Source organism: Neophocaena asiaeorientalis, unplaced genomic scaffold (genome assembly GCF_003031525.2).
Source record: "Neophocaena asiaeorientalis asiaeorientalis breed wild unplaced genomic scaffold, Neophocaena_asiaeorientalis_V1.1 scaffold246, whole genome shotgun sequence".
Classification (NCBI taxonomy): domain Eukaryota; kingdom Metazoa; phylum Chordata; class Mammalia; order Artiodactyla; family Phocoenidae; genus Neophocaena; species Neophocaena asiaeorientalis.
In genome coordinates, this window is record NW_020174551.1 from 2,843,853 (window position 1) to 2,988,031 (window position 144,179).

The following is a 144,179-nucleotide window of genomic DNA, read 5'->3' on the forward strand; positions in this document are numbered from 1 at the left end:
AATACAAAATTCCTCATTCATTCTTACTTGCTCTTAGGGTTCCATTAACTTCAAATGATGATGATGATGAAGATAAAGAAAAAAAGCAGTGTGACAATATCATGTCAAAGACATCACCTGATAGCCCCTCTTTGGTATCAACTCAGCATAACTTGGAATTGTTATTTCTTAAAGAAAATGATCAGAATGTTTGTGGTGTAAATGATTCCAAACACATTTCTTCTATTGTTGATATACTTCCCAAAGGTGAGATTTTTTTTTTTTTAATTCATTTTGAGTGTCAGTATTAAATAGTTAACATTCATTGGATTTTCTTCTTGGGGGCCATCATGTATAAACAGTTAATAAGTTAGACTTCTTATGTTACAGATTTCCTAACTTCTACTATTTAAAATTTCTGGTGAAAAAATTAGTTTAAAGGTAAATATGCCAGGACTTCCTTGGTGGTACAGTGGTTAAGAATCTGCCTGCCAATGCAGGGGACATGGGTTCAGTCCCTGGTCCAGGAAGATCCCACATGCCATGGAGCAACTAAGCCCATGCACCACAACTGCTGAGCCTGCGCTCTAGAGCCCGTGAGCCACAACTACTGAGCCCGTGTGCCACAGCTACTGAAGCCTGTGTGCCTAAAGCCTGTGCTCCACAATAAGAGAAGCCACTGCAATGAGAAACCCATGCACCACAATGAAGAGAAGCCCCCGCTCGCCACAACTAGAGAAAGCCCACGCGCAGCAATGAAGACCCAGTGCAGCCAAAAAAAGTAAATATGCCAACAAATGTCAGGTCTACAGTGGCCTAATACTACTACTCTGGAAACAGTATTTAGAAGTGAGCTGGCCTAAAGAGCTTTTCTTGGTATCTTAGCTTATGAATTGAAAGACATGATATATTATTTAGTTATATCTTCTCTTTTTCAGAGATATAAAAATTGAGGTTCTTGATACATGTAGTGACTTTTTCAAGATCATAACCAATTGGTGATAAAGCAAGAACTTGAGCCTAGGTGATGGTTGAGCAAGAAAAAATGATGACACTTAAATTTTAATTATATGGTATTTTGAAATAATAATCCTGTGGTGTAGTCTGGTTTATATATTTGACATAGAATTTCAGATTGGGATATGGAACCATAACTGTATTGAATTTGGAGTTTGAATTATTTTTCCTTTCTAAAAGGTATATGAATGTGTGTATGCAATTTTTATAAACTTTAGCTACCTGCTGATAACATTTTGATAGTAATCCTTATCAGAGTTATCACTGTTACTTGGGTTCATTTCCCAGATTCCTCTCACTTAGAAACATATGTTAATGTTAATGGCTCTATTGTTGGCTATTCTCCACTCTACTGCTGAGGCCAAGGCAGAGTGAATTCCCAGTATATATTTTCTGTAGATAGAAATGTAAAATGTGACTTATGACTACTCCATTCATTTCTACTTTATTTATTTGTTAAATATTTTTTTATTTTTGGCTGTGTCGGGCCTTAGTTGTGGCACGTGGGATCTTCATTGCGACATGTGGGATCCTCTGCTGTGGCACGCGGGCTTCTCTCTAGTTGTGGCACACAGGCTCCAGAGCACGTGGGCTGTGTAGTTGTGGCATGTGGGCTCTGTAGTTGGCAGCATGTGGGCTCTCTAGTTGTGGCCCACTTGCTCAGTAGTTTCAGCGCAGGGGGTTAGTTGCTCCACGGCATGTGGGATCTTAGTTCTCTGACCAGGGATTGAACTCTCATCCCCTGCATTGAAAGGCAGATTCTTAACCACTGGACCACCAGGGAAGTCCTCTCCTTTATTTTTTATCAGCATAGATTCTTCACAATATTAGTATCTGAACAGAACACATTGTCAGAAATCCTTTCCCTGAAACAGTTTGATTCCTAATCTCATTTGTTTAAAATAATAAATTCCTTGTTACTACTTATTTCTGAATTTTGTTTCCCTTTATTTTATAGAAAGCCATTCCCACTCAGACCAAAGTTCCGGGAGTTCTCTAATGAGTGAGATGAAAAATGCCCAGTCAATGAGCCACAGAAAGAAGTCATCTCCTAGTAATGTGACTAAAAGGAAAAAACGTGTATCATCTTGGGAATCAAATAATCCTGCAGACACTCCCTGTGTAACAGATTTGGATCAACAACAGATTTCAAGTCCAATATTAAATTGGAATAATGAAATAAAAGATTGTACTAACGAAGCAAATACTAAAATGCAAAGAAACATAATGTGCCTTCCTGCCTCATCTGAGTCTGCAAGTGAACCTACTGCAGAGGGCCTGAATCCAGTTCAGGGTAATGATGACTTTCAATTGCAAAAAACTGTGTATGATGGTGACATGGATTTAACTGCTAGTGAAGTAAGCAAAATTGTTACAGTTTCAACAGGCACTAAAAATAAAAGAGATAATAAAAAACCAAATGATTGTGGAATGAAAACTTTCAGAAAAGTGAAAGATCCAAGCTCTGAAAAAAAGAGAGAAAGATCAAAGAGACAATTTAAAAATAGTTCAGATGTGAATATTGAGGACAAGATCAAAAATGGACCGGAAAGAAGATCTGTTGTCCTGGATGGCAAAGAGGATTCAGAAGAACCAAATTTTATTTTCAGTACTGAACAGCTGACTCAGTTGAACATGCCGAAGAAAATAACCCTTCACAATGGCTTTGATCAGGATGACAGACCAAGTACACAGTGTAACAAAAAGAGGAAAATAATTCATGTAACAGATGATCAAGAGGAAATATACTCTTTCTCCCAAAGTTCAGATAAATTCGAGCAGGACAGTAAATTTGATATGGGTCCTAGTTCTCTAGCTTATAAGAAAAGTAAAACTTCTAGACAGACATTTGTGATTCATACATTAGAAAAAGATAACTTATTCCCAAACCAAAAGGTTAAAGAAACCACCTCTGAAAACCTAGGAGTCACAAGTGAATTTCAAACAGTTTATCTTTCCAGCAAAGATAATGGAAAGTTATGTGATTATGAGACCCAAAATATGTTAGATTTGAAAAAGCATGTCACTGATAGGCAACCCACTCAGCAAAATGAACCAAAAATAAATAAGAAGCTTAGGCAGAAAATAAATCGGAAGACAGAAATAATTTCTGAAATGAACCAAATACTTGGGGATAATGCCAAAGATGTGCAAGGCCCAGAAAAAGGTAACTTTTCCTTCCAAACCCGAGAGGATAAAGAAATCATCTCTGGAAACCTAGAAGTTTCAAATGAATTTCAAAAATCTGGTGTTTCCACTAGCAATAATGGAAACCTGTGTGATTGTGAGACCCAGAATGTATTGGGTCTGCAAAAGCAGATCACTGACGTGTACCCTGTTCAGCAGAATGAATCAAAAATTAATAAGAATCTTAGGCAGAAAATAAATCGGAAGACAGAAATAATTTCCGAAGTGAATGTTTTAGATAATAACAGAAGTGGGTATTGCCCAGAAAAGGGTAACTCTTTCTTCCTAACCCAGGATAAAGAAGTTATCTCTGAAAACCTAGAAGGTACAAGTGCGTTTCAAACACCTGCTCTTGCTTCCAAAGATAGTAGAAACCTGTATGATTATGACACTCAAAATGTTTTGGGGGTGAAAAAGCATGTTTATGATATACAACCTGCTTGTCAAAATGAATCAAAAATAGATAAGAAGCTTAGGCAAAAGGTATGTCGGAAGACAGAAATCATTTCTGATATCAACCAAATATATAAGAATCACGACAAAGGAATGCATGACCCAGAAAAAGGTAACTTATTTTCTCTAACCCAGAAAGATAAAGAAATCATCCCTGAAAACCTAGAAGATGCAAATGAGTTTCAGATAGCTGATCCTTCCCTCAGAGGTAATAGGAATCCATGTGATTATGAGACTCAAAACCTTTTAGGTGTGAAAAAGCATGCTACTGATACTGGGAAGCAAAATGAATCAAAAATAAATGAGAATCTCAGGCAGAAAGTAAGTCGGAAGACAGAAATAATTTTGGAAATGAACCAAAAAAATGAAGTTAACGACAAAGGTATACATGACACAGTAAAAGGTGCCTTCTTCTCCCTAACCCCAAAGGATAAAGAAACCATTTCTGAAAACCTAGAAGTCACAAATGAATTTCAAACCATTTATCTTCCCACCAAAAATAATAGAAATTTATATAAGACCCAGAATATGTTGGATTTGAAAAAGCATGTCACTGATAAGCAACCCACTCAGCAGAATGAATCAAAAATAAATAAGCTTAGGCAGAAAGTAAATCGGAAGACAGAAAGAATTTCTGAAATGTACCAGATATATGAGGATAATGATAAAGATGTACATGGCCAAGAAAGCTATACAAAAGATCTTAATTTTAAAATAAATAAATCTAAACAAAGACTTGAAGGCCAAGGTATTAGTGGATACTGTATGGAAGTCAACAGTAATGAAAAAGAAAATTGTGGTCAAATTTCAAATCCTTACAAACCAGTTAAAAAGCATGGGGAAGAATCATCAGGCAAGGCAAAGAACATTTTGGCAAAAGGTAACAACAAACCTATTTTGCACTTGACAGGTTCTTCACAGACGTCTGTCTCCTTAGAACTAGGTTTAAAACACACTACTGATGAGACAGATTCTGACCCTGGAAACCAAATGGAACTACGTAAGAATCCAAAGCAAAGCACTACAACGCTGAATAAAAAGAGAGATATCCCCTTCATGGAAGTGACAAAGGAAGGAGAGTGCCAGGTCAAAAAAATAAATAAAATGACATCCAAATCAAACAAAAGGAAGACCTTCGTAGATCCTTCTCCAGATAGTCATGAACTAATGGAGATAATAGCTGACACCATTCAGGGAATATCAGTTGAATCTGAATGTGCTGTTAAGGAAAAAAAATTGGAAAATGAGGAAATTGTCAAAATTAAGCCAGACTTTCACACAAAAATGTTGAAATCTGTATCTCAGATATGTTCACCTAACAGACAAGATTCTTCCTTTAACAGTGTTCCTGACAGTTCAAAACCTTTGAGTATTTCTTCTAGTAAAAATCTGAAAGGAAATTTTGCTCTGGAGAGCTCACCCGTCTTTCAAATAAATGATGATGTGCATGAGAAGATGAAAAAGATGAATTTTAAAGTCAACCAAAGAACACAAAGATCAGAAATAGGTATGTCCATACCTGAAGTGATCAAGTTTCAAAATTCTATATATTTTTTCATTTAACCAGTAAAGCCTTTCCTGTTATAACATTTTTATGGAATTTTAAAACAATGTATAATTGTGTAGCCCGATCTGTAGAAGCAATATGGAGGAATTTAAAGAAAGTTTAATACTTTGAGAAGATAACAGTGAGAGTGGCTTGGACATTTATACACTAAAAAATGTATTTGGCCTTTAGCACAAAGTTGTCTGATAATGACATTAGGCAGATAATTTCATTTTTCATATTTTTGAAGGAAATTGGCTATTTTAAATGTATATAATAATGAATTGCCCTGGTTTGATTTTACCAAAGACAATTGCAAATTTCTTAAGGTTGGGACTCTCTCCAATAGCATATATTTAATATGATGAAAACTTATTCTAGGTATTTTAGAAGATTAAAAAATAATGCCAACTCCCTTTCCTCAGAGTACATGTATGGAAAAGTAACAGGTACAGTGTTTAAATATGGCAAATGCTTTAATAAAACCACACATGTTAAGGGATATAATGACGGGGAATAATTTTGGCTAGAGGAATCTGCAGAGGCATCATCAAATAGATAGCATTTTAAGCCCTAAAGCATAGGTAGGATTTTTACCTTTAGTGTTTATTTCTTATTTTCCCCAGTTATTAAAATAATACTCACTCATTGCAGAAAATTGAAAGTAGAGAATCAGAAAATAGTAGAAAAAACCATCACCCAGAAGAACTGCAGTCAACATTTTGGCATATGCATGCAGGCTTGAATCTATGTATTTTAAAATATATACTTGAAATCATACTATATATAACATTACTTACCTCACTTTTTCCCCTTAACATTGACATTCTTTTGTTATTAGCAATTTTGCAACATTAGACATTCCCATATCAATTAAAGTTTTCTACTGGGAGCCTAACATTTCAATGTATGTATGTAGAACACTAGGATTTTTATGGATAAGACTTCATGTAAAGGGAATACTGACGCAAAAGGAGTGCCAAGGTCTAGAGTTGCAGGACATTTTAGAGACTGGTGAGCTGTCTTTCATCTCTGTTCCTCATGGTGCCTTTCATAACTTGAGCAGTCGATGACAAATGTTGAATGAATGTGCAGTAATTTGCGTGATTCGGTGACTAGAGTTGAATTCATGAAGAATTTCTGTCAGCCTAAATGTGATTTCAGAATAAAAATATTGCAGGCTACTACTTTGCTAGTTTGTCTTAAATGGTAGGTCTCTTTTCCTCTCATTATTGCTAGAAAAAAACTGATTTACAGATAATTTCAGTGCTACTTTCGTAAAATTTAAAGTTATAACTTGATTATTAAGTTTAAAAATTTGCTACCAATAATTTACAAACCAGTAAATATCCTATGTGTAGTTCCATATCTCTATATATACTGTTAAAAATATTTTTGAAAACAATACTCTTTTCAGGTGTTAGAATGCTACAGGACTTGACAAATACTGGTTTTGTTTCAAATAACACTGCTAAATCTGAAAACAAGTTAGAAGATCTATCTTCGGAGCTGTCAAGCCGAAGAAGAAGGTGTACTCCTCTCTCTTTAAAAGAGCCAAGTCTCAAAGGGTGAGTATTCAATGACATAAAAGCGATTTCAGTGCAGTACTGTAAAATACGTGCTTTCAAAAAGATTCCTGCCTGAATTAGTATTTGAACACTTCTGAGTATCAGTGAAGCATGTATTGTTGACACGTAACAACCACAGTATGATCTGGGTAAGATGTGAAGAAATGTCTTCTTTTATTCTTTGAACAGGCTTAAAAGGTTTTTTTTGTTGCCTATAATTTGCAAACCTCATTATTTTTTACCCCCATTTATTGATTCAGAGTGTTTATATGTCCTTTGGTCTCAAAGAATAATAGTCCTTTTTCTTTTTTTTTTAAACCTCAAACATATACCCCCAAAGAGGGAATAGTACTCCCCCCACCATTTATCCATCCCTCAGCTTTGAGAGTTATCAATATTTTGCCATATTTACTTCCACTATCCGTTTTTTGTTGTTGTATCTTTAAAGCAAATCCCTAATATTGAGTTATTTAATTCCTAAAACACTTCTGTATATATCTCTAGAATATAAAAACTTAACAAAACTGGACAACAATGATCACAACTAACAAAATTATCAATAATTCCTCACTGTCATCTAATAGCAAATCCCAATTCACATTTCCTTGATTATCTCAAAAAATGTCCAAATGCCTTTTACATATGTCTTATTCAGAATCTTATTTTTCCAAGGATAAATGAAGTTGCTATTTCAGAGAACCTGATCATATTTGGGATGGTATTTCCAAAAGGATAGAGAGAAATATCCTCAAATTTTCTCTTTGCATTTGTTTCAGTGTTCTGTATGCTTGTTCAGTGTTCAGTGTGCTTCTGTAAAATTAAAGACATTGATCGTTTTTGACAGGTATTTTAAAACAATAACCAGCAGGTGGCAGCAATGCAAGAGAGGGTGCAAGAGAAGCCAGTTAACCAAGGGCTTTTTTAAAAAACAGCTTTATTGAACTATAGTTCACATATCGTATGTTTCACCCATTTAAATTGTACAATTCAGTGGGTTTTAGTAGATTCACAGATACGCACACCATCACCACAGTCAATTTAAGGACGTTTCTTCATTTCAAAAAGAAACCCCATGCCCTTTAGCTGTCACTCCTGTATCTCCCAGCCCTAGACAACCAACCCATCACCTACTTTCTGTCTCTATAGACATCCTCTTCAGACATTTCATATGAATGAAATCATATAATATGTGGTCTTTGTGACTGGCTTCTTTCACTTAGCATAATGTTTTCAAGGTTCATCCCTGTTGTAGCATGAATGAGTAGTATTTCATTCCTTTTTTATGACTAAGTAAAATATTCTATTGTATATATACACCACATTTTATTTATCCGTTTGTCTTTTGATGATCATTTAGTTGTTTCCACCTTTTGGCTATTATAAATAATGCTCCTATAAACATTTGTGAGTTTTTTTGTGTACATACGTTTTCATTTCTCTTGGGTATTTGCCTAGTCGTGGAACTGCTGAGTCATATGTTAGCTATGTTTAATCGTTTGAGGAACTGCTAGACAGTTTTCCAAAGCTGCCGTACCATCTTATAGTCCCACCAACAGTGGGACTCTGTTGGGTCCTGATTTCTCTATATCTTCACCAGCACACTTGTTATTATTTGACTTTTTGATGATTCTAGCCATACTAGTGAGTGTGAAGTGGTATCTTATTATGGTTTTGGTTTTCAGTTCCCTAATGACTAATGATGTTGAGCATCTTTTCATGTGCTTATTGGCCATTTTTATATCTTCTTTGGAGAAATGTCTATTCAGATCCTTTGCCCTTTCTTCAGTTGGGTTATCTTTTTCCTATTGAGTTGTAAGTTAAACTTTTTATTTTGAACTAATTTTATACTTACCAAAAAGTTGTAAAAATAGTAAGAGGTTTCTCATATGTTCCTTACCCAGCTTTTCCCAATTCTAACATCTTACATACCTATACTACAATTATCAAAGCTAGAAAATTAGCATTGGTACAATACAAGATCTGGGCACTAGGTATTCTCACTGCTTATGTTGTGTTGTATTATCTGTTGTTGCATAACAATATTATCATAAACCTGGTGGCTTAAAACAACACACATTTATTTTCTTTTGGTTTCTGTGGACCAGGAATCTGCACTCAGTTAGCTAAGTTGGGTACTCTGCTTAGTGTCTCACAAACCTGTAATCACAGTGTCATCCAGGCTGATTCTCGTCCAGAGGCTCTCCTGGGGGAAAATCCGCCTCCAAGGTCACACAGATTGTTGGCAGAATTCATTTCCTTGTGGTTGTAGGACAGAGGGCCCCAGCTTTTTTGCTGTTGGCTGGAGGCTATCCTCAGCTCCTAGAGACCACCATTAGCTCCTTGCCCCATGGGCCTCCCAACATGGCCACTTACTTCAAAACCAGAGAGAGTCTCTAGAGCAAATCCTCTGGCAAGATGGAGTGCTATATAATGAAACATATACTCAAAAGGGAGACACCCCATCACCGTTGCCATTTCTGTTGGTCAGATGCAAGTCACAGCTCCTGTCCATACTCAAGGAAAGGGTATTATACAAGGGCATGAACACCAGTAGGCAGGGATCGTGGCGGGGTCCTCCACAGAGTCTCTCTACTACAGGGACAATTGATATTAGGCCCCATCAGCAGACAGAGCTAGGAAATGTATGTATTATACTAATCCATGAATATGCATACTTTTATATTTATCTATCTGTGTGTATAGTGAAAACCTTGAGTTTAGACTGATACCTCTGATTCCTGTTCAACATCACAGGGTTCATTTTAGCTTTGCTTATTTGTAATTTCTTTCTCTATTGGTAAGTAGCCTGGCTCTCATTATCTATGACATATTTATTTATTTATTTGTTTGTTCAATTCTAGCATACACATAAAGTAGTTTCAGAATTGCTGACCCATATCCCTATGAGAAACGTCCTAACTAGATCATAACATTTAGGTACAGTTCTTTTTGTCTTAGGTTAGTTCTTTTCTTACCACCCACCTTCAACATAATTATGTTATTCATTTGTTATTGTTTGTATTCCATTTTCTTCTCCCACATCTTGGTAGGTTTAGTCATTTACTTTTGGAGTATGTGAGTCATTTCTTGGGTTGTACAAGTCAGAGCTATACAAAGTGGTATATGCAGAGAAGTGTCAACTACTTTCATTCCTGCTACCCCATTCCCATTACCCCTCCTTTCTATCCTATTTTCACCACCTCCTGTGGATAATCAGTTCCTTTAGTTTCTGGTTTATTGCCCCTGTGTTTCTTTTGCACAAATGAGCAGATATATGTATATCACCCTTTTTCTTACATAAAGGTAGCATACTTAACTACTTTTTTGGGCTTTGCTGCTTATCATTTAACAGTATGTTCTGGAAATCACTCCATATCAATTTGTAGAGACTTTTCTCATTCCTTTTTACTGCTGAATAATACTTAATTAATTCTTTTAAAAGAGCTACCTATTCTAAACTAAATATAGCAAAATGCTGTAATGAAATAGTATTCTATTTTAATTTAGATCTTCTGGGCATGCAGATTATCTGGTAATCAGTTTAGTTGGCAAAATTTTTTTTTTTGCGATTCGCGGGCCTCTCACTGTTGTGGCCTCTCCCGTTGCGGAGCACAGGCTCTGGACGCGCAGGCTCAGCGGCCATGGCTCACGGGCCCAGCTGCTCCGCAGCATATGGGATCTTCCCGGACCAGGGCACGAACCCGTGTGCCCTGCATCGGCAGGCAGACTCTCAACCACTGCGCCACCCGGGAAGCCCAGCTGGCAAAATTTTTAAAAGCAAATATCACAATGTACATTCGTATAAATACTAAGAGTAATAACAATCCAGCTGCTGTTTTTTTCCTTTTGGATTGGGAATGGCATGCGGCAGGTACATCACAGCTTTTGATAGGCCCCCACTGAAGATAAATCCTGATGGAAACTGCTTACAGTATATTATGGAGTGGTCATCATAGGCATTGAGAGTAGGAGCAGCAGGAGTTACCAGGAAGGTAATACAAATATATTTTTTAAAGTCTTTATCTCTTAAGTCCCAAAGTACTGAATATAACAAAAGGGGACATTTTAAATAGTAAAAGCCCTAATCCACAAAGAGTATGTAATAGTTATGATATTTATGTACCAAATAGCACAACAACTACTTTTATGAAGCAAAAACTACAGGAGATACATGGAAACACATAGGAACACGCTAATAAGTTTTAATATACTCAGTATAAAACAAAGTGGGCAAAAAATAAGTAAGGAGATGGAAGGTCTAAACAACATAATGAATAGGGTAAATCTTATGTATACATATCAAACTCCACACTCTGATAAGAGAGAATACATATTCCTCTCAGGTGTTCATGGCACAATTACAAAAGCATATCCACACCATGCTATGAAAAACATATACCATGACTGAGTAAGGTTTATTCCAGGAATGCAATGTTGGTTCAGTATTAGAAAACCTATCCTCATATACCATATTAATAAACCTAAGAAACTAAAGCATATGATTCTTTCATAGATGCTGAAAAAAGCCTTTGACGAAATTCAACAGTCACTCATGATTAAAACACTCGATAGACATTGAGGGATACTTTCTTATAATGATAAATTGTATATACATACCTTAATCCTAAAGGCAGTATTTAATGAGGAGACAATGGAGGTATTTCCATTTAAATTAGGAACAAGGCAAGAATGCCCACTGTTTCTGCTACTATTCAACAAGGGATTGATGAACTCAATTCAAAATGGTGGTTTCTTCTCGGGAGATGAGAGAACTGTGATCTCGTCTCACAAAAAGGAGCACACTGGAAAGGGGCACACTGGAGGCTTGTGAGGTGTGGTAAGAGTTTATTTTTTAACCTGGGTGTAGGTGTATCAGCATTCATTTGAGTTTTTAAATTGTACATTTTGGGCATCCCTGGTGGCGCAGTGGTTGAGAGTCCACCTGCCGATGCAGGGGACATGGGTTCGTGCCCCGATCCAGGAAGATGCCACATGCCGCGGAGCGGCTGGGCCCGTGAGCCATGGCTGCTGAGCCTGCACGTCTGGAGCCTGTGCTCCGCAACCAGAGAGGCCACAACGGTGAGAGGCCGCATACCAAAAAAAAAAAAAAAATTGTACATTTTTATATATTCTTATATGTATGCTAAAGTTCATTAATAAAAAGGAAATATATAGTAAATCATGAAATGTGTAAAATCTATGTTGATTAATTTCTCTTAAACCTTATTTATAATTCCCATTATCATAGAGTATTTTAAATATATGACGAAGCTTTGTGGTTTGAGGAAACTGCTTTCTACTGGTATGATGCAGCAATTTTCCTCTCCATACTTTGCAGCAAAAGCATTAGCTTTAGGTTGTTATATTGTTAATCTTCCTTTTTTTCCTACTTTGCAGGAAGATGAGAAGATGAGTGAATTTATACGTTCTGGTTTTTCTGAATTCTCAAACCATAACAAGTCAAAACAAGGATATAACTAAGATCAAGGAGATGAAACGTATGACAAAAAGTTTTGGGTTTTTTTTTCTTTTTCATTTTCTGTCTTTTCATGGAGTGTTCATTCTTATGTATAGATAATATGCATAAAATAGCTATTTTGTAATACTAACCTTTCAAAATTATTTTGGTCATCCTATAACATCTTCCTGCTCATTTAAGCTCCTTTCAACCAAACAACCTTTAAGTAAACAATAGCTATTAGCCTTTTAACCAAATAAAATGTATTATAAATACTTTTGTATTGGTTACCTTGTTGTACACCAAGCTATCTTGTTTTGTTTTGTTTTTAAAACCATTCAGTAAATGTGAACACCTGTAAGATTTTAAAAGTCACCTTCTGCCCTGGCCAGTTGTCTTTCACCCTTCGTTCTTCAACTTTCAAGATTACTTCTTCAATTGCAGCTTCTGTATTACTTCCATTATATGTAATCTGATGAGGGGTTGGCTGAGGGGTTAACCTCTCAGGCTCTTTTGAATTTGGTTTTTATAACTTTAAGTAGTAAATCCTATTCCTATCTGAGATTAATGAACATAGCTTACTGTATTCAGATGACTAGTCAAATTCTATTCTGCCTATATGGAAAAGTTTTCTTAGACAATATCCGACAACGAAAAGGGTGGGCCCAGAAATCTGCATTTTAAACAAACACCGCAGATAATTCTGGGGCAGATTGTCCTAGGACCAAACTTCGAGAAACTGCTGTAGGACTACAGAGTCCCACAGAACTTACTCATTATCAACAGTGTTGGCTGAATGGAGGCTAGAGGCTTTATTAAAGGAACAGTTTACACAGTGGTTAAGAGCTTGGCATCCTGACAGTCTGTTCCTTTCCTGTACTCCTATTACTTTAAGGCTTCAGACCTCCTAGAGTCATTCTCTGGTATTATGTTTCCTATTGTTTAGTTCTATTTTTTTCTCTTTTCCATGAGGTTTGTCTTTTCTTTTTTTCTGTTCCCATGCAAATTATTTTTCATTGTATGTATCACACTTATAAACCTTTTCTTTTATTGTTGGCGGAATTTGGTCACAGCAAGAAACAAATTTCCTATTCCCATATTATAAAGACATTTACCCATGGTTTCATTTTGTTTTTACATTTAAATTTCTGATTCATATGGATTTTGTTTCATGGTGTGAGATAGGAATGCAATTTTGACCTTTTTCCAAATGATTCCCCATTAATTAAAAAGTCCGTGTTTTCCACTACTGATTTGAAGTGCCACCTTTTTCAATGTTGTATTTCCATGTACACTTAAATTTATTTCTCAATTTTCTGTTCCCTTTACTTGTCTGTGTTTCTTTTGATGCCCCACTACCATCCTCTTTAAATTATAGAGACTTTGTGGGAGTTTCAGAGTTTCCCTCATGGATGTTTTCCACATTTCTTGATGCCTAGGCATTCTCTCTTTTTTCCTGGTAATATAAATGGGAAATAAACTCTGTTATTGTTTGCAGTATTTTCTAGATCTATCTCCTGAAAACCAAGCTATCTTTACTCCCTTTTTCTCCCCAATTCTTAATGCCTCTTGTTGCTTTCTCTTGTCTAATTGCATGGCTGCTACCTTATGTTAAATGTTAAATAGCAGTGACAATAGTGGGTATCCTTGTCTTGTTCATGATTTTCATGGGAATGCCTCTGGTTTTATCCCATTAAGTAAGATGCTGTGGTTTGAGCTGGTTATGTATGTTTATAGTCACATTAAACTATTATCTATTGATTATTATTTTATTGAGTGCTTTTTAAAAAAATTATGAATGAATGTTGAATTTTGTCAAGTGACTTTTGGCGCTGATGGAGACTATTAGTTAGGGTCCAGCCAAGAGATAAAAACCACAGATATACTGGGCTTCCCTGGTGGCGCAGTGGTTGAGAGTCCGCCTGCCGATGCAGGGGACGCGGGTTTGTGCCCCAGTCCGGGAAGATCCCACATGCCACGGAGCGGCTGGGCCCATGAGCCATGGCCGCTGAGACTGCACGTTCGGAGCCTGTGCTCCGCAACGGGAGAGGCCACAGCAGTGGGGGGCCCACGTACCACAAATAAAACCCCACAGATATAAATTGTTAACCATATTCTAGAGAATTGAACAAGAACTGAACAGGCAAAAGGGACTAGGGGAGTATCATAGAGGAAGTAACTATGGGAAGCACCCCCCATCTCTGAGGCTGAGGGAACACAGAGAAAAGGATAGGATGGAAGTATTGAAACTTAAAGGCTTAGAGGAAGACTTTCAGGAAGACTTTAAAGGCTTAGATGACTCTAGGGGGAGGGTGTGCAACTGGTTGGTGCTGTTTCCCTGAAGGGCTACACAAGACTGGTCCGATAATGTGGAAAAGCTGCGAATTGGAGCCAGCTGTGGCTGCTGAAGTCAGTTGTTCCCGCCGCATGAACCACTCTGTGGTGACCCTGACAGGAACAGGAAGCAAACAGGAACAGCAAATGTCTCTCTCCTCCATCCTTCCAGTTCCCCTCTATCACCTATCGCCAGAGACTGGAAGGGAACCTGGCAAAGGAGAAATGTGGTTTGCCAAGGCTTAGCCTTAAAATGGAGTAGAGAAGTGTGGATTTGAAGTCAAAACATAATAGCTTAATGTGAATCAGCACAAAAGAGATATATGATTATCCTCCTTTGATATATTCACATAGTGAACTATATTCATTAATTTGTTGATCCTGAAACAAATTCTTGCTCTCGTGGAATAAACCCCACTTTTTAATGTGTGCCAGCTCTTGTCTCAACTCTAAGCCCATCTCTCTATACTTTGCCGTGTGATGCCAGAACTCTGCAAATCACGTTTCTTCTTTGCTAGCTGACTTTGAAGCTTCTGTCAATAGGGGACGATAGAAGGAGATGGAAAGTCATGTGAAATCTGAGTGCCCACTGACCCCCGGAAGCCCTTTTCCTACATCCTGAGGTATTAACAGCAGCTGAGCAGTGCCCTCCCCTCAGAGGTCTCCTCTTAAGTTTCCAAGTTCTAATAATCCCAGCCTCTTCCTTTTTTCCCCCGGGAAGGTTCCTGTTCATTGCTGGAGGGAATGCAAAATGATACAACATTTATAGAAAAGGTTTTGACAATATCTAGCAAAATTATTCAAAACATATGCGTATAAAATCATTTTGACGCAGCAATCCCACTTTTAGGAAACTATACCAAAAATTCTCTTGAAAAGAATACAAAAATTTCACTATGGTATGGTTTGTAATAACAACAACAAAAAAAGGAGCAACATAAGTAGCAATAGGGAGCAGCTAACTTGAAAAACAAGTGAAAATGAAAACTATCAAGATGGTGACAAACACAGAGATAACTGACCTTAGAAAAAGAATTTTAAATGTGTATCTTTATTAGGGTATACTCTAAGAATAAAAGAACTGTAAAGAAATCTTAAACTTTTATTCACTAACCTTATTGTGGCCATAGTATTGATGTGGTTGTTTTGAAATCGATCTAAGAACAAGATAAAGCAATTATGTTGAAGTTTTAGAACCAAGATTTTTGGCATAAGCGAAAAGAGATACAATTGTAAAACCCAAGATGGTTAAAAAAAATTGAACCTGAATTGAATCAAGGCTTTAGATCCGTAAGCAGGGTACAAGAAGTCAGTAGCATGGAGGAACAAAGAACACCAGGGAGAAGCAACCAGTCATATTCAAAATGTGGTTCATTCTATAGGACAACTGACCTAGGTTTCTTCTTCAAAGTGTTGATAGCTTTAGAAACGAGGAGTGGATGAGGAGACTATTCTAGATTTAAAAAGACTGAAGAGACAACAAGGATGTACATCAAGTAGAAATCAAATGTAAAAAGACATTTTTTTAAGACACTGGGAAATTTGAAGGTATTAAAATACTCATTTTGTTATATTTGATACTGGCATTTTCCTTTGTAAGAACAAAAATTTTAATGTATACTGAAGTATTTAGGGGTAAAATAATGTGCTTGACATTGGCTTTAAAATACACCAGAAGAGACATGGGAGTGTGGCAAAATGTTGCGAATTTTTAAAGCTCAGTGAGTCAGGTGTATGGGGATGCTAGTTGTACTCTTTTATGTACAAATTTTAGAAATTTTCACAATAACGTATACGTTTACATAAATGAGATGGCACATGTTCTAGGTTTGTTAAGAGAAGTCTGGAAAAGAGTGTGAGTCCATTTGAGCTTTTGTTATAGTGCAGATTTCAAAAATGTAAAAATAGACCCAGAAAGTTAACAGTGGTAAGTTCTAAGTTGTGGACACAGGTGACTTTTCTTTTTATGCTTTTCAGTATTTTCCAAGTTTTATTTTTAAAAAGTTTTTCGAGATGTTTTACATCACTATTAACACTCATCAGATAAACTTTATAGTGATTTACTGGATAAACTGAATAACGATAAAACTTAAAAAAGATAGTTTATATCAAGGTAGCTCTTGATATAAAAAACTGGAATAATTGTTTGTAAAACTATGAGGTAAAGTTGTAAAACCATCCATTGTCCTTAAGTTTCTTTCCTGCAAAGCTGGAATGAATGTGATTGTTTATCAACTGTTAAAAGTACAGGATGAGGCAGGCGTGGTGGCAGGAAAGGTACAAAAAAATCCCCTACTGTTCCCGGACTTCAAATCTAGCTGGAAAGTCATTAAAATATGTACCAATATAAGAGACCGTAGAGAGTCACAGGACCCGCCCTACCTGCTAAGAGGCGGGGGAGTGGGGCGCAGACGCCCACCGCCTCAGGCGAGGGAACGAGGGTCTCAGCCAATGGTCTCAGGCCGGAGGGAGCGCGGCGGTGACGTCCTGACATCCGGGGGGAGAGCTTCCCTGGCCGGGCGCTCACCGCACTTTGGATCTTAATTGGGACTTTATCCCTCGGCGGTGGCTGGACTTTAGGACTCTGCAGCCAGGTCTGCGTCGTCGTGTCGGGTCACAGGTGCTGGCGACTCTTCCTCGGGATCCTCGGACCGCGGGCCTGCGCGGTGGGACCGCGGGACGCCACCATGGACGGGACGACCGAGCTGCTCTTCTACGTGAACGGCCGCAAGGTGAGCGCGCCCCGGGGCTGCCCGGCCGGTCCCGCCGGGCCTCCCCGGTGCTGGAGCGCTGCTCAGGCGCCGGGCCCTGGGCTGCACGCGGGTTTGCCTGCGCGTCGGGGCAGGGAAAGGATGCGTCTTAAGGGACTGCCTGGATCTTTGGGTTCCGCCTTCCTCATGTTCCTTTCTCCTCTCTTTCCAAGACGCACAGTATCAACCGCACCCCACCCCATAAACAGGAAGAGAAATGACTGTCCTTATTCGGCAGAGTCAGCACTCCCAAATCTTGCCTCCGTCAGACCCACCCCCAAACGCGAACGTCTTTCATTAGGCCTCAGCTCTTGGGTGTGTTTGGATGAGCAGAGAGCGGTTTGGAGTCAGGACAGGACCACAGAGATGAATTCATTGAGACCTCTCACTCCCATCGTTTCCAAAGTCACAGCTAGTTCCTGGCAGCACTGAGCCGACACCCTCCTCTGGGGACTCGAAGGTCCTTAGTGGGTCCACTGCTGGCGCGGCAGCTGCCCTCTCAGAAGCCGTGCTGGCTCTGCAGATCCTCTGGGGCAGTTCCAGCGATTGTCCGATGTTTGGAGTCAGCAGAGCGCCCGGGGAATCCTTTAAAACACTCCCACGGACGCGACTATAGATTGCTCACTCTTCGGGTTGTCCCAGCATATTGCCACCACTTTGCAAGGGGGAAACTGAGGCAGGAGTGTTAAAGGGCTTCCTTAAGAGCAGACAAAGGAGCAAGGGCTGTGATAGCGGCCTTTCCACACGCCGGTGCCTTCAGAGCTGCCCTGTGATCCCTGCTTCTGGGCCGGGATAGGCCGACTTTCCCTGCCTGGCACAGGGACTCACCAGAAAGCTAAGGAAGGTCAAGCATCAGGGCCTCTCACTTGTGAGGCCTCTTCTAAAGCCCTGAGCCTAATTTCGAATTTGGATTTTGTATTATTTTTCTTAAAGAGGATTCCCTCCCCCAAACTGTGCAAGTTCTAGGCCCTATAAAATCTTCCTCTGTTCCTGCTGCCTGGATTCCACCCTGGGTAAGATGAGCTTGTTTTTCCTGAACTGTGTTGGGGGCCGTTAGGACCCCCTCGCAGGACTGCTATGAGCATGAACCATGATAAGGGCGAGGATGGCAGATGGGAGTTGGGTTTGAAGTGATCGCGTGATGTCATTTTTTTTTTTCTTTTGCATAACTGAATGGTATAGTAGACACAGCTCTGGCCTTTATATTTGGACAAACAAGTATTCATTTCCAGCTCCAATTCTTATGGAGACAACCTAACCTAGCCTCAGTTCCTCTGTTAAAGAGAGATAATACTGCCTACTTCACAAAGAGTGATGGTGAGTTTTTAATCCATTTATTTAAGGGCCTGCTATATGCCAGTGTTCCAGTGCCCTCAGGGGACACAACAGAAATGACCAAGTCCCTGTCTGCACGGAGTTTATGTTGTGCTGGGGAGACAGAAGACAAGCATATCAATAAATAGAAATGTATCAAGCCAGGCAGTGATAAATGCCAGGATAAAAAATAAAGCAGAGTGAGGGGCCGGAGAGTGGTGAGAGCTGGTTCTTCAGGCGGGATGGATGTTTAAGACTTTCTGAGAGGCTGACATTTGAGTGGTGGCCAGTATGAAGTGAGGAACAGACGTCTGAGGGAAAAGCATTCCAGACCGAGGGAGCAGAGGTGCAAAGATCCTCAGACACGAGGATTTCTTCGTGCTCGGGGGGTTAGCAAGGAGGCCGGTGCGGCTGGAGATGTGGCCAGGGGCTTTGGAGGAGATGATAAGGGTTTTGGTTAAAGGAGGAAACAGGTGTTTGAGTCTAGCTGCTTCTCCCCCTCCTCCCTCCCCTGCTCCCAAACAAACTGTAGTGGAACTTTTAACAGAATGGCTAATAATAGTTTGTGCTCTGTTGATTTTTTTTTTTTTTTGCGGTACACGGGCCTCTCACTGTTGTTGCCTCTCCCGTTGCGGAGCACAGGCTCCGGACACGCAGGCTCAGCAGCCATGGCTCACGGGCCCAGCCGCTTCGCGGCATGTGGGCTCTTCCCAGACCGGGACACGAACCCGTGTCCCCTGCATCGGCAGGCGGACTCTCAACCACTGCGCCACCAGGGAAGCTCGTGCTCTGTTGATTTTTAAAAATAGATAAGCTGGTTCTTATCTATGGGCTTGTTTTATTTATGAGCCAAAAGTCCTGTGATCATTTGGAAAGTGCAGGCTAGAAATATTGATTTAGTTTTTGCAATTACCCTGTTAATTCCCTTTCCTGCCCCTCCCTTCCAAATTCTGTTAGGTGTGTGCTTCAATCCCAGCAAGCAAGCCTGATTGCCACATGGATAGAATTAGAATAAAGTTTCTGATTCAGAGGGTGAGTGGATGTCGTGAAAAGTGAGAGAAGAAAGCCACCAGGAGAGGGGGTCTTGAAGTCAAACATAACCTCTGGGATTAAAATCCTGCCCTTGAAAGGAAGCTTTGAAGCCAGTTAGGAGACTCTGGGTGATGTGATTGGCCTCCAATCTGGGTTTTTTGCAGAATCCCCCCAGGTCACCAAAAGGTGTCGTTGGGTAGGGGCTAAGGCCATGCAGGTTGGTCAGAGATCGAGCTGCAGAGAGATTTCTGGAATCTTACTCGCTTGACCAGCAGCCTCCAAAGCAGGTGACTCAGTTAACATGGAGTTTGCGGGAGGCAGAGCCCAGGAATAAATTACATCCTAGATGCCACTCTCAACACATCTCAGGAGCCGTAGCAACTCGTTTTATGAAGCAGTGAGGTGTAGAGATCAAAGGTGTGGGCTTTGGAAATGGTTAGGCGTGGATTTGAGTCCTGTGCTGTCTGCTCTAATGCTCAGCAGCTCTGGGGCCTTGAGCAAGTGTCCTCATTGGTTGTCCCCTCAGGCCTCTTTCCGTCTTTCTCTCCTCACCATGTCCCACAATACACACGTCTTCTGTCTTCTTCCTCTCAGCTTTCCTTATTTTCTGTTCTTTTACCCCTTTCTCTCTCCTCCTGATCTCTTTCTCTTTCTTCTTTCTGCCTCTGTCTTGTATCCGGCAAGGCCCCCTTCATGCACTAGTCACAAGCCCTGCACAGAGGAAAGTGATTTGTCAACCTTGTGCAATGTGAACTTATCTCCCAAAGGGCCAGTGGAAATACAGAGGGACACATGCCACCCTTGGCAACATGCAAGGCTTTACTGAGACAAAAACATGCAATGACCCTGAGCTGAGAGCTGGCATCATTTCTCCCAACCAGAGTCAGTGAGAATAACTCTGTTCCTCATTCCCTCCCTCCCTCCCCACCCCCTGCCAGCTACCATCTGAGTCCTGACCTCCCTGTTTCACTCCAAGACCTGCCCGGACAGGGTACATGCCAGATCCCTGCCCCACTTCCCTCCTCCAAATGTGCCATCCACCAAATCAAGAAAAGTAAACACATTTCAAGCCAGGGGCACTTTGAGCCAAAGTCCGATCTCTTGGGACATCTCTGGGAACAAATACCCAAGCAAGCAAGACCTGCTCTTCCATTAATTCCTTATGAAAATACAAATCTCTCTCAAGCTTAAAGTGCTCTTTATTACCCAGATCCTGTCTCTCCATTAAAATTGGGCTTCTGAGGATTCATCATGATATGTATGAATTAGAATTAGTTTCACCTGCAAATGGCACAAATTGAAAACTAAGTAGTTCAAAAAAGATATAATTTATGTTTACTTTTACATAAAGGATACTGTATCTGGGGATAGACATTGCAGAGCTGGTCTAGAAGCTTCTTGGTGTCATCTGAGACCCAAGTTTCTTTTCTTTTTTTTCCCCTGTTGCCGTTAATGTGTTGCCTTGTGGTCTAAAATGGTTGCTGGCATTCTTGCCACGTCATCTTTATTACAGGCAGCAGGAAGGAAGAAATGGAGAAAGCATGCTGAGACAGACAATCAGTAGTTTCTGCCACCATTACTGGTTCTTCTGTTTTTCTTTCTTTTCTTCTGTTCATAAGTCCCAGCCTGTGAGAAATCATCCCTCCTTTCTTAGTGTTCTCATAACAAACTGTACATATCAAGTTATTCATTTAGATTAATTAACATTTATTATGTCCTTGTCATATATCCCCAGCACCTAGTTCAGTGTTTGACGTAAAGAATAATGGAAGGTGGTTTCTCTCAGGATCAGAGTAACACGTTCTGTGAAAGATGTGTAGATGTTGACCATGGGAGCACAGAGGAGGACTGTTTCTTGGAGCAGAGGGTGGGAAGGATATATTAAATGGCAGCAAATCCCACAGGAGAGAACACTTGAGCAGGGCTTTGAGTGGCAAACAAAATTCTGCTAAGTAGAGAAAAGAGGGAGGACTTTCAGGACAGAGGGAATCCTATAAGCAAATGTAGTTAAGGGTAAAAGTCCCTGCACTGCTGGGACCAGCCAGTTCTCCCATGTGACCAGAGTTCAAGATGCGTGGGTTGAATGACAAAGGATGGAAAGTTTCTCAAAGAGGCCTTGTAGGCTATGCTAAGGAGTTTTAATTTCTTCTTGTGTTCCAGGAGCTCTTGAGTAGAAATTCACCTAAGACCCACTCAGTGTATTCATTAAAGATGCACATTTTCTGGTTCCCTCTCCCAGAAATCCTGATTCGATAGGGGTTTCATTTTAACAAGCACCCTGAGTGATTCAGGAATTCCCAGCAGAGCAGTTTGGCATCCAGGAGCCAGTGTTGGATTTAGGCAGATACAGGACATGATCAGACTTGGATTTTAGAGAGGTTGCTCCAGTGGTGGTATAGAGGGGGGCATTGCAGGTGCCCGGAATGGAGGCAGGAGACCTGTTAGGCAACTGTTACCATTGTTCAGGCTGGAGGTAATAAGGGTGGATTTCAGGGAGTGACAGTAGAAGTGAAGGGTGTTTAGAGAATCGTTTTGGAAGTTTAAATGGCAGGACTTGGTGATGCTGACTGTGGTGGATTGAAGGAAAGAAAATGTCGCAGATAGCGCAGTTTTTTAAGCTTAGGTGACCTAGCAGATGGTAAGGCTATTAAACAAGTTAGGGAAAAGAAAGGAAGAAGTAAGTTTGGGAAATAAAGAGTTCCATTTGAGGACCAATTTAGTTAGGGATGCCTGGGGACATCCCACAGTTTTCCTTGTATTCTAGTATGTACACACACACACACACACACACACACACACACACACACATCACTTGTCTGTTACCATATTGCACATTCCTCTAGGGCACAGATCTGACCTTGGTAATTGACACGTGCCTCACTTTGCCTGGCCTATGGCCACTTAGAATTGAGGGAGGAAGCATGTGTCCCCTCATCACCTACTTTCCAGAAGGGAAAATTAGTATAACATGGTGAAGCATGATTTCTAGTTCTGAAATTGTGAAGCAAATCATGCTTCTATTTGTGAATGTAAAAGAAATCCAAATTTGTCATCAAAAAAGAGAAAACACGGTCACTTTGGAAAACATAACCAATCGTGACATTTCAGTCACGCCATCCATTGGGTGCTGCTGTTCTAACTGCTAGGCTGCCCACACAAACTTACTTCTTAAGTGTGTCTTTGCTTGCACATGTTTGTATCATCCTTTGTCTCTTAGATTTGGGAGCCATGGTTGGTTGTGATCTCTTTCTGGAAACTGTAATTCTTTGAACATGGTGAACAAATAAGTCTTTAAAAAAAAACTATATCAATTTCTCAGAGACTATTCTAGTCCAGGAGACCTCCCCCACCTCTCTCTTTCTCTTCCTCCCGCTCCTGTATTCAGTTCTACTGTTATCTTTACCCTCACTTGCCTCAGACTTTCTAGGAGAAGTTGGACAGGAGTCAGTAGTGTTTTGTTAGCAGAAACAACCACCGCCTTAGAGAACAGTGATAATTCAGGACCAAGGACAGTGGCAGAGTAGTGGCCGGGGCTCAAGATGTAGACTTCACACTTCAGAGAGGTGATTTGTATATCACAGGTGTTCCGTAAACATTAAATCAAGTTTAGAATATGAGTAGAAGAGCGCATGTTCATGAAATCACCGATGTAAATATTCTAGTTCTCTCAGCTTTGTGAGTTAAACTCTTTCTTTTGGTACAGGTGATAGAAAAAAATGTCGATCCTGAAACAATGCTGTTACCATATCTGAGGAAGAAGCGTATCCTTTGCCTTGAGTGTGCATATGTGTGTATGTGTGTATATCCCTGATATCCTCATCAAGTGTTATTTCAAATATCTTTTTAGAGCCACAATGAGTCATATTCCCTACTGGGGCTTTATGTTCATCTTTAAGAAAGTCCTAGATTGGAGTTTTGTAGGCAGTGAACAATTGTGCTTATCAGAGAACCAAGTTCTTTCTAATCTCTGTTTTGGCATTAAATATATTGAATAAAATGGAGAAGCTAACAATGGGAATTAAAACAATGGGTGCTAAAATGGCTTAATTAAACATCCTTTAGAATTGAGTCACAATATTGATATTCTACCTTCAAGGACTAATCATCATGCCCATTAGAAAAAGAGAGCACAGGAACTTCCCTGGTGGTCCAGTGGTTAAGAATGCACCTTCCAATGCAGGGGTCACAGTTTGATCCCTGGTTGGGGAACTAAGATCCCACATGCGGCGGGACAACTAAGCCCGCAAGCCGCAGCTACCGAGCATGCAAGCCACAACTAGAGAGAGAAGACCACGCACTGCAGTGAAGAGCCTGCGCACCGCAATGAAAGATCCCGCATGCTGCAACTAAGACCTGACGCAGCCAAAAATAAAAAATAAATAAATAAACAAGTAATAAAAGTTATTTAAAAAAAGAAAAACAGAGCACAGAAATCTCCTGAAATGAAAGTGAAAGAACAATAGAGACATTAAACCTGAAAATGTTACCTTGGAAAAACTTTCTCAATAAAAGTCATCTAAGGAATGGATTCTTATCCTGCTACGCATGAACTCCAGTGGGCTTACAGAGGTCTGTGGACCCCACTACATTATATGCAAACTTGTGTGACAATGGGAATTTGTACATTTTTCCCCCAGAGAGAGTGAAATTCCCAAAAGAGCACACAACTCAGAAAATATCAATAGCTGTCTTCTGAAAGCCATTCAAGGATTTTTTATTATTATTATTCTATTAATTTTATTTATTTTTGGCTGCATTGGGTCTTCATTGTTGTGCACGGGCTTTCTCTAGTTGTGGCGAGCAGGGGCTACTCTTTGTTGAGGTGCACAGTCTTCTCATGCTGCAGTGGCTTCTCTTGTTGCGGAGCACGGGCTCTAGGCGCACGGGCTTCAGTAGCTGCAGCACGCGGGCTCAGTAGTTGTGGCACACGGGCTTAGTTGCTCCACAGCATGTGGGATCTTCCCAGACCAGGGATCCAACCCATGTCCCCTGCATTGGCAGGTGGATTCTTAACCACTGTGCCACCAGGGAAGTCCTCAAGGTTTTTGGACATAAAAGTAATTAATACTAATTTCCTGGTTATCCATGGTACCAATGTGATATTTAAGATTTGGTTCACTTGTGAGTGACAGAAAATCCCAATAGCAGTAAACAAGATAGTTTATTTCTTTCTCATTGTGTTATTTCAGGTTCTCTGGGAAGCACACACTAAAAAACGAGATTAAATATTCAAGGGTTTTATTAGGAAAAATGCCTGAGTGAAATAGGGAGGCAGCCGTAGAAGACTGAGACCTGTAAGGAAGAGAGGGAGAGAAGACTGAGTTGAAGGGTCTCAGACTGCTGTGCAGTCTAAGGCACGTTCATCAAAGCCACTGAGAATGGTTGACAAGGACTCCCATACCTCTGCATAGCACTGAGCCATTGGTGGGAAGCAGCCCGTGTGAGGCATGGCCTTGATGAAAAGTGGGGTGATGGATATCAAAGTGCAGCAGTTGGCTCTCTTGGTCAGTTGCCCTCTATGTTGAAGGAAGTCTCTGAGGCACATTCCCATGGTTGTCATACTCACATAAAGGAATCCCAAAGGTAGGTAGATCCAGGCTAGCAAAGCATTGTCACAACCCTATCAGGAACCAAGCTCTGTCTTGCTGCTTCACCCTCCTCAGCAAGAAGCTTTCTCCTCATGGTCAGAGATAACTCACTGAGGTCCAGCCATCATATCTGAATTCCAGCAAATAGGAAGAAGTAAGGGATGAAGGAGGGGCACCCCTCTCCCTCTGAGGACATTTCCCTCCTGGATGTCAAAAACAGCCTTTATGCTTACATCCCATTGGCCAACATTGTTAATGACCCCACCAAGCATCAGAGGAGGCTGTGAAAATGTATTTTTTTAATTCTGGGCAACCATGTGTATAGCTCAAAAATTAAGATTTCTATTACCAAGAAAGAATGAGGGAAAAGATATTGGGAAACAACCAGCAGTTTCTGCCACTGAGAAGCAGAGAAATATGGCACACTTGTATAACATGACACAAATATTCTAAGAATTATTTACAATTTGACATTCTACTTTGTATGTCACCCAAGACACAGATAAGGGTAAGAATAGATATGCAGTGTGCTCATACCTTCAAATCCTCAAGGCCTTATGTGTGTAGACTCTTCCTCTTCTTAAGTTTGGCCTTATTTTTGGCAACCTGGGGTCCAGTTGTTTTAAAAAGGAAGAGACTAGATATAGCATGCAAATGGGAATCAAGAATTTACAAGATTATAAATAATAGCAGCTAAGACATACATACATTATTTGATAGATAAGTATCAAACTTAACTGTACATTTAAGAGTCTTTGATGGTGTTGTCTCCTAAGGTCGGAGCTATTTCACAAAGAGAATTATGGAAAACACATTATCTTTAACTGTGCTTTTTCCAGTCCGACTCACAGGAACTAAATATGGCTGTGGAGCAGGAGGCTGTGGTGCCTGCACGGTGATGATATCACGATGTAACCCCATTACCAAGAGGATAAGGTACCTTGCTGCAAAGTCCAGATATGGTTGAAATTTTGTAGCTTTGAACTTTGTTTTTCTTCTTCCTTTGGTATATATGCATTGAGCACCTACTATGTGACAGGAACTGTGATAGGCATTGGGGATACGTTGACGGGCATCAAATCATTCCGGTTCCAGCAAAAATGTTACATTCTCAGCCCTCCCTGATCACCTTCTCCATAGCAGTGCCCCATCTCACCTCGGCAACTCCCTACTCCCTTCGCCTATATTAAGGTATTCATAGCACTTCTCACCATATGTTTGTGTGTGTATGTATTGTCTATGTACCTAAGTATTGTCCATCTTCCTCAACTAGAATATATACTCTACAAAGGCAGGGATTTTATCTGTCTTGTTCACCAATGAATCCTAGTGCCTGGTACTCCACCTGGCACACAGTAGGCACTCAATAAATATTTACATTTATTTAATAAATGAAAAATATTCTTCCAGTCTTTCTTTTGTGTGTATACATAAGGAAGCATACTGCCTATACAGCTTAGAAACCTCTATTTTTTGCTGAACTTCTCATGAGTATCTTTTCAAAATAATAAATATAATTTTAATGGCTGTATATGTTCTGTTGTTTGGGTGTATCAAAACCAACCCCCAAATAGTGATCACTTAGATTATTTTTTGGTTTTCACTATTATAAGGAGAGTGAGCATTCATGTGTATATATATGTTTATGTTTCTGATAATTTCCTTATGATAGATCCATGGAGATGGAATTAAGAGGATAAAAAGAGTGAGTGCGTCTTTAAGTTTTTATGCCTTCCAGCAAAATGTCTCTCAGAAGAGCTCTATCAGTTTACATTCTTTTCAGCAGTATGTGAATTCCATTTTCCCAAACCTTTGCTAATAATGCATATTACAGTTTTTTAAATCTTTGTCATTTTCTTTGATAAAAATGATTTTTCATTGCTTAATTTGAATCTCTCTTGATTGCTTTTGAGGTTGAACGTTCATTTCATGTATTTATTGGCCATCTGTAATTTTGTTTGGTAAATGAGAACATTTTAGGAGTCGTTTTGAGTTAGACATTTTCTAGCAGTAGGTTTGTGGGATTGAGGAGTTCTGTATCCACACCGTTTCTTCTTCTGAGGCACAATATCCGTTTAACTTTATTGCCCAACTAACCCCTTGCCCAGCATCTGCTTGGAGGATGAAATATGCTCTAGGTGATAGTCACAAGTGACTGGAGAGGAGAATGTCAGCCCCTCAATCAAGAGAAAAAAACAACGTTAGTGGAAACTGTTCTTGAGTTAGAATTAGGAGGCCTAATTTGAATCCTATCTGACACTCCAGCTGGGATCCTGAGCAACTCACTCTGACCCTCAGAGTCTCATTGTGTAAAGTGGCCATGAGCTAAGGACAAAATGTATATGCAAAGCCTAGGACATTATACAAAACCTGCCACGTTGGAGGTGCTCCTTTCCCACTGGATACAATGTAGTTTGTGCTTCTCTTTTTCATTCTGAAGACATTATTCAGCCAATGCCTGTCTGATTCCCATCTGTTCTCTGTATGGTGCTGCCGTCACCACAGTGGAAGGCATAGGAAGCACCAGGACCAGGATTCATCCTGTTCAGGTGAGGATGCACCTCTTCTTCATAGGGTTTCTGTGCTTCGAAAACCATTAATGACATGATGAGTTCTTGAAATTAATACAGTAGATCAATGAGCCCTGCTGCTTGGTCACAGCCAACAGATGACACCAAGCTGGGGGCCAGGAGTGAAACCTGGGACATGTGACTGACTTCTTAGAAAAATACTTTTGAAAGACTAGAGAACTTTCTCTTTAAAAAAAAAAAAAATCTTGACATCACTAGCGTTGTTTTCTGTATTCTAATTAGATGGGACCTGTCCATTTTACATTTTCCAAACTTATAAAGAAATGAGAGCCAAGTGCATTGGGGGATATAATCTTAATATTTTTTTTCTATAAAGAGGAAAATAACATGATTTTAAAGCTGAGTGAAAATCTCAGCTACCAAAAAGATTTGTTAAATTTAGGGCTTGTTCGGAAGATATATAATAGGAGTTGTTAATGAATTTTGAAGCTTTTCTCCTAAGGAGGCACCTTGTTAGAACTTTGCCTCAATGAAAGGACATCTCAGACTCCTGACTCTTTCAATTATGTATACATTGCCCAGAAAAATGCTGTTGCTACTTGTTTTTATCTAAGTTAATGAGTACCACTTAAGAGGAGAGGGTGGAAGAGGAAAAAGATAGGGGCAACATAGAAAATGGCCAAAGTTCAAATTCTCTGTGCTTGAAGGGATCTTGGGTTCTGTTTATTTTCTATGAAACCTCTTTACCTAGAAGGAGCAGATTCTGCCTGGGTATGCTTATGAGACTCGGCTGTTCGGAGGCATGAAGACACCCTTTCATTTAGTACCTGCCGCCCATCTCCTGGCTGCAGTGTAGACAGATGACGGCTTCTGAAATGGGCTTGCACCTTTGAAGTTAGACTCCAAAAAGAACAGGCTGGGGGCTGGGGGGAGATTTGGAAGAGAAATCAAGGCAATGTTTCCTTCTTGATTGTTTTTGGATTAATGATGGCACTTTGTAAAAGAGTTCCTGTGTGCTGAAGTGTTAGGGCAATAGTGGGCAGATAAAGGCACTTGGGAAATAAAAGGGTTTTTTCCCCTCAACTTGAATATAATTCAGTTCATTTCTTTGAAGGACTTCCTTTATCTCGGTGATTCCCATTCTGGACTACAGATTGAAACACCTGGGAATATTTAAAAAATATATGTCTGTGCCCCACCCCAGAGATTCTCAGTCAAATGGTCTGAGGTACTGCTTGGACCTTGGAAATTTTAAAGCTCCCCTGGTGATTCTGAAAAAGCTGAGAACTTCAATGAAGCTCAAAAGCTGTTGAGGACCAGTCATCACGGCCACCCCAGCCCAAGAAAGGGCTGAGAAGGATTTTCCAGGGCTTCTTCTCCAACTTTAATGTGCATGTGGACCGCCCAGGGATCTTGTTAGAATGCAAGTTCTGATTCATTAGGTCTCGGGTCAGGCCCAAGATTCTGCCTTTCAACCTTTCTGTGCTTCCAGGAGAGGATTGCCAAGTGTCATGGCACGCAGTGCGGCTTCTGCACCCCTGGGATGGTGATGTCCATCTACACGCTGCTGAGGAACCATCCAGAGCCCACCCTGAGTCAGTTAACTGATGCTCTTGGTGGTAGGTTATATGTGTGTGTGCTTTAATTTTTAAATGATGTTGATAATGATAGCTAAGATTAGCCATTTATCAGGTGCCACACACTGCATTAAGTGCTATATAAACATTACCTCATTGACTCTTTATGATAACTTTATAAGGTAGGCATTATTATTATCCCCCATTTCATAGATGGAGAAACTGAGGTTTAAAGAGAGTAATTTACTAAAAATTATGTCACCAATAAGTGGAGGAGTCAAATCAGGATTCAAACATGATCCACACATTGCACTTGGCTGATATATTTCTCAAGTCTCTTTTTTTTTTTTTTTTTTTTTTGCGGTACGCGGGCCCCCCTCCGTTGCGGAGCTCAGGCTCCGGACGCGCAGGCTCAGCGGCCATGGCTCACGGGCCCAGCCGCTCCGCGGCATGTGGGATCTTCCCGGACCGGGGCACGAACCCGCGTCCCCTGCATCGGCAGGCGGACCCTCAACCACTGCGCCACCAGGGAAACCCTCAAGTCTCTCTTAGTCTATAAGAGTCTCCTCCCTTTTTTATTGTTTGCTTATTTTAATAATAATTACAAAGCCAGTTTTTTCATTTACCCTTGGAAAGGGTCCAGTTATCTCCACACGCTGCTCTCTCCTATTGGGTGCGTGCTCTCAGGGCAATATGAAGTTATCAGAGGGCTCATATGATGAATACAACATGAAATCAAAGAGACTGACATCTTCTGGTGATACTTATTTCAAAGAACTGCCTTTATCTGGAGCTAGTTTATCAAGTTCAGGAGCTCAGTGTGTGTGCGTGTGTGTGTGTGTGTGTGTGTGTGTGTGTGTGTGTGTGTGAGTGTGTAGTGGGGGATGGGGGGCGCATTGGAGGAGGCCTTCATTAACAGGACTCTGAAAAATTCTAAAGAATAAGAGCCTCCCAAATCCTATTTCTGGTGAAATTCTTCATGGCTCTACTTGTCTCCTGTCTCCCAGGCACCTTATTTCTCTGCCATGTTACATGGGCCTAAAGCTCATGTGTTCAGCTCCTCTGCAAAAGTGTTCCAGGGAAGACAGGACTAAACAGAAGTAGAAAGGGGAGGTGCATAAGACACAAACTGTCTTCTGCCTTATTTCCCTTAAGTCGTCTTATGCATTTGATCTCGTGGCCGTTTGTGATGTGAACAAGTGACAAGGGGTTCTCAAATTTTCAGGTGCTTAAGACTTACATAGGAGTTTGTAAAGAATGAAGATTCCTGGGACCCAACCCCAGACAGCTGGCTTCAGTGGCTTTGTGTTTTAAACAGATGCCAGGTTTGGGGGTTGGAGGAGAACATGGGATGTGGACCACTGTGGAGGAGCACTGGCCTAATGATTTATTGTAAATAAATTGTGTGCCCAATTGCTTCCAGAGTTTAAAAATTATCTTTGCTGCTGTATAATGCCTTTGATCTTTCTATCAACTGCAGCTTAGCTCTTTTTTTAAATACCAAAAAAGATGACGTACAATGTAGCTTTATTTACATTGTCTTTTACTGCATATGGAAAATAAAATTTTTTATTGAAGTATAGTTGATTTACAATATTGTGTTAGTTTAAGGTGTACAGCATAGTAATTCAGTATTTTTGCAGATTATATTCCATTATAGGTTATTACAAGATAATGGGTAAAATTCCCTGGGTTATACAGTAAATCCTTGTTGTTTATTTTATATATAGTAGTTTGTATCTGTTAATCCCATACTTCTAATTTACCTTTCCTCTTCCTTCTCCCCTATGGTAACCACAAGTTTGTTTTCTGTGTCTGTCTCTGTTTTGTATATTTGTATTATTTTTTTAATTCCACATATAAATGATATCATACAGTATTTGTCTTTGACTTATTTCACTTAGCATAATATTCTCTGGGTCCATCCACATTGCTGCAAATGGCAGTATTTTATTCTTTTTTTATGGCTCAGTAACATTCCATTATATGTATATATACCACATCTTCTTAACCCAATCATCTGTTGATGGGCATTTGGGTTGTGAAGCTTAGCTCTTGAATGTGCCTATAGACCAAGAGTTCTTGGCTTGAAATCATTGTGTTCTTTGAGCACCTATCACAAGCAGAGGATATAAAAACTGTTTACAGAGAGAAAGTACAAATAGCTGAGTTGTTAGACTACCTCAAGACTATCAACCAAGTATCCCAAGTAGCTGACAAAAAAAAAAATCCGACTTTGTGGATTTGGGGACCAAAATGTCAAACAGGGCTTCCTTCTTGGATGGGGTCCTTATTTCCAGCATGCATCTGGCAGACGGTGCCTCTCTCTAGGTTCCTTGATTAACAGAGTTGGGTTTTTCCCCTCCAGGTAACTTGTGCCGTTGCACTGGATACAGGCCCATAATCGATGCATGCAAGACTTTCTGTAAAGTGAGTAGAAAGGAACACGTTTTTGAGTATATTTTTTCCTCAATGAAACAAAATAGTGCGGGTTGGCAGGTGTGATTAGGAGAATAGCCCATTTCACTAATGCAGGGCTACTTCTTATCTCAAGGTCCGTAATTGCTGTTTGTTACTTGATCTTGAGCAGGGCGCCTACCCTGGTTCATTGAGCTTGCCCTGGTAGCCACACAGGCAGCACCTGAGCACTTCGACATTGGCTGTGGGTCATTGTTCCAAGGGGTCTTAACTGACCTGCTTGTCTGGGTTGGGTACCCTGCCCCGCTGCTCCCGCACCCCTATCACAGCACTGGGCACACGGTGGTGTAATTGCCCATTTGCTCTTCCGTCTCTTCACCAGAATGTGGTCTGCTTGACGCAGAGGCTGAGTCACTGTGCACCAATGGAATTAGGCACTCAATCGATGCTTGTTGAATGAATAGATGAACAAACAATGTTGAAATGAGGGACATAAGATGGCCCTTTGGAATTTAAATGATGAAAGCAGTGTATCGTAAGAACAGAGTGATAATAATAATACTTGTTATTGTTAATATTTCTTTATTAGTAAATTATTAATAATAAATTAATAAATTATTTCTTGTTAATGAAATATTAAATCAACCATTGTTAATATTTATTGCCATGTGCCAGACTTTGTTATAAGATCTTTACAGCCTGGTGACTATAGTAATAATACTGTGTTGTGTACTTGAAATTTGTGAAGAGAGTAGACCTTAAGTGTTATCACCACACACACATACACACACACACACACACACACACAAATGGTAACTGTGAGTGATGGATGTGTTAATTAACCTGGTTGTGGTCATCACTTCACAAAGTATACGCATGTCAAATAGTCATGTTGTACACTTTAAATATACACAATTTTATTTGTTAATTATATCTCAATAAAGCCAAAAAATATTTAGTAGAATCAACAATAAATTCTTGGTTATTTGTTTTTTTCACCCACTAGACTTCTGGCTGCTATCAAAGTAAAGAAAATGGGGTTTGCTGTTTGGATCAAGGAATAAATGGATTACCAGAGTTTGAGGAAGGAAATGAGGTCAGTGAAATGTAAATTTTTTATAAGGTTTTCTCAGGACATGAGTAGAGACCAACTTACCTTTAGGAAGATTAAATGGTTGTGTAAGGTAGCTAATTTGAGGTGTGCAGCATGTCCCCTCCCCCATTCTCACCCCATGTCTATCCAAAAAAAAAAAAAATCTAACCTAACAACTTCATCCCTCACTCCTGATGTTACTCTCGGTCACATACAACTACCTATAGGAGGGAGAACACATTGATCTCTTAGTTTAAAAAAAGCCTTCTTCAAGTCTTTTTTCTAGTGGAGATGTTAGGGAAATGGAAGGGCAGGGAGTGATAAGAGAGGTGGCAATTCAGGGGAGTGTTCTGGCTCTCAGTTGTGTCTCACGCTGCTGCCTCCTGTGCTCCCCTCAGACTCCAAGGAGCATGTGCAGGGGCTGAGGGCTTTGGAGGCCCACCAGCATCTGCACTGAGATGCTGGTGACCTGGTCTGTGTTAGAGCCCTTGGCTTAGAGCCCAGGTACCATGGCTGACCAGTGGGGTATTTTGTCTGTCTGTCTCTTCTATGCCTATCTTCATCTGACCTTATTCCACAAAAGGATTTAAAGTAGGGAGAATTGCCTGATGACAATAACTTCTGGTACTTTCTCTTCTTAAGACAAATCTAAAACTTTTCTCAGAAGAGGAGTTTCTGCCATTGGATCCAACTCAGGAATTGATATTTCCTCCTGAGCTAATGGTAAGTAAGACAAAGTTGAGCTCATCCTAGAGGAATTCACGGTGAAATGCCAGGAAGGATATTTGCTTATGGATCCTCTTGAAAGCTGATTGGCGAATAGGTAATATCCACCTGCCATTCTCAGTCCAAGGTCTAAAGAGTATGGGACCAGGGCAGAGATGGGGGAATGAGGGTGGAGTCACCACCAGGGGACAGTTGAATGTAAGAAGCAGCAGATGGTATGCATTAAAAAATGTCCTGAAAAGACATCACAGCATCTGTAGATTTAGACATGTTTTCTATTTCCGGTTTTGCTGAGTTTTATTCTTCCATTAAATGTTTTGACGAAATTAAGCATGTAAAGTATTTTTAAGCATTGAACTGTATTCTTTTGAGATATAAAAGCACCAAAGGGAGATGTATTGGAATAGTCTCCAGAAGGAGTAAAATATTGTCACATTTTATCTTGTACTCTGATTCCTAGTAAAGCTCTACTTTTAGGTGACTTTTATTTTATTTTATTTTGTTTTGTTTTTTCCAATGATGATTTTTTTAAAAATATTTATTTATTTGGTTGAGCTGGGTCTTACTTGCAGCGCATGGTCTCCTTAGTTATGGCATGCGAACTCTTACTAGTGGCATGTGGGATCTAGTTCCCTGACCAGGGATCGAACCTGGACCCCCTGCATTGGGAGCGCCGAGTCTTATCCATTGCGCCACCAGGGAAGTCCCACTTTTACTTTATTTTTTTATTTTTTTGCGGTACGCGGGCCTCCCACTGCCGTGGCCTCTCCCGTTGCGGAGCACAGGCTCCGGACGCGCAGGCTCAGCGGCCATGGCTCACGGGATCAGCTGCTCCGCGGCATGTGGGATCCTCCCGGACCGGGGCACGAACCCGTGTCCCCTGCATCGGTAGGCAGACTCTCAACCACTGTGCCACCAGGGAAGCCCTACTTTATTTTTTAAAAAGATCTCTATCTCCTGTTTCTGTTCCTGTAAAGACAGAGAAGAAACAGGTGGAAATATTATCACGAGACGATCTTGAATCTTTACTGCTTTTTCAATAGACAATGGCTGAGAAACAACCACAAAGGGCCAGGATTTTTGGTGGTGATAGAATGACATGGATTTCTCCAGTGACCCTGAAGGAACTTCTAGAAGCCAAAGTCAAGTATCCCCAGGCCCCGGTTGTCATGGGGAACACCTCTGTGGGTATGTAGATCCCCAGGGACTTCTTATGAGGAAACTGAGGAAAAGGGCTTTGGGGAGGAGAAAACCTCATATATGCATGTTCTCAGAAAAAGCAGTCTGAAATAACATTTTAAATCATTTATACTTGACTTCCCTTGAGCACTGCTCAAGAGACTTACAACTTCATCACATAAGTGAATTCCTGTTGCCCTAACCGGAGCAGTGCACAGAGCTGTACCCAAGAGGCCTGCTCCGTGACAAATTAGCAGCAGCAGCTCCAGTGACAGCTGTCCTGTCTTTCCATGTAGACACTGATCTGGGGCTTGTATTTGAAATTGCTGTTTCCTCTCTCAGTGGTGTCTCAATGGCCATAATAGGTTTTCTTAAACTGCAGTGACAGGCTCTTTCTATGGTGTCCATTGTAAACTCAGTTTGACTGCCTACTTCTCTGAGGAGTCTCCTAGAGTCTTCCCAAGGAGAATTTTGAGTATACCACAAGTGGTCTTGGACGTGTCTGCCAAGTTTTAAGGCTGACGAGTCCAAAGAGTTCCCCAAGTTTAGTGAAAATCCACCCGTCCGTTCTCTGTGTGTGTGATTTGGCAATAAACAGACCAATAGATATGTAATTTTTATATATTTAAAGACATCAGTTTTAATCACAATCTCAAAATTTAAAAGGCAGTTATCCCCCCTTCATCTCAGTCTGCTTATTTTTTTTTCCTAATCCTTCAGGGCCTGACATGAAATTTAAAGGCATCTTTCACCCAGTTATAATTTCTCCTGATAGAATTGAAGAACTGAGTGTTGTAAACTATACAGATAATGGTGAGTTCTTAAGGTCCCTATTTTCTTAGTTAAAATGCATTAATCAGCTTATTTGCTTTGCTCAGCAGACAAGCAAAAAAAGTCTTATTCATAATTAGAATATACAGAGAGACTCCCTTGTTAGGTGATAACTCTGGAGGAGGCTCAGGGAAGAATTCTCTATGATTATACGAGATACTAATTGTCTGAAGAGTCGGGTTTTCACTGAAGAACTTTTATGTCTGCTGTGTGAGGGAAATGTAACAGCTCTTCAGTGAAGGGTACTGTGCTAAGTGCTGGGTAGAAGATAAAGATGAGAGTCTTTGCTCTCCAGAAGCACAGTAGTAACCAAACAAGTTTACGTATGAAGCAGCTTACAAACTGGCTTTTCCATTTCAATAAAGGAAATTGATTTAATGACAATGATGAGAAGCAATGAAATGTGGGTTTGGAGGCTGGCTCTGGAGTCCCGTTCCTGACCATGTCATATATTAGCTGAAAAACTTAGTCAAGTTACTTAACTGAATCTCAGTGTGTGTGGGGGGCTATTAATACTTCAAAACTTTGTTAGAATTCAAGAAGATTCTGTGAAGCATTCAGCATAGTGCTTGACCCAGTGAGTATTCAGAAAATTTAGCCTCCATGACCTCCATCACTCTCACCCCTGCCTCTGTCACCAGCACCATCACCTCTTTCACCATCATCATTAACACCTCCATTACCAACCACTATTCCCACCGTCACCACCATGACCACCAGTAAGCAGGGTAGCACGTATCTAGCATAAAGATCCCATATCTGTAGTCTAAAATCTAATGGACATTTCCAGGTCAGCAATGATCACATTGCGTTATCTACAAATGATTTCATTTCAGGACTGACCTTAGGTGCTGCCCTCAGCCTGGCTCAGGTGAAGGACGTCCTGGCTAATGTGATCCTGAAGCTCCCGGAGGAGAAGACACAGATGTACCAGGCTCTCTTGAAGCATTTGGGAACTCTGGCTGGATCCCAGATCAGGAACATGGCTGTATGTATCTGACGACTGTAACATCTAGTATGTGTCCCGTGAATGACTGTCCCTGATAAATCATGACATTTTCATTCTTTTGGAACAGACAGAAAGAATAGTTTTCCGAAGTATTGCTTGATTCTTATTTTACCACTTGTGTCATTATAATTACATAAGTGGAGTGAAAATAACCCATTATTTTAAAAAGTCTTTAGGGGGCCACATAGTGAGCAGGCATCCAGATTCGGATCTGAACCCTCTCCTGGCCGTGGGCAACTGTACCCTCAACTTGCTATCAAAAGGTAAGTGACAGCTCCTTCTTAGGGACTATTAAACCCTGTTCCTCCTACCCTTTTGCCTCTCTAGGGATGCAGGAAGTCCAGTTTTGAAAATTACTCTCCTTTATAATATTAATAATTCCTCTGCCTTTCTGGGTGCTTGGAAAGTTGGTCAGTCTGGTCCTAAATGCACACACACCCAATGTCTTCATCTCTTTCTTTCTGAGGACTTGTGCTAGATGTTTTCCCATACTGGTCACCTGACATCGACCAGTGTTGGCTAGTGTCCCGGTGTGATGTGAGTAGTGGAGAGAACTCTAGGCTATTGACAACGATTGGGCCCCTTTGTCAAAGACTTTCTCCAGGTGGTACAGGAGTGTGTGAGACCCACGTCATGCTATGTGCTCATGCTGACATTGATGGAAGCCTGCAGACCTTTTTCTATTGAACAGTGGTTGGGCTTCATTCTATATTTATTTACTCGAGTTTTGTTTTTTGAAAGTAAGTCCAGGACTTTTCAGTTATTTCTTTTATTTTAACTTTGTCGACAATTATTAGGAAGTTTTCATTGGTCCTCTATACATCCGTTGTTTTTTTTTTCATTTAGAAATATGTACTAACTTTCTGTAACCTGCATTGTTAAATGCCTACTCTTCATGTCATCTAAACGACAAAATTATCTTAAGGAAGAAGGTGTACATTCAGTTATCAATTTAAGTAACAACCTTTAAAAAATCATTTATTGAGAAATAGGTTTTGTGATGTAAATATGAACATCAAAAGCTTCTTAGCTTTATCCCGAAGTCCTATTTCATTACAGCTTTAAACAGTTCCTCCCCCCAATATACTGATTAAAGAACAGAAATTCTTTTGGTGCTGAGAAAAGATATAAACAAATAAGACTGTATCCCACTAGTATAAAAATTCATTAAAGGCAATTTATTTATTCACTACTGTATCAAGTAGGGTTCTTGGTTATAAATAAATGTTTGTTGAATGACTTTATTAGAATATCAAAAGGGATATTAATGTCCTCTCCCTTCTTACAAAGCTCAAAATGAATCATGCTGTTCAGAAAGAGTGCTAAGGTCTGACTCTACCTGACCTCTGGTCTACTCTGCTAGATATTTTTATTTATAATCAAGCAAGGAAGGCAAAAAAAAAAAAAAGGTAGGCCCTAGATGGGAAGAAACATTGCAAGATGCCATTTCATGGTGAAAGATTTTTAAACATAGGAGGAGCACTTTTTTCCTCAAACAATAAATTTCCTGTGATATTTGGTAGAATTATTTCCCAAGTTTTGGGAGTTTGATTGTTTAATAGAACAGATTCCAGGGAACGTGTCATTTCTTTCCACAGAAGGAAAACGACAGATTCCTTTAAATGAGCAGTTTCTCAGAAAGTGCCCCAGTGCTGACCTTAAGCCTGAAGAAATCTTGATCTCAGTGAACATCCCTTATTTGAGGAAGGTGAGAATGTCCTTTCAATTTCTTGGCTTTACTTGTGAGTGCACAGCTTGTTAATTCCAACATAGGGTGGGTTAAGAAAAGGTGTTGAGCGTTTGCAGTGGAGAATATGAGGATTTGTGAATAGTTAGGTTTCACTTGTGTTATATACCCCCCATCATTGCTAGAATCTGGAGACCTTTGACTCTACCTTCCTTCCCAACCCTGCCCGCCACCTCTCTCTCACTCTCTGTGTCTCTTTCTCCCTCCCCACCTTCCCCCCACCCAAACCAACCTCTAAAGTTACTTTCTTACAGATTTTTAAAAATTCTTTGTCCCGTGAGGCTTTTTCCTAAATAAGACTTAAAACTATACTTCTGCTTATATCTTGAGGTTTTGAAGAGGCTATAAATTTGCAATAGAACTTAATGGTAAGAAGAAGGGCTTTGGAGTCAGACTCAAGAGTGAATCCTAGTTTTAGACCTACTTTGACCCTGAGCTCATTACTGAATCACTCCTAATTACAGATGCCTCTTCTGTAAATGCGAATCAAGCTTGCCTTGGAGGGTGTATGAATTTGCTAGGGCTGCCATAATAAAGAACCACAGCCTGGGTGGCTTAACTACACTCTTACTTGTGGAGGCTGGAAGTGTGATATCCAGGTGCTGCAGGGTTGGTTTTCCCTTGGCTTTTCTCCTTGGCTTTTAGATAACTATCTTCTCCCTGTGTCTCCGTGTGCTTTCCCTCTGTTTGTGTCCGTGTCCAAATTTCCTCTTGTGAGGACACCACCATGCTGCATCATCGCCCACCCTGATTATCTCATTTTAACTTAATCACCTCTTTAAAGACCCTATCTCCTGATACAGTCACATCCTGAGGTACTGGGAGTTAGGACTTCAACTTATCAATTTTGAGGGGGGACACAATTTGGCCCATAACAGAGAGTGTGGCAAGGGTCAAATGAGGCAACATAAACAAACTGCCTTGTGCAAGTTGTCCCTCAGTGTGCTTTTATAGGTGCCACTTCACTTTTGCTTTCAGTGGGAGTTTGTGTCAGCCTTCCGACAAGCCCAGCGGCAACAGAATGCGCTAGCGATAGTCAATTCGGGAATGAGAGTTTTTTTTGGAGGAGGAGATGGCATCATTAGAGAGTTATCCATTGCATATGGAGGCGTTGGTCCAACCACCATCTGTGCAAAGAATTCCTGCCAGAAACTCATCAGAAGGTATGGATTCATGTCCTTAGTCTCCAAGTAATAGAGCAGCTCTTTCTGTGGTGTCATGTAATTACAAGAAGAAAAATTCTTACTACTTTTCTGTTTAATGACACGGAATTCCAATAAGATCTCATGATTATTCCCACGTGTCTTAGTGAATTCTGAAGTGGACACCATATAGTGTGTGTGTGTGTGTGGGTGTGTGAACCCATCTCCCAATAGTATATAGACACAGTAAGCAAAATGAGTAAATCTGCATTCGTTATCATAAGAGAATAATTTACCATTATGAAAGATAGATTATGGGAGTTTGTTTTATAATAACTTGCTAAATGCACATGCATACCTAACTTTTTTATTTCTATACGTAATACTAGTCGCCAATATTTCTTGAGCATTTACTAAGTACCAGTTAACATTTCAGAAGTAATAGACTAACGGTTAAAACCACGATCTTGATTGAACCACACTGCCTGCATCCAAATCTCAGTTCAGCTCTTATAAATTATGTGATCTCTTTCAGCTTGCTTAATCTTACCTCAGTTTCCTTATCAGTCAGGGAGATAATCACACCTCATAGGACAGTTGAGAGGATTAAATGAATGGATACATATAAGGTACGTAAAACAGAACCTGGCATGCAATAAATGTTCTAGTGATATAGGGAGCAGTTACTCCTGGGCTGAGGACTTAACATGAGTTGTCATTTCTTTCTCACGACCATTCCAGGAGCTGTGTTCTACCATTACTGCCCTTTTAGAGATGATGAACTGGTGGGCCCAGGCCAGACACCTTGAGAGTGGTGGTCTGTGATTTGAACTTGGGTTGCCTGACTCTGGAGTTTGTACTCTTTTTCTGCTGCATTAAACTGTTGCTATTTGTCTTACAAGCTCACTGAGCCTGTGAGGTAGTGAGTCCTGTTGGGCAAGGAGTCTTCTCTTTTGACGCCCACAGGCGCTGGAATGAAGAGATGCTGGACACAGCTTGCAGGCTGATTCTGGATGAAGTCTCCCTCCCAGGCTCAGCCCCAGGTGGGAGGGTGGAGTTCAGGAGGACTCTCATCATCAGCTTCCTCTTCAAGTTCTACCTGGAAGTGTCACAGATTTTGAAGAGGATGGTAAGTGGAACTGACCATGCATTACCTTTCCCAGTCTTGGGGGCTCTGGGGATACACACAGTGGCGGCAACAACTCCCTGCCAAATAGCTGTAGAATAGAATAGAAAAGACAACCCAGATCGGAGACTCATGGGCTTGCTGGGCGTATGGCGGGCCGTCTGTTGATGGAGTGAGTGTTTGGGGAAGAATGGCAAGTAGAACACAGAGTTGTGCGGGATTTGGTTTAATACCACTCAGTTATTTTGTTTCTGACCTGTTGTATGTCTCCATGGTGTTCAGAAACTTGTTAATGATTTGAATATATTTTCCCTTAGGAAAGCGTTTCTTCCACCTGTCGAGGTTTACCTTTGTACGTTTGGCTTTCTTCTCTGGGTTCAGCTTTGTTTTCTCTCACTTGTAAGATGGCAATGGCAGCCACTCCACAAGGTTGTTGAGAAATGGGTCATCATAGGAAAAATGCTTCAGAGAACCATGGTGAAGACTGCCTACTGGTAGTCATAATCACAGTAGTAAGCATCGGGCATTCTTTCACCTGGCCTCCCTTATGACAAACAATTAGAGTTACAAGACTGGTGGCAAGGGAGGATACAACTGAAAAAAGTTTGGAATAAATTTGCTAGACCCAAAGGGAACTTCAACCATATTGGTTCATTAATCCCAAGCTACAATCAGTGGACCAAACTAGACTAGAAGCCAAGAACATTCCTCATGTGGTATAGAAATTAGTATGATCACTTTTTTTTTTAAATAAAATTATTTATTTTTGGCTGTGTTGGGTCTTCGTTGCTGCATGCGGGCTTTCTCTAGTTGTGGTGAGTGGGAGCTACTCTTCGCTGCGGTGCGTGGGCTTCTCACTGTGGAGGCTTCTCTTGTTGCGGAGCACAGGCTCTCGGCACACGGGCTTCAGTAGTTGTGGCATGCAGGCTCAGTAGTGGCTTGTGGGCTCTAGAGCACAGGCTCAGTAGTTGTGGCACACGGGCTTAGTTGCTCCGCGGCATATGGGATCTTCCCAGACCAGGGCTCGAACCCGTGTCCCCCTGCATTGGCAGGCAGATTCTTAACCACTGCGCCACCAGGGAAGCCCTAGTATGATCACTTTAAATTAGAGGCAGAGTTCTCTCTTATCATTGCTTCTGAAGGTATCTTCTCATTATATGTGAGAACTAAGAACCAGAACACTTGTATCAAAGTTTTTAGAATAGAAGCTTAAAATCATATATAAGTGACATATTGTCACTAGGTAATCAAAAGAGAAAAAGTAATAAAGCCAACTATACACTCCTGCGATTAATAGCAAACTAATACAATTTATTGGATGAATCAAATGATATCAATTACAGCTTCCATCTTGTAGTCTTTTACCTTCTATTCAATTTCCTCTATTAATATTCCTCTGCTATTAAAAGTAATAGCCTTTGTTGGCTTTAATTTTCTGTTAAAATTTTAAAATTGTAAAAAAAAATAGCCATTAGGTGCACTGTTTGAAGTCTTGCCTAAGGGCCAAATTGACCCACTTTTCCTCAGCTCTAGGAGGTGTTCCTCCTGGGGCCCCAGAATGCTTACTGCTGTGAGGTTGTGGCAGAGATGCAGCCTGCCGCAGTTTCTCTTCTTCCTGATTGGCCAGGTGGTACAAAGCAGAGCTTGATGCTCATTTGCAGTGGTGTACCTTGGCTCTGACCTTTTCCTGGTTTAACCACTCTGTTCCTTTCCAATCATTTACTTAGCTTCTACTTTCCTGTTTTATTGGTTTGTAAGTCCTCAAATCATTTAGAAAGGCATGTGAAAGTATCATAAGAAACTTAAAGATATTGGGAGTCAGTAATCTACTGTTTTCATGTGGCTCTTCATAATATGTGGTCATACGTGTGGACCTTACAGAGTGTGTGTCCTGGAGGTCAGGGAGAACCCTGCTTCTACTTCCAGGATTCTGAATTAGGGAAGTACTTAACAAACTTAGACTTCACAGTAGAGCTGCTTGCTAAGAGCCATGTTAGCCTCCCTCCCAAGACCATCGTGGCATATTTTAAATATCTACAGTGGTTCTACTTTTCAGGACCCTGTTCACTATCCTAGCCTTACAGACAAGTACGAGAGTGCTTTAGAAGAGCTTCATTCCAGACATCACTGGAGAACATTAAAGTACCAGGTTAGTGGCTTTTTTCTTCTTTTTAATTCAGAGGTCCTGGGCTAAAGCTTCTTCACTTATCTCTCAGCGATTGTCAAGATGTATTAGCCCGAGCTCGCCTTCTGGTGAACCCACAGCCTTCTTTACTGTTAATTAAAATTTCAAAATCAGTGCAGTATTGTGATTAAAAATAAAGCTAGCAGTGGTAATTTTTTTAAATGTCTGTTTTCAACTTGAGGACTGTGTGTTTTGTTCTGTGGCCTTGTACCACTGACATGAACAAGCTGCCTAGTTTGCCATATGCTCTTGGCCTTGGCATTGTGGAAGTCATAACACAACAAAAGGCAGAGCTGCTGATTTATTTTGCTTGGATGTGGAGATACTCTGCTCCCCCAGTCCCCCTTCTCCAAGTGTTTTCTCTGTGAGTTAGAGTTTTAGAGTTGAATCAAACGTAAGTTCTAAGAGCTAATTTCAAGGTCTCCTAATGAAAGCTGCCTATTAGAACACAAGTCCTCATAACTTTCAAACAGAATTTTCAGCTACAACATCATAAGAGTATCGCCTGAAGTCCTCCTGTTGGTAAACTAGATAAGATTCAGTGCTTCTCCTTGAAATTGTTATCAAGAAACTTTACCTTGAGAGTTTTATTAAGTCAAGAGCATGAAAAGGCTTTTTAAAGATGCTTTTTAAATAGATTCAGTTCATTGGATCTATTGTTGAATTTAGTTATAAAAGCTTACAGTATGTCATAACAAACAGTCCCCTGTTGGTATATATCTCTTCAGTTTTTAGGTTCAATATATTCAAAATTCAAATATGCCAAACTCCTTTGAAAGTGTTGAAAGTGATCATTTTGAAAGTCAAAAATAGCTTCCCTCTTCCCCGGTGTAAAATACGACCACTGCAACGTTTGGCTCATTTATAAATACCCTAACACTGCCTTGACCATGGAATAAACTTCAACAACCACGGGAACAACAACAAATTAATGGGCTTTCAAATCATCCAAAGAAAAGTGATAATCTTCACGTAGTTTGTTATTATAGATTGCAAGATCAAGTTTTGGAAGTAGTGTATCTCTCACATATATGTTTTGTTTTTCCTCTGGGTTTTCACACATACACACACGCGTGCAGGCACACACACACACACACAAATACCCACATTGCTAGAGGAACTTCAGCAGTCATGACCAATATTTTTTTTCCCCAAATCAGTTAATTTGCTTAAAAGCCTTTTGACAGAGATCACCAGTTAGAGGAGACAACATTCTTTCCTCCGTGGTATCTTTAGCCATACAACAAGCACAAGCAAGTAATCAAATACAACCTCTTTCATCAGTAGATTCATCACAACTGACTTTTAAAAAAAAATGTTATAGCTTCAGCTAAATTAATCAATTTTATATTTATAGATATATATATGAAAGATATATTTTGGGATTTATCTTCAACCTTTTGGCAGGCAGGGCTCACAGCAAGGTTTCAAAACGCTTTTTTCCCAAAGCAGTGATGTGTTTCAGTATTTATAGTAAAAAGTATTATGTCATAGAAAACTCCCAGAGCCTATGTAGAGACCTATGAATATGTTTCCTTAGTGTCTAAGCTTATGGATTACCTGGAATTTTTCTCTTCAGGATAGAAAAAAATCTCTTTGGATTAAAAAAAAAAAAAGATGTGGGTGATTCTTCATTCAAATGTTGTTCAAATGGAGAACTCAACACAGCATTATAGGGCAGCACTTCGGGGGCATTTCACAGCGGGAATCAGTCCCTACCATCTGAAACAAACTGGACCTGATACATGTTTTTCTTTGGATCACCACCTCAGCTTCTCAGAGAAGAGGGAGAAGAAGCCTGCTGAGAGCGCTTGGCCGTGAGGATGGGGCTGGTGTGCATTGGGGCTGATTCAAATCCCTGTTCATATTGCCTGAACCCCAACATGTAAAATTTTCTCTCATTCCCCCCCTTCCCCTACATTTGTGGCCTAATGTCCACCTTTATTTAACGGTGCCTAGGCCAAGTTCTAAATTATTCTTCTTCATAATCTTCTGCTTTCTAGTTTATAAAGTCACGATGAACACAACCACCACAAAACAAAACACAAAGACTTAGCCAATATTCCTTTTTTGGTGCATTGTCTTGTACTAACTACAGAATTGAAGTTTACATTTAAGTGAAGCAAATATGGGCTTTAAAACAATAAATGTTTATCAGTAAGTATATATTTTACTGTAAAACAGTAAATTTTATATGAAATAGGAATAAGTTCAGAGCATCCTACACATATGTCTTATGCCAAATTCATTTGAGAAATGAGTCTACTTTCTACATATAATTGTCAGGGAAAATTTGGCTGATATCTTACTTGTTGTCATTTATACTATAAAAACAATAGGGTTTTTTCCCTCATTTCTCTAATAACCAATAAAAATGCTGAACGCATTTTCGGATTACATGTGCCACTCTCCTTTTCCCTCTGACAGATCAGAGGTTTCTCCAGGTTCCTGCCTAGAGAACCTCTGATCTATCTCAAGCTGAAGGTTTATTTTTTGAGTCCCTCAAGTAGGTTGGCAGTGACTGACAACCATTCTTCCCAGGTCTCGTGAGCAGCAGAGGGGCTTGGGGAGGTGTCTTTTCACAGATAGCTTTATGTAAAGTTCCCATCGTAACCATGCTGGCTTTCCTCCATTCATGGTATTTGGTAAATGGAATCCAAATGTTCAGAAAGGCAAAGAAAGCAAAACACCTGCGTGAGAAGAAAACATGACAGTTGATCAGTAGGATCCCAGACAGCTAGGGTCTTTCCCTTCCATTCTGTGCAGCAAGAGCCTCAGAGCACTTCCGTTGAACAAGGGAAGCTCTGACTCTGGAAAATCTGCAGCTATGATTGACATGAGCTACCACTCTAGGCGGAATCAAACATCTCATGTATTGTCAATATGTAAAATAAGTAGGCTTTCTCAAACTGCACATTCTAGGAATCAAATACAAATGTATTTACTTTTTAAAAATTTCTCAGATGCCTTACATGATGCTGAGCTGGAAACAGGTCAGCTTCTATGGCTTCTTTTCCTCTCAGTAGAGGTGCTAACCAGCATGTGTTCTGTTGGTGCCTTTTCTTTTTTTTTTTTTTTTTTTTTTTTTTTTTGCGGTACGCGGGCCTCTCACTGTTGTGGCCCCTCCCGTTGCGGAGCACAGGCTCCGGACGCGCAGGCTCAGCGGCCATGGCTCAGGGGCCCAGCCGCTCCGCGGCATGTGGGATTTTCCCGGACCGGGGCACGAACCCACGTCCTCTGCACCGGCAGGCGGACCCTCAACCACTGCACCACCAGGGAAGCCCTATTGGTGCCTTTTCTGTCTTCCCTCCTACTGTCTGATGTAGTGGAGCACTGTGAGCCTCATCTCCAAGAAAGAGCCTGTGCCTCACCCAGGCTCAGGGTGACACCGTGAAAAGCGGTGTGGAGCAGCAGATAGGGTGGGAAAGGGAGCCTCCATAGCTTTTTCCGGGCCTTACCTTGGCCAACCCTCCTCCTGCCCGGGTCTTCCTGAGAAAGCCTAGGGGGTCTGGCCTCAGCCCTGGTGCTGGACGCAGTACTGACCCCGCGAGGTGTGGACGGGGCAGCTCGGCACTGCTTCGCAGGCGGCTCCTCCCGCAGAGCTCCAGGCCCCAGAGCTGCCTTCTCCTTTGAGAGGAGCCTTTTGGGAGTGGCCGCTTGGCTGGCAACTTTCCTGGAATTTCCACCTCCCACAGTCCCATCACCGGACCCCTCGGCAGCCTCAGCCTTGCCCCTGGTCTCTGAGCTTGGTCTATACCATGTCTCTTAACCCTTCTTTCTTCATACCTCCAATTCTTCTCCCAACTAAGAAAGCTAACAACTCTCTCATTTTAAAATACTGGAGGAGATGTTATGTTTCTTAATTTCGACTTTGGTTAATGAAGCATATTTAAGGTATACCAGTGGCAAGACATTTTACTCCGTGGGTCTCTAAGAAAAAGTCATATTAGTGAATCATTACTCAAAATGCAGCTTCCTTTGTCTTCATTCTTTATCAGGATTGTCTGAGTTATGAGTCTTACCAATTATTTCTTAGACTTCCTCACTCAAAGAAGAAAATAAAAAAAGCTCTTGTGGTTGAATGCATGCACTCATTTTCTATAAACATGGTCATCAGGCTTTTCTGCAAAATAGTACATGTGCCATGCTTAGCTACAACAGTAAAATAATTTTGATAATAAAAGTTAAAGAAATACATGAGCATTTGCAAGAGGACATCATTTTATATTGTCAGGAAGAAAGATTTATATTCATTTAGTTACACAAATAGAATTTGTTAGAGATGTTTGTGGTCTATATCAAAATAGTGGGGAAAAAAATAAGCACAACATCATGGCTGTACATCCCAGTTTGCCTACTGAATTATTGAAATAGGCTTACTGTCCTGGTGTTTTTATTTTCGAAAGTGTTCTGGTTTGGATGTAAATGATATAGCTCCCCTCTTATGAGAGATGTGCATAATATGATTATAAAAATGATATGTTGATTATTGATTAAACAGAATGCAGACCCAAAGCAGCTTCCTCAAGACCCAGTTGGCCATCCCGTCATGCATCTGTCTGGTATTAAGCATGCCACAGGTGAAGCCATCTACTGTGATGACATGCCTGCAGTGGACCGGGAGCTGTTCTTGACTTTTGTAACAAGCTCAAGAGCTCACGCTAAGATTGTGTAAGTGATAAGGTTTTTACCCAGTAGACAGAAATGATTGCCTTTTTTGGCCAAGTCACATTAGTGAAAAGTAACGGTTTGAAGAGGGTAAGCTATTTGTTGGCAATGTCCAATGTATTAGATTTGAAGTGAAATGGGATCAAAATGTAGACTTCACCACAGTTTGTCCCTCCGTATAATAACTTCATCGTCCCAGGAATTTTTTCCCCATTGTCTGGCATGGAACTATTGGAGGGTTTTGGATGTATCTTCCCTCTCTCGTATCTTATTCTCCGATTAAGAACGTTCTCTGTGGTCTGCAGGCTGCGGGGCCGCTCTGAGTAGCCCTGTTCTGTGTGTTCTCATGTAGGTCTGTGGATCTGTCAGAAGCTCTCAGCCTGCCAGGTGTGGTGGACATCCTGAGTGAGGAACATCTTCATGGCATCAACTCCTTCCGCCTTTTAACCGTACCTGAGAAACTTCTATTGACAGATGAGGTACTGCATTTTTGCTTTCTGTTTTAAAAGTAACTTCCTCAGTTTATGACACTTCGTATTTTCTTAAAAGATAGCATTGAACTTGGCACATCATAAAGGATTCCAGTATTCTTTGAATGCTTATTATAAATCACTATATTCTAATAGTGAATTCGTTCAAAAATATTCATTTTCCATGTAAGTAAAGAAGTTGACTAGTTATATAAAAGATACTTGAGTATTTTATATTTTCTAGTAGTAAGATCATGTGTTGCTTTCATACTTATGAAAGGATATATGAGAAGAGAATAATGACTTTTATTTTCTGGTACTTTCCCTGAGAATCCCTTGCCATTGCCCCCGTCTCAGTCCAACGTCCAAGTTCAAGGGGTAGCTCCACCATGAAGTCTTTCCTTATCCTTTAATCCAGGAGTTCTTTCTCCCTCTCGGAACTCTCTCTCATTCATTCATATGCCATGTGTTCAACAGGCATCTTTTAAGTGAGCACCTACTGCCGTAGGTGAACAAGACCCCTGTGGTTCTTGCCCTTGCAGAACTTAAAGTCTGCAGGAGAAGGCAAAGTGGACCTTTATTGCGCTTTCTATCTTATATTGAGCTTATGTATTTATGTCTATGTCTTACCTATTTCTCCTACCTAGTAAAATGCCTTGAGTGAGGGCCCACGTCTGATTCATCGGCATATTCCATACACTGCTTCCTACAAAGAAGAGTAAATGAGCAGAGGAACAGTGATAGCATTGTTGCCATTTGAACGTTTCAGATGATTGAAACATTGACTACTGTATCTCAGGTTATCAGAAGATGCAGCGAGGGCAGTGTCCAGAAGGTTTTCTACATAACTCCAGATTCTCAGTTCAGTGTTTACCCAAAAGAGCTTTATCATTTGGAAGAGTCCCTGCCTCTGGCTCTCACTAGCAGACACAGTTGATAAAAATGAAAGTTTGGTGACTGAGAGTCTGAAGTCAGGTTGAACCTCCCCCAAGGCAGAGGACAATGAGAGCTATGGCCTTTGCGTAAATGTTAATTAACCAAGCAAAGCCTTCCTGGGCCCTGGGGTGTGTGCACGTTGATTCTGAGTATCTCAGGGGTGTGTCTGTGAACGAGGTCACAGGGCAAGACCCACGTCTGTGGAGAGCAGAGAACAGAGCTGTTGCGAATGATTGCCTCCGTTAGTTTCATTCCTTTTTTTAGCATTTGTCCTTAGCACGCTATATCTTTAAAAAATCGTTTCATTGCAGAAATTTTAAACACACACAAAAATAGAGACTAGTACAATGAATCCCCATAGGCCCATCACCCAGCTCCAACCATTATTAACACTTGCCATTTTTGTTTCATGTGTCTCCCCACTGCCCCTGCCCACCCGTACCCAACACACTTTTGTGTGTGTGTGCTGGATTTAACTTTTCTTTAACTACCATTTTTGTTTGGTGATAAAACTACTATATGTTCATTGTAGAAAAGACCTAATAATCTAATGTCGTTCTTAAAAATGAGTGATTATGTTTTGATTTGGATCTCAGTAAAAGGTGGGAAAGAGAATCAAAGGGTCGTATGACTTCTTCCAGTCCTGACTGTTTTACCTCTCTGGAGCCTTAGCCTTGTTTATCCCCATCCGCTTTCTACCCTGGTCCCTGGGTGACCTCTTTAGGCCGCCTACCTACCCCACCTGCTGGTGAACCGAAGAATGCTCCGGGCTCGCTCTTGGCTCCTGTAGTCACTTCTCTCCGTGAAAAGCCTGTGCTCCACCACAGTTCAGGGCAGACATGTGCTCACCAGCAGTGCTGCATTGTCACTCTCTCCCTCCTTCCTCTCTGGGTGAGATGGTCTCTGCTCCCGGTTCATGAAGGAGAGGTCACTTCTCAGAATGGCCCAGCTCGTGGTGTGGCAACCCCAGGTCAAACCACGGGACTGACTCTTCTGCTGTACATGAGGCAGCCTCAGGCCTGTCCCTCTTCAGCCATCGCTGCCAATGATGCAGCGCAAAGACCTGCACTCTCCCAGTGCCCGAGGTCAGCAGGCCAACTCTGACAAATGCGCTTCCCTACCGAAGCCTTCGTTAACCACAGCACTGCGGTTAAGTCACACGTGAAGGGGTCATTGACTGTGTGTCTAGCTCTGTGCCAGTAGGGAGCGGGGGAATGAACGAAAGGAGAGGCCCTGGTGCCTGCCCTCCTTGGGAACAGAGGTCTGTTCTGTGTTGTAGGTATTTTGCGTGGGTGAGCTTGTCTGTGCCGTGATTGCTGATTCCGAGGTTCAGGCAAAGCGAGCTGCGCAACGAGTGAAGATTGTCTACCGAGATTTGGAGCCACTGATCCTGACCATTGAGGTAATGAGTTCAAAGTTTGCGCCAGAAGAGCAGATTTCAGCGGCATATCACTTAACATGCTTTTGACTGCAGAAACAGGAAAGAAAATCCAACTCAAAGTGGCTTCCGAAAAACAAGGGCTTTGTTGGCCTCAAACTCTTACCAGTGTTAGCGAGAAAGCTGATCTTCTGCCTCTCCTCCTTGCTGCCCATGGTGCAGGCTTTATCTCCTGTGGTGACAGGTTGGCAGCCAGGAGCTTCCAGTTCACGTCCAATAAGCAAGAAAGAATGCCATTGTCCCAACATCCCACGAGTAGGTCACATCCCTCTCTGGATTCATGACTGGCAAGAACTGGTGGTTACTGCTGGCGGGGGGGTCAGATTTCTTTGCGGTTTATGGGCTGTATGGGGGAGTGATGGAGACCTAAACAGAAATCTGAGCACTATTTGGAAGGGGACAGGTGAAAAGAATGCTGGATGGGTAGCCAACAATGTTCAGGAGAGGGGACACACCCTAGGACTCCATATACACCTTCACCCAGACTCTTTCAGGTACGCAGTGAGAACCAACAAGATGCTCTATGAAGCATATATTGGAGACACTAGTTTTAGATCCTTTATGCATATCTTAAGTAAGTATGAGAAATAGATCCTGTGATGCCTACACCTATTTTGGCAACTTAAACAAATGGGGGAACTGCATTTCCTACCCTGTTTTTAAAAAGGATTTTGAAATTTATAAAGGTTTTCAGACTCATCTCCCTGAAATGATATGAGTATTCTTCTGCATATATTTCACTGGTTCTTATAATTTACTAAATAATAAAAGCATGAAAGTTGGGAAAGCATCATGAATAGATAAGATTCAGCACATACAGACTCAGTGTAATCTCGGAATACAATATTATCTCCACAACATAATAAATAAATTGGGCTCTAGGTGACTAGCATGCTCTGAGGCAGAAAATAAGGAAATGAGTTGGCCAAGATTAGTGTCTCCAGGAGAACTTGGCCTTGGTTATGTTTCCTATCATGCTGCTTTATGCCAAGGAACATAGAGTTTGTTTCTGGACAGTGTCCTCCGTGTTCTGAAATTAAAATAAAATCATGTCAAGGAGACAAAAACATAAAAGTTTAGCTGGAGTCAAAGAGTGATTATGCTTTCCAAATTTTCCTGGCCAGTTTCAAATTCAAACATTCTGTTCCCTTCTTAAACCCTTTTCATTCATATGTTGCCTGCTCTTCTTGCTTACTTTATACATTCCTTCCTCAACATTTTGTTTTAGAGTTAGGCTTACTTCTTAGTAAGAAATTATGTCCGTAATACTTTATCAAAAATCTTGTTTGTAATTCTTTGCCCAATTCCAGTAGCTAAATATCTTCCCTTCCCCCTCACCCCGCTTTCCAGCCAAATAAAATTCCAAATAAGCAAATAGACACCACTCTCTTCCCACCCCTTCCCCCCCAACTTGGACCGGCACATCTCTAATTGTCTGCCAGAGAATCCCAGCATCAAATCCCAAACTTTGACATCCTGGAAAAGAGCTACCTCATGTTTGTATCAGAGGTTAAGCTCTCCAGGGTTAATCAACTAGATCAAGTAGATTTAATCAAACTGTATAGCAAGGAAGTATGTCCTGCTCCGTACACATTACAGTTCTTTTTATCACTTTGCTGACCAAGAAATATTCAGGAAATTAGCTCCAAGTTACTCAAAGAGCAAGCAGCAAGGGAAGTGGAAAAAAGATTAAACTTAAAAAAAATTGGATTTATAAAACTTAATTTCTGTTTTGAACCTAGAATATCTGAGTCTTAGATTAATAAGAAAATCATATGAATTGATTCCATTAGGAAGTGTGTTATCAATCAAAATAGGATAAAAGCAAATGGATCTCCATCACTATCACTACTGTTTAATCTAGCTTATGCTGTTTTGAATTTTTAATAGTTTGAATGGGGAAATGCTATCAAAACTCTTGGCTCATGGGGTCAGGCTGATGACCATGGTGAGAAAACTGTGCTCCCGCCCAGAATCTCTCATCAATCGTCATGGTCAACAACGTGACCATAGCTAATACCTAGAGTTCTCTGTGTGTTTACCTTGTTCTAAGCAGGTTTCCTTCATTAACTCACTAAATGCTCACAGCAATCCTATGAGGTAAAAACTGTTATTATCCCCATTCTAATGCAGAAACTGAAAGACACAGTTACCCAAGGTCCAGCAGCTGGTCAGCAACAGAAGCGATCCACAGACACTCTATCAAAGCCCCTTGGCCCCATGGTAGTAGAAAAAAAACAAACCCACTTTTTGAATGGAGGAAATGGCAGGATCACAATAGAACATCCCGTAAGGTATACTGATAGGTCTAGACACCGATTGGTGGCCAGAGGGAACCAGAGTTAGGAGAATCCCTCGCCGCCAGCAGGCTGGAATTTCATAGATGGACAATAATCCATTGTAGAAATTCTGGCAGGAGCTGGCATGTCACGTTTGCCAAGGACCCAGGGATTACAGCAAGATGAATTCCTAAGGATGGGTAAGAAAACCAGCCTAGATTATTATAGCTACACCCCTGATTATGTGTACCTACTACTGTACCCCTTTCAGTAGGCATCTGGGAGAAGCCATTAAAAACCAGAATATAAGTGGATTTGTGGTACCCACTCTGGACTTGTAATGGAATCTTTCTTGCAGGACTGGAGGTCCCAGGTGCAAATGCTGTACTCATACCCCCAGAGGAGCTTGGGGCTGGCAGGCAAGGCTACCATGTCCTTATCACTAGAGTGTCTTCAGCTAACACTGACAGAGCACTTATTATATGCCGTGTAAGCTCTTTCATGCCTCATTTCATTCTGTTCTTTCCACAACCCTGTTGGAGCTATGTGCAGAACTCTACCTTCATTTTACAGATGAGGCTCAAAGAGGTGAAGTAATAGACCCGCAGTCAAACAGCTGGTGAATGGAGAAAATGGACACAACTCTGACTGGGTCCAGCGCCCAAGATCTAAACCCCTGTGCCTTGTTACATTGGCTGCATAACATGGGCTGTGGAATGAAAAGAATAATCTGCCTGGAAATATTAGTTCCGTAATGGGACCACCTGGTGCTACGTGTTTTCTGAGCATACTTTTTTTTTTTTTTGATGCGGACATTTGCATTTGCTCCATGGGGAGTCTTTCTGCAGCCTGGTTCTCAGCTCAGCTCATGCGATTCCAGAGCAAGAGAAGCGCTGCGCGGACTCAGACAATGCAGCGTCACATGTGGCTACTGCTGTAGGACTGGGTCTCTTGCCCCGGGGGCCTCACTTTTCTGTTCTCTTTCTAGGAAGCTATACAACACAAGTCCTTCTTCGAGCAAGAAAGGAAACTGGAGTATGGAAATATTGATGAAGCATTTAAAATGGTGGATCAAATTCTTGAAGGTAAAACTATCTGAAAAGAATGATGAGAGGGGAAGCAACCCCGGCCTGCCCAGTTGTTATACAGATGGTGTCTGTTTTCCTGAAGGTCCGGAAACTGAGGCTCAGAGTGGTTAAGGAGCACCGTCATACAACAGCCACTAAGCCACGAAGCACTGTGGATTGATAGCTTTTTTAAGGATTTCCAGAGCCCATGTTTCTTTCTGTTTCATCTTTTCTGACTTCTCCCTCCCCCCTCCATCTCTGCTTTCTCCTTCCTTTCTTCTTTCCCTCCCTGTCTCCTTCCCCCACTTCCTTGCAGACTTCCTTTAGTTATGTATATATGTAATGAAAATTAAATTTCCCTCTTGAAAATCAGTTGATTTGAACTTTCCAATAAAATTTTTGTAACTTTTTATTTTGAAATAGTTTTAGATTTCAGAAAAGTTGCAGAAACATTAAAGAAACTCCTAATTACCCAGATTCCCCAATAGACATTTCATGACACGTGCTTTATCATTGTGTGTGTGTGTGTCTCTGTCTCTCTGCCTGTCTGTCTGTCTCCCTCTCTCTATATATAGAGAGAGACATATATACACACACATACACACACACACACATTTTTTTCTGAGCCATTTGAGAGTAAGTTACTGACTTGATGCCTCTGTCCTCCTAAATACCACAGTGTCCATTTTCTAAGAACAAGGATATTATCTTACATAAACATACAGTTGTTTTTTTGTTTTGTTTTGTTTTGCGGTACGTGGGCCTCTCACTGTCGTGGCCTCTCCCGTTGCGGAACACGGGCTCCGGACTCACAGGCTTAGCGGCCATGGCTCACAGGTCCAGGTGCTCAACGGCATGTGCGATCTTCCCAGACCAGGGCACGAACCTGTGTCCCCTGCATCGGCAGGCGGACCCTCAACCATCGGCAGGGCGCCACCAGGGAAGCCCCCATCTGAGAATGTCTTTTTAATTTCTTTTTTATCCTTGAAAGATATTTTCACTGAATATAGAATTCTGAGTTGACAGGTCTTTTAGCACTTGAAGAAAGATGTTATACCAGTTCTTCTGGCCTCCATGGTTTCTGATGAGAAATCTGCTGTCTTTTGAAGTATTTTTCCCCAATAGGAGAGGCAGTGTTTTTCTCTCTCTTCTTTCAACATATTTTGTTTTTAGTTTTCAGAAGTTTGACTGTGATGTGTCTTGGCATGAGTTTCTTTGGTTTATCTTCTTTGGGATTTACTCAGCTTCTAAATCTGTAAGTTGGTGTCTTTTACCAAGTTTGGGAAATTTTCACGTATTACATCTTCAAATACTCGACTTTAACGACACAAATGTTCAGACTTTAATTTTAATCACAACTGTTTCTGAGGCTCTGCTCATTTTCTTTTCAGTCTATTCTCTCCGTTGCTCAGGTTGAGCCATTTCTATTGTTCTGTATTCTTGTTCCCTGATGATTCCCACTGTTCTCTCTATTCTGTTGTTGAGCTCATCCACTGAGCCCCTTATATTCTGAGTGTTGTATTTCTTAGTTCTAAAATTTCCATTTTGTTCTTTTATATCTTCTGTTTCTTTGCTGAGATTTTCTATTTTTTTTTCATTTGTCCCAAGTGTTTATGTAAATTAAAGCATTTTTATGATGGCTGCTTTAAAATCCTTGACAGATAGTTCCTACATCTGTGTCATCTCGCTGTTGGCATCTGTTGATTGTCTTTTCTCATTCAAGTTGAGTTCTTGGTATGATGAATGACTTCTGATTTGATCCGGTTCACTTTGGATATTATGTTGTAAGACTTTGGATCTTATTTAAATCATCTATTTTACCAGAACTCCTCTGACCCTGTGTTGGAAGGAACGAGGGGTGATGTCTTGTTATTGCCAGGTGGAGCACGGAAGTCCAGGTTCCCTGTAGGGTCCCCATTAACACCACCCCAGTGGAAGATTTGGGGTACCTCATCACAGCTTGATAAGGGTGGAAGTCTAAGCTCCCCACTCAACTTTTGCAAACAGAGATAGGTCTGCAGTTTTTTCTGTAGTGTTTGGCTAGAGCAGAGTAGGTATTGCATAAAAGTTTTCTGTCTTGATAGGCTTCCGCTCTCCTGGTCCTTTGGCTAGAGAAAGTAGGCTTTTCCTGGGGGATTTTTTTCTCTTTGCCTGTTGGTGTTTCTGGATTTCTGCTTCCCTGGCACCAAGTCTGGGATATATGAAGCAAACAGTAACCAAACCCACCGAACTCAGCATTGTGTCTTTCCTTGGGTCCCAAAGTCCCTAGCTGGTTTGCCTTCTCCTCTACTTTTCAGAACCTTCTTATGTTTCTTTTATTACATATAATGTCCAGAATTGTTAGCTGTACTTAGAAGAAGGAACAGGGAGAAATGCATCTACTCCATCTTGTCTTGGAACTGGAATTCTCCTTGCTGTAGTATTTTGACTCTGAAAAGTCACACATCTTTCCCTATCACTTTGAGACCTACCATGCTGGCAGACATGACACATTCCCCTGCAGAACTCTAATTCAAATATGCAGGTATAATAAAAGCTAAATATTGTCATGTTTGGAATACATAAACACTTGGAACAAATGAAAATAATAGAAAATCTCAGCAAAGAAACAGAAGATATAAAAGAACAAACTGGAAATGTAACCCACTACCCCAGCAGAAGCACTGTCGCTGGAATTTCTCTGTAATGAGATAACACCTGAGGAGTGCTACCTGTCCTATCTGTCTCTTTGATTCTGGAATATTTTCCTCTAACAGGTGAAATACACATAGGAGGTCAAGAACATTTTTATATGGAAACCCAAAGCATGCTTGTTGTTCCCAAAGGAGAGGATCAAGAAATTGATGTCTACGTGTCCACACAGTTTCCCAAATACATACAGGTAATGTGGGGACCATTATGGAGGGGACATGGCTAAGTGGTTTCTGTCAACAAGATATACCAAGAACAATTTAGAACATTTTAGAAACTGAAGGAGTTTGGAATACTAATAGCCATATCCATTTGGGTATTAATAACCATACAACTTTAAAACTTTTAAGATAGTATTATGAAAGTAATGGCCTTCTGTTTGTGGGTCTGTAACTTTAAAATCAGTTATGGGATCAGCTGGTCTCTTTTTCTATACCCTTGGCACTGTTAAGAACACGAAAGAAATGATGACTATAGTCAACACTGATGTATTATATATGAAAGTTGTTAAGAAACAGATCCTAAGAGTTCTTGTCACAAGGAGAAATTTTTTTCTTTTAATTGTATCTATATGAGATGGTGGATGTTAACTAGACCTATTGTGGTAATCAATATATGTAAATCAAACCATCATGCTGTGTACCTTAAACTCATACAGTGATGTATGTCAATTATTGCTCAATAAAACTGAAAAAAACCCCAAAATTTAACAAAGGAAGGCCTGCCCTCCAAAACTTACAGTCACCTAACTCACATGAAGCAATTAGGAAATAGTACTGGGCGGAATGCAACCAGCAAACTCAGAATTTACATAGATGGAAGAATTAAGGGAATGGAGGTTTGTCAAGCCCGAGAATCATCCAGGAAGTCTCATGAAGATGAAGTCTTAAGCTGGGATTTACAGTGGGAATGAGGTTCGTCTAGATGGTGAGAGGAGAAGCCATTTCCAGGGAGTTCCACACTACGATCAAATGCCACTCATTCGTTCATTCATTCATTCACTTGTCCCTTCTGCAAACACTTTTTGCCTGTGTCCTATATGCCAGGCAGCACGTGTGTAAAGAAGGAGGAATAGTACGAAGACTGTCCAAGGTGGATGTGCCTGGGGTGGCTAGTTTAAGCATCAGGGTGAAAGTAAGGGGAACAAACACTGGGGTCTTGATTCAGTAGGTCATAAGGAGCCAGTGTCATTACCAGAGTAAGTAGGAATGTGGGAATGTGGAGAATGAGGCCTCTTAGAAGGTGGAACACTAAGAAGGATCAGGCGAATTCCATTCCATTCCTGTTGTGCCTCTCACTCCCTGTGTGACATTGGTCCCATCACTTCATTCCTCTTGGGCTCCCCACCTATAAAAATGAGTTATTAAGATTTAATGACCTGGACTTCCCTGGTGGCGCAGTGGTTAAGAATCCACCTGCTAATGCAGTGGACATGGCTTCAAGCCCTGGTCCAGGAAGATCCCACATGCCACGTAGCAACTAAGCCCGTGCACCACAACTACTGAACCCGCGCACCGCAACGAAGAGCAAGCCCCGCGCCTCACGCGCCACAACTAGAGAAAGCCCGTGCGCAGCAACGATGACCCAACGCAGCCAAAAATAAAAAATAAGTAAGAACAAATAAATACATTGATAACAACAACAACAAAAAAGACTTAATGACCTCAAACATTAGGATGGCAAGGAAGAGCAAGGCCTACATCCAGGGAAGACCCACCAGCCAACTGAATCCGAATGGAGGGTGAGGAGTGCTTGTTCAGCAGTGGAGACCGTGGTGTGCAGGGAAGAGACCCAGTCTGAGAGAGGCTTGGAACCCACGAAATCTCTCTGCTGCAGGAAACATATCCCTAGGGGTTAGTCTGAAAAGGATACCTTGGGTGTAGTTCATGGGGAAAAAAATTTTTTTAATTTTATTATCACAAAAATATCTCATTGATATTGGAAGGACTACTTAATATCAATGATAGTTTTGGTGCTGTCATTACAGCTGAATACTACTGAGATCAGCATGGATGCATGCTTAGGTTACTGGAAATCATCCCTTTATTTAGTATAACCACACAATGTGTGTATCATGTACAACATTAAGGAATCAAAATGTGTCAGGACTATTCCCACCCCCTTGCTGCACATGGGTCAGATTAATGAGAACTCTTATCATTCACAGGACATAGTTGCTTCAACCTTGAATCTCCCAGCTAACAAGGTCATGTGTCATGTAAAGCGTGTTGGCGGGGCTTTCGGGGGGAAGGTGATGAAAACTGGCATCATGGCAGCCATCACCGCATTTGCTGCAAACAAGTAAGTGGAGAAAATCTGTTAAGTAGACTAAAAATAAAATGAGGTCACATTGAATATTTTCAATATTGCGGTTAAGGAGGAAGAATCTGGGTCAAGGTTATTTAAAATCACATATAATATACAAATATATAAACTAGCTGCCAGCTTATTACAACTTCTTTATTTTATATTGTCAAACTACATACTATAAAAACAAAAATGAGAATCAATTACTGAAAAGAGTAAAAACCACAGTAAAATATATAATACCTGGGGAGTAGACAGAAGCAGATCCTGAAAGGGTGGGGTTACTTGTCCTTAGCACCTGTGTATCTACATAGGTCAGTTCAACCTTTTGAGCTAGACATTTATATCTATCTATATATCTACACCTATACATATCTCAAAAGGTTTATATACATATAGATAGATATAAATATGTGTATCTCAAAAGGTGTGTATGTGTGTGTATATATTTTTTCCCCTTAATTTAGATGGAAAATTTGCTTCTGTTATGCTTACCTTTATTTATATTACCATTTTCCTTTAAGGGTGTCAGAATATAACCATAGGAAATTGTCTTTGGAACAGGCACACCTAGAAGGCTTAATTTCTTTGCTAAGTAATGTACGTCAGTTCCTCTGCCCCGTGACACAAAAAGACCTTCATTCCAGACCTGTCCTATCAGGGAATACTTGCCAGTCAGACACCACTTGAGTTCCTCCATTTGTAACCATCTATAATGTGGCCTTGGGACTGTTTGCCTATCATGGAGGTGATTATCACAGTGGGAAATAACCCCAAAGCAATACCCCGGAGCCTTGGGCCTCAGAGCCCCCTTGCATAAGTAGTGAGTGCCAGGCACTGTGCCCTGACCCAAAGGAAGAGGAGGTCAGGGCACAGTGAGAGCAGCACAGCCTGGGCTCAGGGAGTCACTCTGCTGTTCTGCGGTGTGTGTGGACGCCACCAGGCTCTCACTAGGCGTTACATAAACCCTAGATAATACCTGTTAGGTAAAAGAGTTTACCTCTCCCGATTTTTTTTTTTCCTGTTTTAGGCATGGTCGTGCAGTCCGCTGCATTCTAGAACGAGGAGAAGACATGTTAATAACTGGAGGCCGCCACCCTTACCTTGGAAAGTATAAAGTGAGCAGAAGGATGGGGGATTTATGTTGTAAATATAACATTACAGAAATGCAGAGGGCAGCATCTGGCTACTCTCTACTGGGGAATGACAGTGAGCAAATCAACAAATTGTGCGTCACACTTTCTCTTCCTTGTGCTAACTGATTACTGGCTGGTTCAGTGAAGCTTTTCTGCTTTCCTCAAAGATACCAGTTTGTGGAAAAAGTACGAGCTGGTATTGGCTGCTACAGAGTGCATAGCTGAAAAACATGTGAGTATACACACATACGTCCATGAAAGTGGATCTGATAACCACACTATTCCCACAGTTTTATACATGGGAGGTAAAAACAGAATAATTTCTGTAACAATAATGTTACGCGAAATTGCAAATGCTTGCCAACAGCTTCCTCATTTATCAATATGTCAAAGGTATTTTGGTAAAACTCTGTACCACAAATTCCTAATTCCTAGGAAAGTTTCTGAAGCAGAAAATAAGTATTCTTTTGCTTTATAAAGAATAAGTTTACTTGTCAGAATGGGCTAACTGCTCTAACAACTAAAAACTCTCTGGGACTTAGAACTTTTTTGTGTTAATTCTTGCTCAAGTAACAGCCCAGCGTAATCAGAGGAGTGTGGGAGGTGGGCGGAGAACAGGAGAGAACCCTGCTACACAGAATCACTCATGGACTCAAGCTTTTTCCATCTAGTAACACCACCATCCTCCCCTCAGACCGCACTGTTGAATACGGAAGGCACTAGGCACATACGGCTATTTAAATTTAAATCTACTAAGTTAAATGAAAGTTAAAATTCAGTTCCAGGGCTTCCCTGGTGGCGCAGTGGTTGAGAGTCCGCCTGCTGATGCAGGGGACACGGGTTCGTGCCCCGGTCCGGGAAGATCCCACGTGCCGCAGAGCGGCTGGGCCCGTGAGCCATGGCCGCTGGGCCTGCGCGTCCGGAGCCTGTGCTCCGCAACGGGAGAGGCCGCAGCAGTGAGAGGCCCGCGTACCGCAAAAAAAAAAAAAAAAAAATTCAGTTCCACATTTGCATTAACTATATTTCAAGTGCTCAGTAACCACCTGTGGCTAGTGGCTGCCATATAGGACATGCAAATAGAGAACATTGCCATCATCACAGGAAGTTCCATTGGTTAGCACTACCCTAAAGACTCTTTGTCCCACTGGATTTTCTGCAGAGGGCAGCAGACAAGGGAAGGGAAGAGAGGGAGCAGAGTGTTGTGTGGGAGATGTTCTGAGCACCAGGCCTGGAAGTGGTGGTCCTTGCTTTAATCGACACATTATTGGCCAGAACTTTGCTACGTAACTGCAAGGGGGCATGGGAAATGTAGTCTTCCTGCATGCCCAGGATGAAAGACAACAGGATTTGTTGAACACATCACATCGTTTCTACCACAACTGGTGTACCTGCATACATATTGTTAGAAGATAACGAATGTATCTATTTCAACTTACATTCACCCTAAGCTATATTTTGAATTGGGTTTAGTGCAACATAGATTTATTAGAGCAAACTTTGTCCTGAAGGAGACCACATTTTAGCCGTTGATGGGGAAATAAGACTTACACATATGAAGTCATTATGAAAACATAATAATCTCAGGTTAAAGGAGGAGGTGCACATAGTAAAACTATGGGGAGAGATGAATATGAGTTGGAGTGTGTACAGGAAACTTCTTAGAGAAGGTGAAATGTAAATGACCTTCAAGAATGGATTGGCAGAAAGAAGGCATACCAGGTGGTGGGAATAGTAGCAGCATAAATGCAGAGGTGGGATACACGTGGCCTGTTTGATAGGGGCAGGAGTAAGGGGAGAAGGGGAATTAGAGCACAGAGCACTTACTGGAAAGTAATGGGAAATAAGATGGGTTGGGTTAGGTGATGCCAGACTCAGAGTGGCCTGAGAATCCCAGGATGGGGGGTTAAACTTGATCTCATAAGATACAGTGAGACTGAGTAGATGCTGGACCAGTCAAGTGTCATAACCAAACATGGGCGCTTTGTGGGGGAGAATAGGATGGCACTGGGCAGGACGGCCTAGCGAGGAGGGAGGACGCAGACCACCTGGAGGCAGCTGATGCTTTCAGACATGAAGCGGTTGGGGTCTGGCTACGATAGGAAGATGTAGAAAAAGAGATGGGTCCAAGAGCTATTATAAAATAAAATAGAATTCGGTGACAAACTTAGCAAAATATAATGGAGAATAAGAACCACAAACATGCCTTGGAGGTTTCTGATAGAAAGAGCCAAGTTGGAAGGAGGAAACAGTCTAGACGGAATGTGTTTGGAGAAGAAGTGACAGTGGGACATTTAGAAGTGGAAATGTCCTTCATCGATATGGGACTTTATTGAAAAGACTGGATTATAAGTTACAGAAACCATCAGCGTAGTGATGATTAAAACCTTGAGAAAATAATGTGTTCTGATGGAGGGTAGTATGAGGACAGGAGATGATATTAATAATGTTTACAGTAGCATTATTTAGGATACTTGCTAGGTTTCAGTCACTGGCTTATGATTTTCCCTGCATTACCTTACTTATTGCCAGGTCACAGATAGTCAGAGAGGTTATATGACTTGCCCGAGATCACAGAGTGGGTTAAGTGGCAGAACCAGGACTCAGACTTAAACTGCTGAATTCATAGTTCATGCCCTTGACTTCGGTTTGAATTTGGTTCCAGTCAACAAAAATCATTAAAATAAACTTTACTTTTATTATTATTATTTTTTTGGCTATGTTGTATGGCTTGTGAGATCTTAGTTCCCCGATCAGGGATCGAACCCGGGCCCTGGCAATGAAAGCACAGAGTCCTAACCACTGGAGCACCAGGGAATTCCCAAAATGAACTTTAATAAGTTCAGAAATATTGAATACATCTTAAAAGCAAGGGAGATATTTATTTAAAAGACCTCCAGCAACAACAAATGCCGCTGAGAATTGTGAGGAAATTGGGCCCTATGAGAAAAATGTGCAGAGTCCATTATGTGCAGGCCACCAGATTTGGAGATTAGAAGATCGCTGGCTTTAGGGGAGAAGGTTTTGGTGGAAATATGAGGATGGGAGTCAGAATTCAAGAACTTACGGCGAGCATAAGAGGTCAAGAAATATGCAGTTGATTTGCTTTAGGAGGAGAAAAAAGATTGAACAGTAGTGACAGATTAAACAGGAGGGTTTTTTTGTGTGTGTGTTCTGCTTTTATATCTTTCTCTATCCTTCCTTTTTTATTGTTATTATTTTTATTTGTGGCAAAATACACATAACATAAAATTTACTATCTTAACCGTGTTTAAGTGTACAGTTCAGTGGCGTTATTACGTACAGTCACGTTGGTGGGCAGTCATCACCATCCATCTCTGGAATTCTTTTCACCTCGCAAAACTGAAACTCTGTACCCATTAAGCAATAACTCCCCACTCCTTCCTCTCCCAACAGCCCCAGGAAACCACCATTCTACTGTCTGTCTCTGTGCATTTGACTACTTTGGGTGCCTCACATAAATAGAACCATACAGTGTTGGTCCTTTTGTGACTGACTTATTTCACTTAGCATGATGTCCACAAAGTTCATCCATGTTGTAGCATGTGTCAGAATTCTTTCCTTCCTTTTTTTTGGCTGAATAATATTCCATCGTATGTATATGCCATATTTTGTTTCTCCACTCATTTATTGATGGACACTTGAGTTGCTTCTACCCCTTGTGAATAATGCTGCTGTGAACATGGGTATACATATATCTCCCTGAGATCCTGCCTTCAATTCCTTTGGATAAATACCCAGCTGCACTGTTTTACCTTCCCACCAACAGTGCACAAGGGTTCCAGTTTCTCCACATCTGCACCAACACTTATTGTTTTGTTTCTGTTTTTTGGGTGTTTTTTTTTTGCTATAGTAGCTATTCTAATGGATGTGAGGTGGTAGCTTACGGTTTTGATTAGCATTTCCCTAATTATTAGTGATGCCGAGCATCTTTTCATGTGCTTGTTACCCATTTTGTATATTTTCATTGGAGAAGTGTCTATTCAAGTCCTTTGTCTACTTTTTAATCAGGTTGTTTGGGGCTTTTTGTTGTTGAGTTGTAGGAGTTCTTTATACATCCCAGATATTAACCCTTTATCAGATATATGGTTTGCAAATATTTTCTCCCATTCTCTGGATTGCCTTTTCACTCTGTTGATTGTATCCTTTGATACCGGGACGTTTTAAATTTTGATATAGTCCAATTTATCTATTTTTTCTTTTGTTGCTTATGCTTTTGGTGTCTTATCCAAGAAATTGTCAAATCTAATGTCATAAAATTTTTCATCTATATGTAGAGGGTTCACAAGTGACAGAGTAAACTTTAGAGAGACTTGGTCCCCAGAACCAGTATCAAAGGTCCATTCTCTTTCCCCAGGCTGGATTCATGAACGATGGCAGAATCTTGGCCCTGGATGTGGAGCATTATAGCAATGGAGGTGCCTCCCTGGATGAGTCATTACTTGTAAGTGTTTTAATGAGCAAATTCACATTCTGGAAAGTGTTACATAAAATTATTTAATTCAGAAAAATGTTCAGTAGTTAAATAATATTTAATTATAAAAGCGTAAAGATTCGCAATGCAGGGAGCAAGTAGACTCATGTTACTTACTGGTGCCCCCAGGGTGAGCCCAGAGATACTGGCTAAGTCTGCATCTGTGTGTTATCTCCGTGTTTCCCAAACTTAGAGCTCCTGTCCCAGATGCAAGCATTAGACCTTCACCTTGACCCCACTGATGTTTTGAAATGGATAATTCTTTGCTGTAGGGCCGCCCTGTGCACTATAAGAGGTCCCTCAGTATCATTGGCTTCTATCCAGTATGTGTCAGTGGCTCAGCTACCCTCCAGACCTAACAACCCAAAATATCTCCAGACATTGGCAAATGTCCCAGGAAGGAAGAGGGGAAAATTGCCCCTGGTTGAGAACAAATGCATTAGGCCAAATACCAGCATTTTTTTTTCCTGTTTTTCAGGATATTTTATTCTGTAAACTGAGAGAGAGTCTACATTCTGTAGACTGAGAGGGCCTATGAATGCTTCAAAGGCTTTTGGAAATTTTTAAAACCTGGGGAAAAATGCATTAGCCCTAATGTGAAAATGTAAAAGTAATGATTTCAAAAAAATTATTCAAATCTTTAAAAATCATTTTACAGTAAAAATGCATTTAATTTGAGACATGGGTCAAGGTTAGCTTGTCTGATGTGACATAGGTCATTTCTGGCCTGATTTTGGTCTGAAGTCTCAGGGTGGTAAAACAGGTGCAGAAGGATGAGGTCTCATCACATCAACTCTGGATTTCCCCAGATGATAGAGATGGGACTTCTGAAAATGGAAAATGCCTACAAGTTTCCCAACCTGCGCTGTCGGGCGTGGGCATGCAGAACCAACCTTCCGTCCAACACGGCTTTGCGAGGGTTTGGCTTTCCTCAGACAGGGCTGATCACCGAATCCTGTATCACGGAAGTTGCAGCCAGATGTGGGTTGTCTCCTGAGAAGGTAAAACTGAATTAGTTTCACAGACAAACGATAGTGAATTTTAGAGGTGGGAGGGCCACTGGGAGTCTTCATGTTGAGGAATTTGTGGTCCATAGGGGCTACATGATTTGCTGGGGGTAACCCAGCTAACTAGTTAATACAGAGCAGGACTCCAGAGTTCAGGGGTCCGTGTCTTACTCGGGCTCCTCAAAAATCCTGGGGCAGAGGGTATTGAGAAGTGAGCTCTGGATTCATTGTTAGTGAGAAGTCTCCATGGGTTAGAAGTATAACTGCTACTAATAAGTTCTGTCAAACCCTTCTTTCCTCTGCTTCCTTAACATCTCAGGGAGCTGTCATCTGAGTCATTTCAGTTACTAAAATGGCCTCCTTTCTGTTCTTTAAGTCTTGGTCCCAATTTCATTCATTAACAAGCTCAGTTCCCTTCCCAGGATCCTGGAGTAGAGTTAGGGTGGGCAGAAGGTGCGCCCTCTGCCCCCTTCTCCCTCCCGTGAGGACCAGGGAAAACAGACAGCATCTCCCCAGCTGACTTCTCCCAGCAAGCTCTCTGTCCTCTTCTTGGTTAGATGAAGCCACTTTTCAAGTATGTTGTCTCCGGGCTCCATTTCTGCCAGCTCTCTCAGAAATTGACAGTCCCCTGCAAGCATTAAATCTCCAACTGACCCTCAGCTGGCCCCTCATGCAGCATCCCCTGAAGCCCACACCTCTTGGCCCCATGCTGCAGCCATCCATGAAAAGCCCCAGTCCCTGATTCATCTACCTCCTTCCCCCCCCCAAACCAGCACTAGAATTTGTGACCATAGACAGGAGCCATCATCTTTATGTCTCTTGAACTTGGTGGGGGGGGCCTTGCCCCTCCCTTCCTGGCTGTCTCACCATGGCCTCTTTCCCAGATGTGCTGTCACATTGGTAGCACTAGTAGGAGGATCAGCTAATGACCTCCCTTCATCACCAGAGAAGATGGAGGAGAGAGTAGCCATCCTTCAAAACACCACAGCAGGGGGCTTCCCTGATGGCGCAGTGGTTGAGAGTCTGCCTGCCGATGCAGGGGACACGGGTTCGTGCCCTGGTCCGGGAAGATCCCACATGCCGCGGAACGGCTGGGCCCGTGAGCCATGGCCGCTGAGCCTGTGCGTCTGGAGCCTGTGCTCCGCAACGGGAGAGGCCACAACAGTGAGAGGCCCACGTCCTGCAAAAAAACCAAAAAACAAAAAACACCACAGCAGGTGGTCCAGTGGTTAAGATCCAGACTCCCAATGGAGGGCATCTGGGTTTGATCCCTGGTCAGGGAACTAGGTGCCACATGCCGCAACTAAAGATCCCGCGTGCCGCAACTAAAGATCCCACATGCCGCAACTAAAGATCCCGTGTGCCACAACTAAGACCCAGCACAGCCAAATAAATATTTTTTAAAACCCCCAAAAACAAAAAAAAACACCTTCCCCCAAATGGCACAGCTCACTAATTTCCAGTCATCCTTTTATAATGATCTGGGACTTTTTGGAGGGGGAGATGGGAAGAAGATATGTCTGTAATGACCCCTGTCAGCTTGGGGAGAGGGCTGGCCTCAACTGCTGAGAGTTTTCTCAGCTGAGAACGTGAAGTACTTGACCTTCTGTTCTCAGCTGGGTGCCTTAGTCACCAATTTCTGGGAATTCAGGAAGGATTCTACTCTGCTTCAGACATCCTGGGATAGAATCACTTAATTGGCTTTTCATCCTAGTTATGGGCTATATTTAAACAAACTTTCATAGTTTCCTGTTTGGAAGTGAGTGGTCTTCTCTTGCCTCAGCATCTGAAAATTGAAATCACACGGATCATGTAGTCTGGAATTAAATGCAGCATTACCTTTCAACAGATACTCACAAGTACAACTGGAATTAAGAGTCCACAGTGTACCTGGACTGCACTGTGGAGTTATATAAGAAATATGAGGAAAGGAGTCCTTCCTCTGAACTTACACAAGAGCGGCCTCGAAGGCATATAAGTGCTAACACATTTGATAGAGGCTCTGAGTAGAGGAAGAGGAAGATGTTATGTGTTGGGAAAGGCTTCAGCAGGGAGTAGATTGAACTCAGTTTGGGTTTTCTATGATGAGCAGACTTTGACTAGGAGGACAGTGGGTGGGAGAGACTATGTGCCTAGTGCCCCACCAACCCTTTTGATCTCCTTTTCTTTTGTAGGTCCGAACGATAAACATGTATAAGGAAATTGATCAAACACCCTACAAACAAGAGATTAATGCCAAGAACCTGATCCAGTGTTGGAAAGAATGCATGGCCATGTCTTCCTACGCCCTAAGGAAAGCAGCCATAGAAAAATTCAACTCGGAGAATTGCTGGAAGAAGAAGGGGCTGGCAATGGTCCCCCTGAAGTTTCCTGTCGGCCTTGGATCAGTTGCTGCTGGTCAGGTCAGTTCTCCAAACAGACGAATCAAAAGGTGTTGAGGAAACTTTCTATTAAGGTGGATTAGCCATATGGTTGCAATATCTAATTGTTCAACTTCCCCAAAGCTGTGCTCCGTCCAACTAGTTTTTCTCCAGAGGAGACAAGAGCTACTTTGCCCACTTCCCCAGGGTTGGTGACAAGCATTCTCGCTGGGAAATTGGGAGACCCAGCACCTACTCCTGGCCTTGGAATTGAACAGCTGAATTAGCTCACTGTGGGCCCATATCACTTAAGTATAAAATACTTAAGTATTGGGGGACCAATGACCCCCAAGACTCCCCTTCAGCTACTCTGATTCTGTGAGATAGAAACAGGAAATGGAAGAAGCTGCAAGGCACTCGGTGCTCCTCCCATTTTTGGTGGGCTGGGGAAAATGACATCCAGAAAACTAAATCATTTAAATATCTTTTCAAACAATCGTAGAAGTTTTTTTCACTTTATAGCCGTTAAAGGTATCACAGGGAGGACTGAAAATCTATTCTTTTTTTTTTTTTTTTTTTAATAAATTTATTTATTTATTTTTGGCTGTGTTGGGTCCCGTTGCTGCACGCAGGCTTTCTCTAGTTGGGGCGAGCGGAGGCTACTCTGTTGCGGTGCGCGGGCTTCTCATTGTGGTGGCTTCTCTTGTTGCGGAGCACGGGCTCTAGGTGCATAGGCTTCAGTAGTTGCAGCACACGGGCTCAGTAGTTGTGGTACACGGGCTTAGCTGCTCCGCGGCATGTGGGATCTTCCCAGCCCAGGGCTCGAACCCGTGTCCCCTGCATTGGCAGGCAGATTCTTAACCACTGCGCCACCAGGGAAGTCCTGAAAATCTATTCTTGTTGTTTACTTTCTTTAATTGATTAAATGAATTCCCTGCTCGGTTGCTAAACCTCACTTGCAGGTTCCACCTCTTCATTCTTGAGTGGGACTTACCCTGAACAGCTGGTGGTCTTTATTGTTGCTCATTGTACAGCAGGGATGTGGGAACCCTGTTCCCTATGTTCTTACGTGTCCATATGTGTATCTGTACATACATGTGGATGAGGTGGCAGAGCCCTCAAAACTGTAGTCCCTCCCCTTCGCAGAGTTCACGCCTTTGGCTGAACTGTGAAGAAGGTACGGCAGGTATGTGTTTTGAGCGCTGACAGAATAGGGATAAGTGGGGGTGGGGCCGTGAAGAGCACTAGTGTGTAGGCCGTGTGATGGGGAGGCCAGGAAAAGCAGGCAGGAAGGCCCTTCCCCCATTTCCACACCCATCATTCACCCATCTATCCTGACTCAGCCTCGATGAAATCACCAGAACGTTTTCATGCAGCTTTGATTGTAGGTGGGTTAACGCAGAGGGGCATATAACAACACAGTGGCGATGAGTGCAGCCTTCCTATGCCTCTCCTGTTTACGATGGCAAAACAGCACAGATGTTGTTTAGTCATCTGCCTACAATTTACTCAGATGAGAGAGTCAAGAGGCTGTGGTTGAGGAATAAAGGCAAAAACAAGGTTATTAAAAAGGAAAGGAAGGGGGAAAACTATCCCTAGAAAAGGGTTAGTGAGCAGTGACTCTTTGTATATAGTTTTGGGGCAAACTGATCAGCCAGCGGCCAGCAAAGAGGTCAGTCTGGGCCATCTGTCCTTGAGTACACCGACCAGGATCATGCAGAAAACAATTTCCATTGTATATGAATCTTCTGGAAATTCGGGGGCGTTAGGCTGTGGGTAGACATGGCAGGCTGTCTCTTCAATGGTTGCCATTACTTAATACCTGGCCTCCACAGGAGACTAGGTCTGTCCCATTTCCCTCATCAGAAATTTCTCAAAAAGTAGATAAAAATTAACGATAATTACTGAGCGCCTACTATGTTGTAAGTTCTTTTAGATTTTATCTCATTCAGCCCTCAGGGCAATCTATAAGATTTGTAACCTTATGTTAATGATGAGAAACTGAGGCTCAGAGAGCTTAAATAACTTGTCCAGAGTCCCACAGCTGGTGAGAGGCGGGGCCGGTGATAGAACTCAGGTCTCAGAGGCTCCAGAAGCTGTGCTTTGTCAGCTACATCAAGCTGCTTCCCCATAGCACCTTCTGGGGGGAACTGAGGTGGGATTCAGCTCAGCTGGGAAGAAACTAGACAACAGCCAGCAGCACAAATTCATTCTCAAAGGCTCCTGAGACGCCTTCCCCACCACCACCATCCCCTCCCATCCTTGCCTGGAAACCAGCTTCTGTGCTTAAAACATTTGCTTAGGGCTGAATTGCAGAGTTGAACTGAGGAGTTTGAGATCACTCAGGCTGCTTCCTGGAAGCCATACGCTGAAAGCCTCTGTTCTGAAGCAAACCAGATGGAGGGGGGAACTAGAGCACCTTCTGCCTCTACGGCCCTAGGCTGGGTGATTTGCAATTTCCCACTTGATTTAAGCCCTATCTCCCCTCTGTTGGCTGGTGTGATTCTGTTTCATAGAAGGGGGAGCTGAAGCCCACAGAGGTGTGCTCTCCTACGGAAGGACATCCAGCTAGTGAGTGGTAGAACAAGGACTTGACTTCAAGACTGTGCTCCCAACAGCTGAGGGGGTCACACATGCCTCACCTGCATTAGATTTAATTCCTAGACAGAGCACTGAAGTGCGCACAGTATCTAATGAACCTCTGTATTCCCAGTGCCTTCATACGGCACCTGGCACAGAAGAGGAACTCAAACGTTTGAATGGCTGAGACATTTTGGGAATCTGTTGGGTCAAAGCTCATGTCTCACCAACACCAGCAGTCATTGCTTGAGGACTTAAATTTCACAGACTAAGTTCCAAGTTTATATTGGACAACCATCTGTTCCCACGTGCCAGTTGTGCTGATTTCGTAGATGCAGCTTTGCAGAATTATCTTTTCTGGCGCTAACAATGAGCCGTCCGGTGGTGCCACTTAACTGAACCGAATTCGACATTTTAAGTGGCCCAGGAAGACTGCAGCAGCACATGGGACGAGTTACTCAGCAGTCTCGGACAGAAATGCTGCCCTGGACACACAGGCAGAGCGCTGCTGCCAGTGGGGTCACACGTGATGAAATGCAGAATCCACTGTACTTGTAGTTCAATCACATATGCCAGTTACACATTTCACCCACAAGCAGCTTCTGAATTGCTGGCAGAGCCAAGGAGGCCAAATAGAGTATCTACAAGCTTAAGGAACAGATTACATGGCTATGCTGTTGCCAATTCATTTATCAAACTTTTATTGAGTACTTACTACTCATGAGTTACTATGTTGCTTTGCAAAGGATGCCTTAGGACATGGACTTTCCTTTCAGGGGGCTTACATTCCAGCAGGGTACAAAGAGGTGCCTTAGAATGGAGCCCAGGAGCAGCCGCTGCAGCTGGCATCCCCTGCCATCTGGTGCATAACCCCTGGGCAGCCCTCCCCGGGTGCTCTGTAGAGGATGTCACTCCTTACCTTTATTGTTTAGAGAATAAATGACCAGGAGCACAAGACAGTGTTACCAGGACTGATATGTCAACAGAGAGTAAAACGTGCACTGCTGGATCTCCCCAAGGCACTTGGATATGACTATTATGGCAACGATGCCTTTCCTAAGGTTCTAAGATTCTCCCTTGGGCTGTGAGTGTAGGTGCCTTTGTCCTCAGAGAAAGTGCTCCTATGTCCCCATTTTCTCAATACATCCCTAGTTTATACCAGCTGACCAGGTAAATAGAGCCCATTTTCACTGTCAAAGTGCCTGATTTGGAATGCTAGAGGCTTCTGCGTGTCATTTGCTAGACTAGTGTGAACCTTTGGATGCCAGTAAAGAGGCAGCTCTCCAAGTGTGGCCCATGGCCCACAGGTGGCTCTAAAGTTCCTTCTGGTGGGCAAAGAATCGATCTAGGAATGCACTCCTTTCCTTGGGCATATCTGGTGACTGACATGCAGTTCCTTTGACTTTCACTTCTGACCAGGGTTGTTTATAAGTCATCTAAGTGAGTAAAGCAAGGCTTAAAAATTTTAGCTTCATTAAATGGAAATTAGCTTGTTACCAGAATTTTCTGAAGACCTGCCTTTACAAATCCTAGATTATTATGCCACTCTGCATAGAAGCTTAGATATTAAGAAACCTAGCCGATAGCTTTTAGTGACCCCTGGCTGGCCTAGACTACATCTAGGAGGCTGGCACTTCCCAGTTGAGCAGCAGTAGAGGTGTGCCTTGGAGACCCCCTGAATCACAGTGGAACCAGTAGAAGCATTTTTCTCTAGGACCATATGCTGTTAATATTGCTCGTATACTGGAGACTCGAAGTGAAGACGCCATTCACATTTTCTCCAGTCTCCTGGGATATCTCAGTCTCCTGGCCCATCTCCATACCCCCTAGTTTAGCACAAGCAGACTTGGCAAGAAGGCACATTCCTATCGACTGTAAAACGTGCTTAGCTTAGAGCCTGGGTGTTTCTGACCACAGCAGCCTTTTATTCTATGTTAGCTGTTTGGTTCCTTCTGTATTCCTGTGGGAGCTGTGCAGTTAGATAAGATTACTTCGAAGTTCTCTTCGAACTCTAAAGCCCTATAACTCTGAGCCAAGATGATTGAGGGTGGGCTTAGCTCATTTTGCAGCAAAAAAGTAATGTCTATCTGCCCCATCTTATTTGGATTTTTATTTTTGCTTCTCTATAACATACCTACAACTATGGGGATAAGTGTTCATGTAAACAAGTCTTCCTTCTTCCCCAAACTGTCTATACATAACTCTGCATTTAAAACTGACGACACCCTCTCCCCCAAAACACCCAAATCCAGATTATTGTTCCACCCTGGGTAGGGGGGATCCTTGAAGGTACCAGTGAGCTCAGCTGTTCTACTGAGGAAATAGTAGCCTGCCTTGCCCTGGCTCTGCTCAGTGCTCTCGGGGCAATGGGGAAAGGGTCTGCGTTTATTTTGGCAGATGTGGAAAGGAGGGAGAGGATGCTTTACAGGGAAAAGGTTTTCTAATTGACAAGATATGTGATAACGTCAATCAAAAAGATCGCGGCAACTGTTTTCATCTTTTCTGCTCAGGCTGCTGCCCTGGTTCACATTTATCTAGACGGGTCTGTGCTGGTGACTCATGGTGGAATTGAAATGGGGCAGGGGGTCCACACGAAAATGATTCAGGTAAGAGTGCAGATAATTGGATTAAGTCGGATGTGTGCTTGTAGATATGTGTAGGAGAGAGAAACCTGGAGTGTACATCTTCTGTTCCCAAATAAAAAGGATAGGACACTTCAGTTTTGACTACTTCAACTGCTAAGCTATTCACAGAAACTGGGTAAACAAGCCAGTTTTGTAACTGACCCTCCTAAAAGAATGTGGTAGAATTGCCTCTGGTTGTCTTACTGCTAAAGAAGGTTGTATGGTCATTTGCTGCTTTCCTTTGGATATATTAACAAGTGTGTTGTCTTTTTTGAACCTTTGCTGGGCAATAAAAAGATTTAGAAATTCTGATGTATTTTATACTGATAGTATAAAACACATTTGATATTTCTAACCGAACTACCAGTTTTCTTTTCGCTCAATTATTTTAGAATAATTTTTAGCTACTCTTTCTATTTTGCTAGTTATTTTAATATTACAGATTATAAAACATTTGAAAGGCAAACATTATTTTAGAAAACCCTGCACAATTCTACCACTTAGCAATAATCACTGTTTTGGGGTCTCTCTATTTTGACATTTTTTCCTTTTCAGAACATCACTAGCATTCTTTTTATATAATTTTATATCCTGGATTTTCACCTATCCTTATATAGAGTGACCATTTCCTCCTGTCATTAAGAATTCTTTACAATCATGATTTTTAATACTGCATGTATATGTCTGTATGATTTATTTAGCCATCCCCAATTGCTGAACACTTCAGTGAAATTTTTGTCCATAAACCTGTGATCAAACCAATGATTTTTTAAAAAATAAATTCCAGGAATGGAATTACTGGGTCACAGAATATATCTTAAGTCACTTGCCACGTTACCAAATTGTTTTCCAGAAAGCATCCATCACATTTCACCACTACCCAACATTGTACATTATGGATTGTTTAAAAAAAAACTTAGATAATTTAATAGAGGAAAGTATCTCATTATTGCTTAAATTTGCACTTTTCTGATCATAGAGGTGCTGAATATATGTTTTATTTCATGTTATCACTCGCTTGAGAATTGTGTGGTCATACCTGTTCCCCTTTCTGGGGTGAGACTTCTGTGTTTTCCTTATTGGGCCGCCAGAAACCTTTCTGTTCTAAGCCTATGCACTTTGTGTAGGCAGTCTTCTGAAAGCCAGTGGTGGGGAGGGCTCTGTATGCCTTATGCCCCTGTAGTAATTGTGGACAAACTCAACTAAGCCATACTGCTAGCAGGAAAGAGAATGTGGAACCAGCTGAGATCAGTAGTATGATTTTACCCCATCATTAAACACAAAGGAAGAACCTAGCAGCCAGCTAAGTCCTTATGTTGGCCAGTGGCACTGGCACCATGTACTTCGGGGATCTCCGGTTGGTGCAGCTGCTTTAACAAAGCCATTGTCCTTTCTCAGAAATGCTCTCTTCCTGGAGCATCTCCAGAAATGTGCATACGGCATCTCCTCTCTGATGAAGTCTGATTTGCTAAAATTGTGCAGAGTGCAGAGGTAGGAGGGGCCTTGAAGGTGCTGATTTCACGATGATGAAAACATGAAACATTTCTTCCTGCCTTGGCTTGGGGCCTCACCTCCTCTTCCCGGTGCTATTGCACAAAAGAAAGTCAAAGAACAAGAGAGTGTGCTCAGGGCTGGGGCGCCAGACTAGCTACAGGGTCTTAGACAAGAGGAACTTCCTGTGGCTGGAAGAATTCGTGGTCCTGCCACTTGTTCCAGTTGGGCACGGGGGTGTTCCACACACATGCTATCGTATGCTAAGTGCACGGGTCTATGACTAACCAAAGAAAAGTGAAAGAAGATCTCTTCCAAAATCCAGGTGGCCAGTCGTGAATTAAGGATGCCATTGTCCAACATCCACCTTCGGGGAACAAGCACAGAAACCGTCCCTAATGCAAACATCTCTGGAGGCTCCGTGGTGGCCGATCTCAATGGGTTGGCAGTAAAGGTAAAAATCGTTGCAGTGGCACCCAAATCATGAACCCCGTCAAGGCTGGAGCTCAGAAGATGTTGCAAATCAACCCAGCTCTTGTCTCCTTCCCACACCCTCTTGGGGAAAACTGCGCCTTCCCCCAGTCGGGGGCTCAGTCAGTGTCAGGACTGGCCACTCTCCTGAGCGGGAGATGCCACCTCCTTTCTCCCTCACTCCTGAAAGCTCACTGGTCCCCAAGCCTTATCAGTTCTACTCAGAAATGTCTCTTTCCAGTTCCAGGTTGCAGTACCACGGCTGCTTTGGTTCAAACTCGCGCCTCTTGTCAGGGCCATCGCGAGCCTCTGTCTGTCCACCCCAGTTTCATTGCCTTTCACTCTGGCTTCCTGCAGCCAGGGAAAGCTTTCCCACAAAATAAATCTGACCGTGCTGTGCTTAAAAACAGTGACCGGTGGTTTATCAACAGCTTTTCTGTTAAGTCCTGACCGCTTAGCAGGGCTTACACGGCCCCCATCCCAGGCGGTCTGTCTTTAAGACCAGTTCATGCTTCACCCCCAACCCCATGAGACCTTTCACCCCACCTCTTACGGGGTTGGTGTCTTCCTTCTCCTCTTAAATAAGCCTATATAACAGCACATAATAGTGTGTTTTTGAAATTGTTGTTCTTGTGACATTATGGTCATAATTTTAACTAAAAAATAATCCCTAGGACGCTTGTCAAACTCTTCTAAAACGCCTTGAACCCATCATCAGCAAGAATCCTGGAGGCACTTGGAAGGACTGGGTGAGAACCACTGTTACTTTGTGTTGTATGTTAGGAAAAAAAAGGAGAGAGGAGAGTGAGACGTGTGACTCAGATACCAGTAGAAAGGGCACATTAAAAGGTACTGCAGTTACATCATGATCAATAGAAGCCTTTGGCTCTCGGCATGTGGAGATATTATCACAGCATGACGGAGGAACTCCTACATCTGGGACAATTCTCTATTAGAGAAAAGATGGTTCTTGTGTCCAGAACTCTTGTTTTAATCAAGAATTAATTAATGTTTCTTCCTAAGGAATCTAGGTATTTTCTAGATAATAGCAGTCCATCTATTTGTTCTTTTTTGGGGGGTTCCCCTGTTCCTAAAATTGGAAGATAACGCTAGAATCCTTTTATAAAAGTAAAAGTCATATAAGCGCTCTTTAGACAGAGGAAACCAAGCCATTTGGGTATATATTCAGCAAGTAGTAGGCACTAAATGGAATGGAAATATTCAACTGCTTCCTTTCATCTACCTAAAATCTAATTGGATGAGAAGACACACATTCTAAAGTCAACTAGGAAACTTTTCAGAGTAACAGGTTCTAAAGTACCAGGTGGTGTGGAATGGATACCCACTGAAGGCTGACAGTTCTAGGATGTCAAGTCATATTAAAGCACTGGTGTGGAGGAAATAACATTGGAGAGTCTTACTTAGAAATGGTTCCTGCTATTCCATAGAGTTAGGATTCATTCTATAATTCATATTTATAGGAGCTCTCAATCCTTTCTGGGCATATTTATTTCTGCCCTTTGCCCAGTGCTTCCTGGGAGAGTCTGGTTGGAGAAGGATGGAGAGAGATGCAGTGCAAGAGAGTCAGTCCTCCACCATCAAAAAATGCTGTCATTCAGCCCACTTTCCTCTGTAATGGTTGCACTTCTCACATTTTTCTTTCTCAGACTTGGGGGCATCATTTTGCACCTTAGTCAGCTGTGTACACTGCAGAGTCAGGAGAAGCCTTTTGGTGTAAATGGTACAATTTAGTAAGATTGTACCCCTCTCCTAAGTCTGTTATGGATACATGATATTAAAATTAAATGTCTGACCCCCCATTTTTTCCTGAAATGTTCTGTGTTAATAGGCTAAGTCTTTCCAGGTGACTGAGTGAAATTCTTCATAAGCAGAACATGTGTTGCCCCCAATAGTCCAATCTATAAGTGTAACACACCATGGGAGTCATTTATTATGATGATATGCATTGAACAAATGCTATTCCTACAAGCAGTGAACCATAAATGCCTATAGAGACGGAAAATGCTGAAAGGAATAAATTAACCTTGGTCCTTCCTAGTTATTACCACTGATCACTTTATTTAACACAGAGTAAAATTAATATTGAAGTCTCGAGTGATTCTTACTTTAAACATCTTTATCGCATCACGTTGTATTCTTCTTTCCCAGGCACAGGCTGCTTTTGATGAAAGCATTAGTCTTTCAGCTACTGGATACTTCAGGTAAATCGTCCTTTCAATCGCATGCTATGGAAAATGGCAGCGGTATCTTGAGGGGAAGTTTCATTTCTGTTTGCCATTTTGGCAAAAAATGATTTTGTACCTTGTGTTAACCCACTGTTATAAAGAACAATTAGGTGCTACTTAATCCAAATTTCCAGAAAGCCTGGGAAAAAATAGACACAGAAATAAAATACAGCTGAATCGATGATTCAGATCATACTGGGAAGTACTAACCTGGGGGTTAGTGCTTGGAACCCACAACAGTGGTTGACCTTTTGTGGAAAACTCAGTGTGTCCCTTAAGTTAGGAAATGAAGGAAAAGGGATGCAAATTAAACCCATAATAAGATAAATACCATCTCACACCTTCTAGATTGGCAAAATATAAGAATTTGACAATAACTGTGTGTTGTCAAGATGTGGCACAACTAGAACTCAGACACTTTGGAAAAGAATCTATCAATTTATCGAGTTATTTTAATGGAGAGTGGAAGCCATCAGAGAATAGAGTGATATAGAGAGTCATACCTGATTTTGTCTCTTTGTCACTTGTCATGGGAGTCCCAGGCTATCAGGAATTGGCTCTCAGGAATAAGCCCCTCCAGACTGGGCGGAGCAGAGGAGAGAAGGGTAGAAAGTACTGGCAAGCTGCTGGCCTATGCTTCTCTTCTACCATGGCATTCGTTTGGTGTTCTTAAAGAACAGTTAGGAACAGAGCAGGCCATGGTGCCTGATGGAGCGACCAGAGTAGTGGCACAGAATGAGAGCCAAGGGGCCTGATCCCTCGCACAGAAGGCTGAATCCTAGAGCCAGCAGATGGGTGAACTGCCAAGCGTGCACCTTTGATGTAGTGTTTGGTGTAAAATCCGGGTGGAATCCCCCACATCTGATGACGATAGGATTACATGACCCAATATTAGCCAAAAGCAATAGGATGAATATCCATACAGTCAGCAGTTAACTTCCAAGCATAAGGAGTCAGTGGTAGGGAATGGTTTCATGTTTTTATCAGGCAAAGCAAGTTTAATAAGAAAGAAGTAAATATTTATTTATTCAGCAGACTTATTGCATGTATTATGTGCTACACACCATTGTACATGTGCACTCCTCTGGTTTGCTGTGCATACAAATTGAGCACAGCTCTCAACGGGTCTGTTTAATCATCGTGGTCTGCAATTAGGGGACTTGATCACTTAACAACGCTCCTCAAGAATTCTATTTCCTCCAGGGGTTATGAGTCGAACATGAACTGGGAGACAGGCGAAGGCCGTCCTTTCGAATACTTTGTTTATGGAGCTGCCTGTTCTGAGGTTGAGATAGACTGTCTGACAGGTGCTCATAAGGTCAGTACCAATTGGGAAGGTCTTCAAGTTGAACTCTAGATACATCTATTTTCCACATATTCCATCTGTCTGAGCACCAGAGAGGCACCATGTAATCGGCCTAGGGATAATTTGTCTGTTTTACCAAGGAAAATAGAAGCTCAGCAATCGCCTCGGTGTTTTATGTGGAAAACAACTGGCAGCCTCTCTTCTTTATTTCCCCTGCTCTTTCAAATGGAATCAGGAAAAAAAATCACTTCAAGGAAGAAACACAGCCTACAGGGGGCTTCAAGGAAGAAACAGCCTACAGGGGGCTTCGATGTAGAAACAGCCTACAGGGGGCTTCCTCGTGCATGAAATGCCGACATTCAGGGTTTTCATTTCTGTGAGAGGGCTTTCTCTAGTTGTGGCAAGCGGGGGCCACTCTTCATCGCTGTGCACGGGCCTCTCACTATCGCAGTCTCTCTTGTTGCGGAGCACAGGCTGCCAACGCGCAGGCTAAGTAGTTGTGGCTCATGGGCTCAGTTGCTCCGCGGCATGTGGGATCCTCCCAGACCAGGGCTCGAACCTGTGTCCCCTGCATTAGCAGGCAGATTCTCAACCCCTGCACCACCTGGGAAGCCCCATATGGCATTCTTGAATGATTTCATAAGCATTCACAATCTGCTAACAAGCACCAAGGGCCAGCCCAGGGGAGCTAGTGGCCAGCTTTTGATATCTTTTGTCCAGCTAGGTCCTGCTTTTTAGATAGTTTAAGAGCATCCTTATGCTTTTAAGAAATGCTATGGGACTTCCCTGGTGGTGCAGTGGTTGAGAGTCTGCCTGCTGATGCAGGGGACACGGGTTCGTGCCCCGGTCCGGAAAGATCCCACATACCGCGGAGCAGCTGGGCCCATGAGCCACGGCCACTGAGCCTGTGCATCCAGAGGCTGTGCTCCACAACGGGAGGCCACAACAGTGAGAGGCCCGTGTACCGCCAAAAAAAAAAAAAAAGAAATGCTATGAGGAGATGCTCACACAGATTCTCTCACACACACACACACACACACACTCCTGCTTCAAGGACTCAGAGTTTCTCCTCTTGTAGCTGGGCCTTTGAGGGTAATTGAAGCCCCCTGCCACTATCAATAACAATAAATGATCATCGATGGATTAAGTGGGACTGTGATACCCTCACAACTGTCATGTGATGATCTGCCCAAAAGCTACCCAGAGGCAAGCTCTAGTTCTTGATATTTCCAAACATCCTTTGTGACTGCATCTTGGATTATGATCAGATATGTTTTCATTTAATATGTCTCCAGCCTGTATGTTTTTAAACTGTAGTCAGCCTAATCTTTGAAATTATATACACCCTTATTGAACCTACACCTTTATTGAATCTGCCCATTCAAGTATCTAGCTTGTCAGGATTCTGATTCAAACCAGATTACTTTTGGGGAAACTTGGACTGGGGCAAGACAATGATCTCTCTAAGCATGCTTTTCATGCTACAGTAGCTGTCCTGTGTTAGGGAGTTCAGTAGAAAGTCCTCTGATGCTAACTGATTTCTACATCCCCCCTCCCTCGAAGAAAATGTTGGTGAAAACGTAATCATTTGGGTTTCCTTGTGTCTTGCATATGCCTTGGTCTTGTTAAGATCTAAGAACAGGGTAATAATTAGCCTTGGTATTAAATGTTAAGGTGTGCTCTTATAATTTATTGAACAATCTTTTTTTTACATAAATTTATTTATTTATTTTTGGCTGCGTTGGGTCTTTGTTGCTGTGCACGGGCTTTCTCTAGTTGCAGCGAGCGGGGGCTACTCTTTCATTGCAGTGCGCAGCCTTCTCATGGCAGAGACTTCTCCTGTTGTGGAGCATGGGCTCTAGGTGCAAGGGCTTCAGTAGTTGTGGCATGCGGCCTCAGTAGTTGTGGCTCGCGGGCTCTAGAGCACAGGCTCAGTAGTTATGGTGCACGGGCTTAGTTGCTTGGCAGCATGTGAGATCTTCCTGGACCAGGGCTCAAACCCGTGTCCTCTGCATTGGCAGGTGGATTCTTAACCACTGCGCCACCAGGGAAGCCTAACTGAACAATCCTAAGAGATGCATGAGACAGCCTTATCAGATGTCTTCATAAAAGCTAGATCTGAGGCTCAGGTTAGGTATCACCCCAAGGCAAAAGGCCATAATGTGACATCCCACTAAGGGACCTCCCTGTGAAAAACCTTCTGTTTTTCAGAAATTCTCTTCATGTTGATGGACTTGCTTTAACAGACATTTATCAGCTGATACCATTTCTGAGGGTCAGGAACCTGGGAGTGGCTTATTGGGGTGATTCTGGCTTGGGTTTCCTCATGAGGTTACCGCCAAGCTGTTGACTACCGCCAAGGGTTGCAGTCATCTCAAGGCTCAGTGGCAGCTGGAGAATCCGATTCCAAGCTGCATTGCGTGGTTGTTGGCAGGAAGCTTCAGTTTCTCACTGGCTGTTGGCCAGAGGTCTCCGTTCCTCACCACATGGACCTCTCCATAGGATGTTTCAGTGTCCTCAGGACGTGAAAGCTGGTTCCCCGTGAGGGATTGGTCCAAAGGAAAAGGAGAGAGAGAGAGTATGGGTGATTAAGATAAAACCCAAGACAGAAGCCAGAGTCAGCCTAGTCTCGGAGTGATGAACTATTACTCCTGCCATATCCTACTGACCACACAAGCCACCCCTGGTAGAGTGCGGGAGCGGGCCGCATGAGGACGTGAATACGGGGAGGTGGGGGCCATCGAGGGCCATCGTGGAGTCTGGCTGCCACAGCCTAGAGCAGCCCTGTCAAATGACAGTGCAGACAGCAGTAAGTCCACAGCCTTGAAAGCAAAACCTTCACTAGCACTGCAGAATTGAGAGCATCCCTGCTTGCCTCCAGTTGAGGCCACTGGTCTCCTAGAAGAGGCCACCAGCCTTGCTAACTGGTGTGGAAGAGAAATTTACATTTCACTGTGTCTTTAAACAAGAGGGGTGGGTACCTGAAGTTTTATCATAGTAAAACATTCTAGATCACTATCTAATTTACTTAAGAAAAATGCTAGATGAAAGTCCCAGATCAAATAAGGAAATTCTTGGGTTTCCTTTGTTGCATTCATAATTATAAGTAGAATCTGTCATGACAAAGACCATATGTCACAGAAAAGAAGGTACAGACCTGCTGGGGAGCAAAGGTGTCACCACCAGCCTGGCTGGGCCTGCTGTCCTTCTCCTCATTTGTAGGTTATCAGAGAACTTTTGGTCACCAAGGTGGTAATGTTAGATTTAATCTCTGCTTTGCTCTAAAAATGAAAAATGTAAAATAGCATGTAACAGATTTTTTGCTGATGTGCCCTGAGCTCTTGATTCAGTAACTATCACCCAGCCAGCTGGACTCTGAATGTGGGGTTGTGTGGTAGCCACAGAGTTTTGCAACAAGGATCAGGAGGGCCATAGACATTTCCTGTTTTCTGTGGCATATGTTCTATTTGTTGTAGTGGATTAAACTGAATATGTTACATCACTCAGCTGGAATCAAAGTCAAGTAAATATTTTTCTCTCCTATTTTTTCCAAGAAAAAAAAAATCACTGATTAAGCTGGTTGAGTATTTATATAACTTTGAAAGTTACACATAATAAACTTTGTTGCTTCTTTCTCCTGAAATATAATGTGGCCCAAAGATAGGTTCTTTTCCAATGCCATCCTGACAGGAACTGCTTCTCGACTTTGTCTCCCCAAGTTGTATTCATTAAACTAAACGTCTTTACTTTTTTTTTTAATTACTAGAACATCAGAACAGACATTGTCATGGATGTTGGCTGCAGTATAAATCCGGCCCTTGACGTAGGCCAGGTATGTGGAACTGACTTTCCTGACTCCCTATTTGTAAAAGTCAAAACTTCTGGGGGATCTGCCAGGAACACATCCCGTTGGCTTGTTCATCGTCTTCTTATTCTATCCCTTTATTCAGAATCTTTCCATTCAGGACAGCCACGGAACTCAAATCTCTTAGTGTTTAAAAAAGGGAAGGGGACAAAGGTGTTTCAGGTAGATTTTGAAGAAACATACAGTCTGTGACTGGGGAGCTTGAATGAACAGGACTAAGCCTAGAGGTGAAAAGTGAGCCCCATACCTGTGGGCTGGAAGTAGAATGCAGTGCTTAGTGCTGAATCCTGGGGAGATGATGGGCTCTGGCTTCAGGGAGTTTAATGTTGGGTTGAGATCACAAACGTCAAAGAGTTACAGCAGCAGCTGTTGATGGGTAGCCTATTTTGCCCACAGACATTTTAAAATTTAAATTTGAAATAATTAACAAGATTGAAAAATCACAAGCAAATATTTTACATGAAGTTTCAAATGGCTAGCACCTCTTGGAAACACAGAAAATTTGCCAACACCAGAGCTACATTTCCACGAGGAAAAGTTGATTGGCTGCTTCTTTAGAGAGTCACATGCTCTCTGGAAGCTTCACTCACTTTCTTTACCTGCCTCAGCCCCAGTGGGCCATTCAGCTCCCTACTTGCAATGGAGCGTATAGTCTGAGGGACTCTCCAATTAGGACATTGACTGGAGAATGGGAAGAATGTATGGGTTGGAGAAGTCAAAGCAGGCTTCCGGGAGGAAGTGGTGTGGACCAGGTAGTCAAAGAATGATCGGGAAGAGGTGTTCTGGGTGGGAGGAGAGTGGAGGAAATCAACCTAAAGAAAGAGCTAAGATTCTGCACACCTTGTGTTCATGGCTGGCAGTGAGGAGAGGCTGGTGGCAGCGCTCACCCATGTCCCAGGAGCAGGATGTGAGGCTGGAGGTAGGGAGCAGAAGAGGGCCGGGCTGGTGGAAGCCTCCAAAGACAGGCACCTCACTTAGCAGGGGGAGGGGACTTGGCCCGGGGAGCAGTCCGGAGTGTCAGGAAGCTTCCTCTAACATCGTGGTAGAGAAGAACATCTCTGCTAATAGATAGAAGTGAGGATGGAGATGGGTGGAGAAAATATGGCCACAGGAAGGAAAAAAGGAAGAAGAGACTCAGAAATCACAAGTCTGTGTGGGGCTTCCCTGGTGGCGCAGTGGTTGAGAGTCCACCTGCCGATGCAGGGGACAAGGGTTCGTGCCCCGGTCCGGGAAGATCCCACATGCTGCGGAGCGGCTGGGCCCATGAGCCATGGCCGCTGAGCCTGTGCATCCAGAGCCTGTGCTCCGCAACGGGAGAGGCCACAACAGTGAGAGGCCCGCGTACCGCAAAAAAAAAATTAAAAAAAGAAGTCTGTGTGGAAAGGTAATTTTGTCCACGTGCTGACATCTAAGAACCGGAGCATTTTAAACCTGTAAAGGAAGCTAAGCAAGCACACGGTTCGAACCCTTCATGTTACAAGCGAGGAAACTGAGTCTAGAGATGTGAGGCCAGCAGGCTCGTGAGTGAGGAGCTGCTAAGGTTCCGGAGCCCCGAGAGTCTTTCCTGGGGTGCTGGGGTCTGTGGCCAACCAGTCAGAGAGCGTTTCATCTGCCTTGTAGGCAGAAAAAGTCAGGGCATTTGGGCTACAGGCTCCCTGAGGGTTCTTCCAGAGCTGCAATTTTAATGCCAGGCTGAGATTCGAACTCAAGTCCTTTGAGTGAACTTAGCGTTCACTAGGATGTTCAGACATGCTTCGAGGTGAACTTGTAAGTAAACATTTGGAGACATACTCCAAGACATGCTGAAAACCCCCTTCAACTGCATTTTTAAGATTCAGACTAACAGCAAGAAGGTGAAATGTTACTGTTGACTGTCTTTTCTCATATATGGAAATTTTTATTTTTATTTATTTATTTTTTTGCCTCAGATTGAAGGTGCATTTATTCAAGGCGTGGGACTTTATACAATAGAGGAACTGAATTATTCTCCTCAGGGGGTCCTGTACACTCGGGGCCCAAACCAATATAAGATCCCTGCCATCTGTGACATCCCCACGGAGTTGCACGTTTCTTTGTTGCCTCCGTCTCAAAACTCAAATACCCTGTATTCATCTAAGGTAAGCTGTGCTCTATGAATAAATGCATGTTTACGTGATATCTGTGCCAGGAGGGAGGGGCTACATTCATCTCTTGGTTGTTTGGGGGTTTTGCCAGGATTGTAGGGGAAAAAAGCCCTATTAAACATTTTTTTTTGTTTGGCCGCCATGCGGCTTACAGGATCTCAGTTCCCCAACCAGGGATTGAACCCGTGCCCCCCGCAGTGGAACACAGAGTACTAAACACTGGACCACCAGGGAATTCCCAAAACATTTTAATTTTAAAGTAATTTAACAACATTATACAATTTTAAAAAAATACTCCAAATCGTGGAGACTAACACAAACTACTATTACCGTCAGGTTGTCTGATTTTTCATCTTCATGCCAATAATCATCTTAATGCCTAGATCTGCTTTCTCCATTTGGGATCATTTCCTTAGGCTGGAATCCTAAGAATGGGAATACTGGGTTAAAATAGTGAATTAGCTTTTTAAAGGAAAAAGTTGTACATGTAATATTTAATATTTTATGTACCCGTACATGCACATATGTACCTATAGATGCACATATACATAATACACATACATATGTATATATATACAGAGAGAGAAAGAGAGAGTCATAATCTAGTTGACTTGTTTCCCTTCCAGGGTCTGGGAGAGTCTGGGATATTCCTGGGGTGTTCGGTGTTTTTCGCCATCCAGGACGCGGTAAGTGCAGCACGACGGGAGAGAGGGCTGTTTGGACCGTTGAAGCTCAATAGTCCACTGACCCCAGAGAAGATTAGACTGGCCTGTGAAGACAGGTTCACAAAAATGGTATGTTCTGCTCATGCAAGTCTGTCCTTGTGGTTAAGTTTCATTAACCCACCGTGGTGGTTTTCCACGGAAGAAGAGGTGACAGGAATCCTGAAGACATTTGAGCAGGAGAGCAGCCTGCCTGCAGTGGGGCTCAGTCCTACACCACTAAAAAAGAAAGGTTCATTCTTCATTTCTTCACTCATCAATTGTATATTCTTCCTTATTAGTTCTGTTCCCTTCCCAGGACACATTAGTCAGGGATAAAGTTCAGGAACTGTGCCCTGAACCCAAGAATACCACGCCGAGAATCTGGGCCACCTCCACAATCTAACTTCCTCGGAAGGAAGTTTAGAGGACAGACTAAACTTCCTTCCAAACCACTGGGAGTATGTGCCATTCCTCATTTGAACCACAAAGTAGGACGGGCCCTTTCCCAACCCCCAGCAGCAGGAATCCCTCCTGCAAGCCAACCCCCCTCCCGCCCCGCCCCCCTCCTGCTCAGCAAACATCTCAGCTCTCCTTGGGCGTTTCCAGTGGGATTTCTCATTGTGGGAGGAGGTCATGCCATTGACAGTGACTCCTCTGACTGTAAACAAGTTATTCCTTATACTGAGGGGAGAGCCCCGTCCTATACCTCCTGTCATGAGGGCTCTTCATGGTACCCCTTATAGCTCTTCCTAAACCCCACGAATCGCCGCTTCACTCTGGAGAAGCACAGAGGCTGATTCCACCTTTCCTTTGTCCCTCTTCAAGCATGAGATGACTCTCATAGCTGTCCTGCCTCGCCTGACCCTTGGCCTCCTCCTGGATTCCTCCACGTTTCTCATACTGTCATGGCCAGACCTCTCGTTGTCCTGGGCACCCTCTGGGTGGTTTTTATCCTATTTTATAGTCTGCCATTTGTCACACATCACAAACATTTTCCAAGTTGCAAACATCCAAACTTGTCCTTTTATTCCAGATTCCAAGAGATGAACCTGGATCCTATGTTCCTTGGAGTATACCCATATGAATCAAATACAAACCTCTGGCGAAGATGGGGTGGCTCTTCCAACAAAGCAATCTATCCAGTCTCAATGCTCTAGGATGATGGGTCTGAAAGACAAATTTTCACAGTTCAGAAATCATTTCACAGAGTATTGCTTTTATAGGATGCTGATTTTAAATGTTCCATTTGGAATTTGATAGATATGTTTAAGCAGTTTAGAAATCATATTTTAAATGGCATAAATGCTAACTGGTTTCCTCTAGAATGGTATTCTTTATTATTCTGTCCCTTAAATCCATCCAGCTGAATGGAATGGAAGATGATGGTTTATATGTAACTCATAGTTGGCTTGTATTCACCAACAGAAATTATACTGTCTAGTGAAAGGTGGTTTTCTAAGTAACTTTATTAGTATGAACTGTAAAGTTGTCATTTTCTCATTTGTCCCCATCTGCTAACACCCTCTTTTTCTTGTCAGAATGGATCTAGGCACTATGTCTAAAGAGTCTGTAGGACCAAAGAAAAAAACCAGATAAATTGAACTTAATCAAAACTAAAAAGTTTTGTGCTTCAAAAGACACTATGAGAAATTGAAAAGACAAACCACAGAACAGGAGACAGTATTGAAAATATTTGCAAATCGTATGTCTGATAAAGATCTACTGTGCAGAATATATTTTAAAACTCTTACAACTCAACAATAAAAAGATAAATAACCCAATTTTTAAATGGGCAAAGGAATTAAATAGACATTTCTCCAAAGACATCCAGGTGGCCAATAAGCACATGAAAAGATGCTCAAACTCATTAGTCATGAAGAAAATGCAAATCAAAACCACAATGAGATATCATTTCACACCCACTAGGGCAGCTGTAATCAAAATGATGGACAACAGTAAGTGCTGGCAAGAATGTGGAGCAATTGGAACGTTTATCCATTGCTGGGGAGAATGAAAATGGTGCAGGTCCTCTGGAAAACACTTTGGCAGTTCCTCAGAAAGTTAAACACGTAGTTATCATATGACCACTCTTACATATATACCCAAGAGAATTGAAAACATATGTCCACACAAAAACTTGTACACCAAGGTTCATAGCATTATTTATAATAGCCCAAACTGGAAACAGCCCAACCCTATAAACTGATATATGTGTTCTATCCATATAAGGGAATATTATTGAGCCATACAATGAATGAAATACTGATACATGCTACAACATGGATGAACCTTGACAACATTATCTGAGTGAAAGTAGCCAGGCACAAAAGGCCACATATTCATAGTATGATTCCATCTATGAAATGTCCAGAATAGGCAAATTCATAGAGACAGAAAGTAGATTAATGGTTGCCAGGCCCTGAGGGGAAAAAGGAATGGGACGGTGATGGCTAATGGGTACAGGGTTTCTTTTCAGGCTGATGGCAATGTTCTGGAATTGGATAGTGATGATGGGTGAACAACCTGTGTATATACTAAAAACCACTGAATTACACACACCTTAAAAGAGTGAATTTTATGGTATGTGAGAAACAGAAAACGAGGAAAAGAGTGAGAAGTTGTGAGATTCATAAGAAATATATCCCAGTGGCCTTTAGTGACAGGAAACCTCAAAGTGGACCAAGCAGCAGGACAGAATCACTGAAAAACTCCAAACATCGGCACTGATGTATAAAGGACTAGAGACTAGATAGAGTATAATATCTTCTCCCTGTCACACTTGCAACTCTTGACTCTTGTCCCAGAGCCAGGTAAGACGGCAAAACTTCTTCAGTGGCCTGGGACTAAAGACTAAGGTCATTCTTACTATGGTTACACATGGTTACATTAAAACCCTTTAAAGAGCAGACTTTCTCATTCATATCACAAATGATTATGGAGCACCTACCATGTGCCAGGCGCTGTTCTAGTCACTTAGGACATAACAGTAAACCAAGTCAATAAAGATCCCTGCCCTTGTGAAGATTATAATCTAGTCAGGGGAGACAGACAGAAAATAACAAATATAATTGAATTACAGAGTGTGATTGATGGAGCCGAGTGCTGAGGGAACAATGCAAGTAGAGCAGGTTAAGGTGACGGAGAGTGAGGGAGGCCTGGAGCTGGTTGCAGCTGGTAGGTCTGGGGATGAGGATGGTGAGGGTCTGAGCCAAGAAGGTACCTGGAGGAAGAGCATGTCAGAGCATCTGGGGGCAAAGTCCACGCCGGGGGAGTGTGCCTGCCTCTCTGTGGACAGAAATGGCGCTTGTGAGCCCGGAACAGGCCCGGGGAGGGGCAGACAAGCAGAGCCTTGAGACCACTGTGAGGACGTGGGCTTTTAATCTGAGTGAAAGGCAGAGCAGAGAAGTAACACAAACTGACCCATTTTAAAATCTCACCCTGGATGCTGTGGTGACACAGATCAAAGGAGGGCACATTCCTAGGATCCTCACAGCTTGGCTTCCCCAGGTTTTCTGTTTCTTCTGCTTTCTCCCCCTCTCTTTTTGTCCCTTTGCCAACCCCTCCTCCAGCCCACGTCTATAAATGCTGGGATTTCCCAGGGAGCCGTGGGTCCTCATCTCACTCCCTCTCCCTGGCGGGTGCCTTCACTCCTGTGGCTTCTCTCACTCAAAGTCCAGCTCTGAAAACCCAACTTGCCTGTCACTGCCACTTGGATGTCTCAAAGGCACCTCCATCTTAATGGGTCCCAAACAGATCTTCTCGTCAGTGCAGCCATCCACAAGACGCTGAGCCGAAGCCCGGGGTTGGGGGGAAGGGGGAAGTGATCCGACATGCTCCGTTCTCCAGGTGCGCAAGTCCTGTTAATCCCACCTCAGAGAAACGTTTTACATCTGCCTCTCACTCTCTTTGTTCCCCTGTTGTCCCAAGCCATCATTATTTCTAACTTGACTATTGCGGCAGTCTCCTCATCTTTGCTCTGTGTTCATTTTGCTTCCCTTCCAAACCATTCTCCAGATTAAAGCCAAAGTTACGTGTACAAGTATGGACACACACACACACACACACACACACACACACAAATGATCATGTTATGATCTTGCCTCAAATCCTGCCATGGCTTCCTATTCATCCCACCAGAATACTGTTCCAAGTCCCTAAGGTGGCGTGTGTACCCTCAGTGCTCTGGCTCCTGCCTACCTCTCCAGCATTATCTCACAACCCCCTCTCTTACCGTGAGCACTTCCCGTTCTATTTCTCACTTTGGAAGCTTTGCCTGTGCCCTCTGCCTGGAAGACACTATCACTTTGACCTATCCTTTTGTCCGTCTGATACTACGTAGTGCTTCTCTCATTTTAAAATGCACGCAAATAACTTGAGGATCTTGTTAAAATGCAGTTAAGCCCAGAAGCCATAAGGTAAGCCAGAAGTGGCACATGCAGAATCAAACACAAGGAATTGAAAGAACAAGCAAGCTGCAGGTAACCCAGACCCCGTTACCCACTACTGTTGCATCAGCACGTCTCCCGCAAATCATCCCTGTGGCTACACGGTGGAGTCAGAGGTCCTTTAGGACAAACCGATGGAAAAGGAAAAGTCAGCTTGGTTCACAGATGGGTGGGCTCAGTATGTGTGTACAAGCCAGGTATGGGTGGTGTCTTCACTACAGCCCCACTCAGAGGTGGTGAGGGCAGATTCTCCTGATGGGCAGAGCTTTGGATGGCGCACCTGGTCACCCATTTCGTGTGGAAAGCTGAGTGGCCCAAGTGGCCCACGGACTCGTGTGTAGCAGCGACAATCTCACACCTGATCGGTTGTACTACCGCACACATTTTGGAAGGTGATTTAGTTGGACCCAGCAGTGTACATATCCTTCGACCCAGGAATTCCAGTTCTAGCAGAAAACACCCACCATGAAAGAGGCAAAGTAGACAAAATGGCATTTGACATTAGCCACCTCTGTCCCTGGTCACTCCACTGCTGACACAATGGATGTGGGAAGGGCCAGGGGGGCAGGGGTGGGCCCTGTGCATCCATGTAGCTGCTGCTGAATGTCCAACGGCCTCCAGTACAGACTAAAGCCAGTCCCCAGTTTAGCAGCATCCTTCCAGGAGACCAATTCGCCACTTGGTGGCAAGCTGACAGCATTGAACACTTCTACCCTGGAAGGAGATGTGATTTATTTTAACAGAAAGAGACGCATATCTTGGGTGAGGGTTTGCTGTGCCTGCCTCCAGGACCTCAGCCATCACCACTACCTAAGGGCTTACTTAGTATTAAATCTGCTCTCTTAAGATCCCACATAACATCACCTCAGAACAATTTACAGCAAATACTGTCACCTGCTTTGCAGCAGGGTGGGGTAAGTGTGAGATATGGGATCCAATGGTCATATCACATCTGTACCACTCAGAAGCGCCTGGGCAATGGAATGACCTAGAGAGGGTACAACTGACATGCCATGTGGAAGGCTTGTGAGGATGGAACTCCATCCTCCCAGATGCAGGATACTCGCAATTAAAGGGCTATATGTGATGTCTCCAGTGGACAGTTAACAAATCGGCATAAAATACCTGGACATTTACAGCAGATTATGGTTAATATCCCTTGTATGTAAGAAAATTCTTCAAATTAGTAAGAAAGTAAAAAACCTAATAGAAAATAGAGGACAGAAGAATAAATAAAAATATTCACTAAATCTATAGCAAGATGGAATATCTCACAATAACAGAAGAAATGCCAATTATGAACTGAAATTCCCCCCAGATATTTGAAAAATGCCAAGTGTGGATGGTACTCAGTTCTGGCGAAGGATATGGGGAAACAGACACTATCTCATACACAATTCATTGTATTACTGCACATTTAGGAAGCCAGATTAGTTGGACCTAGTAGCATGCAGACCCTCCAACCCAGGAATTCTAGTTCTCGGAATTTGTGCAGCAGATATACTTGCTCAAATGTGCAAAGATAAAGCCTACTTGTAATAGTGAAAAAAGGAAAACAATGTAAACTGAGGACAGTTTAATAAACTATGACAATAATAAAAATAGTTAACGTTTATTGAGAACTTACTAGGTGCCAGGTGCTGTTCTAAGCACACCTATTAGCTGACTGAATCCTCACAGAAATCCCCAGAGAGATACTACTATTTTTTTCCATTTCACAGGTGAGGCAGTTGAGGCACAAAGGGCCTAAGTAACTTGAGAAAAGCAAATTTCGAAGTAATATGAATAGTTTGATTTCACTTTCTAGATTCATGTATGTACATATATTTCATATATGCATGGGAAAATTCTGTATGGATACAGAGGAATCTGGTAACAGTTAACTCTGAAAAGTGGAAATTGGGAAGGAGAATTTTCGCTCTTACTTTATACAATTTTGTGGTTTTGATTTTAAAAAAATAAGCATTAGTTTGATAATTTAAAACCCTGGTGGCGCAATGGTTGAGAGTCCGCCTGCCGATGCAGGGGACGCGGGTTCGTGCCCCGGTCGGGGAAGATCCCACATGCCGCGGAGCGGCTGGGCCCGTGAGCCATGGTCGCTGAGCCTGCGCGTCCGGAGCCTGTGCTCCGCAACGGGAGAGGCCACAACAGTGAGAGGCCCGCGTACCGCAAAAAAAAAAAAAAAAAAAAAAAAAATTAACACCGAAAACCACACCTGAACGCATTATATCTACATGATTTAGTTCCATTTCAGATTAAAGAAAGTTCTTGTTGCTGGCTGTAAGAAGAAATTTTATTCCGGTGGGTCGCCCCCAGGGCAGGGAAAAGTGTACATTGTGTAAAAACTAGATTGAGATTGACCTTTCAAATTGGCCTAAGGGAGGAGGAAAGTGAGGGGTAACAGAGGGAGGTAGGGAAATAAGACGACTGAGAGCGCAGGCAAACAAGATTTGATGGCAGGAACGCAGACAGAGAGCAGACCAGAATCACCCCTCGGGGCTGCCCTCTGTCCTGCTGGTCACCCTCCCATGGGAGCATCCCGGCCCCTGGCTCAGGTGGACACAACAGCAGGTGCTTTAGGGGCAACTCCACAACATTCAGCCGATTATTCTGGCGTAATGTCTCATTCTAAGGAGTCCGATGAACTTGTTTTCTTTGTGAATGGAAGGAAGGTAAGTTGATCACGCTGTAGTTTCTAAATTTATGTAGAGAAAGAAACCAGGGTAGCAAGAAGGTATTAGGTTCAGGTGGCCAGCGTGTGAACTGGTGATTGACTCCGTGACCATGGCGCTCTATCAATCTGTAGGTCTCTGGGAGGAGGGGGTGGAATCTACTTGTAAAATGCATTAGGACTACTAGATGAAAAGCACTTGATTATATTGATGTCTTCAGACTGCATTTGGTGACTGCATGCCAAATTAGATTGTATTCATCTAAGTGTTAGGCATGGATTTCTCTTTATGACCATCTTCCCCATCTCTCTCTTCCTCCCCACCTCCTTCCTCCCCTCTGCCCCAAGCCACCCTCCCCCGACACACACAAATTAGGAGTGTAAAATCTTCAGATCATTTGCAACTAATTATAAAACTTTTGACCAGCAAGACTAGAAGAGAAGTCATCCCGGAAAGCTAGGGATAAATTTTACAGTTAGTTTACCTTTTAATCTGTTACTTCTTAAAGTGGGCTTAAATCAGACCTTTGTCCTTAAATTAGGACAAAGGGCAAAATAATTTTCTGGTCCCACTTTTGTTTTGAGTTCTTGAGATTTAACTAAGACACAATCCACGAATGGAATGTGCACTTTGCTTTTCACTGTCTTTAACGCTGGGCCTGAAGGACAACCCAGCATCGTTGTTCTCAGTCCCACTGGCAGAGAGGAAGAGGCAGTTGAGGTTGAAACTGAGCATAACGGTCCCATGTGCGCCCACTCCACATGTACAGAAATGGAGGCTCAGGGCAGCTATGTAATGTGCCCCAGATCACTCAGCTAATAGGCATCAGAGGGACATTGCTTCTCATCTTTCTGCTCCCAGAGTTTGTGCTGCTTCCCCTGGACCAAGTTTCCTCTCCTCAGGTGGTAGCAAGCCTTCTAGAATCCCTTCACCAACGGGAAGTGGCAGTGAGTTGTGCAAATGTTTTCCCGTGGGTGCTGAAATACTGCTATTTGATTACTACTGCCAAGGTCTTGTTTTCTTAACTTTGCAAATATGAGTGAAAAACAGGAGTATGTTTTTTAGGTAGTATTGAGAGTTAAAACCATTTTACTCAACTCTGTGAACTCAAGAATTTTAAAAGTTTATAATATTCAGTATTTCATAATCTTTTATTATTTTCCTGAAACCTGTGTTGTGTTAGAATGCAAATCCTTGTTGGTTATCCTCTGACACAAAGGCAAACATTCGGCCAAAATAAAGCCAAATACAATACAGGGTTACGTAATTTTATAATTGCAAAGAGTGATGTTTGATCAACTCAGGCAAACAAGATCAACAAGCATAGTTCGAATGATTCTTATTATTCAGAAATAACGGGCTACAGGTAAACTGCCTCAATCTATAGAATCATTTCCTCCGCAGGGGTCATTGAGAGTAATTCAGATCCTGAAGTAAATGTATTATTCCACCTGAGAAAACACTGTATCGTTTTGTTTGTTTGGGAAATCAAAGCTAATAAGAAACTCTGGAAACTTTGCAATCTCTCCTGCAAAGTTTAGAACTGTTTCTTCCTATCATGCTTCATTGCAAACATTTTTTTTTAAACCACATTTATTGCTTGTTACATCATTTTACTGTGGGGCTGATTCACTGAATCAGTTTATTTAGCAATTAAATAATATTAAATAAGGCAACTGTGCCAACTTACACCAGCCCTAGCTTAGCTGACTCTACCACCTCCTCCCTCTTCTAATCAGTAGCTTAATAAGGCTGATCTGTATTCACAGGGATAGGCCTTGACTAGGAGATGTAATGTAAGCTTCTTTTTTTTTTTAAATATATCTTTATAATGAAATTAGAACATTACCTAACACCATACACAAAAATAAACTCCAGATGGATTAAAGACTTAAATGTAAGACCAGACACTGTAAAACTCTTAGAGGAAAACATAGGAAGAACATTCTTTGACATAAACCACAGCAAGATCTTTTTTGACCCACCTTCTAGAGTAACAGAAATAAAAACAAAAATAAACAAATGGGACTTAATTAAACTTAAAAGCTTTTGCACAGCAAACGAAGCCATAAACAAGACAAAAAGACAACCCTCAGAATGGGAGAAAATATTTGCAAATGAAACAACAAAGGATTAATCTCCAAAATATACAAACAGCTCATGGAGCTCAATATCAAAAAAACAAACAATCCAATTTAAAAATGGGCGGAAGACCTAAATAGGCATTACAAACATTTCGATTGTAGGTAGGATTAAAGTAAGTGGCTTGTCTTGCAAACGGAATGGTATAAAACAATGGTTCCTGAACTTAATCAAGGATAATGATTACCTGGAGATATTGTTTAAAATGTGGAAGTTTTTGAGCCCCACTCCCTGACACCTGATTCATTCTGAGAAACTTAAGTTCATGGGGGCCCTCAGCCTCTTGGTCAGTATCACATGTAGCTGAGGGTCCTGCCTTGGTCTCCAGGGCCAGCCGCCAGGTCAGCTGTGAGCACGTGATCACTGTCTGCACAGACCCTCTATGGAACTGAGGGTTGACCGGTGAGAGCTCTGGAGAGCTGGGGTCTGCCTGAATTCACCAGAGTTGAGCCCCAGACTGTGGCTGACAGTCCGGCCTCCTGGAGGCTATTCTGACTGATTCCTAACCTTCAATCACAGTGTAAAGACAGGTGCCCCCTGTAGAACTTGTCTTGGGGCAGGTTTGGAGACCAGAAAACACATCTATACCTGCAATCAGGCAAGAAGTGAAAGCCACCATCAAGAGAAGGACCCTGAGAGACATTGATTTTTTTTTTGCTTGTTTCAATACCAAAAAAAAGTGTGAAAAGTGACCTTAGAAACTCAACAGGCAGCAGTACCTTGTTTGTGTACCTTCTTTCCACTTTGACATCTTCGCATTCTGTGACTGTATAAAGGTGTCAGACAGCGTTGGGGTGTGTCCCACAACCATGCAGAAAACCAGCTCTAATTCACTACATCCCCTCTGCTCATTCCATCATCGATTTATGAATGAACTGAAAGTTCAGGCATTTTGTGTGGGATGGCTATAGATTTCTTTTTCTTTTTTTAGGCCAAGCACCCAAAGTTGTATTACATTCTCTTCCAATTATCCTATGTTTCCTTGTTTAAAAGAAGTGGTACTGGGGAGGCTCCAATTATATCAGAAATCTTCCATTTTCGATGGTTTGTGTGCCCTTTAGATACTTTCTCCTTTCCTGTCTTTGTGTGAATGAAAAAAAGAGAGACACCCCAGGTGAGATCTAAAAGCCTGCTCTCACCCTTCCTAATAACCCTCCTGTAGACAGATGACCATATTCAGGGTCAAACTCAAGTTCTCTCCTCCTCTTGAGAGGTACAATGAATTTCATGTGCATTCAAAAGCCTGAACATTTAGGGGAAATGCCCAATTATCCTCATCATTTATTCAACCAGTATCTACCAAGCTTCCCCTGTCCTAGGCACTGGGAACCAAAGTTACCTCCCTCGTGGAGTTTACACTCTGCTGAAGTTATTGAATGATGTGCCTTCAGGGTGGTCTCTTAACTTCTTCCTCATATCCTCTGGGTCTTTATAAGGTCACAGGTAACCTGGAGATTGTCTGAAGGGTAACGAATTTATTTGACCAGACATATAACAGCTGGCAAACTGAAAAGGGCATAGGAATAAACAGAGACTATTTCAACTCCAAAAATCTTTTTCAACAAGATAGTTTGGAGGGGGAAATGGCTTTTTTAATTCCAAGTAATAGAATATTTATTTTTAGGTCTCCATACTCAAGTTCCAAATCATTTATGTAATGGCCCAGCTTTGATACATACTCAACTAATTGTATTCATATCAAAGTAATTACTATTATAATCATCTAAATACATTTTCCTTTTTCTTTTTTGGAAACTGCTGCTGTCACTGTGCCAATTCTTTTCAGCTTCGCTGTGTGAACTCTGAAGTCACTCCTCCATCACTGCCTGCCTGGTGCCCATCTGCTCTCTCGATGGGGCTGCTGCCACCACCTTAGAAGTCATAGGAAGCACCAAAACCAGGATCGATCTAGTTCAGGTAAGAGCATATGTTAATGAGTTCAGGATAAATATGGATCTAGGTGGCTCCTTTAGCTGTTTGGGCCATGGCTTATGGTTTTAGAGAACAAAGATAGCAGGCGGAAAAAGTAAAACAGACAGCTAGTAGGAAGCAGCTGCATAGCACAGGGAGATCAGTTCGGTGCTTTGTGACCACCTAGAGGGCTGGGATAGGGAGGGTGGGAGGGAGACGCAAGAGGGAGGGGATATGGGGATATATGTATACGTATAGCTGATTCACTTTGTTATACAGCAGAAACTAACATACCATTGTATAGCAATTATACTCCAATAAAGATGTAAAAAATATGTATATGGTAGGTGAAGGTCTCTGTCCCTTTCATAGGAAAAAATGGTAACCTTTTCTTAATTTCTTTTTTCATTCTGTGGCTTTCTTTATTATTATTTGAAGCTTATTACGCTTCCATAAAAATGTACGGGCAAGGGGTGCAGAGGGAGTGACTCTCTGAGTCACTTCAGACCATCTAATTGCCTCAGGGAGGAATCCTTCCTGCAGGAAGGTTTTGGGACCTATGCACAAAGACACGGAAATGCATATTTATCTTGTTTCCTATAACGAAATGAAAAAGACAAGGTTGCCTGTTCTGTGTTTGTTCTGTGTAAATGGCCAAGCTGCTAATTCTAGCCAGAAAAAAATACTTAAAAAAAACTTTTGTGACTAAGATATTTGAATTTGGCATGCTATGTGATAGTCTTTAGTCAAGACTATATATGTTGAATAAGTAATAAACCCTTTGGGGGCAAGGGCTATGTCTCATGTAAATGACCCTCCCACACCATAAGGCACTGGTGTACCAGGAAGGTCGCTGGCAGACCACTGAGCCAGAGGCCAGGGGGAAGGAACCTCACCGGCCTTTTGTCCTTCTACTCCCACGAAGCCCCTCACACCATCAGAGGCACACAGCTGGGCGCATTCGTCTCAAGGCTGAGTTGTGTGGGATTTTTAAACTCAGGTCCTCAGCTGCATTAGTACAAATGTCCAAAAATGAATGAAACACCAGGTAACCCTTCAGTGGAAATAAGAAGAAAAGCTGGAGCTCTCTCTATGGACAGAAGACTTTACAACAAATCCCTCGAATTCAATCTTTTTCCCCAATTGGTAGCAGAATGAGAGGGAGAACAAAATAAAAGCAGATAATCTCAATGTCTGTGGTCTTGGTTGAATCCAAACTGAGTCATGTCCCGGGTTAACTTCGAGGACTTCCTCCCCAGCGACATCAATGGACTCTCTCCCCAGAAAGCATCCCTTGGCATCTTACATGTGAATAATCACAGCAGTTCCAGCCTATACCTGCCGGGCCTGTGCCGACCTTCAGTTGCACCAGTCGGAGCCTCTGCCTCATTTCTGAGAGCTTCCTACCCCTCAGCTTTCAGGCTGGATGCTCTGTGTTCTCTGCTTTTAGAAAAGGGCTAAAGGCCACGGTACCCATTGCGAGTTCTGCACCCCAGGCATGGTGATCATGTCTTCACTCTCCTAAGGAAACACCCAGAGCCCCACCACAGAGTAGTCAATGGGAAGCTTGGGTGGTGAGTCCCAAACCTCTACACTGTAGAAGGAGTACTATCCTTGACAAGATGAGCAGGACACTCAAGAATTTTCCTCCAAGGAATCAGCCCAAAGGACTTGGCAAAGATTGACTCGTTGATCTCTGTGACCCACTTCTCTCAAGCTGTGTTGGCAAATATTATCCATCCCTATTTAGCAGGAGGGAAACTGAAGCAGCCAGCCAAGAAGTAAAGTGAATTTTCCACATGACTGTTACATTCTAGGCATCATATCAATTGTTTCTGCTCACTTTAACATAATGTATGTTTGGGAAGCACATGTTTATGGAAACAGTCTTTGCACGGGTGATTTTGATGCAGTTGCCATGTTATTGGAATGGTGTTTGGAAATATTAGGCCTTTAAAAATCTTTTAATTATGTACTTAGAGTCAGCCAAAAGAAGCAATGAACTTTTGTTTGCTTTACGTTTTGTTGTGGCTGTAGCTGCTACAGTTGTTATTTAAGTATTATTAATGCTTATGAAGTTATAGACTCTTGGGGATCAGAAGAAACTCCCTATGACTCATCAACTTGTACTCAATCGAAAAAAGCCTTAAGACTTTTAAAGCAGTGTTTCCCCTTTTGCCATTTTGGAAACTTTTAAATTCTTATTAAATTGCATATATGCCAAAAACATATGTTGTTTTCTAACTTTGATACTATTATTTGCAAATCAGATAAACATTACCTTCTGTCTGTCTGTATGTCATTGATTAAAATACTGAATAGAAGAAGCCAAGAGGAGAACTATGAGAAAATTAATCAATACTGTTGACATTGGACTTGTTCACTCAAGTACAAACCCTTCTGGGGTATCATGCATTTACATTTCTTCATCCCCTCCACAGAGGGAGCACAGCCAGCATCAAATGCCTCATAAAACCCCCGCGCACTGTGTCTACAGCACTGACCAGCTTCACAGTGTAGAAATCTTCTCTCAAGGGACTTCCCTGTTGGTGCAGTGGTTAAGAATCCGCCTGCCAGTGCAGGGAACACAGGTTTGAGCCCTGGTCCGGGAAGATCCCACATGCCGCGGAGCAGCTAAGCCCAGGCTAGTTTTCTTCAGTATTCACTCTCCTCTTAGGGACCACTTCTCGAGGCCCCCTCATCAATAACCCATTCCAGAATAGATGCAGAAAGTTGCCTGAGAACAAAGTCAACCTCATCAGCGTGCATTTTTTCGAACACCGGGATCAATGGTTGCCTGTCTCCCGGGCTCCAGCTCTGCTCTGGTTTCCTGTGATGTCCCAAAACACTACTGACCATGGTCTCACAATCTCATCTATAAATTCAAGGTCGTGGGACAAAGTTCACCTTGATCGATCTGACCACTTGAACAGATCTAAAGAAGCTAAGTGCTGTTTTAAAATCTCCACGTGTGGTGGGCATCACATCTTTTTAAATGTGCTTATCTGATGCTTTTGGTTTACCAAGTGTTCCTCTGGTGAGAAATACGGAAGCAAAACTAGGAATAAAATAGTTGTGCCTTCTCTCTGACACTTGTTAATATTACTCTATCTTCACTGAGCAGTATATTTGTTCTTGGATTGATACATCTTATGCTCGATAGCATTTCCCACAAAAGTTCTCTCTGTCTGGCACTTAGCCAACTTGGCACTGCTCTGATTCACACTTCCGCCTTTGGTGTCAGTTTGCCCCATTACTTCCATAATTTGTTCACGTCCTTTCTTTGTCTTTGCTGAGCAGAGAACCATCTGGTTACAGTGCCCCCCGCACCCACAGTGCTTATTTCTTCTTCATTTACAGTTACATCCTCCAAATTTCATTTCTGAGAGCTTCCTGGGCATTTTATGCTATATTCCCTTTTTACAGTTGCTGGTAAATGGGAGAAGAGCCATCACTGCTCTGTACTTTCTGAAATGGACTTCTGAGAAGCCTATAGCCCTGAATAACAACACCCAGCACTCTTGTCTTTCTCTTGTTATGAACCCAAAGATGTTCTCCCTAAACATTCTGTCACTCTCCTATCACAGCCTTTGTCGTTGGCTCGACAGCCATTCCCCTCATTTATTCCTCTCACTTTCTGAGCCACGCAGGCATTTTTTAGGGCTTCTTCTTTAAAAGAGGTAGAGCTTCTCAGACCTGGGTAATTGAAGGATCCCTTCCCAGCTATATTCTCCCTCTGTTTAAGTTCTGTGATTTGCTTTAGGGAGGCCCCATCCGTACCTTGCGTTGGGCCAAGAGGCTTGTGTTGTCCAAACCCCGCTGGGAGCAAGCTTCTGGTTCAAGCGGTAGGATGGGTTTGGAGGCACGAAGACAACCCCTGTTGGGGCCGCAGCGGATGCTGAAACTATATGTTCAGATCAAGGAAGCTGGATGCGATAAGCCAGAAGTAGAAGTCTCAGCCCCAAAACTAAAGGGCTAGAGGTAGATATCAAAGGTAAAGCAATTATACTCCAATAAAGATGTTTAAAACAAAAAAGCCACGGAAAGCCAAGGATCAGAGGGTCAGGTATAAAAACACTGTTAGGGGGCTTCCCTGGTGGCGCAGTGGTTGAGAGTCCGCCTGCCGATGCAGGGGACACGGGTTCATGCCCCGGTCCGGAAAGATCCCACATGCCGGGGAGCGGCTGGGCCCGTGAGCCATGGCCGCTGAGCCTGAGTGTCCGGAGCCTGTGCTCCGCAACGGGAGAGGCCACAACAGTGAGAGGCTCGCGTACCGCAAAAAAAAAACCAAAAAAACCCACTAAGTTAGGAAAATAAAAGCTGGGAATCTGGACAGTTACTTTTAGCAAGAACTGTGGCCCGTAGTGTGAGGTACGAGAGAGTCACAGATACATTTCTGTTTGTTTCTATTTGCATTCTCACCCAAATGGTCTCTACTCCCTTTCTTCCTGTGAAGTTCCTGGATTTCCACTCAAGTTTATGTTTTATGATCATATGGTCCCGCCCTTCGTTAGTGTTCTTGTTTTTAACATTGCCAGGTACCACGTGGATCTCATCCCTCTAGGTTTTGGTGGTGTCCATTAGACAACAGTAGCATCATTGCACCAAAATTGCAGGTCTTCTTTCTTTATCACCCATAGTCTGTGCTTTAATATCTAGATGCCACCGTAACAGCTAACGTTTATTGAGAACTTTCTATGTACCGGGCACTATTCTATGGTAGGTACTACGTGCCGGCTGTGCAGATGATGAAACTGAGGTACAGAGTGGGTACGTTACTGCCTGAGATCACGTCACTAGCAAGTGGAAGGGTCAGGATTGGAACTCAGGTAACCTGGTTGCGGCATCCACGTTCTTAACCACTCATCTGAATATGTTTATTTTCCTGAGGTCATTTTCCTCGTTATTTTCTCTGGAGAATTACCAGGACCTCTTTTATTATGATCACTTTTCCCTCCCACTATAACTAGTGTCTTCTTTGGTTTCATATTGTGGGGTATCACCTATATACGTTTTTAGTATTCTAATTTACTTAATTATTTCTCAAATTTATTCATGCTCCTTTCTACAAGCATCAGTGCCTACTGTGTTGTGAGCAGTATGCCTATATGGTCTTTACACCTAGTAAGAATCAGTCCAGACCAGAGGTTCTGATCCAGGGCCAATTAAAGTCTTTAAAGGGGTCCATGAATGTGCAAAATGTGTGTGTATCCACATGTGATTTTGAGGAAACATTCACAGAACAGAACTATCATCAGATTCTCAAAGAGTCTGTGACCACTTCCCATGAAGGTGAGAACCACAGGCCTAAAGAGACACAGAGCTAATTACAATACAGTGACATCCTGATCAGATCTAGGAGCCATTCCCGCAAACACGCTTTCCCAGCCTTTGTAAGAGATACTCCCTCTGTGTCTGGGTCAGTCCTTCCAATGTTAAAAGATATCTTAATACCACCTAGTGACCTCCAAGAACTGTAAAGGGTCTGAGATTTTACCCTACTTACAAACTAACAAGTTAGCCTGACACAGTTTGACGGATGCTAGCAGAAGACACAAGACTCCTGGATCAGAGACAAAGGACTTTATTCTTCACAGCAATAGCAGAGCTAGATTATTAGAATTTATGCCTGCTTCTTGAGCCTCAATTCCGAAGGCAATATGAGTAGGGCCAGTGGACACCTGGATGTGCAAAGGGTTGCATTGCAGGAGAGGAACCCTGAGATTAGGGAACTCAAATCTTTTATAATGGATGGTAAGCCTGCCAGGAGGTGATGTTATCTTTAGTATACTGGACAGTAAGAATGTCTACTAATTCCTCCATGGGAGACACTGCTTTATCTTCCAAAGCTGTTCACTATACCAACATCCTTGAAAAGAGGGTCTGGAATCAGAAAACAGATCAGTGGTTTCTGGGGACAGGGAGTTGCTGGAGGGTTGATTCCAAAAGGGCATTGGGAGTTTGTGAGGGAGATAGAACTGTTTCATAGCTTGTTCGCGGTAGTGGATATACAATTGTTTGAGTTTGTCAAAACTGGACACTAAAAAGAGTGAATGTTACTGTATGTAAATAAAAAATAAATATTATAATTTAAAAAACAAGAACAAAAGAAATAAGAACGACAACAGAAAAAAGAGGGTCTGGAACAAAAACAGGCAGAGCCTCTGCTCACGAGATGGGCACATCTCTGGCACGTGACTTGTACCCTTGAAGACGTTTCCTCAGTCCTTTGCCCTTTCTCTTCACTGGTTTCCTGCTCTGCCCCCTTCCACAGAGTGCAGTCCAGAAATGTGTCCTAAATGTCTTCTGATGACGCTAGTTCAATCTAGAAAAATTACTGGGATTTTGTAGACCGTCCTTTTTGGAGGGGAGAGGAGTCCTAGTTATGAATGAGGGAGACATTCCAAGGGCAGAGGAGTGAACTTTGGGTAGAATCATTGTACATTTCTTTCTACTCAGGCAATTATGCCGCTGTACTGGCTACAGACCCATCGTGGAGAGTGGGAAAAGTTTCAGTCCTGTGAGTATAAAACATCTGAGAGCTGCCGAGTCAGGACTTCTGCAGGAAACAGCGAAGCATCACACCCATTACGTGGAATTGGTTTTCAAGGAAAGCACAATACTGTCCATCAGAGACTCAGAGGTTTGCCATTTTGCCCTTCTCAATGCGGGTAACTAGATACTCTTCTCAGAAATACAGTCAGGGAGCGCCTTAATGGCTTTTTTGAAGGTGAAGTTTATAAACTAGCATGTTCTAAGTGAAAACAGATTATGCCATCTTCCTTACATCTAGCTTTGTGATAGGGAGAAAGAGAAAAGAATCTATTTCTCACACTGTCATTTCAGCAGCACGTTTTGTGGAGTCATAGCCAAAGTGAAACATGTTTCTGAAATAAATGCCTGTGTTCACTCTGAATGTGATTCCATCCTTGATTAGTACTAATGGTCTATGGGGAAGAGAGGAGAAGCTGTTTCCATCTTTCATGCTGTGTGGAATCAATAGCCACTAAGTATACGTACCATCCATAGAGCTTCTGTTTCAGACCCTCTCGTGCCTACTGCCTCCACATCCCTCTCCCTAAAAAACCTATGATAAGTCACTAAGAAAGACTATATAGGATTATTAATTTCAAAAACATAACCTTTTTCCTACAAACGTATAAACTGTAGAAGTTAAATATCCAGAGATGTTTGGATTCCTAAATTGTTAAGAAGAATGTGGAAAAGTGAGAAAGCGTTATGATGATGCCAAAGGGGGATGTGCAAGGAAATATGTCTAAAGGAAAGATTAAAGAATGGATTAAAGCCCTGCATTGGTGTCATCACAGACTGGGCGCTCAGCTCATGTCTCCGAGCTCCTTCCATGCCCCAAAGAGCTGCCCTTGGCCACCACACAGGCCTGGGGGTGAGCCCCTGGTTGTACCCCTGCCCTCTCTGGGAGGAGGGACCAGAGCAGGGGCCAACATGGGCCCTGGAAGTGGGTTTTGGGGCCTTGGCAGCAGGGAATTCTGAGGTTGTCTGTGTCTGTGGCTTGTGGCTGGAAGGTGGGGTACTGGCTGTGAGTGTAATATCCCTTTGGTCCCAAGGACCCCTGCCCCTTGGGGATGGGTGTGGCAAGAAGGGGCCAGAGTTGGGACCCAGAGCGGAGTCCCAACAATCTGAGACTAAGGACGGTGTTGGGAATGGACTCCTGAAGCCACATTTGATACTTCTGACATCAACAGAAATATAAAGAAGAGTGGACTCCAGGATGGTTGTTCATATACACAAAAAATAATGTTACAGAAAATCGAATAAAGTGCTTGATCTCACCATTCCTCACTCTTCGGCTATAATTTTCCTTACATCACCTCCCTGCAAAGTGTCAACGAACCATGTTTAGTCCCTGTTAGAACGGGTAGACTTCCCTGGAACTGTAATAGCCAACAGACAGAACTGGATTCAGTGGTTCCCCAGGCCAACTCTGGTTTAGAAAGCCATTTCTAATTTTGTCTGAGACCCGCTTTCCTGTAATGTCCACATATGGGATAATGTTGGGCAAATCCGTGCCTCATTTATGAGACAGCCTTTCCCATAGGTGCAGCCAGCTCTCGTCCCCTCTATCCTTATGCACTCACCTTCCTTGTCCCCTTTTTTCTTTTTCTTTTTTTCCCCACCCTGGCATCCCCTCCTTGTCCCCTTTCTAGCTGAGTTATTGTCATACATTTTTCTAACGTCTCTTCCTTCCTGAGACTCCAGGTAACATCTCCATGAATGATTCCTGAATCCTCTCCTACTGCTGCTCTCTCTGGACCCTTCCCCTCCCATACCTAATCCTGAGCTCACTGTCACCTCCACTCTTACTCTGCTGAACCAGCCCCTCTCCTGCCTTCCATGCTTATGGTAAATGGTACCACCATTGTGTGCTTTTTCTCACCCTGAACCAAGGCCTGATGATTTTAACACGCACTAGCCCTCAAGCTCATCTGTCGCTTTTCCTCCGCACTCACGCTGCCCTAATCCAGACCATCTTCATTTACACTGAGATCATTACACAACTTCTGCACCTGGTTACCTTCCTTCCCACACCTCCCACACAACCCAACTCACAGCAGGGTCCTCACATTTCCCAGAATTCCTTTCGAAGCTTTTAAAAAATGTGATGGCCTAGGATTTCCCTCAGTTTTACTGGATTGGAACCTCGTGCGGAGTAGCCCGGGAATAGCTCAGAATTTTTACAAAACTCCCCAGGTGACAACCGCAACCAGTCTGCAGGTCTGGAATCAGGAACCACTGCATACTGTAGCCCAAGAAACCTTTCAGAGCTGTGAGTTCAGAGATGCTGAGTGGCTCCCACTGGCCCCAAATGCTGTCTCAAAACTGAAGCCCGCCTTTGAAGACGCGCCGCAGTCTGTCTGCTCTGACCCCTCACACCGCCTCCTTCTAATCACTTCCCTGTGGTCAAAGCCACCGACTTGGTTTCTTCCTAACACCTTGTGGACAGCCTCCCAATCTGGGTCTGTGCTGGCTCCATTCCCTCCTCGCCCCTCTTCCAGGAAGCCTCTGCAACCACTGTTCCCTGACCTCCGGGGAGCCTGCCTCTGGACCCCTCTTCTGATGCGTGGCTTCTGTTGGCCCTAATTGTAGTTCATCTTGCTCCAGCTGGGCCCTGTGCTTGGCACAGGACAACTGCTTGACAGATGCTCCTCTCGTCAGAGTGAAACTGAGGGACTGGTCTGTCCCTCACTGCCATGTATCCCAAGCCCAGTCCAGGGCCTTTCAAACAGGAGAGACTCAGTACTTGGCTGTTAATGACCGTGGTGCTGATCAAACTTTGACTTTTTTTTTTAACCAAAAGATTAAAACACTAATTTTTCTTCTTAAAGTTTGTACCAAATTGTGTAAAAAAGAAGACCTGCAGCCCTTGGACTCAACCCAGGAACTTATATTTCCACCTGAACTACTGGTATGTCCTTTTTCTCCTGATTTATTTCTCTTTTTGTGTCAACTCTAAGGGAATAAACAGTCCATCAGCTCATCCCCAGGTGATACTTTCCAGCGTCTTTAACTCAGATATCTTAACGTGAATGTCAGAAGGAAAATGTAAAACATCTTCAAAGAAAAGCACTCTCTTCCTTATAACTTGTTTCTTTAGTTTTTGCCCCACTAAAAATAAAGCCAGAGTGAACAAGGATTTACTGTCTATCATAGGAAATTTTACTTACTCAAAATGTTAATAGACTTAATATCAAATTGTCCCATGGGTACCTTTGCACTACCGCCACCTTCAGGAAGCTGTGGAAGGCATTCCCCTCCCTGCCCTGCCCCTGGGTGGACCCACCTTGTCCATGACCTCTCATCTAGTAGAACTCAGCTCCTTCTGTGTCCAAAGCAGGACAGTCAGAGTCTGTTTTGGCACACAGGTATCTTTATTAAAATCCAGGGAAAACCCAGGGTACAAATTGTAAGCAGGTGAGGGCAGTTACCGCTCCCTGCATCACTTACCTGACAGCCTGGCACAGGTTTAAAGCATTTTCTTTTCTTTTTAAAAACCTGTTCCTCCAGGCGTCTCTTGGACTCATCTGTAATTGTTGCACAAACTTCTATGGGGAGCATCCCATACGTCGGCCCTTTGCTAGGCCCTTGGGATACAGAAATGATACACTGCCTGTCTCTCAGGAGCTCAGTCGGATGGAAGAGTCAGACAGATGTGCCCATAACAATTAACGATAGAAGGCCAAGAGGGCTGTATGGAGACCTAGGAAGCAGGGCTGGGAGTGGAGCAGAGAGCAAGAGGTGGGAGAGGGTGGACAACCAGAGAGACTTTGCCAAAGCGCCAAGCTTGAGCTGAAACTTGAATTATCAATAGAAGTTATCAAGAAGTAGGAAGGGGAAATGAATGGGACATGGAGAGGGAATTCTAGGTAAAGTAAAAATCACGTGTATTGGCTAGTGGCTTTGCGGAACTCAGAGCTTTCAGGAAAAACCAACAATCCCAAATGATGAGGGCATCGCCTGTTGGAGGGTTCACTGTAACCCCCACCCCTACCCCAAAGTGTGGGACTGGAAAGGGTAGAGAAGGGCAGATCCTGATGGGCCTTTAGTGCACATCTAAAGAATATAAATATTTTGCACAGGTAATGGAGAGTCATGAAAGGATTTCCATAAAGGATATTTACCATTTGGAAAGATTACTCTGGCTGCTGTATGGGGTAAACATTGGAAGGGGTCACAAGTGAATGCAGGCTGACAGGTGGGTATCACAGAGCCCAGGAGAGGGACAATGGTGTCTAGGATTAGGGTGCTGGTGGTGGAGGTGGAGAGAGGGGGCAGACGGGAGAGAGGGTTAAGAGGCAAAATCAATAGGGTTTGGTGGAGAACTGGGATTGAAGAGTTTGAGTTTTGTCTTATTTATTAGTGGAAGAAGCTTGAAGATTGATGGGAGAATACAAGTAAAAGGGAGAAGCTGAAAACTTCAGAGATGGAAGGGGGGGGTCGAAAGCATAGACTGAGGAACGCCTTCTCTATTTCTTTCAGAAACCTTTCACTAACACAGTCTTCTCAAGTCTGGGGAGGAATCCCCCTGTGCTCCCTAGAGCTCTGTCCTTATCCTGTAGGGTATCTTCTGCCAGATCGACATCACCTATGTACTCACTAGGTTGTGAGCACAAGCCACCTGTGAGGAAGATGTGGCATTCCCTGCTGTGTCACCATTGCCCTGCAGGGCATCTCAATTTTTTGGTCTCAAGACTGCTTAAGCCCTTAAAAAATGATTGAGGGCCCTAAAGAGCCTTTGTTTATGTGGGTTATATCTATAAACATTTGAAGTATTTGAAGTTAAAACTGGGAATTTTTTGTCTTGGTTTTTTTTTTTTTTGCAGTACGCGGGCCTCTCACTGGCCCCTCCTGTTGCGGAGCTCAGGGTCCGGACGCGCAGGTTCAGCAGCCATGGCTCACGGGCCCAGCCGCTCCGCAGCACGTGGGATCCTCCCGGACCGGGACATGAACCCGCATCCCCTGCATCGGCAGGCGGACTCTCAACCACTGCGCCACCAGGGAAGCCCTTTTGTCTTGTTTTGTTTTGTTTTTGGCCACACCGCGTGGCTTGCGGGATCTTACTTCTCCAACCAGGAATTTAACCCGGGTCCCAGCAGTGAAAGCACCGAGTCCCAACCACTGGACTGCCAGGGAATTCCCCAAACTGGGAAATGCTTTACACATTTTTTAATTTGAAAATAACATGGATGTGGTCCTAGAGACTGTCATACAGAATGAAGTAAGTCAAAAAGAGGAAAACAAATATCGTATATTAACGTATATATGTGGAATCTGAAAAAATTGGTATAGACAATCTTATTTACAAAGCAGATATAGAGACACAGATGTAGAGAACAAATGTATGGATACCGAGGGGTAAAGGAGAGGGTGGGATTAATTGGGAATTTTATTTTTTTAAATAAATAAATTTATTTATTTATGGCTGTGTTGGGTCTTTGTTGCTGCGCGCGGGCTTTCTCTAGTTGTAGCGAGCAAGGGCTACTCTTCATTGTGGTGCGTGGGCTTCTTATTGCGGTGGCTTCTGTTGGTGAGGAGCACGGGCTCTAGGCACGCGGGCTTCAGTAGTTGTGGCGCACAGGCATGTGGGATCTTCCCGGACCAGGGCTCAAACCCATGTCCCCTGCATTGGCAGGGGGATTCTTAACCACTGTGCCACCAGGGAAGTCCGACACAGATACACTATTGATACCATGTATAAAATAGATAACAAGTGAGAACCTACTTTATAGCACAGGGAGCTCTACTCAGTGCTCTGTGGTGACCTAAATGGGAAGGAAATCCAAAAAAAGAGGGGATATGTGTATACGTACAGCTGATTCGCTTCGCTGTACAGTAGAAAGTAACACAACATTGTAAAGCAGCTATACTCCAATAAAAACTAAAAAAAAAGAAAATAACAAGGGTGAACACACTGCACATTAGCATGAATAACATACGGTTCATGAAGAATAACTCTATCTTTCCAAAGAGAAATCAGTGAGAAGAGTGGCATTGTTTCACAATTCTTGCAAAGCTCTTTAATACTGGCTTAAAAGACAGCTGGATTTGCATATCTCCTTCTACATTCAGCCTGTTACTGTACCACACGTGATGCAACCTTTGGAAAGCTCCAGTGTAACTCGTGAGAGAATGAGAAGGAAGAGGGTAAATACTACTATAAAATAGTTTTGACCTTGGAACCCATGAAAGGAATCCATGGACTATCCTCTGAGAACCACTGGCCCAACCTGGTGAGACAAACGTATGGACTGTTTCATTAACTGGAGCTTTTAATCAATTCCCAGAAACTTCCATCTCTCTGTCATTCTTTCCGACAAAACACATACCTTAAGACAAGATTTACAGAATTCTTATGAAAAGAAATTCTTTTTTAGCCAATCTGCCTTTATTGCTCAATTTCCATCACTTTAGTCAGTTAAGCAACTTCCACCATGATTTTCGTTCAGTGTTGAAATTATTCAGTGTGAAATGATTTATGGAAACACAGAATTCCACCCAAAGATCTGCCCTTTTGATGGCTCCCACAAAGAGCAAAACAGTTTTGCATAAAATACTTTTATAAAGGTATCATCAAATTTAATTTCAAATAAATTAATTCAATTCCCTTGAGAAATGGTTTCCTTATTTTTTTTAACTAGCGAAAGTTGTTTAAACCATGTTTTTTCCAGATGCATGGAACGATTTCAACTTTAGAGAACTCCAGGCAGGGAGCCTGGTGCCCTCGGGCTCATGGTTCTGCTCACATTAACCATCTGTGTCTCCTTGACTAGGTCACACCCCCTCTTTGAGCCTCATTGTTATTCCCTCCTATAAAACTAGACCAGTGATTCTCAGATTTACTCATGTGCAGGAGCAAGCAGAAGTCCAGGGCTTTTCCTTGAATACCCTATTCTTTGCTGAACATCAAAAAATAGTGGCAAATTTAGTTAGGCTGAGTGGAATAGGAACTATTTCAGACTTAGAAAATATGACTTATTATATGGTCCCTGTACCAGGTCAAAACAGGAAGCACAGAAGTCCATTAAAAAGAAGAAAAAGGAAAAGAAAAGGTCACCCAATTAAGCATGATCTACTCTTTGCAAATTACCCTCATAAATATTTACTCGTTCATTCCATCTTATTGTCAACTCTCACTTGCAGTGCCCTTGGCTTTAGAGAAACGAAATGGGAGGAAAACTTTAACAAAATTCTGCTCTTTAACTACTTCTGCTAACTGAGAAAAGTCCAACTTTCCGCCGTAGCTGTAAAACCCCTCAATCTTGCTTGGGAAACAACGATGGTCGGTGAAAGGAAGGTCCCTATTGGCTTTAAAAAGTCTGACATTCCGTTCTTTTACCATGTTTCAACACACAGCCAGCCTTACCTCACAGAAGTATGGCCTCTGAGAACCAAAGTAGCTTCTAGTCAAATCCCTAATTTGCAGATAAAATCAAGCCTAGAGACTCACTGAGATTTTCCTAAATTCACCTGGCTCCCTAGTGGTCAGTCAGGGCTTAGAACCTGGGTCTCCCATTTCTTGATGGACTCAGTGTTTTTGCACTTTGCAAGCCTGCCTGATAATAAATAGCACACATACAGTTAATTCTCTGTTGATGTTCTGTTATCATTTGTAACTTAGCCAGCAATTATTTCTTCGGTTGAGAAGTTGACATTACAAATCTCATCCCTGGCACATAAGATTCTTGTTTGTTTATAAGATACGATTTAATTAAAATCCACTTAGTTTTTTTTTTTAAACTAGAAGAGATGGAAAAATAAATATGCAAAGCAGTGAATTTAATTGTGAAGTGATTAGGCTACTGTTCTATGAGTATCTGTCTTTGTTTTGTTATCCATGGTGGGTTCCATTAAATCTTGTTCAGTTTGTAAGCTCTAATGAAGGCCGTGTGTCTGTCATTGACACCAGCATTAAGTCTGAATTTATCTGTTGCTGAGATTGGCAAAAGAGCCCAAAAAGAAATGTCTGGCTTTCTATGGGGAGAGGACCCCCTGGATCACCCTAGGAACCATAAATGACCTCTGGGACTGAAAATGAAGGACCCTAAAGCTCCCCTTGTGGGGAACACTTGCGATGGTGACAGCAATGACACCACAGTTCCTACTTTGATTGAAAATCAAAATTAATGAAAGAAGATGTGTCACAGCATCTGCTCACAAATCAAAATACATACCTGGTGATTCAAACTCACTCTGTTGCCAACTAATAGCCAGCTTGTTATATAATTAAAATCTCTGGCTTCTAAAGAGCAATTTCACCTCAGTCCAACTCTAGAATGTGGTCGAAAACAAGCCTCATCTGTCACAGTTTTATTTCACTTTGCTTATTAGGCCTATGATAATTGCTTCTAGGTCACAGCGTTATTTGCAACATGAAATCTAGCTGGCTTCTTTCCCACAAATGATAATTCTCTACCTGTAAGGGCCTGATACAAAGTTTAAAGAAATGTTCCATCCAATTATTATCTCTCTTGCAAGGATGCTGGAATTATTTATAGTGACTAACACAAAAGGTGTGTTCTCATTTATTATAACAAGATCCTTATGTTACAGATGGTTCTGCTGAAGAAAGCTAAGGCTACTTGCCACTAACCAAATCACAGGATCATGAGGCTGGAAGAAATCATACTTTCCAGTGTGATGCTCAACCGCATCTGGTCTTTCGAAAATTCAGAAAATCCTGGTAAAGATTGTACGTTGTCTTTTTTTTTTTAAACTGACTTTAAAATTTTTTTAATTTTATTTATTTTTTTTATATAGTAGGTTCTTATTAGTTATCTATTTTATACATATCAGGGAATACATGTCAATCCCAATCTCCCAATTCATCCCAATTTGTTTTTCTCCTTCTGACTTACTTTACTCCGTATGGCAGTCTCTAGATCTATCCATGTCTCTACAAATGACCCAGTTTCATTTCTTTTTATGGCTGAGTAATATTCCATTGTATATATGTGTCACATCTTCTTTATCCATTCATCTGTCGATGGACACTTAGGTTGCTTCCATGTCCTGGCTATTGTAAATAGAGCTGCAATGAACATTGTGGTACATGACTCTTTTTGAATTATGGTTTTCTCAGGGTATATGCCCAGTAGTGGGATTGCTGGGTCGTATGGTAGTTCTAGTTTTAGTTTTTTAAGGAACCTCCTACTGTTCTCCATAGTGGCTGTATCCATTTACATTCCCACCAACAGTGCAAGAGGGTTCACTTTTCTCCACACCCTCTTCAGCATTTGTTGTTTGTAGATTTTCTGATGATGCCCATTCTTGTACATTTTCTCTTCAGACTCAGTTTTCTGCACAGAGCTGTGGCTCAACAAATATTTGCTGATCCACCCAGAAACTCCTCCAGCTGCCCTAGCTACCTCCATTGTTCAAGCAGGCTTAGTGAGTTTCTCCCCTCCAGCAGCAGAGGGCAACAGCGACCACATTCCCTGTTAAACAGCCCGTGGTGTTTTCACAGGCCAAAATCGTCACCAGGCACTCACTCCTTCAGTTTTCCCTTCTCCAAGCAGCCTGTCCCAAAGGTATCCAACAAGGAGAGGCTTTTTTTTTTTTTTTTTTACTATTTAGAACTCAATTCTTTCTTTTTATTTTTTTTGTATTCAATTCCATAGACCAATATTACTGTGTGAAAAGTACAGGTAAAATAAAATCATTTAAAAACACTCATTTGGGGGACTTCCCTGGTGGTGCAGTGGTTAAGAAGCCGCCTGCCAACGCAGGGAACACGGGTTCGAGCCCTGGTCTGGGAAGACCCCACATGCCGCGGAGCAACTAAGCCCGTGCACCACAACTACTGAGCCTGCGCTCTAGAGCCCGCGAGCCACAACTACTGAACCCTGTGCCTCAAGCCCATGCTCCGCAACGAGAGAAGCCACCGCAATGAGAAGCCCGCGCACCACAATGAAGAGCAGCCCCCACTCACCGCAACTAAAGCCCACACGCAGCAACAAAGACCCAATGCAGCCAAACATACATTAATTAATAAAAACACTCATTTGTCTATTAATTGTATAGTTATTAAGCACTTACCATGTGCCAGGCACTGGGCTATATGCTGCTAAATCATGAAAAAGACATGATTTCTTCCCTGGGAACTCATCATATTGTGGGAAAGGTAGACATAGAAAAAGAGCGATAAGTGTGATACTATTTGGCTGTACCACTCGGCTTGCAGGATCTTAGATTGAACCCAGGCCCTAGGCCGTGAAAGCATGGAGTCCTAACCACTGGACCGCCAAGGAATTCCCAATATTTTCTTTTTCATCAGTGGAATCTTCCTCTACAATCTAAGGGATGCTTTCAAAATTGTACTGTTTTTGGATTAGCCCAGTTAAGGCGATTTTTAAATTTTAATGAAGGAGAATTTGGGGATTTTTAAGTGAGGAAAAGACAAAAATAAATAACCATTTTAAACACTGATACATATGAAACAGAAATAGACTCACCAACATAGAGAACAGACTTGTGGTTGCCAAGGGGGAGGGGGATGGGGGGAGGGATGGAGTGGGGAGTTGGGGTTAGCAAATGTAAGCTATTATATATGGAATGGATAAACAACTAGGTCCTACTGTATAGCACAGAGAATTATATTCAGTATCCTATGATAAATCATAATGGAAAAGAATATATAAAAAAAGAATGTATATATATATATATGTACAACTGAATCCCTTTGCTATACAGCAGAAATTAATACAACATTGTAAATCAACTATACGTCAATTTTAAAAACACAGCAAAAAAACCCCACCCTGCATACATTAATTTTAAAGCTAGATATAAAGTTGCGAGTGCCAATCTAAAATAAATATCTTGTGTTTTTTATGCTCTTCTTAACGTTTTTTTCTCAATTTTCTATTAATAAATCTGTTTGACTTTGCTAATAAGAAGTGTGTTTTTAAATGTTGCTTTCTATCTTGTAGAAATGAGAATTAGAATGCAGAATTACTAATCAGATATGTACAGTAAGAGAAAGTCTACCTAATAGACCTTTTCTGTCATTATTGTAGTCCTCTGGGAAACTGAAAATTGTAGTTTACACACACAAAACCCCAGATGTTACTGCTGCTGATTTCACCTGTGGTTTCAGAACCTGCTGAGTCAACTTCATGGTTCTGGCTCTTTAAGAGATTAACTCATTCTCTCAATCTTTACTTACTCTGCCTTTGACCTTGGCTCATGTTGTAGTAAATATTCTTTGAAGTCTAAACAAATATCTGTTTTATAATTTCAAAGGCAGGGACCTCAACATGCACGCATTCAGTGTCAAATCACAGTCACGTTAGAATGAGTCAAGTAAGTTCATGTTCTGAGTTCAGAGTGCAATTTGACAGAAAGGTGGACAGGTGGACAGCTGTCTTCTTTCTAGATGAATCCTTAGACTCCTGAGCTGGGATACCTGTTCTAAATTAGCCTATTTGATATGTAAAACAGAACCTTATTAAAGAAAATTCTTCCCCCAAATGAATTCATCAGTGACATCTATTTATGTATTAGTCAAATGGTCTTAGCTCCAAGAAGTACTCAAAGAAAACCTTATTTAAAATGAGAGTTGCAGCATTTATTTCAGGCTCTTTCTAAAGGATCTTGCTTTCTGTCCAACTTCCCAAAATTAAAGCATGAGCTCCCTCTGCTGAGTGAATTATTGTATGAAACAGAATTTGTGCAGTGCCCGTGATGCCAGAAAATTCTTAGAAACAAGCAATTATGAAGTGAAAAAAAAATTTTCCTTTTTAAAAATCACGACTATAATATGGGATGGAATGGAAAGGTGGAGGAGAGTAATTTACAAGGTAGACATTCGTTAGTTGAGATTTTTCTCCCTAAGCCTCACTCCTGCATGCTTTATAACCACCATTGCTGGAATCACCAGGAAGTGCTTACAAGCCCCTGTTCTCACACCTACCCTATTACCTGGCTTTGGTTCTTCACAGCACTTAATCATATCTGAAATTACCGTCCTTGTTTATTCATTGATCTGGTGATGGCTGCCTTCCCCTGCTAAAATGCTGGCTTCCTGTTAGAGAAGAACTTGTCTGCTCTCAGCCCTAGAACAGTGCCAGGCACACAGTAGGTGCACAGGAATATTTGTTAATGGGTGGAGGAAGAGAGGGAAGCAGGAAGTCAGGTTAGCACTTGCTGAAAGCGTCACCTAGGAATGTGATCCATTTAGAGAACGATTCCGTGCCAGTCATGTAGAACTGGATACAAATTAGTAGGAAATGAGAGAAAGAGAGAATTACTGAAGGCATAGGGAAAGGGGTGTGGAATTCAGGCTTAACCTTAAAGATGGGGAGGGTTTGGTCAAGTTAGACAAGGAAGCAAGCAAGCATTGTGCTAGGCACTGGGATACAATGGTCTTTAAAAAAAAAAAAAGGCATGGACACCACCCTCACGAAGCCTACAGTTTAAGCGTGAAGATAGATGTCAAACAAATAATCACACAAACTAAAATTTCAACTGGACAAGTGCTCCAAAGGAGAGGTGCATGGTGTTAGGGGAAGAGATAACAGGAGGACCAATTTTATAGGGGAGTTAGAGAAGGCTTCTCCTAGCTGAGATCAAAGGGTAAGTGGGGATAACCAGGTAAAGAGGATGAGCACAGCGCATGCCAGGGGCTGGAGATGGAAAACTGTGCTGCTGCTGGACCACGAGGGAAGAGGCTGGAGATGGACCCATCACCCAGGAGGGAGCGCCGACTTTGTGGAGCAAGAAAGGGTTCTAATGGTTTCCGTATCTTTTTCAGGGGTTCTAAGCTATTTTGACTTTTTCTTACTTTCTGTATTTACAGGCTGGTCCACAATGAGTATATGTTACTTTAATAATCAGAAAAATGGGACATTTACGAACGAAAAAGTTGTCACCATATGTCCACGGGAGCCTTCTTTCCCTACTCGCCTTCTTTTCCAGGCTTACAGAATATGAATGACGATATCTCGCTTTCGGGCAGGACAGCCTGGGAGAGGCCGCCACACAGCTCCCAGAGGCGAAAACACAGCAGTGAATCACCTGAGAACCTGGGCTTCACAGCAGATCATGGCTCTGTGTTCTCTTGGCCCACCTCCGGGTGTGGGTACCTTAGTGAGGAAAGGTTGTGTCACTCAGTATTGCTGCCGTTTCCTGCTACATCCATCTGTGCTTCCACAAGGCCAAATCAGACAGACTACTTAATTTCAGATCTTCGTGGCATAAGCCACTTGAATGACCAGGTTCTAAGGGAGGTGGGCGCTGCCTTCCTGGTCCCCCCACCCAGGCCCTGTCTGCCATTGTCTGTTGAGGGTCTATCCCATCCAGAGAGTCTATGTTATCAGCCCCCAAAGGGGATTTAAAAAGACAACTAAATGGATTTGTTGAGAGCAACTGAACTGGTAATCAATGTGAATGAGAATGACACAATTTTTTCAACCTTTTAGGGTAATTCTATATTATAGCAACTATAATATGTCATATATAGCTATAAAATATTAACTATAAACTATAATCTATATATAAATAACATACCACAGAGTTATCCACGTTACCCCTCAGTGTCTCTGTATGAAAGAATTGTTGGGTTGTGCCTGCAGCCCAGTCTAAACCCTCCTCTTTGAATGCTGGGGCTTTGTGTTTCTGTTGGCTTCCTCGGGATCCTGTTCTGTTCACATTCTAGCTGCTTGAGTTAGAACGGCTGTATCTCTCTGCGAGGGCCTTTAACCACTGATGGTAATCTCAGTCTATCTGCAGTCCAGTGTTCAAAGTGAATTCTTCAAAGATGGAATCCTCATCCATGGCCTTCCCTGGGAGGCAGCTTCCCCAGAAGGAAGGTTGTGACTGTGTGTTGCCCACGGGCCATCGTTTCTCTGCCCTCACTCACACCCGACGCCCTCGTTCCTTGTCAGCTCTGGGCTGCCTGCATCTGTACTGCAGCCATGGGAAGGGTTCAATAGTGCTTCACTGGGAACAATTTTAACTATAGTGAAATCCCCAGAAGAGGATTCATGAGGATCACAAGACATCTTTCATGGTGTCAAGAGCCTATTGACTATAAAATACCTAGATTTATACTGACCTTGTCAGGTAAATTAATTGGAAAGGGAAGTTCCCACAGGACTGGCCTGGGGAAGTGCCCCTCTGTGGTGAAACTGAAGACAAAACAGAACACATTTTGGTTTACAAACTACACGAGAAGAATAGGTCTCTTTTTACTTTTTTTTTTAAATAACTTTTTTTCGTTTTTTAAAATTTATTTATTTATTTACCTTTGGCTGCGTTGGGTCTTCGCCGCTGCGCACGGGCCCTCTCCAGCTGCAGTGAGCGGGGCCCACTCCTCGCCGCAGTGCGCAGGCTTCTCACTGCGGTGGCTTCTCTCGTTGCGGAGCACGGGCTGTAGGCGCGCGGGCTTCAGTAGTTGTGGCACGCGGGCTTAGTTGCTCCACAGCATGTGGGATCTTCCAGGACCAGGGCTCAAACCTGTGTCCCCTGCATCGTCAGGCGGACTCTTCACCACTGCACCACCAGGCAAGCCCTTTACTTGACTTTGGACCAAAAAATGTTTTAGCCAATCTGACCCTCTGCCTTATCCGTCAAGCTGGCTTTTGAATGTCTTACCATGAAGCTACCCCCCTTCAAAGGATAAACATTTATTGCCACAGAGGCCACAGGCTTTGAAAGAACATCCCTCCCAGAGGGCTCCCCAAATATCTTGAGGAGGACAGCACCCTCCCAAGGAGACTGCTTCCAGGGGAGGAATATTTAGTTGCACGTCTACAGTTCAGGATTTGGATTGAAAATAATCACATGCCTCTATGGCTGTCTTTCACTGATTGATGTTATCACTGTCATTTGGATTTTATTTGTTGACGTCACTGTTCTTGTGAGTAACATACCTGTGTTTACCACTGACCCTCTCAAGATGTTTCAGCTCTTCAAACTCACCCACATGCTCTCTCCCACAGTATACCGTCTGTCTGGCACTGTCACATTCACTCACTGATTCAGACCCTCCTGCCCAACAAATTGCCCCTTGTAGCCTCGGCAAAGTGCTTCCCGTAAGCTGGAGGAGTCTTGCTCTCTTAGCACAGGTGGAAAGCTTTTTCTCCAGGGCAGGGTCCCTAGATACATCTGGATATAACCATATCATGGGAGAGTCACAAAGAGGATTCATGAGGATCACAAGACATCTTTCATGGTGTCAAGAGCCTATTGACTATAAAATACCTAGATTTATACTGACCTTGTCAGGTAAATTAATTGGAAAGGGAAGTTCCCACAGGACTGGCCTGGGGAAGTGCCCCTCTGTGGTGAAACTGAAGACAAAACAGAACACATTTTGGTTTACAAACTACACGAGAAGAATAGGTCTCTTTTTACTTTTTTTTTTAAATAACTTTTTTTCGTTTTTTAAAATTTATTTATTTATTTACCTTTGGCTGCGTTGGGTCTTCGCCGCTGCGCACGGGCCCTCTCCAGCTGCAGTGAGCGGGGCCCACTCCTCGCCGCAGTGCGCAGGCTTCTCACTGCGGTGGCTTCTCTCGTTGCGGAGCACGGGCTGTAGGCGCGCGGGCTTCAGTAGTTGTGGCACGCGGGCTTAGTTGCTCCACAGCATGTGGGATCTTCCAGGACCAGGGCTCAAACCTGTGTCCCCTGCATCGTCAGGCGGACTCTTCACCACTGCACCACCAGGCAAGCCCTTTACTTGACTTTGGACCAAAAAATGTTTTAGCCAATCTGACCCTCTGCCTTATCCGTCAAGCTGGCTTTTGAATGTCTTACCATGAAGCTACCCCCCTTCAAAGGATAAACATTTATTGCCACAGAGGCCACAGGCTTTGAAAGAACATCCCTCCCAGAGGGCTCCCCAAATATCTTGAGGAGGACAGCACCCTCCCAAGGAGACTGCTTCCAGGGGAGGAATATTTAGTTGCACGTCTACAGTTCAGGATTTGGATTGAAAATAATCACATGCCTCTATGGCTGTCTTTCACTGATTGATGTTATCACTGTCATTTGGATTTTATTTGTTGACGTCACTGTTCTTGTGAGTAACATACCTGTGTTTACCACTGACCCTCTCAAGATGTTTCAGCTCTTCAAACTCACCCACATGCTCTCTCCCACAGTATACCGTCTGTCTGGCACTGTCACATTCACTCACTGATTCAGACCCTCCTGCCCAACAAATTGCCCCTTGTAGCCTCGGCAAAGTGCTTCCCGTAAGCTGGAGGAGTCTTGCTCTCTTAGCACAGGTGGAAAGCTTTTTCTCCAGGGCAGGGTCCCTAGATACATCTGGATATAACCATATCATGGGAGAGTCACGATACTATGTGTGGCTATTTTCAATTTCATTTTAACTTTAGAATGCCTTTTTATAATAAGAATACTACTGGATTAATAAAGTATAAGGTTGTTTCAGTAGTATATGGTGCCTGTAATTAATGCTTCTTCCCCCACCCCCCAACAAGAAGGAACGCAGTAAATTCCTTCAAACCATGCAAGCCTTAAACCAGATCAAGTCCTAGTTTCTGTTCTCATTTCTGTCTTTAGAAAGGTATAAGATTATGAAGTTTATGATGTCCACTTTCATCTGTTTTAGTTATTTTTATCTTGAATTGGATTCAGCATAATAAAAATAGAGTTTGCAGCAAATATTTTACACATGCCTAGGTGCAAACAATAAGAACAGATTAGATGTTGATCTACATCATTAGAGGGCTTTAGGTCATTGCACTATTTTCTTATCCATCTTCTTAAGAAGTTCTAAAAACCTAGGATCCTTAGCATCACAAATTGTATCATTGAAAGAGACTAATAAGCTTGTGGTATAGGTGAGGAGGGTTGAGGTCCAGAGAAATTTAATTATTTCAACAAGGTCTCACAGTGAATAGGTGGCAAAACCAGGACCAGAACTCTCAGAGAGTAAAAATACGGAAACCAGGTAGCATATTGCTTAAATGTTTGAAATAAAATGTTAGGGGTTAGTAGAATCCCACCAACAGGGGGCAGCAAAGACCTTCTCGCCTGCCTCGGTGTAATTTATGTTCTAGTTTTAGGGATGTGGCTTTTTCTCTGATGTGGTTTCTGACGTGACAGAACCAAGAAAACAGATGTGTTATCAGTCCTGGCCTTAGTGACAAAGAGAAATCAGGTGGTCGCTGTCTAGGTGGTGTCTCCAGGCCAGAATATGTACCACAGAGCCCAGTGGATGACAGCACCTCTGTTCCTAGGTTATTATTGAGTGAGGCAGCTGTCTCTGCAGGAAGACAGCATTTAAAGCACTCGAATCTGGATTTTTCACTAAGAATTGTTTCCAATAGTCAATAAATTAGGCAAAGGAGAGCAACAAAAGTAAGAGACTGCCAGAAATTCTCACGTGCATTTCTAAGCAAATACCAGCGACCCCAGTCATGTCAGCTGCGTGGCTATGGGGTTGGAAACGAGGTGAAGTCGGGAGGGGAAGATGAAAGATAAATTCAGAGTGTGGGTGCAAAAGACTAGCCTGAACCAGCTCCCTTCCCAGCCTACAAGGGGGCACTGGGGTCTCCGCAGGCTCCCCCTCCAGTCTGCTGCCTCCCGCTCTTTCTCATGCTTGGCCCCCTTTCCTCCTGTGGTCCTCTGCCTTCCCCTGGGTCTCACATTTCAGACCTTCCTGTGCTTCCTGTCCCTCACTCAGGACTCTGACTCGTTTCCATTGATGAAGGGGGCGGGAGGGGGCGTGTCCTTACTCAGGCACTTGTCCTCAGCTCCCACTAAAGAAGTTTGTCCCCCGTCCAGCTCAGCTGACAGTGGAAATGGATTTTATCAACCTACCTGTACTTATCCAGCAACACAGATTAGTTTTCTGGGAGCATAATAACGCCTTTTCTTATCTGTCCCCTGGAGTCAGAGTCTGCCCTGTCAGTGGCAAAGCCACGTTTGGAAATCATCGGGGAGGTAAGCCCTTCACTGGCTATAGGACCAGGTCAAGCATGGACTGAAAAATCAACTTAGAATGTACGTATACGAGTATACACATACGTTTTGTGCTTTTTTTATAAAAGTGAAACATGTCCTTTCATGGATGTTTGACAAATATGGAAGGATGTAAGGAAGAACACTGAAATCTCTTATAAACCTACCTCCAATATACAGCCACAGTCAAAGTATTTTGAAAATATTAAAAACTTGATTCTCATACAAATCTAAACTAAGCACACATGAAAGACTGATTTAACTCATCACTGAGGGAACCAGCTAGATGATAAAACTGAATGAAAGTGAATTTGAGAGACTGAGTGTACATGCACTGAGAGAACAAGGAAGGAAGACTGCTAGTTTAGATACAAAGATGGTTCCTATCTTGCAGAGAATAAAACCGTAACCTTTAAGAGCAGATACAACTTGATTAGCTACTGGGGGAAAAAAATCCACATGTTGTCATGTAACTTCACAGAGTCCAGGCTCTAAATCAATAGTAAAGACAGTCATCCTGCTTATCTGCAGTTTCACTTTTCTGTGGTTTCAGTTACCCCTGGTCAATCGCACTCCAAAAATATTAAATGGAAAATTCCAGAAATAAACAATTCATAAGTTTTAAATTGTGCACCGTTCTGAGGAGCATGATGAAATCTCTCGGCGTCCCACTCCATCCCGGCAGGGACATGAATCACCCCTTAGTTCAGCGTTTCCTTCCCGTTGTTCACTTAGTAGCCATCTCGGTTACCCACAGTATCCTAGTGCCTGTGTCCAAGTAACCCTTATTTTACTTCATAATGGTCCCAAAGAGCGAGGGTAGTGATGTTGGCAATCTGGATATTCTCTTACTGTGCCTTATTTATGAACTTTATCATAGGTATGTATGTAGAGGAAAAGAACAATATGTATAGAGTTCAGTTCCATTTGCAGTTTCAGGCAGCCGCTGGGGGTCTTGGAATACAGTCCCTTCAGATAAGAGGTGACAACTGTAGTAACTTAAACAAAGGAGTGTTCCCCTAGAGAATCAGATAATCACTGAGCGGCTCTGCTAGACTGTTTTGATATGACATGGAAAGGACATACAGTCATTCTTTTTTCCAAGCCTTGGATAGTTTTTCTTAACACATCATTATGATTTTAATAGATTTCCTCTAGTCTTAAAGAGTTTTTAGGGTGTATATAAATATGAGAATAAATAAAACACATATTTTTACCAAGTGATGATTATGTTTTACATATAATCAGACATGTTTCTTTTTTCACTTTATAGTGTATCATGAACACTTTTCCATGTCACTAGTTTTCAAAAACAATTTTAATGGCTATGATTTTTTATTCAGAGGGATATGCCACAATTTATGTAACAATCCCTCATTGTTGAGAACAGAACAATATTACAGTGAATGTTCTAGTACATAAACCTTTGCATTTCATTTCCACTTACGTCCGATTCCAGTCAATTCCTAGAAGTGAAGTTTCTGTCCACTTTTTAGGTCCTTAATACTTGTAGCCTTTAGGAATACATTTCCACTTATACTTTCAGCAACTGAGTATGATTACATTTATTTCATCACACCCTTACCAACACTGGGTATATATATTTTTTATATATACTGTATATAGACAGTATATATATTTCTAATATTTGACAGTTTAGAAAAAAGCGTATCTTATTATTTTGATTAGCATTTCTTTAATTATCCGTGAAGTTATATGTTTTTTTAAAAATTATATTGACTTTTTTTAAACATCTTTATTAGAGTATAACTGCTTTACAATGTTGTGTTAGTTGCTGCTGTATAACAAAGTGAATCAGCTATATGTATACATATATCCCCCATCCCCTCCCTCTTGCGTCTCCCTCCCACCCTCCCTATAGCTCTGTTATGTATTTATGCTAATAAAATCTCACAAAAATGAACACTAAAGACAGATCTGAAGGACAAAAATACAACAAAAGGCAGCAGGAAGCCTGAGAGAAATGCAGGGGGAAAGGATTTTGTGGCTGACCCCTGTGGCTGGAAGCAGAAAGACTTAATTGTTGTATGCATGTACGACAGACGGTCACATTCACATGGTCCTCAGGACCCCAGACCAACCCACTGCTATAGACCCGGGACGAACAGGAGAGAGAGGGCAGAGCAGTGGTCAAACGTGTTTCCCAGATCAGAAAGCTGGTTCTCGCACTGGCACTGACTGATCCGCTGTGGCTGGGTTGGTTGTTGGCCCACATAGGTTTACCAGATGGCACAAAAGAGCCTGTTATTTGGAGATCTGCCCGGTGTTCATCCCCAGGATCTCTGGAAGACGTCTGCAGGGGATAGGAGTATTCCCTGTGTTACATGGAATTCCTCTGGTTACATGGAATTACAGAAGGTAAGAGCTGACACTCCTTAAAGATCTTCTTTTACATGTTGCCCCATTTGCCTGAATGGAATTTTATCCTCAGTCCACCTCCAAATTCAGAGTCCCACGTCAATAGAAAATTCTCCGCTCTCGGTTTATAAGTTCAAATGTTTTTTAGTTGAGAAGCATGGATCTAATCTTGCACTTTTGCTGGTTTAGAAACTGAAGCCCAAAGGGCTTAAAGCAAACAAGCGAATGAACAAAAACTCCTTCCCAAAATTAAGACAGCAGAACCGGGACTAGAACTCCTGTCTCCCAGTTTCCCATGTGACCCTCGTTTGATCAGCACTGCCTGCCTGGAGGGAGATATCACATAGGCTGGCTTCCAAAGCTGTCAGATGACGCTGACCAGAGCACATGGCCTTCCACTTGCCAGTATTAGAAATGTTTACCTCAAGTGGACTTTCACTAAGATCTGTTTTATGAAACATGTATGCTTTCTCAGAAAAGCAGACTTTCCCACATATTAGCTGTCCCAAATCCATCTTCTCTCGTGGTCCAGTCCCCACCCCAACTCATCTTCATCACACCTACCCTCTCAGCTTCACACTTGTAAGACAACGAGGAAGAAGAAAATTCCAGTTTAAGTTGAACAGACTAGTTTGGAAAGTTCTTTCTCACATAGACTAGGGAAAGATCTACCCATTTCTTAATGGATGTCTCCATCTCATCAACACTCCTGCTTGGTTGATTTGCTTCGTGATTGGCTTTGTTTTTGTAAACATAGAGTGTAGATCCTCAGCAGCCCCCCCAAGACCCAGGTAGATGCTCCATCATGCACCAGTTAGGTATTAAAGATGCCACGGGAGAGGCTGTATTTTGTGATGGCATGCCTGTCTTAGCAGGAGAATGCTTCCTGGGTGTGCAACCAGCACCACATGCTAAAATCATGTAAGTAAACAAGGGCAGAGTTAGAAAGCCAGAAATATCTAGCAGGTATTATAAAGGCATAATTATCTATTAACAATCTACCCAACTCAGTACATCAAAGTATTTCACAATAAAGCAATCCCAGCATTTAGCTTGGTCAAAGAAAATTTTTAAAGAAGAAAGAAAACTGGGTTTGGGAGCAGGTAAAGAGTGCACCCCTGCCAAGATAAGGAGCTGGTATACGAAGAGCTGGCCGTTACTACCCGAGAATGTAAAGGATGACAATTACCTCCTCAGCTCATGAGATCTCAAAGAGCTACAATTCTCTCTACTGTTTTACTGAATGTCCATCTTCGAAGGAGCCACCAACTGAGCATTGGTTTAGGAAACCTCAAGGATGTGCCTTCAGTGGAAGGTGAGATTAACAAAATGCTCCCCTGCGGACGCCCTTTTTTGTCATCCTCAGCATCCAATGAAACCAATATTTTCCACTTCCATAGCGTTAGCACAGTTTTAACACACTGCCATTATAGACTCGCCTGGTGGTGCTCCTGTGAATTACACTGGGGTTCCTGAGATGCTGTTCACACATAAGCGGGCCACGACATCCCATGTAACACTTGGCTCCTTTGTGGTTCTGTTTCCTCCCCAGTCCCACCGATGCCTCCAAGGCCCTGGCATTGCCTGGTGTGGTCCACCTGATAAAAACTCAGGATGACCCATGATAATGGCCGTGAAGTAGAAAAGCCATCTGCATAGGACCAGGTGGTATGACCAGAGTGTCTCAGATTCTCATGGTGTTTTCATAGTGGCAACTGCTACTCCCTGGTGCTATTTTCCAAAGGCCTTTATACACGGGACCACATGTAACCCTCCTCACAACCTTAGAACCTTAGATTATTTACTTGTACTAAGCCTTATTTCAGAATGAATTTGAGACAGCAAAGAACCCTCTTAGGTTGGCATTTTAAGATGAAGACACTGAGGCTTAGAGAGTTCTAGTGAATTGCCTGAGGTCATAGAGCTAGTGGTGGCAGAGCTGAGCTGGCGTTCAAACCCCATGCTCTACCCTACAAGAAACCCCACGCATCATCCCAGGGCATGTTGTCCCTGGCTGACAGGGACCTTGCTGCTATACATTTTCATTCCCTTCTGACATGTTACTTATGATGGGGGCAAGACTGTCCATCAAATACATTTTGATTCTGTTTGATTCTGTGTTGTTTAATTTTGAAAAATAAATTTTAAAAGTAACCTTGAAAAATCCCTTGAATTGTCCATAAAGTCCAGAACACAAGGTTTTATACATATGATCCTATTCGGTAATGTTTATGCAAACTAGAGTCTGAGAACAACGTGACTTAAAATACGGAACAAGGGTTAAGTTTCTATGCAGGTGTCTGAGTATTGAAATCATTCTCCTCTAACATCCCCATCAAATTCCTGGCTAGGGGTGGAGGGAGAATTCTAAAGACCATCTGCACGCCTGCAGGGATTAGACTAATCTAAATTAAGCCTCCAGAATGTTTGTGGTTGTGAGGATTAAAGGTGTTAGAGGAGTCCCAGTTTCAGTGAAGGCTGAAGTTCATAGGTAAGTTAAGTATGCACATGACGGGATTCCATTATATGATGGTCATATTTTCTGAGCTGTACCAGGTCAAGATGGTTTGAGGCACTAGGACATTGTGTCTGAAATCTGTGCTGTCCTAGGAAATTCCTGGAGTGACGGTTAACACTGCGTTTGGTTTTCAGTGTGAGAATGTGGAGGCGACCAAAATCAGGAATCTTGAATTACACTATATCGGTGATACCTTTTGTTTGTTACCACCCACGGGATGCAACACAACACAGGTCATGCATCAGGCCTGACAAAAAATGAGAACAAAGAAATGTGGAGGAGGAGGCATTCCAACCTTTGATCAAGTAATTGAAGGTCAATTCTTAAGTCCCTTTTCATCATGAAAGTTTTAAAATACTGATGCGATTTTAATCGATGATGCTGCTTCTATAGAACTTGGATGCAACTGACTCATCTTAATTCTTCTCATGGAAGTTAGTAAAGAGATGGACCAACCAGAACATCAGACTCAGAGAAGAGTGGGAAGGACATTGAAGCCTTGGCCAAAAAATAGTACTGGTTCCATAGACTATGGAAGTCATTTGAGGGTTTGAATAGGAAGGTGATAGGATCAAAATTTCCCTTCAGTGAACCTGGCAGTGCAGTTTGGATGTAAGTGTCCCCTGGAAACAAGGTCAAAGGTCATTATAGTATGCCAAGTGAGAGATGACGGCTGGCACCTTGGAGTAGAGAGGAGAATACAGGTACAAGTCGCTAACTAGATGTGAAGAGTAAAAAGAATCAAAGAAAACCTTGAAATTAGAGATTGGCAGAAGACGAGGGTTCAAGGGGCCAGCAAGCCATTTGAGGGTACTGTCCACAGCCAGTTAGAAGGAAATTCTGGTGCTTTGAGAAATGCTGAGGCTGGAGATATAGGTTTGGGAGAAGCCGTGTGAGTGAATGACATCACCAAAGGAGAGAATAATATCTGAAAATCAATTTTTAAAACATATATCACACCTAGTTCTTCAGAGATTTCCGAATAAAAAGACAAATACTCTAAGACCAGAATCTGAAGTAAAGGGGTGGAGAGAGAAGGAATTGGTCCTATGATTTATTAAGGAAAATTATAGCCACCAAACTCATGGCAGAAGCTGGAGGGAGAAGAGATAGAAAGAGAGGCCTGAAAACAGAATCTTTAGCAACACTTTTCATTGGAGTTACTATTAAATTCCCAGACTTCTATCACAGAGAGAAATAAAATTGGATGAACCTAATAATTCCAGGATACCCATCCTAGATATTCAGGGGTATGAATTCAAAAGCTGGCCATATATAAATATTTTTTGGTACCAGGTCAGTTTAAAATTTATGTTGATGGGTTGATCATTAAATGCTTCTTTCCAATTGCCCTGGTACTTTTCTGCACCATCTCTAGCTTCTTGAAGGCAAACAAACTTTATATTCTACTACCTACGATTAATTATAGATTTCTGAAGTTTTTACCTCCCACTTTGGTGAAATTTAGAAAAAAAAAAAGATTTTATCCTCCACTCCTTCCCTCCCCTCTCCCCCTCACATACAACCATTTATTCTTCACAGCTGAGGTCCCTGTGGGTTTTAAAGAGGACTCCTCCTCCTTTTTAAATTTTTAAATATATTTTTAAAACTTTTTATTGAAGTATAGTTGAACTACAATGTTGTGCTAATTACTTCTGTACAGAAAGTGACTCATATATATATATATATATATATATATATTCTTTTTCATATTCTTTTCCATTATGATTTATCACAGGATATTGACTACAGTTCCCTGTGCTACACAGTAGGACCTTGTTGTTTACCCATTCTGTATATACCAGTTTGCATCTGCTAAACCCAAACTCCCAGTCCAACCTTCTCCCACTGCCCTCCCCCTTGGCAACCAACCACCAGTCTATTTTCTATAGAACCAGCCTGATTCTATTTCATAGATAGGTTCGTTTGTGTCATATTTTAGATTTCACATATAAGTGATATCATATGGTATTTGTCTTTCTCTGACCTACTTCACTTAGTACGATAATCTCTAGTTGCATCCATGTTGCTGCAAATGGCATTATTTTGTTCTTTTTTATGGCTGAGTAGTATTCCATTGTATATATGTACCACATCTTCTCTATCCATTCATCTGTCGATGGACATTTATGTTGCTTCCATGTCTGGGCTATTGTGAATAGTGCTGCTATGAACATAAGGGTGCATGTATCTTTTTGAATTACAGTTTTGTCTGGATATAGGCCCAGGAGTGGGATCGCTGGGTCATATGGTAGTTCTATTTTTAGTTTTTTTAAGGAACCTCCATACTGTTTTCCATAGTGGCTGTATCAGTTTACATTCCCACCAACAGTGTAAGAGGGTTCCCTTTTCTCCACACCTGAAGAGGCCTCTTTCAGTGGGTGCTGGTTGTGGTTTGGATTTAATCTTTCTAGTAGATAGATGCAAGACGAATGACTGGCTGGGTGTGACTGCTGAAGTGCTAGTCTCTATGTGCTGGGTAAAGCCACCCCTGCCCCCTGGGCAGTTTCATTGCAGAAGTAGATTCACCCTTGGGTGAGAACATCTCATTATTTATTCTTATCTGATCACTGACTTTTTGCTCAAGTCAGTAATAATTAGTTTCTAGTTCTTGAGAATATGCCAATGAAAGCGGATAGGGAACTGGAGCCAAACGTGGGAGATTTAAAATTGCACATAATCGCTCAATTCTCCTGCGTATAATAATAGCTGCCTGTGAAAACGCTGCCAAATTAAAATGACTCTTTGTAATCAAGATAGGAAACCAAATGTTGCTCCCATGACCTAGAAGAAAATAATAGTAACACTTAGTAAAATGTGCTGTATTGTGTTTTGAATATGTTTAAATTAAGTAGCTCTAAAAATAAGACCCTGTGGGAATTTCCTGGCAGTCCAGTGGTTAGGACTCTGCGCTCTCACTGCGAGGGCCCAGGTTCGATCCCTGTTGGGGAACTAAGACCTCACATGCCGCAAGGCAACGCCAAAAAATTTAAAAATAAATTTTTTTTAATGTTTTTAATAAAAATAAATATAAGACCCTCATCTGCTTGCTGTGTTTAGCAGGGGAAACACACTTAGGACAGGAACATTATTATGTGACACCAAAGGCAGAGGATAAAGAAGTGGACATATACCTGTCAAGCCAGGATGCAGCATTAACACAGGTTGGTACATTTCTAGTCACGATTTTGGGGTCATGATGCATTTCTAAATGAGGTGTTGTCATTTTCTTGATTTATAGCTGTGGAACCCAGGTATAAAAGCTAATGCTTAGGCAAACATTAAACATCAAGAAAGAGGCAAAGCCCAGCCCCGATTTGTACCAGTCTCCTCTAGTCTCCTCCAAAAGTCCTCCCCTTCTTCCCAGATAATAGCTGCCTCCTACTTCATAGAAAAGGAATAACAATAATTGAGGCCCATCAAGTATGAACGGCCCCAATCCCCATTTCCCCTCCCCACCTCCACCATGCATGCAGTCTCGGATGGTGAGGGCTCCTCCCTCCTTTCCGAGGTCAGTGTTGACACCAGCTCCCTTGTTCCACTCACTCTCCACAATTATCCCTTCTATGTTCCATACCTTTAACTTCCATCTCTTGACTGCCTCATTCTGAGAAACTCAAGTCCATCCCATCCTTAAACATAACCCTCTCTTGATTCTGCTTCCTCCTCTAACTATTGTTTCTTTATCCTTCCCTTCAGAGACAAGTTTTTATAGCAATTTCGTACCCTGTGTACTTCCTTCCTTCCTGTTTATGCCTCAACTTACTGCTTCTGCCAAGGCCACCAGCGGCCTACTAGTCCTCCAATGTGAGACACTCTTCAGCTCTTTCTGGTCATCTCTGCTGCCTTCTACACTGCAGACCGTTAGGTCCTTGCAACTCTACTCTCCTGGCTTCTCTGACATTAATCTCTCGAGTTTGTCTTTATGCCTCTTTGTTCCTTCTTTAATTTCTCTCTGGCTCCTCCATCTCTGCCTAGACCTATTATTCTTCTGGAAATCCAGACCCCTTAGAGTATAAAGGTATAGACCTTTCTCCCAAAGAAAAAGGATCTTTCTCCCAGATGAACTATTTCCTGTATAAGTAAGTCTACCAGCTTCAATAAACAACCCCAAAGCTTAATGGATTAGCACAACTGAGGTTGATTTCTTGATTGGGCAAATCAATGTGAATGTTCTCCTAGGTGGCTCTTCTCCAAGCCTGATTCAGGGATCCGCCCTCCAACATTATGTGGCTCAGCCACCTTGGAGTCTTCAGCTTCCAACTGCACAGATGGGAAGTCAGGGAGAGTGAAAGATGCATATGATCCTGCCCCCATTCCATTGGCCAGAGCTTGGTCACATGATGTCACCTAGAAGCAGGGAAAGCTGCCTGCCCCCCACTCCATCGACCAGAGCTTGGTCACATGATATCACCTAAAAGCAGGGGAAGGTTCCTGCCCCCATTCCATTGGCTGGAGCTCAGTCACACGATTTCACCTAGAGGCAGGAGAAACAGAAAAGTAGCTAGCTACACACTTAGGAAGGAAGAGAAGTGGATATTGGCAAATGCTGTGGGGTCTCCCAGACTCCTTGATGCCTAGATTAAGAACTGCTTTAAATGTTAGAGTTCCCCTGGATCCCGTAGCTCACCGCTCTGCACTTTCTTTAAGGTCTCATTGGTGCTCTCACTGTCTCTCATCGTTTCTCTACCCTCCCCATGCTGGTAATTATCCACTTTAGCCCTGACTTTTCCCATGAAGATCTGACTTCTCTATCTAAGATATTTCATTTGGTTGGGCCATGGACACCTTAAAATCAACAAGATCAAAACTCAACTAACCATCCTCCTCCTTAAACCAATTTCTTATTCTGTTTTTGACCTGAAATAATGACCTTATCATTTACTTATGCACAGAAAGCAGGAAACTAAGTGGCATTCTCAATCTCTCACTCTCATTTCCTGCAGAAAATCCTCCCAACTACCTCTTAAACGTTCTCTGAAAACTATTTAACATGTTTCTCTTATGTTTTACTATTTAAATTTTTTTGAAAATTTTCAATCATTTGGAAAAATGAAAACCTATATGCTCTTCCCCTAGATTCACCAATTATTAGTATTTTGCCATATTTGTGCCCTTCTCTCTCTCTCTCTCCCCTACCCCACCCTCCTCTATCAGTGTTCGTTCTTCTGAATGCTTGAAATTCTTCAAAATAAAAAATTTAAATAGCAAAACATCAGAAGGAAATAAAATGTTAAACACACACACACGTATTCCTACAGTATCTTCCTTCATAATCACAACACAATCATTCTTGGGAAATTTAACGTTACATAATACTATTTCTCTCATATATGAGTCATATTCAAATTTCTCCAATTGACTCAATAATGTCCTGGGAATTTTTGGTTTGTTTTTTTCTGGTCCAGGATTGAATCCAGGATCATACACTGCATGTCTCTTTTATCTCTTTTATTCTAAAACTGTCTCAGATATTTTTTTTCATGGCATCGATATTTTTGAAGAGCCAGGAGGACCATTCAGCAGAATATCCCTTTGTTTGGATTTGATGGTTTTCCCCTCCTGATTGGATTCAGGGTAAACATTTTGGCAGGAACATCAGGAATGTCTTTCGAGCACCACACATCTGGAGGCACAAGACCTTAATGTGCCCCATTATCAGTGATATTAAGTTTGATCATTTGGTTAAAGTGGTACTGCCAGGTTTATCCCATGCAAAGGTATCTTTTCCCCTTTGTAGTGAATGTGCTATCCGTGGAGTGATAGTTTGAGACTGAATGAATATTCTGTTCCTCCCAAATCTTTCACCCATTGGTTTTATTTATTTATTTTTAAATTTATTTTATTTATTTATTTTTGGCTGCATTGGGTCTTCTTTGCTGTGCATGGGCTTTCTCTAGTTGCAGCAAGCGGGGCCTACTCTTCGTTGCGGTGCACAGGCTTCTCATTGCGGTGGCTTCTCTTGTTGTGGAGCACGGGCTCTAGGAGCACAGGCTTCAGTAGTTGTGGTGCATGGGCTCAGTAGTTGTGGCGCACAGGCTTAGCTGCTCCGTGGCATGTGGGATCTTCCCGGACCAGGGCTCAAACCCACGTCCCCTGCATTACCAGGCGGATTCTTAACCACTGCGCCACCAGAGAAGCCCCACCCATTGGTTTTAATATCACTGATGATTCTTGCCTGGTGATCTCTTCTAACTTTATTATACATTTTACATTTATTACTTGACATTCTTCTGTAAAGAAATTTAAATTTTTTGTATCAATATGGACTTTAAAAAACTTAATGTGTCAAAATCCTTTCCAACCATATGATTTTTGACACTCAGATTGTTCCACATTTGCCAGTAGGAGCCCCTTCAAGCTGCCTCCTGTAGCCTTTTGACATAAATCCATCAGTTTTTGAGCACATTCTTACTTTCTAATTCAACAAGATTGCCCCAAATCTGGAATTGACCTTTCTCCAGGGAGCCCTGGTTACTTTTAGTGGGAAATGGTATTGAGAAACCAGGGGTGTCTACTGGGGTGTCTTTACTCTTTCCTATATTCAGCTAGGAAACACATATTTTTAAAAGAAAGGAGTTCATATTTCTTTTAATACTTCTAATTTCAATCCAAAACTACAGGGTTCTTCCTCACTTTCCCCCACTCCATATTTGTATCCCCCTTCACCCACACTGAGAACTCTGGTTCCCAAAACTATACATGTATTTATTCATTTGCTCAGTCCTGTAAACACCCACACAAAATAGCTTCAGAATTACTACACTCAGCAGTACAAACCACAAACTTCCCAAGGAAAGTCGAAGCTTTCTTTTTATTCTAACGATCGATCCTAGTGAGAGTGTATACCCTGAGAATCGAGTTCAACATCTACTTGGATTAATGTTTTGTGGTAATAGCATCAGTTTTACATACAGCTAAATTCATTTGTTTCTGTTGATATATTCAATTTTAGAGAATTTTCCCCATCGCCATTTATGTGATTTTTTTATCATGTAAAACGTCCTCATAACTATTAATGGCTGTATATAATGCTTCAGTTGTTGACATTTCACTGGTAAGCTATTTGGGCTTAACTTCAGACTTTACAAAGACTTCTTCAGGGGATTCAGAAGGGTTTTCAGAAATATAATTAGTAATTTGTTCTTCCCCAGTGTCCTTGTACACCTAAGAGTGTGACATACCATCTCCTGCCAACCTACCTGCCATGATTATCCCTTGGGATACGGGCCACAAGCTGGGACTCATGGTGTTTATCGTCGCCTCTACTCCTCTTAGCCCAGCCATGGTGTTTGGGGCGCTCCTGGGACTCCCGCCACCCCCAGGCAGAAATGACCCAGCAAAGACCATTCTTTTGAGCAGTGGTCTTAATCCCTGGTGCGATTACTATCACCTGGCGAGATTTTTGAATGCTAATACTTATCTCCCCTTCAGACCAGTTAGATCAAAATCCCTGGGGGTGGGATTTTGTCAGTCAGGCTTTTTTGTTTGTTTTCCTTCATGCATTGCTTTATGAGGAGCTACTTATTAGTCTTGCAAACTCTGAGCACAAGACTCTCGAGATGCCACCCAATCCAAATATCTATTGATAACAATCCAAGGAGGGGCTCTTTTCTTACCCAGAAGTATATCAAGAATTAATTATGCATCCCTGAATCTTTAGAAATCATTTAAAATTTTATGTAACTTAGATGTAAATATAGAAAATAAGATGATAGAAATTACATGCAGTGGTGCTTTGATATTTTCAGTTCATCCCTCATCCAAGAATTGGTGAGTCTTCAGACAGAGCTAAAGACTGTCCTTGGTCTTTCTCTGCTTCAATTTTACAATATGTTTATGTTTCTAGTATCTTTCTTACCCCACACAGCTCTGTGGATGTCTGATTCAGGACCCTTCTTGCACTACACGAATTATTCTCAGTTCCCAGACACCTAGTCTTCTTATCATCCTGTTTCCACAGAGGCTGCTCCCACCACCACTCACTGCGAAGAATGCCTCCTGCTCCTCCCCTGGCCTCTCGTCCAGGGGCTCACCTGCTCTACTTTCTACCCGTCTATTCCTAGTGGGGCCCAGCATTCTGTGCTGGTGGGCTGTATTCTGCCCAGTGAGGCAGCAGAAATTATTTCCTGATTGATGTCTGAGTCAAACACGGATCCTGTACTGAGCAGACACACAGACATACAAAGAAAGAGAGACAGCTTTCTTTAACTTGCTCCCACCTGCAGCTGCAGAGTTACCATCACCACTCCTCACCTGCCTCAGTGGGACCATCACCAGCCTCAGGCCCAAGGTTATCTTCGTGGCACACGGGCTGCCTTGCCCGCCTGACTCGGGATCATTTTTAAAAGGCATTATAGGCATATGTTCAATTTTTAGTAGTCCAACCAAAATTAGGCAGACTGTGATCTTAAGAGCTTCATAAAGGAGGTGGTATTAAGTGACTTCGTGAAAAAAGAAAAGGGTGGGCTTCAGTATACTGAAGAAAAACCACTAGGTTTCTGTTATGGGTGCCGCAAGCAAAGTGATGTTTTCTTGGGAGGTGGCTTCTGCCACTTTTATGGGGTGGATTTAAAATAGAAATGGTTAGAGAAGACTCTGGAATTTGAACAGCTGCAGTAGTTTGGATGTGAGAGAATTAAGCCTCAGACAAAAGTCTGGCTGTTGAAAGAGGAGAATGGAATCCTAGAAATATTATGAGAGAAGAAATAAATGGCAAGGTTTGAACATGGATTGGTATTTGGATGGAGAATATGAGAAATTAAGGCTTGAAACAAAACTCTGCAGAACAGTGAATCATTAACACCATTAATTATATAAAGAATCTTGTCAAAGTTAATAATAAAGGAATCAAAAAATATCTCAAACTAGAGGGTATGGAGAAAAGGGAACCCTCCTACACTGTTGGTGGGAATGTAATTTGGTACAGCCACTATGGAAACCAGTATGGAGGTTCTTTAAAAAACTAAAAATAGAGCTACCATATGATCCAGCAATCCCAATCCTGGACATATATCCGGAAAAGATGAAAACTCTAATCGAAAAGATACATGCACCCTAATGTTCATAACAGCACTGTTTACAACAGCCAAGACATGGAACCCAAATGTCCATCAACAGAGGAACGGATAAAGAGGATGTGGTATATATATATATATATATATACACACACACAAGGAAATACTATTCAGCCACAAAAAAGAATGAAATAATGCCATTCCCAGCAACATGGATGGACTTGGAGGGTATCATACTAAGTGAAGTAAGTCAGACAGAGAAAGACAAATATCATTCGATATCACTTATATGTGGAATCTAAAGATATTATACAAAGGAACTTGTAAATTTACAAAACAGAAGTAGACTCAGACATAGAAAACAAACTTATGGTTACCAAAGGGGAAATGTGGGGGGAGGGAATAATTAGGGATTTGGGGTTAACAGATACATGCTACTATCCTTAAAATAGATAAACAACAAGGTCCTACTGTACAGCACAGGGAACTGTATTCAATATCCTGTGATAAACCAAAATGGAAAAGAATCCAAAAAAGAATATACACATATAACTGAATCACCTTGCTGTATACCTGAAACACTGAAAATCAACTATACTTCAATTTTAAAAAAAAGAAAGCACTGAAAAAAAATCTCAAACTACTCAGAGGAAATCCAATGAATTGCTTTTGATAAGCAATCTTAAAAACTGAGAGTTATGTACAAAAACCACAAAAAGTGGTCCATTGTGACTCCTAAAAAGATCAACAGAAAAGGAACTTCTTAAACATAAAGATAGCTTCCCAGCTGCCTCATTTATCAAGAAGACGCAAGAAATTTATAGCTTCCTACTCTTTCCTGGGTGTTATTCTACTCTTTGTCTCCTAACTCATATAGTCGAGAAGATGACAATGGTTTCTGGAATACTCCATAAACATGAACTCACAGTCTCAAATCATTTAAAGTTGTGATTCTATTTTTTTCTCTCCATTTTATTCCAATCCATTTTATTCTGAAGGTAGGCATGACATAACAATAAACGGAGGATGCCACCTACTACTTGGGAAATATAAGGTGTGGAAAGTCATTACGTGCAGTAAAAATTCAGTGATTGACTAGCTTGCAGTTTCAAATATCTACAGAACCCTGTGTTCACGCACAGGCTCCGCTGACAATGTGATTTCTGCACCTTCTTATCAAGCCCCACTACTGCACTCTGTGACAGCTGAGTCACTGCACATAAAAGAAAAGGGAACATTAATGCAGGGAATGAGAGAAAGGCTAAAAGCAGGATGAACGTACGAAGAGAAGCCATAGCATTTGCAGGTCTCCTTGTTTGGGGGGACCTTGGGAATACAGACAGATTAGGATTTGGGGTGACACTGGGCCAAGCCTGATTCATCCCCATGTATTTATAACCTGGTTATACAAATGCTCCTGTTCAGTGAAGGATATTCTTCTGGCACCATCAACACTGTGGAATATAGCCTTGAGTCTCTAAAGAAGCAGAAAATACCACTAAGAATCTAAAACAACCATCACAAAGCCCAAGCACTATACCCCAGGAGATTTCAGCCTGTGGGAGAGGCTCTTTGGTTCTTACTCTGAGCTTTATCAAGACTAATTTACAAGCATGGGTGATTTCCCACTCCACTGTGCATTAGAAGTAAATCCCTGCTCAGGTATCACCTTCTCTAGGAAATCTCCCCGTGTGAGCCTAGATTCCCTCCACAGTTCATTCAGCACCATAATTGGTGAGCACTTCCCACATGCCAGGTGCTCTCTTGCCCAGTACCTTGAACATCTCATTCTGAATCAAGTGGCTTGTCACAAGCTGGTCTGCCTGCCAGACCACTGGCTTCTTGTCGGGGGAAGTTTCCTGCCTCTGCATTTCTATTCTCCTAGTATCTAGCACATAAAATACACATACAAGATGCTCAACAAGTATGTGCTGAAATGCAGTGTGTGACAGCACACCATAAAGGAGTCAGGGGTCAGGCAGGTAGAGGGTCATATACGGCTGCTTCCCTTGGAGGGATCATTCATTCAACAGATAGATAAATAGTTCAGGGTTCTTCAATAGAGCCCACCAGAGAGTATCAAGTAAGTCGACCAGAACAGTGATTGAGAGCTACAACATTAAAATAATGGAAGAAACTCAGAACGTTTAGTCTGAAGAAGGAAAGAGCTGAGGTGTGAGCGTGGGCTGCTGTCAGGAGACGGGAAGCAGCCAAGGGAGGAAGGGCTGTACCTGTGGACGCCACTGAAAGCCAAACAAAACACAGCGACTCGTCAGCCAGGATAGAATCCCCAGGGCTCCCGTCTCACCCTGCTCCCTCCCTGCAGTCTCTAAGCTGGGGCTCCCTGGACGTTGGACTTCCTCCCTCCCCTGATCGCCTTCTGGCATTGACGGTCGCACATCAGAGCTCCCCGACATTGACGCTCGGCCACCCCATCTTCAGCTCTACTCTAGTGACTGCGTGTCCTTTCGATGGATGTCCCAGGTTTCCCCCAAACGACTTCCACAGAGCTCACTCATCGTTTCCTCTCTTCCCTCCCACCGCCCTCACCCCAAGGCTTGTAGGTGTCACGGCATGACACCCTTGGCATCTGGAAGGAGGGAGGGCAGAGGTTTGAGCCTGTCCCAGGCACATCCCTCCTCTGCTTATACCAAGGGAAACACTTACGTGGGCACTTCTCAGCAGCTCCTCTCCTGCCCGGGGCCTGGGCCTCATTCTTGACCCTCATCCAAGCCCAACTGCCTCTGCAGCTTTGTCTCGTGTTCCAGAACCGCACTGAGTCCCTCCCACGGCCCCTTTGACTCACTGTCTAATCCCTTGGCAATAGGTATGAAGGTATCACTGGCCTATTGGGCTTTTTCCTGTGTTCCCCCGATGTTTCTGACTATTCTAGAAGCTTCAGAACTCATCTTTTCTCTACCTGCTCATCTCCTTGAGGGAGGCCCCACCTTTTACCTTTGCTTCCTAATGAGCCCTCAAATAGAAACCCACAGCCCACTCCATTTATAGATGGAATCTTCATGACCCACCCCCCCATGATTTTGTGATACACATATTTTTTAATTCTCACAATACATGTATTCTAATTTAAATAACAAAGATACGCTATAACACCTTGGAGGAGGAGTGCTGTCCTGAGATCCAGAAAACAATGGTTTGTCCCAGCTCCACAAAAGGTTGGGAATGCTGCACCATCCAGCAGAGCTGTTCTTTCCATTCTTTTACTTACCTGGGGTCGGACTCACTGATTCAGGAGATACTTATACAAGAGGGCAGCCACCCCCCAAAAAAAAGTGTTCCTTATTTGGGACTTCTTAAATAAATTACACTGCATCTATATGATGGACTGCTAGGCAGATATTAAAATAAATGAGGTAGAGCTTTATATGCTATGGGAAAATATCCAAGAATGATGTTTATAACATTATACCTTTTGTAAAAATCATCTCACAAAATTATGGCGTATTCATAAAAATAAATTCTAGAAGGAATTTCAAGGAAATGATGACAGTGGTTACCTTTAGGAAAAGAGACAGGGCTGATAAGTGGGCAGGGGAGACTTCATTCTTCATCTTGTACCTTCCTGTATTGTTTGCTTTTTCTAACTGGGTACATGTACATGTTCATAATCCCTTCTATGAAGCCCTTTAGGCCAGACGTATTTTGGGATCCTAATTTTCCTGATTTAAAAGATCATATGATCTGTCTACCAGATACTATGTAAAATCTTCAGCAGTCTGGGGCAACATACCCTATTCAAGTTTGTACTTCCTCAGTGAAGTATATGATTACTCACACTGAGATTTTTTCAAAGACTATGAACCTCATCACTGGATAAGATCAAGTCAGGTTTCTCCACCACATTGGCTTTCAGGGCTTTTTGGAATTCATAATTGCAGATAGGGGACTGAGGACTCATATTAGCGCTATTCAATTTTTCTTATGATAACAGGGTGTGAGCAATGAGATAATGGATGCTTTTTTTTTCTTTATACTTTGCTATATTCTATTCCTTACTTTTCTCTGCATGCTTTTTACTCCCCAGAAGCAGTTGACAGTAATAGGCTCAGAGGAACAGGAACACACACTCACTAGGACAGAGTGGCGATCCCTAAATGACAACTGCGGGCAAAAGGAGCCAGTAAGCCAACAAAGGACAAGGAGCTCTAAATTCCGCTGGGTGTTAACAATTTGGGTCAATTTGTTATTGCTTCGCAGGGCAGAAGAAGCAGGGTGAGAGCATTCCCCGTTGAATTCAACCTCACAATAGGAAAGAGGGAGATAGGAGAACAGTGCCCAGCAGGCATTCAAACTGTAACTATTCATGAGCTGAAAATGGCAAGAGGACCGAGAGGAAGCTCAGGACTAAATTCCAACAATAAAGTGTACGTGTAGGCTTTTCTTTACTTCACAGTTTTCATGGAGCGGCACCTTTGCTGTTCACAGGTGGCACACACCTTTGGATGAACCCATTGATCCTGTACGTACTTGAATGAAACTGTCTTTATTTTAGGGACTTTTGGTACTTCATTTGTGACTGCCTCACTGTCAAAGATTCGTGTACAGATGGCAGGAAGCACAGATTTCTAATTTTATTTCCAGGCTGCTGTTTGATTCATGTCTACACAGATGGGGCTGTAATGGTAGTTCATGATGTAGTTGCATCGGGACAAGGTATTAACACCAAAATGATACGTGTGAGGTTGTTTCAGTTTCGCCATCAGCCAAGGTTAGACTTTATAAAATATTCCCAGACACTACTCTATCACCTGTGGGCTTTCTAATGCAATGACCACAATTGCCCACAGGTGTCCCTAGGCGCTCATTCTGGATTACCTGTCAATGAGGCAGCTGGGATTTGGGAAGGGGGCTTCACCTCCCCTCTCTACTGAGAGGGGTTTCACCAAAACTCAGCTCCCCAAGGACCACTGGCTCCTTCCCTCCTGTAGAGAATCTGTAATTGCTCAAGGGCTCCTAAGCCAAGATGCTGGGCTACCAGCATTCCCAGACAACTCTTGTACATAATTAGCACCCCAAATTCAGACTTCCTGGTACCAGACAACCTGTTCATTGCCTCATCAATGAGCCCACTTTCTCATGTTCATCCCATCAAAGGGGGACCCACAGTAGAGTCAGGGCCCTTCCTCTAGAATATGGACCCATGCTGCATGTACAGTGGGCCTCTCCATGGGTCATGAAAAGATGGGGAATCTGTGCTTTCTCTTCGCAAGAACCCCCTTTCCTCAATAAAGACTTTTTTAAGCCCATGTCATGTGGCATTGTGGGATTTGTTTTGACCTCTGACACTTGACAGGTTTGGGGTATAGTGAAGCACTTCCTATTTAAAAGTTTTTAAACTCTTAAAAATATTTGGTTGTCATGTATCCACCTAAACCATAGATTATGAATCTCCTTATCACTTTTCAAAAGAGATAAAAGACTTTTCTATAGGTTTAAATTAGTGTCCCAGAGCACATTCTGTCCCCTTGTTTTCCTGTGCAGGTAGCCAGCCATGAATTAAAGATACTGATGTCTTGTATACATCTTGGCGAGATAAATACCATGACTGTGCCCAACCTTGGTCTCCACTAGTGCAGATGTCAATGGAAAAGCTGTGTGGGTGATGATTTTACTGACACCAAACCTCCTCTTAAATCTCAAACCCTTTTTCCAGAGGAGCCCTCTGCTCTAGAGTCCAGAAAATTTCTCATGATGCCGTCCTTCCTCATGAGCACCGGACAGAAGAGGGTAAAACACCATGTCATAGCGTTTCTCTGGACCACCTGAAATAGCGGGCACTGGATTATTGTTTAGCAGCGTTAAGTTCTACTTTTCCTTAATATATTTTAAGAACACCACCCCAAGACCCTAACTTCACAAAGGCAGGACACACTGCCTTTCTTCCTGAAGCATTGTTTGAAGCATAGAATGTAATATGATCCTTTCATTCCCAGCCTGGCCATGGGAAACTACAGAAGAAGGGGGCTCAAGAGGAACTCTCAGGTGGAGATAAGTAGATCTTGAGCCAGGAGGTTATCTCTTTGAAAGGCTTGAAAAGTAAATTGGTACCACTCCTGTACCCTCGTCATTTCACTCTCTACGTCCAAGCAGGGCACAGTTATAACAAGCCCCTACACAAAATACCTCCTTACTTGAGAACGATGACCACCCCAGACAGCCCTCTCAGGGGTTCGGAGAGCCAAAGGTCATGGTAGCTAAAAAAGGACAAGTGCAACGTTCCACTTTGAAAGGGTGTGGGCAGAGATCTCCCTGGTTTGGTCTGCCGAACTTGAGTACCAAGGCCAAGAGTAACCTACTCAATACTGGTAACTCTGTAACCATTCGGGTTACAAGAATGTCTTCTTTAATAAGTGTCACTTAGATGACATCAAGCACTGTAGTTACCTAATCTTATTTAGTACCTAAAACCACCCTTCAAAGTAGGTATTAGGGTGACCATATCATCCAAACCAAGATACTCTGGAGAGCAAAGGAAGTCGTCAATATTAACGTAAAGATAAGAAGTGTGACCAAGGGACTGTCCTGGGCAGACCAGGTGTGTGGTCACCTACTGTTAGTATCTCCAGCTCACAGATGAGACCCCTGAGGCATGGAGAGTGTACGTCTGCTGAGGAGAAGCAGAGCTATTCAAGCCCAGGGATGTCTGACTCCAAAACTCACGTCTCTTCACACCACGCGGCCTTGCTCTTAACCTGATCTGGGAATAGTTCTGGCGCTCGCTGCTCTGGGCAGTGGTATCCGTAGCCTTGCTAAGTATTCAGCAAATCTTAAATGGAACCTTAACAGATCAAGCAAATAAGAACAGAGCTGTTTTGGTAGAACTGGGCGAATGGGGCTCACATTGTCTGGCTTCCCTCCAGCCTCCTCCTTTACCTCCTGGGTGACCCTCTAAGCCCCACCATTTCTACAAGGAACACCAGGGCCTGGCCGTCACCTAGATGTGGGGTCAAACCACATGCAAGCTATTTGAGGAAGGACAGAGAATATAATGGTCGGTGCCACGTGAGAACCTCTGCTGCATTTAGAAGTCCTGACCATTTAATTCTCCGTCACTCTGCTCTTTCCACCTGCAGCAGTCCTGCCAGACCCTCACGCAACACCGTGAGTCCATTAGTAGCCAGAATCCTAATGACACCCGGAAGGGGCAGGTGTGGCTGAAGCCTGCAGAGCTCCGGTGGGCTGTGTGGTAGAAGCGCTTGTCTCATGTTCTACTGCACCCCTCAGGGCTTCCTTCTCCTCCCCTGCCCAGTGCTGTCCCATCTTCAGGAGCAGACGGATCACCTGGGCATCTTGTTAAAATGCAGATTCTGATTCAACAGGTCTTGGGTGGCGCCTTAGAGGCTGCATTTCTCTCAAGCTCCCAGGTAATGCCTATGCTGTTGGACTACACTTTAAGTAGCAAGAGCTTAGGCGACAGATACGGATCAGCAACACAGATTTTACAGAACAGAAGTATCTGGCTCATATGGATATGTTTTCACATCTGGAGAAGCAGTTCAGAGCTGTTAAATGCTGTTCTTGTTTAAATGCAACTTAGTGTGTGTCTGGTTATTAGCAAAAGAAAGTAGACCTTACACCATCCCCTTCACTTCCGGGAATTTACAGAGAAAAAGCAATACATTTATAGGAAGTCCTTGCATGAGAAGCTGTTAAGTTTGATCATGTTTTGAAAAACATCTTTGACTAATTTACAAATATGTGCTGCTCGCCACATGCACATTTTAAACTTTCATGGGAAAACTGGATAGGTATCCCCTGGGTGGCAGTCCTTGCTCTTCTGCCAGGAATAAAACGTTCATATGACAACATGACCCAGATTTTAAAATTGAGGGAGCAGAGGTTCTGCAAAGCCACATGAGTGCTTAATTAGTGCTGTTTTGAAAGTCACTTTGATGTTTCACGGGAAACCCTCAGGGAGCAGTGGTGGATGGGACACACTGGCAGCAACATAAGTGATCTACCAAAGTTACCTCTTTTTCACTTTGTTCCTTTGAACTGAAAAATATACTATGCATATTCTAACCATAGCCCAGAGCTGTAGCTCCACCCTAGGCCCAGGAATGGGGACAGGAAGATCTTGCTTGGGGTCCCTGCATTTAAACTTCCACCACAGACTTTTACCTTCATCACTTTTACAATTGTTCTTCAAACAGATTCACCAAAACAGTGACTTTGTCTCCTCACCATGCTTGCTGTTCACTCAGCAAATTAATATTCCCAATAATAAGAAGTATGACTGCAAGAAAATGGGCATTTTCCCATGTTTCGCTCCTTTTGTCCAGTTTTATATTTTTCCTCTGAAAACATTTCTCTTTTGCAGGTTAACAAAGCCTTTACTCAAAAGCATTAGTCTTTCTACCACTTGGATATTTTAGGTAACGGGTATTTAATACTGTCCTAAAATTATTCTGTATTAGAAAAGAAGCTTTGAAAAGTCATGCTTCATTGTTCACATTTTTAATACTGTTTATTTATTTTATTTTACTTTCATTGAAAGGAATGCTTCTTTCATTAGGGAGGGGAATGTATTATCATGCTGGGGTGGCGGAAATTTTTGAGATAAGTCCCATAATTTCCTACATGTAACGTCTCGTTACACCTAAAACAACCACAGGTTTACAAGCTAGTTGTTGATGGTCCCGTGCATAATGTCAACAGCTTAGGATAGAGGGATTTTTGCAAAGCTTTTTAGTGCTGTCTGGCATGGATTTAGCGCTTATGCCTTTCGGTCTCAATAATTAATAGGATGCAACATTTGTTGCTTCCTAGTATATCTTGCCCTCCAGAAATATTGCCTTACATTCTGCCTCCTGAGGGTCTCTTGTCAAATGGAGGCTTGATTATAGTAGCTGTGAGTCAAACCATAGATGACCAAAAGAGCCCCATACAAATAAAGTTGAACAATGTACCACATCAGACAAAGGAGTTTGTCCAAGCAGGCAACAAGGAGATCCCACTGGAAGCAACAAAAACTAACCCTGGCTCTTACCAGATAAGCATATATGGGCACATCTTTCGGGCTTATTGGGAGGGTGGTATGATTTCCTGGTGATGGCCATAAAGTCACAACCCACACCCGGAAGTAGGTTGGGATCCACCCAGAGTGGGGTGCAGGCTCAGGGCGGGGCAGGAGCCTTGTTCCTAGATCTGTCTAGGCCAAGTGAGATGACCTGCCTACTTTTATACTGGAGTCATAGAAACACGGACAAATCTGGAAAGAGCATGGAGTCAGCTCTCTGAAAATCTAATTGTGCCAGAAAGCAAGGGAGTGCTTGAAGAATGATGAGAACAGGTCAAAAGAACACAGAAAGTGTTGAAGGGGTTTTCCCACTGGCCAAAGCTGGTCATGAATTTTTGTTCTTTGTTTCTAGGATCACTTTTCCTACAGTGTGATCATTTTTGTTACTCTTTTTAAGGCACTAACTTGCTATATTTCTCTAAACTTAAGACCTCTACAAGGAGTCCCAAGATACCATGAGTAGGAGATTGCTTGCTGACCTTTGCTTTTTATAGTCCTCTAAAGACCTCATAACATTCTGTGTATTTCTTAAATTC

The 144,179-nt window shown here is 42.4% G+C and overlaps 2 protein-coding genes across 2 annotated transcripts in view; both read left to right on the forward strand.

The window, feature by feature from the left end:
- SGO2 (shugoshin 2) overlaps positions 1 to 12,447 on the forward strand; it is a 28,544-nt gene extending 16,097 nt beyond the window's left edge. Inside the window, exons 6-9 of the mRNA XM_024757343.1 lie at positions 38 to 246; positions 1,955 to 5,143; positions 6,600 to 6,750; positions 12,148 to 12,447. Of these exons, the coding sequence (XP_024613111.1) occupies positions 38 to 246; positions 1,955 to 5,143; positions 6,600 to 6,750; positions 12,148 to 12,163 (3,565 nt within the window). The 3' untranslated portion in view covers positions 12,164 to 12,447. The remainder of the gene's footprint in view (positions 1 to 37; positions 247 to 1,954; positions 5,144 to 6,599; positions 6,751 to 12,147) is intronic.
- A 4,714-nt stretch (positions 12,448 to 17,161) lies between these two features.
- Positions 17,162 to 87,603, forward strand: AOX1 (aldehyde oxidase 1). The gene is made up of 35 exons (XM_024757377.1): positions 17,162 to 17,274; positions 23,342 to 23,399; positions 26,066 to 26,162; positions 27,667 to 27,775; positions 29,250 to 29,376; positions 31,703 to 31,764; positions 32,759 to 32,848; positions 33,488 to 33,568; positions 34,615 to 34,759; positions 35,471 to 35,563; positions 36,418 to 36,569; positions 36,760 to 36,853; positions 38,189 to 38,298; positions 39,316 to 39,500; positions 40,446 to 40,608; positions 42,662 to 42,754; positions 47,292 to 47,461; positions 47,811 to 47,937; positions 50,144 to 50,266; positions 53,570 to 53,666; positions 56,405 to 56,529; positions 58,507 to 58,640; positions 59,677 to 59,764; positions 64,158 to 64,244; positions 65,084 to 65,275; positions 67,456 to 67,683; positions 72,732 to 72,827; positions 74,662 to 74,790; positions 75,482 to 75,556; positions 76,977 to 77,029; positions 78,257 to 78,371; positions 82,126 to 82,191; positions 84,153 to 84,341; positions 84,974 to 85,141; positions 86,085 to 87,603. Exons 1-35 carry the CDS (start codon positions 17,230 to 17,232, stop codon positions 86,133 to 86,135), a joined length of 4,017 nt encoding a protein of 1,338 aa, XP_024613145.1. The 5' UTR covers positions 17,162 to 17,229; the 3' UTR covers positions 86,136 to 87,603.
- The last annotated feature ends 56,576 nt before the right edge of the window (positions 87,604 to 144,179 follow it).

What these genes read in the sequence shown, in the direction of transcription:
- AOX1 (XM_024757377.1), top strand. Translation starts at nt 17,230, where the DNA reads ATGGACGGGACGACCGAGCTGCTCTTCTACGTGAACGGCCGCAAG. An exon ending in TATTTCCTCCTGAGCTAATG is followed by an intron (nt 33,569 to 34,614) that starts GTAAGTAAGACA and finishes CTTTTTCAATAG; the next exon opens with ACAATGGCTGAGAAACAACC. An exon ending in AGTTTCCCAAATACATACAG is followed by an intron (nt 56,530 to 58,506) that starts GTAATGTGGGGA and finishes TATCATTCACAG; the next exon opens with GACATAGTTGCTTCAACCTT.